Source organism: Cheilinus undulatus, linkage group 15 (assembly GCF_018320785.1).
Source record: "Cheilinus undulatus linkage group 15, ASM1832078v1, whole genome shotgun sequence".
NCBI classification, from domain to species: Eukaryota; Metazoa; Chordata; class Actinopteri; order Labriformes; family Labridae; genus Cheilinus; species Cheilinus undulatus.
This window is the reverse complement of record NC_054879.1, coordinates 20,969,685-21,112,746: the sequence shown is the minus strand read 5'-3', so window position 1 is coordinate 21,112,746 and position 143,062 is coordinate 20,969,685. Positions and strand designations below refer to the sequence as shown.

General features: G+C 39.3%; 1 protein-coding gene across 3 annotated transcripts; it reads right to left on the bottom strand.

The window, feature by feature from the left end:
- Positions 1 to 79,351: 79,351 nt before the first annotated feature.
- LOC121522803 (dehydrogenase/reductase SDR family member on chromosome X-like) lies at positions 79,352 to 141,625 on the bottom strand. Of its 3 annotated transcripts, none has more exons than XM_041807455.1 (7): positions 141,470 to 141,625; positions 138,258 to 138,365; positions 123,219 to 123,287; positions 101,059 to 101,160; positions 99,540 to 99,747; positions 94,087 to 94,294; positions 79,352 to 84,897 (listed from the first exon to the last, which is right to left on the bottom strand). In XM_041807455.1, the coding sequence occupies exons 1-7, from the start codon at positions 141,573 to 141,575 to the stop codon at positions 84,718 to 84,720; spliced, it is 981 nt and encodes a 326-aa protein (XP_041663389.1). In that variant the 5' UTR covers positions 141,576 to 141,625; the 3' UTR covers positions 79,352 to 84,717. The 3 variants fall into 3 exon arrangements, with proteins under 3 accessions (XP_041663389.1, XP_041663390.1, XP_041663391.1); XM_041807456.1 differs by lacking the exon at positions 141,470 to 141,625 and adding an exon at positions 141,021 to 141,123; XM_041807457.1 differs by lacking the exon at positions 138,258 to 138,365.
- Positions 141,626 to 143,062: the final 1,437 nt, after the last annotated feature.

Genomic DNA, 143,062 nt, shown 5'->3' with positions numbered 1-143,062 from the left:
CCTTGTCAGGACAGAAAGGACTTCATTTGCTAGTTCTATGTTTTTATGTGACATATTTGCTGTTTTAGATTTTTTAATTCATTTTTATTTCATGAACAAAGTCTGGCATTTACATCCATGAAATGACCACATTGCCATTACAGACAAAGCAACATTCAATCTCTAAAACGTGAAAAACCAAAGGTCAGAGGTCTAATTCAGTTGTAGACCCATTTTAGAGAAAGTTACATGGAAAGTAGCTCCCTTTAGCTTTGTGCAGCTTCACTAGCTACCTATTTAACGTTACTATATGATATAATGCAGCTCTGTTAGCTCTAGCTTTTACAAACCTACAACAAATGTTGCTAATGCTAACAAAACTTCTTTAGCATTAGCTACAGAAGCTGCATAGCTATTTTACGTTAATAAATTATGGGTTTATGAGATTTTCAAAACTGTAAAAGGTGTACAGTCTTCAGCTAATTTATATATACAGCTTACATAGCCAACATAACTTTGTTAGCTTTAGCCTTATCTATGTTAGCTGCATTGGAGTCTTTTCTTGTTTCAAGCTTATTTCCTGGACTCAGCATATTTTAAACATTTTGTAATAAGGTTTTGCAGGTCATGTTTTAAATTTAACTTTTGTCATGCTAACTCTCACCTTAGCATGTATTTCCGTCCTGACTGAGGTAGCATCACACAGTAGTGGCCTGCAAGATAAGTGGTCTGAGGGCTGTGGTCTGCAGGAATACTGTTTTGAAAAGTCTGAAACTCAATGTTCTAGGAATATATCATGAAGTGGGGATGTATCTTTAGACTATAAATAAACCAAAGTGAAGAACAAGTGGCTTAAAGGCATAGGTAGGAGATAAGATATACTGTGATGTTTCAGTTGTTTCACCTTAATTTCATTTTAAGCCACAATGGTATGCTGTGCCTTTTAGTTATGGTTTTAGGGGTTTTGTAGCCTAACTGACTGTGTTATGTACTCTATGTGTTCTGAATGATTTGTTTATTAGGAAATAAAAACTGAAAGTCACAAAAAAAGTTTTTTTTTAAAACTGTTTTGTTTGACTTATATCATGAGGTGAAAGACTTATTTGCATGAAGATGTTGCTGACATTAAAGCATCAAAAATGTATCTTAGTTGCATATATTACCAAAGCCTTTCTCCGATATCTCTGCAATCAAGTAGACTAAGCCCAGTGCTGTCTAATTCCTCTGTAACTGCCTGCAAAGGTCATCCTCGATTAGATGCTGTGCAGGGTGAGCTTTCAGTCTCATTGCTAAGAAGATGAGCTTTCTCAGATATCTGTTCTCATCACTCAATCCTGAGCCTGGTGTCTGAACCCCTCGCCTACTGTTCTTAACAGCCTACTAAAGCTGTCTTTGTACTGCACTCTTTGTAATGATGGACGTGACTCAATAAATCTTCCCCACAATGGCTCGTCTCACTTTTTATTTCATCCCCACCTTGCCTTTGTGCACAGGATGCAGATATCAGACTTTTATTAAATCTCAGCCTGTCCTGAGCTCGTCTTCTGATGCTCGCTCAGAAACATGATGGCATTGATCAGCACCACAATGGACGACGATGAGAAACCAAGTTAGAATCCCGAGAAGTATTTGTGAGAATTATTGATTATCAGAAGCCACATTAACATTAACTGTTATTTATTTGAGCATGAAATGAGCCTGCCAAAAAATAATTGCACAACTATCAGTTGCCTGCCTGTGTAGCTGTAGAAGATCGTAATCAGCCTTCAGACAGCAATATTGGCTAAACCCTGCTCTGCATTCATGAGACTGCGCCACTGCTGCTCACTTCTTCTTCTCTCTTTTGCACGCCCACTCGTTCTCACTGCCCTCTACATCCTCTGCCCCCTTTTTTTCTTGCAGTAATTGTGAATTAATCAGACTTCAAAGTACAACAAATTAGAATTGATGTCAAATCCTTGTGGACAGCTTTACAGACAGTCGGCTTAATGACGGGAAATGAAGTGCTGAGGCTGAAGACGGCTTGACCTGTGCTGGGAAAGCAACACGGAGCAGTATTTCTAATGTCACGGTGTTTAACTAGCCTTGTGTATCATATGGTGCTGGATGATGCTGAAACTTATATGGGTATTAGAGGAAAAATAAGCTACTCCTCTTAGAAATCCATTTAAATTTGAGGATGAATTTGAATTAGTCCAATCTGCAGTCTTCCTTGCTCTTACTTAATTTTTCTATCCTGTAATTATTAGTCCTCTTTTTTAACTTAAACCAGAAGATAAGAACAGGCTTTTGAGTTTTTAAAGTCTTTGATAAAACAGGTAAAAAGTTAACTTCCTCCAGATGAAAGTATCCCACAGCTACTGCTATTAAAGCAGAACAGACGACTGGAAATCAGCTCTGTTTGATTTTCCAGATTATTCACAGCGGGGGAAATGTCTCCTTGATTTATGAAAGAAAGGCAGCTCAGGACATCAAAGTCCAAAAAATGTGGAAACTGTGCAGAGAATATCAGCAAAAAAAATGACTCCGTCTGCAATTTAAAACATAATTTGGACCTTGATTATTATTTTTTTTTTGATAGAGAAGAAAATCAGCCGAAATTCTGTGGGAGTATCTCTTCAAGTTTGTCCTCCCCTCACTTTGTTCATCAATGATTCAGACTTGGGTCAATGTTTTCCACTTCAGCAGAGAGAGGTGCATATATCCCTCCTCTCCACTGTTCAGTTCCATTTACTGCTCCATCTCATGGGGCTATTATGGTGCCAGCCTCAGGTTCAACCCGAGTAGGTTTTATGGATCGTTCTGGAAAGTTAGAGCTATAAAAGTATGGGAATATGATGGAGAAGAGGAGCTCAGGACTTCATGACACCTCTAGTTTCATTACATCTTCACTGCAGAGAGGAAAAATGCAAACCAATTATACTGATGCAAAATAAGAATGGTGGGTTAAAAATGCTGTTAGGATTTGTTTTCTGCATATGGAGGCACGCTTCCCTCCAGGTCATATCAGGAATGATGAAAACAGGAGGTCTCCTGAGTATCTCTTAATTATGGTACAGGAAGTAAAAAATGATGACTTAGGGCCATGTGAGTATGTCAGTTTGAGTTATATAATGTGTGAGTCTGCTCCTATGAGCAGACATGGTGAGTATTGTGCGTTCACCTTTGTGCCTGTGTTCACTTGCCTTTGTATGTGCCCTGTGCGCGTGTGTGCGACTGCGTACATGTCTGTTTGTACTATACTCTTTGGGGACACTCTAAATCTGCTCCACAAGTCACGCACCCTTCCATCCTCCAGCTCCAGGATGCCACTTTAAGATAACAACTTCAGGGTATTTCAGGGAATACACTCAGTTTATGCCCACAGACTGTGTATGTATTTTTGTGTGAAAGAGACGCAGAGAGGCAATGTGTGTGTGGTGCTTATTAATGCTCCAGGCTCTTTTTAGCAATGTAGTTATGTTTTTGTTGCAAAGTTTTCACAGCAAACTGAAAGTTAAGAACTGATTTCAGAACTGTATGTTTGGAGTAGAGCATTAGAGGAATCTCCTGGATGGTATAGGGGACTGTAAGTGAAGACAAAGCAGGCTGTTTCCTAAAGACGGGAGTCTTTTTGTGTCTCATGATTTGATTTGATCCTGATTTTCAATTCAAACCCGTTCCTGATTCACAACACATTCTCTGTTTCTTAAACAAAAGTGATAATTTCATCATCTGTTCCATCTACTGTGCATTAAAGAGATGTAAAGTATCATTTAACATTTAAAAGCTTAATGAAATATGCACAAAAAATACTTTTATAGCATATTTGAAGCATCTTCAGCTAATTACAATAATTAAAGAAACTTGAATCTTAAAGTGAATTAAAACACGGTTCAAGCTCAATTGTTCTTATCACGTTTATGCATTTTTTACATCTTTTCTTCTCCGCCATTATTTTGCTAATGCTAGTATTAAGTGATCATCTGTTAAAGGCCCAGTAAAGTGAAAATAGATCTGTATTTAGGTTTGTTATACTATAGGTCACTGTGTTATGAACTTTCAAGTCAATTTTCAGTCAAGAAAATAATCCTTATGTATAAAATTAAACTTCAAAATCATGTCAAATGAGGTAGTAAAATCTGCTCCAGGATGGTGTGACCGTGTCTGTTGAATGAGCTGAGGCCACGCCCACTTGGGAGAAAATGCTCCTCTAAAATAAAAAAATGCTATAATCCAAATTGAGGATAACACTTACACCATTAGCTTGCCTCTTGACCTTTTGTTGACCTTAGAAGAAGAGACAGTCTGTTTTCTGGCTCAAATCTCTGTTACGATACTTTAAATGATCAATAGACCACTGTGGCTGATAGATTTGGCAAATTTACCTCACAATAAACAAAAAAAAAAAAAACAGCATTTAACCGACACTTAACTTTCAATACAGGCAGTGACATCAGCTAACTGTACTGTACTGAGATGAACTGCTCTGTGATTTTATGTTGTAGTGTTAGAGGGGCGGGGTCATTCCCTACTGTGGGCTTGTGACATCACCAGCAAGATGTAGAAGGAGATGGAGATCGCGTTTGAGGTAATATCTCTTTCTCTAATCTGATGTTTTTAAATCATTTACATCGAGTAGAAACGAAAGGAAAGTTAAACATCAAAGCAACTTTGCATGTTACTGCAACAACCGAAGAACTATCCCTGAAACACTTCAGAATAAAGTACCGTAGAAAATGTGAGTAGTTTCACCACGGAAACAAACTGATCTGGCTCAGAAAATCCCTGTCATTGTCCCTGTCAATACTTGTCATGTCAGCCTGAAATGAATTGACAGACAAGGCACACAAACACACAGGTGCAGAGATCTGACTGCAGCTCTGAGCAGAAAATTTTTTCAGTCTCTTGAGTTCTGAGCGGACATTTAGTGGCTCTAGATTGATCTATGCTCATGTTCATATTTTGAAGAAGGAAGTGAATTAATGTGCTTACACACAACACCGGCTCCCATTGGTCGTGGGCAACGGTTGTGTCACTGAGAAACACAATTTTCATTCGACCAGACTGAAGACTTGTGACAAAATCAAACGTTTGATATTATCCTAATGCCAAGGCTGAAGAAAGACCGCCTTTAAACGGCTAAAATCGAGTCTTATGACCACCTTACACCTAACGACTGAGACAACAGGAGCGAGCTGCGACTTTAGCAAGACTTTCATGATTTTACTCAGACTTTGGAATTTTGTCCGCAACTTTGAAATCGGAGGAAAAATTGTTAGGTGTAAGGCTGGACTTTAGCTAACTATAGACACAAATTAACTACTCGTCCAAGGCGCCCCGGGACCGCAATTCAATGAAACTAGCATGTTAGAGCTTTTCTTCCATCATCGTCCAGTTTGACACCCTTACCTGCCAACGACATGAATCCTAACAGCTTCTAACAGGAGAGCATTTGCTCTTCAACTTTGCATCATCATTTACAAGAGTCCCTTTCTTTTCTGCTTCTGGGGAACTACTATGTGCGTTCTATTTTGTATAGCTGTGCCGGTTCAGGTTCCTGAACCTCATTTTGAAGTGGCCAGTGCGTTCAAACAGAAAAAAAAAAAGGTTTGGAACCTGAAAGGTGGGTTTTAGCTGGAACCAAAAAATAGTTGGCTCTTCCTTGAAAGCCATGACATCATCAGTGGGTGTGTCATATTCTAGGTTATGAAGACGAGTGAAAAATGGAGAAAAAGTGGTCTGCTGAGGAGCCAAAATGTTTGGTTGGGATCTGTGCACTGACAGAATTCAGAAGTAACTGGTTTACATTAAGTTTGTACATGTTAATAAGTCTTCTACACACACCAAATGAAGACCTCAGTCTCAACTACAACTCCTGGCTAGCTTGAAAGCTAACAACAACTGCCAGTAACTGCCACAGAACACTGTCTGATTAACAGACCACTGAATGCGACCTATTAAGGTAGCATGGGCTGGTGTGTATGAACACAGCGGCCCGGTGCGCCATCACTAGCAGCAAAACAAAGCTCTACACTTACTCCAGAACTGACAGCGTGCAAATGGAGTTTACATCTTTCCCAACGGAGATTATACAGAACAGGATACAGACCGAGGCACTCGGAGACTGAAAGGAGGAGGATGTGGAGCAGCACGTCACCTACAGCCGGTGGGGTGGAGACAGAGACGGCGTTGTGCAAAAAGGCGGATGCAAGGCAAATAAGCTGGGCTGCAGGCTAGGCTAAGAGCAGCCCCACACAAACTTCTGTCTCCAGGGTGCCCACTCCCTTGCCAGTACAATGGATGACGTGAGGCTGCGGATTTCTAATCACCGCTTGGACAACTGTGTTTGCTGCTACAGAGGAGACTGCCAAACGTATTGGATTTTTACAATGCAATGACAATAAACGACTATCTATCTATCTATCTATCTATCTATCTATCTATCTATCTATCTATCTATCTATCTATGTAGCTGGCTATCTACCAAAGTCAGCTATAATAATAATCATAATACATCAGACTTATATAGCGCTTTTCAAGGAAACTCAAAGACGCTTTACAGAACAAAACAAAAACATAAACACAACATAAATGGGACAGGAGGAAAAATATGAATGGTTAGGAATCGTATGCATTGTTAAACAGGTAAGTTTTGAGTAATTGTTTGTAAGTGAGCAGAGAGTCAGAGTTTCTGATATGGAGGGGGATTGAGTTCCAGAGGGTGGGGGCAGCGATGGCAAAAGCTCGATCCCCCAAGGTCCGGTGCTTGGATTTGGTGATGGGGTTTAGGAGGTTGCTATGGACCACATTTCAGCATGAGTTTGCAACTGTTACAGGTGGGGTTTGGTTGTACAGTAAGCAGGCCTATGTGGAGCAGTAAACTGACTGCAAAATTACTGCATTTATGTTGCAGACATAAAATGCCTTATGGAAAAGGAAATTTGCCAAGGAGTAATATAACCTCTGGCTGGACTGAACTTGCAGAGAGATTACACTACATGGTGATGGATGACAAATGCCTAAAATGCTCTGAGATTTATAACAACTTTCCAAATAAATGTTGAACCTTCAAGCTCATCAACGATAGTTTATAGCATCCTTGGCTTTTAGAAACTGAATGATATAAAGAGAAAAGTACCATACTAAATGCAGTAATAAAAGCTTGATTAATTTAGTAATCTCTGTCTAAATTCTGAATTAATATTAAATTATGTAAATTATTCAATTTTATTTTTCATGCCTGAAGGCTGCATCAGCTGCATCCTTCAAATAAAACTTTTTATTCAGTTAGCATTAAATTATGTCTGTTTTGTTCTTTATATGGATCTGTGTATTTTCTTCCCACACCAGATTTCAAGGATTCCTTCTGTGAATCCCATCCACCTGTGTTGCTATAGTAACCTAATATGGCACAGTTTTGCTTTTGAAAAGAAATAAACTGCCTCAGAAAATGACATCCACAGTTTACCTCATGTGACATGACCTATTTATTTTCTCTTCAACAAGCAACAGGAGCTGGATGTGCAGCATTGATGCATGTTAAAAATGGGAAAAATAGCCCCTCAGTTGAGAAGAACACACAAAAGTTCAACAGCAGTTTGGAGGAGAATGAACTGGGATGGATGAGGATTGCATATAGAACAATATGCAGAGGGTGAGTGTGCCTACGAGCTGCTGGCTGTCACTCAGGAATCATCATTCAAAGCTCTATTTGTTTTGTTGCGGCACAGCTGTATGTTAGCGGGTGGTGCGAAGAGGAGAGGATGTGATGGCAGAGAGACGAGGAGGAGAGGTGGAGAGAAAGGTGATCTGTCTGTAAAGAAACCCACAATAACACACACGCACATGCACACGCCCATCACATCTCACAACTCAATAAAAGTGTCTCTTGGCTGTAAGCCGTGCTTTGTCACTTCCAAACACTTCCATAATTCATGGGCCGGTGACAGCAGTATTCAATTGAGGACAAAGATGTCTGCCCTGTAGGCTACACTCACACACAGCACACACACATAGAGCAATCTTAGATTTCTTATGCCACAAATACAGAGGAACAGAGGATGTATGTTGGAGACCAAGAAAGCTTTACTTCCTTTTGTGTGCATGCATCCGTGTGCGTGTGGTTGTGCGTATAATACACAACTCCTCTTGATAATGACTAATCCCTCTACTTTTGCCCCGGCTCCCCTCTGTCACTTACTGTTGCTTCTGTTTTTTGTATCTTTGTCCTGCCCCTTAGCATGACTAAATACGGTCTGTCTCCCTCTCTAGCACAGACATATTTCAGCCACAAGGTTGTCACTTCTGCTCCTGGCATCATGTCACCCACCCACATGCCCACCTCCCAAAAAAACAGGGGACCAGGGACAGAAATACGTCCATGTCCTGGTTTTGACGTCATCTGATCCTTGTAGCTAAACCGAGCGCACGCACAAACCCAGACTGTTTGTCGTTATTAAAGTGATTATTCACAGCGTGGATGCTTATCCTGCCAGAGTCAAGACAAAGACCGGGAGGCATGACACGTGTCAGCGGCGCGTTTGCACCAGTGGCACTGAAGGTGGCGTCTAAATTTGTTTACTGAGAGCCCTGAGTTGACTTCTGAAACGGCACAAGGAAAACAAAACATTACACAGCACTCACATCACATAAATAAAAAAGGACAAAGGTCTACATTTAATTGTTAAAACTTCAGGAACTCCATAAACGAGTTAACAGATGTAATGTCATGAACCGTGATGTCTGTGTTAAATTCTAAATTGACCATTAAATGTCGAGTCTGCAGTATGTGGTTGCCAAAAAGATTTTCAAGGACTCTTTGAAGAGGATCCAGGCTATATCAATCAAAATAAGTACAGTGAGAGTTCAAAGCTGGTGTCTTTATTATTATCTATACAAGCTTGGCTCTTCTGATAGATCCTCTAGTCAACAGCTCATCACAAAACACCAATGTTTGCCTTCTTATCCATCATTAGATATTAATTTTTCATCACTGGAACCTCACTACAGCGACTCAAGTCAGTCCTGTTTTTCTTTTTAATCCTCTTTGGAAGCTGCTTCCCAGAATTTTGGGGTCTCAATACTAATATTATCACATGCTTTTACCACTCCTTCCTTCGGCTCAGTGGTAGTCAGTTGTCTCTTAAAGACCCTGTAAAGTGAAATCCACAGTTTTTGTCTTAACACACTAGATATGTTGGAATATGGTAGCTGTAAACATATGAAAACACTGAGATTGGCATGTGACTGAATTCTTGATTAGGACTGTTTAAAAGTTTTTCACCTCTTTCCTGGATTGGTTTCATGTGGGCGGGGCCAATATGTGGGCTCATGACATCATGAGCCCACAGTGGGGAATGATCCCGCCCCTCTGCCACTACAATCTAAAATCACAGAGCAGTTCATCTCAGTTCAGTCTGTTGTTAGCTGATGTCACTGCCTTTATTGAAAGTTAACAGTCCGTCAAATGCTTTTTTGTTCATTGTGAGGTAAATTTGCCAACTCTATCAGGCACGGTGGTCTATGGATCATTTGAAGTATCACACAGAGATTTGAGCCAGAAAACTGACTTTGTGTCTTCTCTGGCACAGAGCCAGGCAGCTGAACTCTGATCATAAGGTCAACATTCAGATTGTTAAACATTTTTTAAATCTGAGAGGATCCTATTTCTCCTGAGTGGGCGTGGCTTCAGCTCATTCAACAGACACACCCACACTATCCTGGAGCACATTTTACTGTCTTATTTTTCATGATTTTGAAGCTTAATTTCATAAACCTAGAGATGTCTTATTTGACTTAAATTTGAGTGAAGGGGTTCATAAGACAGTGACCTGTCATACAACAAACCTAAATACAGATTTATTTTCACTTTACAGGGTCTTTAAATGAAAGGTTGGGGGCTCAATCCTGCAGCCACATGTCCACACATGTTGATGCATCCTTGGGCAAGACACTAACCCCAGATTACCCTCACTGCTGCATCAGTGCATAAATATGAAGAGGAAAGTGGGGTAAGCTGGACATTTTACAAAGCAACCTCCATCATCAGCATGTGAATGTGAAGGGAATCAGCTTTTGTTTTGAATGTGAATGCTCTAAGTAGCCAAGCTTTTTATGACCTTTTTCAAGACCAGTGGGGGGAATAAATGCTGTCTGGGTATCATAAATGAGTCATGTAAGATCTTTATAAAATGCCAGTCAAACATGTGATAAGAAAAGGAAACCTGTGTAACTTATCACATAAATCACATTGTTTCCATAATGATTTTCTTGCTGTACATTTGTATTAATATCTGTGCTGTAATTCAGTCTGAAAGGTATATAACGTCTTTTTACTAATACCACGTCAATATCAGTTTTCGATACCCATCCCTAGTAAAAGTACTTGTACCACAGTCTGGAAGTACCTAGAGTATTAACAAGTTTTGCACTGCAGTTAAAGCTAAAAAGTCGAACAGACTACAAGTAGGTTTTGAAAATAAAAATACAAGGTATAAATGCCCATTTTAGGACACTAATAATATTCTAATTCCGATTTCAAAGCATTTTGAAGCCTACAACCTCTTTAGATAACTCTATGAATAAAAAACAAGTTTTAAGACCTTGTCTTGCATTTATGATATTTTTAAAAGTCCTCACTTTGGTCTGATTGATTTACCTACTTTTAATACTTTCTAAGACCCCGCGGTCTTAAACTGGCTTCCAGTTTATACAGTTTATACAAGTCCTGTGGAACAAACTTCCATTGGGCCCATCTCCAGTCCATGAGGACTGCACTGTGGTTTGACTGCTTCCCTGCCATCTGTCAACCCCTAGCTGCATTTTTACCATAGACTGTAAGAAGAATTGGACAAAGCCTGTGTGACGTCAGCCGTCTGCTGACAATAGGCAGACTCAAACAGCTTTTGAAGCCAGTCTGAGACGACTTTACTCTTTACTCTTTCCCAACTGGCTTTGTCAAGAGTTTGATTTACCAGTACCAATTGTGGCTGATATTGGTGTCATGTAAACAGAGCCTGTGACTCTCTGGAGTGTCTGGTCTGATATATAGCAAATACTGGCTGCACCTTTATTCATGGCAAGACATCCTGTCTTTATCTCAATAGGTTTTGTTGGCTGCTCTACATCACTCTAGTCAGAGTAATTCCTGGTGTTCTTTACCTTTATCAAATATGAGTACTTTGCCCGTATGCACATCTATACAATAACCCTAACTTCTATGATCCTCTGTCTACCTCCTAAGTTGTTTTAAACTGATATAAGCCTTAACATAGTGCCCTAACAGTTCTTAAAGGTGCATTTTGTAAATGAATCTGTACTAAATAAGATAATAGCAATAATCATTTTAAAGCTTAATATCTTTTAGTGAGATGAAGGAAGCAGTCAGTGTGAGAGTTACATTCTTGACAGTGTCTTTGTATGTCTGATTTAGTGCCCCACCTTTAACCTTATCAACCAAGTTCTCTGCTCTTGTCAGAGCATGCTCTCAGTATGTCATAGTTTGTGTTTGCTTTTTGTAGAAATGTTCGTAGAAAACTTTTCTTTGTCTTTAAATTCAGATTAGACAGGCAGACACTGACATGTCAGACAAGAGGAAGGATGCTGGCATAACCCTGACATTAGACTCTCCTCACTGTCTAAAGGAAGCCTGCACTATTTAGTTGGGCTCAGAGGATGCAAACATGATTCTTACTGTGATTGTTTTTTGTACCATACCCATTACTGTTCATTCGATATACAGCCAACAGCAGCAGTTTGACATCAGACATCCCTCTGAGGTCTCAGATGACACTGCTTGAATGATGGTGAGGTTGAAAATAAAAAGGTCAGTTGCACAACTCTGTAAAGTGTTGCCACAACATCTCCTTCAGGTTATATGTTGAAATTAGATATAGCCTATGGCATCCCCTGGAAAACCTTCCTCTCAACCTTCACTATAATAAAGAAGCAATTGTGGAGACAGACAAGGGCTACAGCTACCTGAGAACAGTGACAGACAAGAACTTGAACCTTTACCTCTTCACATTTCAACCATATGGGCCTTCAGAGAGCTCCCCTCTGCCCTGGCTGGAGACTTCTGATGTGGCTTTCTTTTGACAAAATAGCCTTTCACTACAAAACATAATGTTTAGGAAACCACCAAAATAACTGATCATTGAGGGTCCAACTCCAAACATTTAAGAATAAATTATTGAAATTCTACACTTTGTGTTTAAAATATTTCAGTAACTGCCCTCTACAGGTTGAAACAATCTGCTTCTACTGAATATTTTTGAAAAGCTTTTAACTGCTGGTCTGGTGCAATGTGACATACACTGTATTGGCAAAAGTATTCACTCACCTATCCAAATAATTGAAATCAGGTGTTTCAATCACTTCCATGGCCACAGGTGTATAAAATCAAGCACCTAGCCATGCAGACTGTTTCTACAAACATTTGTGAAAGAATGGGTCGCTCTCAGGAGCTCAGTGAATTCCAGCGTGGTTCTGTGATAGGATGCCACCTGTTCAACAAGTCCAGTTGTGAAATTTCCTCACTCCTAAATATTCCACAGTCAACTGTCAGTGGAATTATAACAAAGTGGAAGTGATTGGCAACTCAGCCACGAAGTGGTAGGCCACGTAAAATGATGGAGCGGGGTCAGCGGATGCTGAGGCGCATAGTGCGCAGAGGTCACCAACTTTCTGCAGAGTCAATCGCTACAGACCCCCAAACTTCATGCGGCTTTCAGATTAGCTCAAGAACAGTGCGTAAGAGAGCTTCATGGAATGGGTTTCCATGGCCGAACAGCTGCATCCAAGCCATACATCACCAAGTGCAATGCAAAGCATCAGATGCAGTGGTGTAAAGAACGCCGCCACTGGACTCTAGAGCAGTGGAGACATGTTTTCTGGAGTGACGAATCGCACTTCTCCATCAGGCAATCTGATGGATGAGTCTGGGTTTGGCAGTTGCCAGGAGAACGGTACTTGTCTGACTGCATTGTGCTAAGTTTAAAGTTTGGTGGAGGGGGGATTATGGTGTGGGGTTGTTTTTCAGGAGCTGGGCTTGGCCTCTTAGTTCCAGTGAAAGGAACTCTGAATGCTTCAGCATACCAAGAGATGTTGGACAATTCCATGCACCCAACTTTGTGGGAACAGTTTGGGGATGACCCCTTCCTGTTCCAACATGACTGTGCACCAGTGCACAAAGCAAGGTCCATAAAGTCATGGATGAGAGAGTTTGGTGTGGATGAACTTGACTGGCCTGCACAGAGTCCTGACTTCAGCCCGATAGAACATCTTTGGGATGAATTAGAGCAGAGACTGAGAGCCAGGCCCTCTCGTCCAACATCAGTGTGTGACCTCACAAATGCTCTCCTAGAAGAGTGGTCAAAAATTCCCATAAACACACTCCTAAACCTTTTGGAAAGCCTTCCCAGAAGTGTTGAAGCTGTTATAGCTGTAAAGGGTGGACTGACATCATATTAAACCCTATGGATTAAGAATGGGATGTCACTTAAGCTCATATGCAAGTCAAGGCAGGTGAGCAAATACTTTTGGCACTATAGTGTATAAGGTTGTCTCCACAGAGTTAAACAGGAACATACCTTCACTAGGTGCAGCTGCAGCCAAAATCTGGGGCTCCACCAATCAGAGATGTCGACATGACACTGTTGGATCATGGGAAATTTAGTGCTGTTGCCCAAGATTGAGAATTAGATCTGTTTTTTTTTTTTTTTTTTTATGTACGAGCTTGTGTCATCTACATGACCGTATATTTTCATATCACACAGGTAGCTCATGGTTAGTTTACCTTGAATGGTTACGATATTATGTTAGCCTAATAATAAAATCTGTAAAGCAGATAAGAACTGTGTGATGCTGTGAATGATAAGGGAAAGCCAGTCTATGACATTCTAAAGGAATTATGCACCATGAAACTATGAGGTTCGGTTACTCTTTAAGTAAGCATTAAGGGCTGGACTTTTACTTAAATTACTGTAAGTTGGTAGATTTTTTAAGTACATCTTGAAATCAGTAATTTTACTTTTACTCAAGTATATGTTGGGGAAAGTAATATTGGCTACTCCATTACATTGTAAAAAACAAAAATTTATTTCAGTTAGGAACACTCTTGTTATACAACTAATCCATAGTAGCATGAATCTGAATATGAGGGTGCAACAAGCTTTATGCTATACAGGAGGGGGCTGGGGTGGAGGAGGTTAAGCTTTCATAGCAGCAGCATGATGCATCAGCGTTAATGCGGGCAGAGAATAGTGAGAAGTAATAAAATCATATGATTTAGAAAAGGGGCTATGATAACTGTAGAGAGTGGAGTGGATTTTCTATCTCTATTCTGTTTATACAGTATAAACCATCAATTTCAGCATTTCCTTCTGAATTTTGAGCGGACTTTGAATGCACCACCACATTATCCCACTCATTTAAAAATGTCAAACAAATCCACTCTTGCCATATTATGCATAAAACTTGCTATGTATTCTTCTGTGATTAGTTGGAATTAGGTCTGTACCAGGATGAGTGTTTCCATTCCCTGCAGCTATTATCAGCTGACTTTCAGCAGCCATACTGGGTTCACCACTCTGCAGAAGAGTTCAGCTCATTTCATCATTCGTTCAGGTTTACCAGGAATAGTCTACCGTGTGTAACAAATCAGCTTCACTTTGCAGAGTTGAACAGAGTCATTCCAACTTGACAATGATGTTCCCACAAATGTCGTAACCACAAGTTTATCCTCTCTTATTGTTGTTATCTGTTACCTGCTGTTGTGGGGACACTTAGGATTATCTAAGCTCTGTGACCTGATGGCAAAACCCCTACATATCAATCTCCCTAATGCTGCAGAGCGGGTGAAGCAGAGCACATGCATGGGTCAAATGCTTATGCCATGGTGGTTATGGTTAAATGGATTCAGTTGCCATAGGTGATTACTCACAGGAGCAGCTGGCCTTTTTGAAAGAGCACAGTTTGTCTCAGCCAACCACAGCCGGGCAGATTAACATATTTCCCATGATTGTTTTCATTAGTGCATAAATGCCAGGGTCACCCCAGTCACTGTCACTGAGGGAATCAGAGCAGACGATGCACACCGCCTGTTTGAGGGGCTTGATTGAGACAGGATGGAGGGAAGCTAAGTATATATATATATATATATATATATATATATATATATATATATGTATATATATATGGGACACAGGTATAGCCGTAAGCCTAACTGCACATGCAAACTCATGCACCCACTCTTCATATTATCTCCCTTCACAGTGCTACTAATCTATATTATGCTGTCAAGTTTGAACATCCACAAGAGGAGATGACTCCCATTCATTTAATTCCACGGATTATTAGCCACCTCCATTCACGTTCATTCAGTGCAGCGGTTTGAGCAGCAGGGATTGAGTGAGGCTCGGCTCTGTTGCAGCACTCTTTCAGCCTCATCTCCTTTCATACACTTACCACACTGGAGAGAAGCGGCTCAGACTTTTTAAAATACTGAGCCACTTTAAACCCTGTAATAGCCAAACCTTTGCTGCTAGCTGAAACCTGTATGTCTGATGGTGACCATTTTTGCAAAAAAAAAAAAAAAAAAAAAAAAAAAAAAAAATTGTAGATTTATGTAGCAGTTCATCTGAAGGTGAAACCTTCCTTGTGTTCCTGACATTTACAGAGATCACTGATGCAGGCCTATTGGAAAGAAATGCTTCTCCCTTGTAGAGGTCTTATGGCCTCCATAGACATGAGAGCCATATTTTCATTCCATTTGGATACAAATTGCTCCTCAACATTTGTCACTCATGCAGTTACGATACATTTTAACCATAGCACATGTAAGAGAGAAGAAAAATAGGTCCAGAAGCCATTATACTAGCATGTCTTGACTTAAGGATAAGGATGACTGTAAGAGCTGTAAGAGCAGCATAATAACAGTCCTTACATGTAATCTGTGCTCGTTATGAAATAGAAAATTAGTCTCCACTTAACCCATTTTTCTTATTACTGCTGCCTTGACCTTTCCAGTGTGCACTCTACTAAGCAACCATCGGATCCAATACAAAACAGTATAAAGTGCTCAGGTAGAATAACTATCCTAATTACCATCCAGTTTTCAAAACCTCACAAGCCAACTGGATAGCTGTACTTCAGTGAGTTTAATTTAAAAAACAGTCAATCTTCAAACACTTGGAAATAAGAGGTTAATTAAAAGGCTGCAAAAATAGTTTATTTGCGACATTCATGACATCATACCAAAAAAAAAAAAAAGAGTTCATGCTGCATGTAGCGATTTATTTTTGGGTTCTTAGTGCCTTTAATGATAGTGGAGGACAGTGGATAGAATCAGAAACAGGGATGGGAAAGTTGAGAAGAGACACGCGGGAAAAGGCCACAGGCTGGATTTGAACCCAGTCTGCCCATGTACATGGGGCACGCCTTGAACCGCTGGGCCATCTGCTCCCCCCAGCCTCAATTTTTGAACCAAACATGTCTTAAAGTTCTGCACAGTCCTGTACCTTTCTAAACTGCATAAAAAGTAGGGAAATATGTGTTTGGTTGATTATTTCTTTGTTGTCACAATGCTTCTTGGTAGTACATCTTATACCTTTGGGAAGTGTGTTTATTTTCTTATTAAATGGTGCCACATTTGTAAGGAGCATCTGGCATAAAAGACCAACAGTTTTCACCTCGACAAGAAATTTTGATCTTGTGAGATCTCGTCACACCTCTGCAAATGACACATTACTATTATCAGGTGGACAGCAATAAAAGAAACCTGTGCTGATACGTTGTGCCATGGCGTAGGATAGAGCTCATGTAGCTGACACACATTTAATATGAGTCCAATAAAGCTAAAGAAAAATGCCATCCTGTGTGGAGAATTTGCCAAGATTTGGTCTGATGTTAAGAGGGGTTCACTTTTGTTCAAAGAAAACAAGATACAGCATCTAATCCATGCCTCCAACCCCTCCTTTGAAAGTTGATCAGTAGACAAAGACCAGAAGTTCAACTTGCAGGTACAAAATCACCTGGATTTTTTGTAAATCCTCTGAATCTTGAGACCAATAGTGGAAGCAAAGCAGTGATTCCTTGAGCTCCTAATCCCTGTAACTTTGATGTGAGCTCATTATGTCTACAGGGAAATAATCTGTATTGAGCTGATGGGTCATTTTTACAACTTTTATGACATGATTATTTAATAAAGGGCTTTCAAAAGCCTTAATGTGAGCTTGATTGACCGAAAAATAATACTCACTGCATTACACCTGTCTCTTTTACAGTGTAAGTACAGGAAGAACTCACTTGGCCGGTGTGCATCACCTGAGGGACTCAGAAGTTGTAATTTTACGGCTTGGGCGGTATGTCGGATTAGCTTTGAAGTTTGGTACTTCAAGGGGGCTTTTTGGGGTTAGCACTGGGTCAGATTGGGCTTGTAAGGACTGGATTTTTCTTACCCTCTTTGCAATAGACAATGAATTGTTCCTGAGGTCATTTTAAAGGGTGACTCATATGGAAATACTAATGAAAACAAAATGGTAGCCTCATGTATTGGTGTACTCATGTAACGTGGGCGGCAAGCTTGCACACACAAACATTGTGTCCTCATGAGAATGCAGACAAAGGTCGCAGGGATTTCTGTCTCCCCCAGCCTCTGTCTTTTCTGTTTCTCTGCTTTCTTGCTCTTATCATCCATCCATCCATCCGTCTTCCTGCAGATATCCAGAGCAGCAGTTGCATATAGCTGCATCATCCCCTCCCCCCGTCTCTAACACTAAAATGACCTTCAAGAGCTCAACATGCTGGAAGATGGAAAAGACAGAAAACAGGGAGGCAAAAACGGATCAAAAGAGAGATGAAGCTGTTGTAAATGAAGAAAGGGAGGCAAAGAAGATGGAGGCAGAGGATAGACGTCGAGGAGAGAAATTACATGAGAGCAGAGAACATGAAAACAGGAGATGTAAGATGGGGAAGAAACTGAGTCACAGCAGGATGAAAAATAGAGAAAAGATGAGTGAGATAGTGTGTGGATTGATAGCACGCTTTCTAAAATAAATCTTTGTTCTGCACATACGCCGAGGAGCTCAGCAGCACTGTTGATCTGGCTTCAATCAGATAGTGGCGCCCCAGTTTTACCCCCATAAAGCGTTTTAAGGTAAAACCTCTCTCCACACGCCGGTGGATATCAAGCAGTGATGCAGAAGATACAGCATATTCTAAAGATAATTGAGTCTCTCCCATGGAGGAGTGCTGTCTCATGTGGCTGGAATGACAGGAGAAGATTAAGTGTGTCCATGTGTGGTTGACCTTCTCTTTAACCTTGTTTAGCCCTGTTTCACTGCACAGGAGATGATGAACAGGAAAAGAGAGGAGAGGGAGGATGGAGGGAAGAAGTAAGAAGAGAATTCTCACTTTGCAGCAAGTATTACTGCCTAAACTCTAAGTCTCTCTTCCCCTCTCTGACTCATCGCAAAGTCATGAAATACTAAAGCCAGAGAAGAGATTATTTAAAAACTATCTTATACATTCAGGAGAAAACTGAGAATGTCAGCTCCAGCAGAAAAAGAAAAAAAAAAAAACAGAGATGCAGAGAATCTCTCCCTCTGTCTTACTGTCTCTGCCTGACTCTTTAACGCTCCGTCTTGCTCTTCCACTCTGTATAATCTTCACCTCATTAGCATTTCAAAAATCATATCTTTATGAGTCATACGTCGCAGGCGCTCTGGTGAGTTTGTCATTACTTGGTTATGAAACCGGGGCAACTCAGCCTCCCCATACAAGACTCAGTTCAGGGTTGTCGAAAGAAATTCCGCTTCCCACAAATTCACAAAACCCACTCTGTCACAGTCGTGCAAAGGAATGAATATAGCAGGATGTACGCAAGGACATCAAAGATTAGATGAAAATGTACTGATCTCCGAGGAGAAATTGGGTCACTGCAGGGAGAGACTTTAGCAGGATTCAGCACTAAACAGAGACATCAGCTAATAAGAGCTGAAAATATGAGAGGTTTCAAGAGACAGGTGACTGTAAATATCAAAGCAAACCAACAGGTAGGCACAAAGGGTCCAAGAATGACAGAAGGGGACACTAATGCAAAATATATTTAATTAGGAAAATGCAAAAACCTTAGGTAAAGCCCCTGTATGGAAAAACCAGAAATCTGACTCTAAACATACATGATATGTTGGAATAAAGGTGCTGTAAATATGAGGAGACTGAAACAGAATGGATTTAGGCTGTATGACAGTTTTTCACCATTTTCTAGGTCAGTTTTTATCCCACCCCCATAGGCTTCACCACAATAGACATTTCAGATTGGATGTGTGGCAGCTGCGTAATGGCTGCTTAACAGCTTCATTTAAATTGTGAAGTGCATGTCAAAAGGTCGCAGTTTTCAGACTGCTAGCATGACCACTGTGTCACAAGCTGATGATACAGAGGAAAGTATTCAGACCCCCTTAAATTTTTCGCTCTTTGTTAATTTGCAGCCGTTTGCTAAAATCATTTAGGTTGGTTTTTTTTCCTTATTAATGTACACACATTTTGACAGAAAAACAGATTTGTAGACATTTTTGAAAATTTATCAAAGAACAAAGACTGAAATATCACATGGTCACAAGTTTTCAGACCCTTTGCTCAGTATTGAGGAGAAGCACCCTTTTGAGCTAATGCAACAAGTTTTCACACCTGGATTTGGGGATCCTCTATCATTCCTCCTTGCAGACCTTCTCTAGCTCTGTCATGCTGGATGGTGAACATTTATGGACAGGCATTTTCAGGTCTTTCCAGAGATGCTCGGTTGGGTTTAAGTCAGGACTCTGGGGGGGCCATTCAAGAACAGTTGTTCCTAAGCCACTCCTTTGTTATTTTAGCTGTATGCTTAGGGTCATTGTCTTGTTGGAAGGTAGACCTTCAGTCCAGTCTGAGGTCCTGAGCACTCTGGAAAAGGTTTTCTTCCAGGATATCTCTGTACTTGGTTGCATTCATCTTTCCTTCAACTGCAACCAGTCATTCTGTCCCTGCAGCTGAAAAATGGCCCCACAGTATGATGCTGCCACCACCATGCTTCACTGTTGGGACTGTATTGGGCAGGTGATGAGAGGCGCCTGGTTTTCTCCACATATACCGCTTAGAATTAAGGCCAAAAAGTTCAATCTTGGTCTCATCAGACCAGAGAATCTTATTTCTCATAGTCTGGGAGTCCTTCATGTGTTGTTTGGAAAACTCTATGCGGGCTTTCATGTGTCTTGCACTGAGGAGAAGCTTCAGTCGGGCCACTCTGCCTTAAAGCCCTGATTGGTGGAAGGCTGCAGCGATGGTTGACTTTCTAGAACTTTCTCCATTTTCCCCACTGCATCTCTGGAGCTCAGCCACAGTGATCTTTGGGTTCTTCTTTACCTCTCTCACCAAGGCTCTTCTTCCCTAATTGCTCAGTTTGGCTGGATGGCCAGCTCTAGAAAGAGTTCTGGTCGTCCCAGACTTCTTCCATTTAGGGATTATGGAGGGCACTTAAGTGAACTTTAAGTGAAGCAAAAATTATTTTGTAACCTTGGCCAGCTCTGTGCTTTACCACAATTCTGTCTCTGAGCTCTTTGGGCAGTTCCTTTGACCTCATGATTCTCATTTGCTCTGACATGCACTGTTAGCTGTGGGGTTTTATATAGACAGGTGTGTGCTTTTCCTAATCAAGTCCAATCAATTTAATTAAACACAGCTGGACTCCAATTAAGGTGTAGAACCAATGCAAGGATGATCAGAAGACATAGACAGCACCTGAGTTAAATTTACAAGTGTCACAGCAAAGGGTCTGAATACTTATGACCATGTGATATTTTAGTTGTTTTTTTATTAATTTGCAAACATGTCTACAATTCTGTGTTTTTCTGTCAAAATGGGCTGCTGTGTGTACATAAATGAGAAAAAAATCAACTTAAATGATTTTAGCAAATTGCTGCAAATGAACAAAAAGCGAAAAATTCAAGGGGGTCTGAATACTTTCAGTACCCACTGTGTGCTCAGCTTACTTGCTGAGAATATTTAGCAGCATTGTTTGAACTGTGGCCCCAGGGACTAAATCTGGCCTGTTTTACGTTTTTGTTTTGCTCTGGTGGTGCTGCTGTGTTATTTCTGTAAACAAACATTTTGACTAAAATAATTTCTTGGTCTGTTTTCATGATTGAGGCAGCATTTTAAATGATAAACATTAAGGATGTTACAAGTGTCTAAGTAGTTATACATGAGAATAACCCTCGAAAGCTTATATGCCACTTTATTTCCATTTTCTTGTTCAAAAGTAGCTTCGTTATGGTTTAAAAGTCCATTTGACCTAGATTTCAGGACCTTGTTTATAAAAAATGAAAAGTATTTATTAGGAGTGTGACGAGTTCTTTCGAGAATTAAACATCATGAGATTTCTCATCAAGGTGAAAAATGTCTTTGGAATTAAAGGATGCGTTGAGGAAATGGCCTCCATTAAGTGGTCCATTTGAACTGGATATTTATTGTTTTCCTGACACCCTAAAATTGTTGTTGTGGTGGTTAGTAAAGAAACTGAACGCAGCTGATCCTGTTAAAATCAGCTGACCGTCCCTCTGCAGAGTAAATCAATCGTGCTGCAGCTAAATACATTTTATTGCCCAAAATACTCACTTACCTGCATTGACTCGCATGTGAGCTTAAGTGACATCTCGTTCTTAATCCACAGGGTCTAATATGACGTTGGTCCACCCTTTGCAGCTATAACAGCTTCAACTCTTCTGGGAAGGCTTTCCACAAGGTTCAGGAGTGTGTTTATTGGAATTTTTGACCTTTCTTCCAGAAGCGCATGAGTAAGGTCACACACTGATATTGGACGAGAGAAATTCTCTGAAACACCTTTGGAGACAGCTTATGGTAGAGAAATGAACTTTCAATTCACGGGCAACAGCTCTGGTGGACATTCCTGCAGTCATCATGCCAATTGCACGCTCCCTCAATACGTGCGACATCTGTGGCATTGTGCGGTGTGATAAAACTGCACATTTTAGAGTGGCCTTTTATTGTGGCCAGCCTAAGGCACACCTGTGCAATAATCATGCTGTCTAATCAGCATCTTGATACGCCACACCTGTGAGGTGGATGGATTATTTTGGCAAAGGAGAAGTGTTTACTAACACAGATTTAGACAAATTTGTGAACAATGTGTTAGAGAAATAGGCCTTTTGTGAACATAGAAAAAGTCTTAGATCTTTGAGTTCAGCTTAGGAAAAATGGGAGCAAAAACAAAAGTGTTGCGTTTATAGTTTTGTCCAGGGTAAATGCTCTACAGAATAAATGGGCATAGAGTCCCCCAAAACACTCAAAAATCTCATGGAAAGCCTTCCAAGAGGAGTTTAGGCTATTATAGCTGCAAAAGGGGGCTGGGTGAATCCCATAGACCAGGTGTCTTCAAAGTGTAGGAAAGTGAGCCTCCCTAAAGAGAAAAGAATTTATTCAATGGACCCCTACCGCCATTAAAAAAATACAACTTTAACAACTTTATTTTCAAACGTTTATGTCACATCTTGAAGCATTTTTTATTTGAACATTTTTATATTTTGTTCAGCATATATTTTTAAACATCATTTCTCCAAGGCACTCAGTAATTTGGTTTCAGTGATGAACATATAGCCAATACGACCTGATTTTTATGCTCTACCCTCTTATTTAGAGGGAAATATGAGTTTGAATCTATGCTGTTGATGCAGGATTGCATAAGAACAGATCCTCCTCTACCTTCAGCCTTGCCTGGTAATCGCTTTTGGTTATTGTTGGTGCAAAAAACCTGCACAGGCTTAGTGTTTATGGCGCTAAAATTCTCAGTTACCTTCAGTCATCAAAATTCATTTTACACTATAATTCTGACCAGTTTTCCCCATGCACAGCAGAAATTAGCAAAGCAAATCACCTTTCTGTGGTTTATAGTTCCGCGCCTGAAGTCCTGTGGCGCCCCCCCAGAGTTGGCCTGCCTCACACTTTGAAAACCACCGCCATAGACTGTAGAAGGAATTGGACAAACCCTGTGTGACATCAGCTTTCTGCTGACAATAGGTGGACTCAAACAGCTCTTGAAGCCAATCCACGGGGGGCATCCATGTTGAAATCGTGGTCTCAACCAAACTTTGGATCCTAAATATAATCTAAACTATTGTGGTACAAAAAAATTCAGCCCCGTACAGTGAGAGCACATGAAGACATTAGCTAATGAGACATGTTTTGTCTTCTGAACCAGGCTGTAAACCAGTTTATTTCTAGGGTAAAAACTGACTTTTAACAGGTGTTCAGATGGGACTTCCATTGTTTCTGCAGCCAGCCCCAAGTGGACGCTTGCCGTATTGCAGGTTTTTGCACTTCTGTATTGGCTTCATTTTTCAGGACCGGAGGTTGCTGCTTGGTGAATCCATATTAAAGTAAGTGGATTTCAATACATCGTCACTACAGTCCATGTTGGTGTAACAGACGGATGAATACTTTTGTCCATAAAGTGCACCTTCTCCATTTATCTATCCTCAGGATGCTTTAATTTTTCACATTAAATTATACTTGCAAAACTGATCTAGTAAAAAACTCTCCAGATAAACAAAGTGCATTCAAAACTGCACACACACATACATATGCACACGGACACACAAACAGTGACAAGTTGCCATGGAGGCTTATACTGCTCTACAACCATTTGCATTAATGATCTAATTAACCACCAACATTCCGCCTATTCAGTTTTCAGTGTGTAGGCACAGACAAAAACACACACTTGTCTTAAACACAGGAAAAAAACAACACTTAGGGCTCATAAACACTCTCCACAGTGACAGAGCGCTCTGAATACTGCATCAGGAGGTGAAAGGGGAAAGGGTTCGTCTCTGTGAGGAAAGTTTTATTTATTGTTTTTTCTGCCACATTTGACCTTTGTGGAAACATCTTCATCCCTGATACTTGAAAATCTCCTATATATGAACACAGAGGAGGCAGTGAGGCTCTTTGTCGCTGCAGTTTCAAGAAAACAGAGAGAGGGATCTGTCATTGCTGTTAACCATGAGGGGCAGAGAGAAAACAGCGAGACAGAGAGCAGACTGCAACAACAGGGTGAAAGAAACTGCTTTTAATTCTTTATCTTTGCCATGATGCAGTGAGGAGTGACCTTTGTGAGAAGGCCATCGGAAACACTGCAGCAGGCACCATCTGAACTCTGCATGCTCCTTTTTATATATATATATATTTTTTTTAACATTTCTGTATGTTATTTCATCAATATTCCACACATGCAGCATGGCACTGACACATTTAATTGCATTATTTAATCAAATAAAAGACTCTTCTTTTGACATAAAAAAGCAAAATCTTGCCATTATTTATTGTGCAGATTATTTTTTTTCAATGATGCACAATTATAAGCACATACGACAGCTAATGAATCTAACTAAGCCAGTTCAGTGCTTGTTAATAACTGCCTGCTCTAATAACATGAAAATAAGTAAACAAATGTGGGGGAGAAATGGTTTTATATCAGAAAATGGTTACACTAAGTACAACTGGTGGAAGATACTTTGACTTTGAAAGAATGGAACTGAAATCCTGATTATAGGGGATATTTCAGGATATCACAGGTACTGTCTTTATTCATGTGCTCTTCCACAGACAACAAATCAACAGACTAAATAAGGATTTGTATCATGTGATGATTAAAAACAATGTGATCTGAATGAAGCATTTTAAAAGCACCTTTTGAGGACATGGTGGAATTGTGAGAGGAAATTCACCATCTTCAATACGTTTGTGAAAAAATAAGCAATGTAACGACCCTGTCTTGGGTTCATTCTTACCCTTATCAGGGTCCATACAGCTATCATCACCTGTAATCATCTGTTCAGTTTTATTTTATTATTTCCTGTCAAAGTGTCCTAACAGCCTGCCAACATGCCCCATTTTTGTCCCCGACACCCTATTTTTCTTTCTGTTGCAAGGAACATGCAGAAGGGGGACTCAAAAATGCCCTGGAGGAGTCCTACAGGGAAATTTTTTTTCTCTTAGCAGAGCTTGTGAATGGATTGAAATGTGCTTTACATGAGTTAACGCTTGAGAGAAACCTACTCCAGCATAAGGCACATGTTACGCTAAGCACATGTGGAAACAAATCTGTACATTTTAAACATTACAACCGTCATTGCCCTCATACTCCCATACGTCTTTCACGGTGGAACACAACACTATTGTTGCTGCTCCATACGTCCCATAGACTGTACAACAGAACGGTCCATCCTCAGGCCAGCTGTGCTCTTGTATTAGTCTGGTGAGCTGACATCATGTATTTGTTTGTATTTTCTAACAACTCACTCAATATTCTGCTACATTTCCTCACAAAACTTGATTAGGTTCTGCCATTTTTCCAAATATTTCTTCTTTATTGTGTTTTGCTTCTCTGGGTTAAACTGCTGGCTTTATTGCTCAACACTGCCCCCCTGATTGGCGGTGGTATTGCTGTTTGGTCCATAAGCTTTGAGAAAACAGGCAAGAAATGGACAAATTAAATACAAAGTATGGACAGAAAGGTCCACCCATATTGGTATGTGTTTCGAATGTAGAGCATAAATGAGCCTTTACTGTGAGCGCTTTATCAAAGAGCCTATGAGTCAAGTGATTTTCAATACAAAGCATCAGACTTCGGTTTCTCCACCCCGTCACGTCTTCTTCCCCCAAAGTAAATTAAATGATGTCAAACATATTAAACTTCTTTCTTTAAATATATTTAGTAAAAGGTATTGCCTTTGCACACTGAGTCTGTCACGTTTTCATGTCGTTATGTTTGTTAGGGTGAGGAGCTCAGACATCCAGAAGGATCTCAAGTAGAGCCACTGCTTCTTCACGTTGAAAGGAGCCAGTTGAGGTGGTGCGGGCATCTGATCAGGATACCTCCTGGGCTCCTTCCTGTGGAGGTCTTCTAGGCACATTCAACTGGGAGGAGACCCCGAGGCAAACCCAGAACTTGCTGGAGGGATTATATATCCCAGCTGGCCTGGGAACACCTTGGAATCCTTAAGGAGGAACTGGAAACGTTACTAAAGAGAAGGATATCTGGGCTGACCTACCTCACCTGCTGCCACTGTGACCCGGCCCCAGATAAGCAGAGGAAATGTCATTTACACAACACAAGCAAAGAAGATGAGGAAATATCAGTAAGTGCCACAAGAGGCTAAGCACATGGTGTATACAAGTGTTTTTTATTTTAAAGTAATAGACATCAGCAGTGAAACAACCAATCGTCACAATCCATTACTTTGCCTTCACCAACAAATAATGACCAAAAAATCAAGTGATGAGTCACTTGGTACTTTACAGAGTGGGACAGTGTGTGCCATCTGTATTTGGGACACTCATTCTACCACTTGGGACAACAGCGGAGAAGAGTCTAGTTAAGTAGTGTTCTCAAGAGATCTCGCTCTCTAACTTTCTCTTGGAAGAAGAAAAGGACTCAAGGTATTTCATCCTACCATCGAGGAGCAACAGAGGAGAAGAGCTGAGCTGATAATCTGTCAAGTCAGTGGATTGTTTGGATTTGCACCATTTTCTCTCAGCTGCTCTGAAACCGCTCTGATGATCTCAGCTAGCCAGGGACTAGGGGGAGTATTTTAAACGAGCTTTGACACCAGAGGGCAGAGTAAGTCCAGAGAGGTGGCTAGTGAGGAGCAGAGTGTGTCTGTAGCCTCGTTAATTGAGAGTGTGAAGCCATGGCAGCTGAGATCATGTCAGATAGATGTGTTCGGTCAAGTAACCCAATGTTTTTATGGTATGATATCAACTGAGGAGTAGCTTGTTAAAAAAATGTAATAAAGTAGTGGTCAGAAAGGTGCAGTGGTTTTACTCAAATTTGCTGTGAAGCCGTTGCGATGTATGTTCGCATGCTAACTCTGAAACTTAAATTCATCATCATTTTTTTCCAGAACAGGATCCAGTATCGCATTTTTCAAATACCTCAATGTTATACACCTTGTTGGTTAACTATTTAGAACAGTAGCAGAGCTCTTTCTCTCACTCCCTCGCACTGAAACTTGTTGTGTAACCATGTTGTGCCCATACATTATAGGATTTCAACCAAGGGAAATATTAGAATAAGGCAAAAATTAGTACTCACAGGCATGCAACAAGAAAGATTGGATTGAAAGGTGCTCTCTTTTCTTTACTTGGTACAGTGTTGTGACACTGGAGCCTTTGCAAATTTCTTAAATATGAAGGGCTCTGACAAGAGTGAATGGACCGAGTGCTTTTTTATTAAGGAAAAATCATCGTCAATGCTTTTCAAAATACAAACGTTTTTTTCTTGTAATACAAATTTTTTGAATAAAAAAATAAATGAGTATGACTGAGCATGATGGGCATGCAAGGTTTCTATGAATGGCGTTTCTTATCTTAAAATTAAAGATAAGATTAAAATACATCTTTCAAAAGTATATCTGTGCAAAGGCCTTTAGTCCTGGTTCTGTGATAACAGCCCAATCCGAAGCAACAGTCTGTCTTCAATAGAGAAATAGGACACCAATCAGAACTGAGTATATAAAACACTTAAGTTGAGATATACCAAATAACTGTCTGTCCTGATGCCCTGTAACCTTGCAAAGCAGATGGATACGCCCATTTCCTTGTTTCTCACTAGCGAATCCACCTTGCAAAGCTCCCATGTGAACCATTTGGGCCCGGTTAGAAAGTGACAGGACCAATCAGTGACGAGGGGCAGTACTTTCAGGCATGGCAGAGTCGTTACGTAAACAAGCAGCAGCAAGAGGCTGGTCCAATTATGGCAGAAGAGCTTAGCATGAATGCTGCTAAAGCGCCAGTTTTATGTTAAGTTGATGGCATATCTTTGTTTAAGAAAGAACAAAGAACAGCAGTGAGTTGTTCTCTTTTCAAAAACGACAAAAGTCGAGTACTTACATGTCTATAGTCGCCATGTTTCGCTTTATTCCTCAGTAGCTGCGCACGCGCAGCTCGATAGCGGCTACGTCACGTGTTTTATTGCTCTGATTGGTCAGTAGAGATGTGACAGACAGAACGTTCATCACACTCCGAGTTTTTTTTTCAAAGCCTCTGCCTTTCCCAAATGTTTCTTGTTGAAGCTTTCCCAGATAAATGTGAGAAACAAATCCATCTGGCATGTCAGGTTAGATGCCCTGTAGTCTTTTACATAATATAGATCATTTTATTGTATTTCAGCTCTTCATCCTGTTTTTAGAGATTGTCATCTTGATGATTTGCTCTCCACACTTTAATGAACCCTTTTCAGCAGCATGGCAGTTAATTATAGCTCACAAAAGGTTCAGATTTGACCTTACAGGTATAGCAGCAACTAGACATTAGTAATTTGTTTGTTATAGAAGAGCTTTGGGTTGATCCGAGCTGCAAGACATGGCTATAATACTGCAATTTATTAATGTCAGTGGAAACATCCAATGCTGTAGCTTCGTCCTTCATGTGACAGTCAGAAAATGAGAAATGTGCAGATATTCTTGCCGGAAATGACATAGTTAACCAGACTGCAGTCCTCTCTGTGCTCATAATCAGCAGAAGCCCTGAGCACTGACCTGTGAAACACATGTCACTTTAATCATTACATAAATGGTGTTTATTAGGGGGTTAATAATAATGCTGCTAATCCTCTCGTTCTTGGCAAAAACTCTATATCTCTGTACCACATACACGGTCTGGTCTCGTCCTCCTCCACATCACCTCACTGATGTTTTCTTGGTCCAAAATTACAAGGTAATCTAATGCAGCAGCGAATCACCCTCCTCCTCATGTTCACTTATAGCTGCAATCACTGCGTTTGCCTTCAGGCTTTCTGAGCAGATGATGAAAACGAAGCAATTGCCTTTGAACTTAAGTTTTTAAACCTGCACAATCTTGAATGAAAAATGAAAATTGCATATGACAAATGATTTTCAAATGCTTTCAGAGACAATGTCTTCTTTAGATGTTTTCTGGCCATTTACAGTGGCATGTTTTTGATGTTTGGAAACGTTGAAATGTTGGAGTTAAATTAAAAATACCTCTTCTTAGAGAAAGCGTGTAAGAACTTCTTGCCCTGAAGGACTTATCATCTGAAACATGTCCACAACAACAATGAAACGCTTCTGTCACTGCGATAAAATTAACATTAGTGTCGGAAAAATCTAGTTGGAGTGATTTCTGCAGCACATTCAGTTAAGAATAGGCGACCTGTGTTATGCAGTACTGTAGCATACTAAAAGCACTTTCACATTAGGCTCAGGTGTTTCAAACTAGCAACATCGAACCGTACCCGGGTGCACATAGCTGGTTTACAACCCCGCAAAGGAGGAGAAAGAGGAAGAAGCTACCATGGCAACCACTGGGGTCATGACCTGAATGAAGATTATTTTTGTTTTGACCTGGCAAAAAGTCCGTCTTGCAGCCTTGGATGATTAAAATCACTTTTTAAGATGCCAGCAACTACACTCTTCATCTCTGCACATCTACTACAGCTCAGAGGATTAAATGGGCTCATGCTGCGCAGATACAGCAGTTTTTGAGATGACAGGAGACTTTTATTGCCTTTGCACCTCCTATCACTGACTCCAACTTGTGTCCATCTGTAAGGTGAGTCACAACAGACCGTTTATTGGCTGGATTCTGATGATTTCTGCCCTTTATTGAGGAAAAAGTTGAACAAACTGCTGCGCTGTGGAAAGAAGTTTAGTTTTTACGATGATGTCATAAAGCTGATACAACGCTCTTTCCCGTATCCGAGCGCGGTTGCATTCACTTCTCATCCGAACTGTACCAGGGTCCACTTAAATTGCGCCCAAGACCACCTCCCCAATTGGGCCCCATGCCTGGGCGTGGTTTGTTTGCATTCACTCTACGAAAATGAACTGGACTTTGGGCTCAAGTGCACTTGGATCCGGGACCATGCCCCTAGTCTGAAGGCCACCTTAATACACTTATAACTAGACCTTTTGTATTTGCACAATGACACTCAATTTCTGCTGCTTGATTTCAGGTAAAGATCTTAATGGAATTATGATGAGGGCAGAAATCTAAAAGAATCAGGCATCACTGGGTGCTAGTTTAGCTCAGTTGGTAGAGCAGGCGCCCATATGCAGAGGTTAAAGTCCTTAATGCACTTGTCGTATGTTTGGCTCATGGCTTCCCCCATTCTTTCTCCTCAAAAAGTTCCTGTCTCTCTTCGCTGTCCTGTCTAATAATGGCAAATTGCCCAAAAAAATAAACTTGAAAAAACAAAAAAAGGAAGCAGCTGTTCTCCCAGAGAACTACAAAGTATGACCTTTGCCCTTCTCTACCTCTGACTGGCCCTTGATACCCTTATGATTTTAACCAACTATCCAACAAAGGCAATGAGTACTTGACTACAGATTTAGGTGGGTCATGCTTTTGCCACCCTTGGAATGAAAATGCAACATACTACAATGTGCAAAAGAGAGGATTGAGAAATGGGTATGCCAGTACTCTATAGAGACTAAAATATAACGTTTACGTCTATGTTTACCCTGGACTACGCCTCTGGGTGTGTGAAATTATAGGTCAACCAGAAGAAGGTCTTATGGTTACACGCTGAAAGGGAACATATCCCCAACTACATGGTCAGAATTGTTCATACTTTGATATTGACATTGATTCTCTCCTGCCCCTACCTCTCTGCTTGTGTATGGAGCAAGGAGAGTATTTTAGAGTAAACTGTGCATGTGAACATACCTACCATTTAACATTTTAGTGATGCTACATAGCAAAGATTAAGGAGCAGGTCCTGTTTGTCCCTGAAGGACATTGCCTTGACTGGGAGCTGCGATGGAGCCCTCCCAAAAACTCCCCCGAAATAACCACATTGAAAAACAAGCTCAAAGGTTATTCATTTAAACTCAACCACTAAATAACTGTTCCTAGTGAAATTATGTCTGATGATCAAAGTGGAATGTTTTGAAAAAAATGTTTGAGTTACCATGTTGGACAAAGTACAGAATTAAGACACTTGTGGCAGTTATTCAAAGATTCACATATTCAAGGAGCTTTATTGTTGTTCTGCAGCATGTGACACATGAAAAGAACTAAATTAGGTACTCAGGTCCCAGTTAAAAAATAGAATTGAATAAAACTAGAATAGAATGAAATAGGATAAAAGACACACAATAAATAGACTTTAAAATTCAACTGTACAAGCAAAAAATATAAAAATTATCAACCTATACGGTACACTTATACAAAGAAAAACAACTTCCTGACAGTTGCACTGTAAACTGTGTTAAATGTATTCCTGTAAAGGCCATTCCTTTTAAATCTCACATGCTTCAAATGTTCATATAAGCAGCTCCAAAATATTGGGAACAATATTAGGAACAACTTAAAATATGTGATACCCAGAGAAAATGTTAGCTTGGCTTTACTAATGGAGCTCATTAAATAAAATAAGTACAAGATGTTTTGAATGATACCTTTGTGCAGCATAAGACTTCGCTGATGCTGAGGTGATGTGAATCACTGATTATTTCAAAGACCTCAAACATGGGCTCAAGATATGCTGTTAGTGCTCAGGTGGAGAATGGTCATCCTGCTTTGCTGTAGCCATCATTGCTACAGCAGAGAAATGACCCGCTTGTCTGAGGGATAACTGTTCTGTGGTTATTTTAGGGTAACGCCACTTAGACAAACCACAAGCAGAACACATTTGATTGTCTTTTGGTTTGGATTTTTGAAAAGATGGAAAATTCTTCTGCTGACTTCAGCGCAAAAACAGAAAGTAACATTCATAGAAATGTAATGGAGTCAAAAGTACAATATTTGTTTAACAAATGTGAAATAAAAGTTACAAGCTTCCTAAAAACTATGCAACAGGGAATTACAGAAAAATAGACACAGTTCTCAAGTATATTTATTGTTATCTACATAATTTCACCTTGCTCAGGTAAGTAAATCTATCACTTTCACTATAATTTTCCACACCTACCCATAAAGCTGAAGCATAATATATAATCTATAAAAAAAGATTATCATAATGTGACCGGGTCAAAAATTTTCTGGAAAAAGGCTGTAATAATGACTCCTTTTTAAGGTTGTATCAGTGTTTTATTTCCATCTGCTATTTGTTTAACTGTGTAGCTGGTTTAATCTGTTTCTATTGTAAAACACTGCTGCATGGTGACGTTTGCATTTCCTGTATAGAAATATCACTGTAAAGGCTAATGATAATGTGTGATTTTTTTTATGAAATGCATGTTCCTCTTGTTATCTCTTTATAAGATTACTGAGAAGACTCAAGACCCTGGAGGATGTTGTTCTCTTTCATGTCCTATCTTATGTAATGGGCCTATCTTCTTCATTTGTGTAAATAAACAAAGGTCAGTAAGCATGTCGGGGTGAAACACAAAAGGAACACTTTGAATATCACAGCGGTGAATATCTAAGGGCAACATCTTGTTTTAAAGCATATGTTCAAAGTTTGTTGCCAGTGGATGGAAAATAAGGAAAATGGTAGAAACTCTTTTTATAGGGAAAAAGTGATAAAATCCAGAAATAAATCAAATTCCAAAACACAACAACATCTAATGTGACTTGTTCAATTTTGGTTTGAAAAAAGTTCAGCATAGAGATAATGTTTTCATACCAACTGCTGTGCACATACACCAGGGTAAAAAACACAATGAAAACATGTGCACGTTTACTTTCATCATTCTTCAGAGCAATGACGAGCAAACATACAAAAAATGGCTAACACACACCTTTTGTTTAGCAGAACAACAAGGTGGGGTTGCTACTCCAAGTGATCCTTAAAGCAAGAATATGTAATGAGTGAGAGCAGTGTGTGAGTCTCCGTTTTTAGAGAAAACTCTTCATTGACAGTTGACATTTTTACCACAACCGAAACTTAGCAAAAGTTTACACTCTGCCCAAAATGTTCCGTTTTCAGGCACCCAAAATCTGCTGTTGTGTAAATGAACAGCGCATGAAACTGTGGTGTAAGCATGGCCTCACAGTCTCCACTTATTGAGTTTGATGAGGGAATTTTCTCAGAGCAGGGTCAGGAGTGTGTCTAATTGTCCCTGATTAAGACCTCAGGTGTGGGAGGTTTATATATTCCCAGAGGTTCCAGATCTCTGCGCTGACTCGTTATGTCACCATCAGAGGTAGTAAGAGGTTCAATCAGTGTTTTGTTTTGTTGCGTAGGGGTGTATGAGTCGACAGAAGCACCACAAGGACCATTCTGTGTGATTGGCTCATGATTTCTAGTGTCTCCCAGAGTATGAATTTGTTGGTGCTGCACTTTTGTAACCAAGTCATCCGTCTCCCTTTCAAGGCATCCTTTAATGCCATCCAATCACTTTCACTTTTTGTGGTTATCCCTTTTTTACAAGGCCTAGTCCATACGTAGGTGGGCATGATTGAAAACAAAGGTTTTCTTTCTCTATATCCAAAAATAATCCTCTCAACACATGCTACATTTTAAAAAAATATGTCTGCATGAAAAGGCAAAAATGTTGTATGAGTAGTAGTCTGTCCCTTACTCCAGGTGAAGCTGCTCACTTAGAGTAAAGTAAAAATGTCTCAAACAATAACAAAAGAGGCAAAATGAAAGGGCCATCTAGTGCTGTTTAAATGAAAAAGACAGATCAAACAATTTCCAGCTCAAGAAATAGAAATCAAACCCACCAACACCTACTAACCAAATAAAACTACAATGATTCACCCTTAACTCGGCCCAATCTTACAAATGCCTTAAAACAGTTGTTACAATTGAAAAATCTAAAGCCACAGAGCACAGCTTTTCATTGATGAGTACTCTCTTCACTAATTGGCTGGTCAGGTTTGAAGGCTGCGTACAGATCAGCAGCTGAAGAGCAGGTGGACAGGATAAGCACCAGCTCGAGACAACTACAAGACATGCCCACTCAAGTGCTCTCAAACACAGAGCTCTCCAATGAGGATTTTCTCTCTCCATCTCTTAGAATGCAAGGTAAGAAATGACCACTTTTCATGTACTGTCCTTCTTCAAACCCCGCTGCTGCCACAGGTGTGTAAACAAAATCAGGGATTGTTTAGGTTCATCTCTCTTTCGTGTGTGGGGGAACGTCCCTTGCTCAGGCGCACTTTACAGGTTTGTGGGATGTGTATTTGTCAAAAAAAAAACAAAAAACACAAAAACACAAAATGTACACGTTTACTTGCACACACACACATTTACACCCCGACCCGCACATACACACAACCTCAGAGAGTAAGTGAGAAGGGGAGCAGAGGGCAGTATAACACTAAAATTTAGTGGTTTATCAGTGAAGCCCTTCGTTGCATTTATAAGGTGTCTACCTAAAAGGTGCTATACCATTGTCCTTATTATTCTTCAGCCTCTGGACCAGGACCCTCCAAAGCATCTCCACCCTGGCATAAGAATATGAGAAGTGCAGTTTAACAGTAGCTGAACAATTTTATATACACAATAACAATGAGGTTTAAGGTTTTTACAAGTACTGGCTGTAAACTAAAGTAGACTAAAACTAAACACGCAACTAACCTCACTGAAAGTACAAGTCAGGCAGCTTTCAGACTGACTGAGATCATGGGGCCCAGATGGTCCCGGTCAGACTAAATAGACACCCATGCTTGACTCACAGGAGGTGGTGTAACACAAAAGACACCAAAAAACTTCTTTTTAGATGACCAGTGCAGAAATTAAACCAAGAAATCATTTGATTTCCTACCCTCATGTGTCTGCCAGCTCCTTGATTACAAGCCCCTATCATTATACACTACACTACCCCTGATTATCTCCTTAAGCTGTGCATGTTTTACACTAGGCACAGGTTTGATGCTTGTTGGCCCATCTCCCTGGTGTCATTCTTACCTGCAATTTTCACGTAGAATAGCTGCGCGTGATCTGTCGGCAAATCGTACAGCAGAGCAAATCGCTCCCTCTCTCAAATCAGAGCAGTTCCACTGCCAGCGCTCCAGTCCAGCTCCAGGCTGTCCCTGCAGCACCACTCTACTCCGCTTTGTTGGAGATACGCTGCAGGTCTACTTTTGACACTGGCCTCTGCTAAACCACATCAAACCAAGTAGAGCAGATTGCTCCAAACAGACAGAAAGGTGTGCAAAGTATCCAGTCAACATCAAAATGGAAGACAATGCTCAGACTCCTGATGGTTAATCATCACTGTATCAACATTATGTTTCATCCTACAGCACGAGCAAGAGGTCACTGGGAGATCAGTAGGTCACAGAGCTACAACGGCACAGAATTTGACATGAAACAGAGGTTCTTTGTAGCAAACATTGAGCTTTTATAATGTAGTCATCCATGGAGGAAGCAATAAAAACATGAAATTTGCTGAATGAAAAGCAAATCAACCCTTAAAAAGGCAAAATAATCTGCTGTTGACATTCCTGTGTAAAATTATTCCTGTGGATGCTTGACTTGCTGACTGGACTTTTTGCATAATTATACACATACATTTGCTCTCCCATTATAATGATGGACAGAAATGCCTTAATGGACTAAGGATGCTTATATTGTGATTATACAATACTCCAAGGACACAAACAGCACCATCAATATCAGCGGTTTTGGATGCGACCCTGCTCAAGGTGGGACAACTTTGAGTATGAGATGGTCTTTTCAGAGAAATCTTTGCAAGAAAATGTTCACATCAAGAATATTGTTGCTTCAAATAAGCTGCGTCAGCCACACAGTGAAAGATGGATTACTGTGGCCATGGCATTACCATGCTTCTTTGCATTTTGGACAGTGTTTTTGAGAACTTAGCAGGAGTTGATGGGATTATTTTTGCAAAAGGAGGAGGAAATCCATTTTTGAAAAATAAGTCCCTACCCATGGACTGGGTAAAAGTATCAGGGACTTTTTCAGGTGACCCCTGCGCTTAGTGTATTGACACTAGAAATCCTGAAGTTTTATTCTGTAGATTTGAGAATTTACAAAGTTAATTGCTTTAGAAGGTAGACAAACTACCTTGAAAGTAACAGGAATCAAATCATCACTCACGTACGTTTATTGACACACCTTGGTCTGCCGTCCTTGATCAATAATGTGGTAGAATGACGCAGTTAAAGCACTTGTCCTTTCCCTCTGAATCAGACATCTGCAGTGGCAGAACGCTTATAAAAATGTCCCTGACTGTGAGAGTGTGGGAACTCACCTTGTACACAGCCTTCCTTCGTCTTTATCTTTTGACTCAGTACATATTTCACCTCCTACAGTATGTCTGTCACTGTCAGAAGAAGCAATCATATCAATTTTTCTTCAAGGTAGGAGTTGGAGTGTTAACTGTCATCTTTATACTATGGGAAAATGTTAGAAAGCAAGTCTGACAGACAGCAGAGTTGAAAAGACAAGAAGATTTCAAATCTAAATTGACTGAGCAGGGAAATGATTATGCTTGAAACCTTTCCATCATGCAGTCAGCAACATGACAAAAGGACACTTTTGGCAAAAAAAGCACCAAAAATAAATAATGCCCATTTTTATGATCTAACTGAGGATGATTTTTTAGAAATTAGTGAAGTAATGATGCAGTCTTACAGTGCCTATAATAAGTATTCACTCCCTGGGTTTTTTCTTACCCTTTAATTGATTTTATAAGTCAATCATGGTCAATAGAATTCAATTACGACATAAATAAATAAATAAATAAATAAAAGAAAAAGTAAACTCTTTAAAGTCAAAGTGAAAACAGATTTCTAAAAAGGAATGCCAGTTAAACCAAATATGTAAGGTAGTTAATAACTGCATAAATATTCAACCCCCTTAAAGTAGTGTCTGGATGGTCCAGTCACTGGTTAATGAGTATTCCTGGCTACCATTACACCATGAAGACAAAAGAACACTCAAAGCAACTCAGAGCAACAGTAATTGTAAAGTATAAGTCAGGGGATGGATACAGAATATTTCAAAGGAACTGAATATCCCCCAAAAGTTAGAAAACTCCATCATCAAGAAATGGAAGGAATATGGCACATGTGTAAATCTGCCTAGATCAGGCTGTCCTCACAAACTGATGCCCCGTTTACACGACATGTTCAAGTGAAAACGCAAAAGTTTTGTTGCGTTTTGCCACTCCGTCTCCATGTAAACAGGGAAAATGACACTTCCTGAAAACGCAGACGTGCAGTACGGCTGCACTTAGCTGTCAAGCGCGAGTGTCGCAGCACACTGGACCCAGCTGTGGCAGCTCGAGCCGAACCGTGATGTAGTTTACTGCTTGTCATGTCACAGACAGCTGTATTTAGAAAAGAGGATGCATTATTCTCGTTTAGAGGGCTATCAGTGCCAGTTTCTTTAGATAAAGTCATGCTATTAATTTTGGAAATGATTACTTTTACCTTTTTTATCGGTCATCATGATAATCACTGTCATCATCATCGTAGTGAGGCAGAGATATTTCATCGCTCATGTTAACACAAAAATGCTTTGCTGGATCAGTCTTGTTATAATGTAGATATCTGCTAAGAAGGACAAATTCAGCTCCTACAGCCTTTTATTTCTTGTGGATTTTCTCATAAAGCACGGCACTGCACATGAGCTGGAGCCTTTTTTTTTTTAGAATGATTTTTCTATTTTCCTATATGTCTGCTTCTCGGAAATGATTTAGACTTTATCTTTTTTCTTAAAGTTTTAATAACTTGTTGAATTTCCCTTCAGGGATAAATAAAGTTATTGTATTGTAGTGTATTGTGACTCCCCTGTCTCCTCCTCCACCAGCTACATATCAATGTACAGCCGATGGAGGAGGCAGGATTAGAGCTTCCGTGTTTAGTTAAAAAAGATAGTTAATCACTTCCAAGAAGCAGATAAAATTGAAAAGGAGGAAGTAGAAATATTGTTCTGAAAAGGCTATCATTCTTTTGCTGCGCTAAAAGCAGGAAGCTCTGCACTTTTGGAGAAAATCTACGAGAAATAAAAAGGCTTCAGGAGAAAAGTTTGTCCCTGGAAAATCAAACAGTCTTAACAGTATTTTGTTATAATAAGACTGGTCTTGCAATGCATTTTTGTGTTTATAAAATTTCTAATTTTTTAAATTTCTAAAATTTCACTGTCGCACTACGATGGTGATGAGGAGGAGGATTTAGTGATGAATTACTCTCATGCACACGTGTATGATTAAAAATGTTACATATTATCAAAAACACATGAAAAACACTTCGTTGTTGTAGAGACAGTTTTATTGTGTAGTAAATCACCTTACTACAGCCTTTTTCTGTTTCCTGCATTCTCGTGTGGATGGAGATTGTTTTCAAAAACGTTGCCGTGTAAACGTGGAACTTTTGGGAAACGAAAACGGAAAACGAAGCAAAACGTTGTGGTGTTAACAAGGCCTGAGTGACCGCAAGAATGAAACTAGTGAGAGAGGCCACCAAGACACCTATGACTACTCTAGGGGCAATACAAGCTTCAGCAGCTGAGATAAGAGAGACTCTGCCTGTGTTCTTCACCAGTCAAAGCTTTATGGGAGAGCAAAGAGAAAGCCACTGTTGAAGAAAACTCATAATCACTCTAGGCTAGAGTTTGCCAAAAGGCATAAGGGAGACTCCATGCTCAAGCGTAAGAAAGTTTCTTAGTTTGAAGAGACCAAAATGGTACTTTTTGGCCATCAGACAAGATGCTATGACTGACAACTGCACATCACCACAAACGCACCATCTCCACTGTGAAGCACGGTGGTTGCAGCATCATGCTGTGGGGATGCTTCTTGGCAACCGGCGCTGGAAGGCTTGTAAATGAAGCAAAACGTAGGAAAAATCCTGGAGGAAAATCGTGTTCAGTCTCTGGAGTGGTTTAGTCAAAGCTCGGACATCAATTCAATAGAGAATTTCCCTGTGACAATGTGCTGTGATTGCAGCCAGAGGTGTAATTGGCCTTACTTTGTAGAAATCTGATTTCATTCTGACATTGAAGAGTTTTTTTGTTTGTTTGTCTAAAAAAGGCAAATTATATCGAGCATGATTCACAGATACTGCATGTCTTAGATGAAAGGGCTAACAGGTAGTGGTTACAGTAATTTTAACTTAATAAACAAACTTATGACTTGGCAAAACTCTGTAAAAACAATTATTCTATCGTTTACCAAAAAAGGTTTCTGAAGTTAGTTTCTAAGCACTTCAGTGTCACCAGATAGGACTCTTCTTCTTTTATCATTCGCTCAGAAGTAGGTAAGCATGCTAAAGCACATATTTTGTAATGCTAGTTAATTGTTATTTTGAGGTTAGGTTGAAAAGGGCAAAGGTACTGATGTCATATTTAGCTTCAGTAAGACTGTCTTTATTGAAGGTGTTACTTGTAACTTGTTCAAATGTAGGACAGGATTTTCACACCACCTTTTGAAAATCGGACCCGACCTTGTCAATCATGAGAATTTCCAACACCGCTGATGAAACACATTATACAACGCAATGAGGATCAGAGCGAGCAACACATGAAGTCATCCCGCAGAGAGGCAGCGTAGATGAAACAGGAGCAATGACCTTGGAGAGGGAACTGCCATCACATCTATCTCTCGTGTCCAATTTCTGTCATACCCGCTCCTTTTTATAATCCCAAATTTATGTCCAAGGTGTTCACAGTAAGGCGTTTTTTATTAGCAGGGCTGAGTCATTTGCTGTGAATTTCCCCCATAGAGATTGAATTCAGCCAACGAATGTGAGAAAACTCAATTCTGAACATGGAGAAACTCACTGCCGCTCTCTGCTTCTTTTCAGTTTTTTCCCACGAACACACAAGTGTGAACGTGAACACACACTGAGTGATGTGTGTGAAATATGAAAAGCTTATTCCAGGGAAACCCATCTGATATCTGTTTCAGTCATTACCATAATAATTGGCACTCCACTGCACAGAGTAAGAGCCAGGCTGACTGGGATAGAATAATAACTAGATAAGAGAAGGGAGGGAGCACGCTGCAAAAAATATCAATCACAGCCAGACTCTTTCACTGAGACTCTCTTTTTATCCCCATAACAAGAGAAAATTCTGCCCAGTGGGCTGCAGCTAAAGCCTCTTGATTTCAGTTCTGCTGGATTTGCCTTAGGATTTGTCAAAACTAAGTGACAATATTTCCAAATGAGGATTATTAATGGTAGATTAGTTTTAAAAAGATATACTCGCTTATAAAAGTTTTCAAACAACAAATGAGCATATAATCAGAGGATTTCTTTCTCACACTTGAACAAAAATACAGCTGTATGCTTTACTAAGGTCCTTATATTTTTTGCAGCGTGACAGAGAGCTGAGCAGGTAATGCCAGCAAGCATCTGTTCAGCACAGTCCATGATGCTCAGTTTCACGCTGCTTCTGCTTCTCCAGTTGACAGCCAAATGAATTCTGGCGCTGCTGAGATTTTTCAGCTGCCATGTTGTATCAAACATTTCATTGCAGTGCATCTTGTGATGACAGTCATGTTTTGTCTCTGCACCAAAAAGAGTCTGTTCTGGCTCTTTGTTTCTGCGTTTCACAGTCAATTTTTCTGCAAGCTGAGTGAGGATAAATGACTCCATTATGATAGAAATACAACAGATATGACTGTCTTCATGACAAGAGTCATGTTTTGTTTGGTATTTCAATAGTCACAAAAGTACACTGAGTACTTTAGGTAGGTTGGTGGAGCTGAGCAGTAAATCTCTGTTTGACTTGGAAATGCCTAATGGGACCTAATTGTAATGAGAGAAGCTAGGGGATCAAATGGGTAGCCAATGGCAGAGAATAACTGTGGTCCATCAGCACAAAGCAGCACAAACATGAATACAGCAGCTTCCAGCAGGAGTTCACACCGCCTTATGAAACATTCTTTGACCAGACATTCAGAGATTGAATGGCAACGATAAACATATCAGGTCTATCATGGCAGCTGCCGTGACAAGACAAACTGTTACAACAAAGAAAACAAAAGAGGAGCTAGAAATATTTATATTATTATATCTGAGGTATTTACAATGCCTAAAGAGTATTCACCTCCTTGGATGTTTCACCCTTTGATTGATCTAATTTATCTTCAGAGTGAAAGTGAAAACAGATTTCTACAAATTAATGTCAATTAAACAAAACATGTAACGTAAAATAACCAGGATCTCTGTTGAATTAGGTAAGTTACTTTAAAGGTAAATATTTATGCAGTCACTTATCTTATATTTCATATGTTTCTAGCTGACATTAGTGTGTAGAAATCTGTTTCCACTTTCACGATTTTTTGTTGTATTTTTGTAAAAAAAAAAAAAAAAAAGAAGGAAAAGAAAAAGAAAAAGAAAAATATATATGTGTGTGTGTATTGACAATACATGATTTATAAAATTAATAAAAATGCAAAACATCCACAGGGGTGAATACTTCTTATATGCCCTATATGTGCTCATCCTAAAATATATACAGGTACATAGAAGCAAGGCTGCCATAAAATTGAGGATAAAGGGGGGAGTTTTCTGGAGCCCAGCCACATGAGGGGCCTTTGAAAGTCAGCAAAAACATGGTCCACTGTATAGTTAAGCTGTACTTTGTTTTTTTACCTGAATGCACACCATTCTAATCAGTGTTACAAAAAACAGCTTTTTATTTATTTATTCTTTAATAAAATTGATTTTGTTTCAAAATGTACCTTTTTCATGAAATATAATGAGCTTTTTTTAATCCTTATGAGCAAAGGCTAATTGAACTAATGCCAGACTTCATAACCATGACCTGAAGAAAAAGAGGAAACTGAGGCAGTGTTCCAGGGAACATTTGAATCCAAAAATGACTTAAAGATATTTTTCAGGAAGGAAACTGAAACCGAACATTATATACAAACTTAAAAAAACCATAAAAGATTTTTTAAATTTTCATTTTTGTAAAAATGAGAGACCCCACACATGAAGAGAAGTAATAACCTGTTTAACTGTGTTGTCCTTATAGCGTGTTTCAGTGAGATGACCATCACATCACACATATTCATCCACCTACAGAATCTCCACTCTAAAAATTTAAACTCTTGCACTGTCAAACGTGACTTTCCCTGCTTCATCCATTCTGGTAGCTATTTCGGTCTAGCTCCCTCCCTTGTCAGTTTGATTGTTGTGCTTCCTCCTCCAGTCAGCTCGCTCCCTGATTGGCCATGGTTCTGCCCCATGTAGCAGTCCTGTTAGTGCTTGTCCTCAGTGCCCCCCCTACACAACAGGTTTTCTGATTTAAATACAGGACAGGTTTAATATATGCAATCTGAAGTCAGAGGGAAATATAGCGATAACACCCCAGACACCACAGGAAAATCTGTTAGGATAATCTTTAGAACCATCCCATAATAGAGCCTGTGCTGACTTTGGTCAGTGTGTGCTTTAGCCAGAAGGCTAGCACCAATCCAACACACATTCATTGGCATCAATAATTCACATCTAGGGAGGCCCCTGTACTGGGGCTATTTCTGTGGGCAGGCCTGCATAGGAATAGTAATTTAAGGCTTTTCAAGGTGAAAATTTCACATACTGTACCTTTAAATCATTGGTATGATTACTGTATGCAGAACTGAACATTTTTTACATGCCAATACCAAAATAAAAAATAACAGGTATTTGGAAAAAGGGCTGTCTTCACTAATCAGTTTTAAACTTATGTACAGCACAGTTTGGATAAAACATGCAGCTTTCATAACAACCACATCTTAGTTCCTTTAAAATTAACAATTACAAAAGGAATCACTGTGTCATCTCAGTCACAAACATAAAAAGTGTTTTAATGTGTACATTCCCAAAATATTAGGAATTTTAAACGCTATAGAAAAAAAGCTTAGCCCTTACCTTGTTTCAGAGGTGAACATGAGTTTAAACTGTAGCAGGTGATAGTTTGGCTTTAAGGATGTGCCAGCACTGGTTGGACTGAATGCCTTTCAGAGCTATTAAAAATGTAGACTACATGAACATTAATTAATGATCATTTCCTGATCTGCAGTCTCTATGCTTAAAGGATTGGTCCAACTTTCTAATAATCATCTAATTTGCTTTCTTCGGAGTTAGAAAAGGTGATCAAATGTGGACTTAGCATATTTTAAGACCTGAAATTTAGCTAAACGAAGGCAGATGGTTCCACAGTTGCAAAATGTAACTGCATATGCAGATAGAAAGGCTTTACAATGGCATTAAGCTCAGAAAGCCTCTAAAAATAGTGAAGCATCCTTTTATAACCTGTTTTTCACAAGTAAAGGTGCACGAATGACAGACATTTCTCAACATCAGACATTGCTGCTGTCTATTATGCTCCTATATTGAACAACCTGCCCTTACAGAATCTGTTCCTGACCTCTTTGTTGCAGGAATAAAGGTGAACACTTTGCAGGGCCAGAGGGAGTTTGGTTTGAATTAATCACTTGGAGTGCAGCAAGCCTTTAGTTCCTTTACAACCAACCTTTACAACCACTTAAATCCACAAGGTACAGCCTCTTTTAACGGCACAACACCTGTCAGCAGCATGACAGCTGTAGTGTCTGCCATTCATTCAGCAGCCTTATGGAGAGACTGTTAATGTCGCGTGGGACAAGTTGCAAACAATTTCATCATATGAGGAGTAATCCTACAGATGGAGTCGCAGTTTTATGGCAAGAAAACCTTGAAGGTGAGTCTTGTTAAGCAGAGAAAGTGAGTGAAATGTTCTAAGTAATTCTGAGGAATGTTAGCAATGAATAACTTTCTCAAAATGTTATTTACAACTTGTCCCTGTTGAATTATGTTGAGAATTATGTTGAAGTTTTGGTCACTATGCAGCATCTGGAGGTTGAACAGCTCAGTAAGACCCCTGGCTGCTGCTGTTCCACCTGCTGAGAAAGCAAAGAGTGGAAAAGACAAAAAGATGAGCTGTCTGCTGCCTTCCTCCAAGGTCAGGGATGAGGGGGTGTATGACTCATAGAATTAGTTCATAAATCATTCAGTGGCCAAAGAGATAAAAAGCCAATAACTGCAAGCATGCCTGTGACTGTCTAGATGCTGCAGGAGCAACAAGTACGCAACAAATAAGCTCTGCTAAGCACAAGTTTTGGAGAAATGTAGTTATGGGTTGATTTATATGCACAAACCAATTTTAAAAAGCTTCCTCTCATAATATAATACTGCAAAGAATGTGTAGGTTATTGTGTTTAGTAATCATTTATTGATTCTTAATTAAAATGCTTTCTTGATATGGATGGAATAGAATTCATCAAGATGCCTTTTAAACTGTTGGTGAAGAAAAATGAGTGTCACTAAATGACAGCTGGCATGTTGGAGAAATGTTCAACTCTGGCAAGATCGTTTCTGACCAGACACAAAGTCTAAGAGGAGGAAGTGATTTAAGAAAATCCGTCAGAGTGGATATACACGTAGCGGTGGAAACACTAGTTATGTCTTAAATTGCTACATAAGGAAACAGGACCTGCTACCAGAAGCTGATGTTCTTTTTCCTATAACCCACTTATTTGAGGCCCCACCAGACATTTCCCAGGTCGACTAGAGACATGCTGTTCAGCTTTGCTCATCTCTGCTGCTTCAGGATATAGTACTACACTCTCCACGGCAGCCATTCTCAACAGGGGTGCCACGACACCCTGTGTTATATGTACCCAAGACTATCAAGAGTATGCAGAGCATGTAACACCACACAAATAATCAAAATAGTCTCATAATGCTCTGAAATCATTTCAGTATAGGGACTGTGCACCTTTTTTTTTAGTAATAAAAATCATGTTTTCAGGGCATTCCAATAGCTTTACGAGAGTGCGTAAGACATTAACTTGACTCAAGATTTTTCTAAATTTGAAAGGGTGCCTTGACAGAAAAAGGGTTGAGAAATGCTGCTTTAAGGTGTACTTAGTTAACAGTAAAATTGTGTTTTTATTTCATCAGTGAGTTTCACATAATTAGGGGGGAAAAGCTGTTTAAAGTGGCCTTTCTGGGATCACTCACAGTGCAAACCAAGAAGGCCACTTTTAACATTTTCTCTATTGTGTAAAGAAAAAAAAAACTGTTACTGTTTAGTAAAATTGGCTGTTTCAGACTGCCTGCATGAGGCACACATCTTGGCCAGGACACAGCTTGATTTTCATTCTGTTTGCATGCCAACAAAGTCAAGGCTTCCAGACTGCTTGCATGAGCACCAAATCTCACGTGCTTGATAAGCACATCACAAATCTAGGGAACTGAGGGCTCGCCTATTTTCTCTGTATGCTACTATGGCCAAAAATAAACAAGAAAATGATAAACAGATATCATCATCAACTACGTGGTTTGCGTGTCTCTGTAGTTTACATTGATTGGCCATTTGGCCGGCGGGTGTCAGACGTCAATGAGCCTTGAATATTGTAAATAATGAATAAAATCATTATTCCCACCATCATATTATTGTTAATTTTCTACTAGCAAAAGCGACAACTTGGAGAGCTCTAAATAAGGCTGGTCCTGGTTCATCTTATGAGTTTTTTCATTAGACAACAACTTTATTGTCGTTGAAAGGAAAGGAGAAGAAAGTATGCAATCCTGTGAGCCATTGCAACACTGACTCTGGAGAGGAGGTATGTGATGCAAAACTCTTGAAAAGATGAGCTGCCAATAGTGAGGTATAACTTTATCTACAATTTTATGATATTTTCCATGCTTGGACAATCTCCATTCAACATAATAACGGACACTTTTATTCCTCGCATAACTTAAAGCAGCTACCGTTAGCCCGCCCTGTCCAGGCTGCTGGTTAATTTCAGTCCGTGAGATTGTTGGGCTCTTCCGCAGCTCATTTTGTTATGGTGATGGATCTCCTTTGCCGATAGTCATGTCGTAATTTCCTGTCATTGAGACGAAGGTCCAAACCTTTCAAAATAATGCTTTCACACTGGGTATGAACCAGACCGTGGTTCCGTTTGGTCCAGACTGAGACCACCTCTTTTGGTCGGACCAAGGTCTGGCTGTTTGGTCCCGACCATGGTCCAGGGGAGGTTTCACACCTATCATTTTGGTTAGGACCAAACAGAAAAGTCCGAAAGTCCAGACCAAACAACGTAGGTGTGAAAGCCCCCCTAAAACAGGTGGAAATGTAAAACTTAACCTCCTGTGCAGTGGTACCATTAGCCATATAAGGCTGCAAACATGTTAAGTTTTACTTTAAGGTCTATAAATCCAACACAAAGTCTTACAGAGATTCATCTTTGGAGAAAGCTTCAAGTGGCTATCCATGTGAATGCAGCTTTTTGCTTACTTCTTTGGTTTTATTGGTATAAATACTTTCACATTAAAATATTAAAGGGAATAAAGTAGTCATGGCAGCTTCAAATTTCCTACAAGACTTATATGGTCCTTGTTATCATGGCATTATTAGTTCATAAGCATCATTTAAATGAGATAAGTTTGGCAGTAAAAGGAAAGGCCTGAAGGCTGTTGGTCTACTCAGTGAAGGATGCAGGCCAGAAGGGCTGATTGCCAAAGGCTGGAAGGCAGCCAGTACACCTTTGATTTACTCATTCAGATGCATCTGACAGCTGCATCATGTTTTTGTCATCAGGTTTGCCTTACACGATAACAACCTTATATTTTAGGCCTATTTTCACCACCCTTCCTCCATCCACGCTTGAAAATCGTAGATCCTAGAGGCGTTGATAACTAAAAGATGACAGATTGAATTGTGTTTTCATTTGCAGTGTTTTTCTAATGGTGCTTCTCAGCATCTTCTTTCCTCCCTCTGTATGCCTCCTTCATCTCTGTCTCGTCCCTCCTCCTCCTCAGGTCTTCGCAGGGTGATATTTGGTGGCTAATTCTGCACAGTTTTATTCAGATTCATCATTCGAGGCTCACAGCCACACAAGTCACACCTTCCCTTCTTCCTCAATTCCTCAATTTAGCTTGACCTTCCCAAAGCTCTGTCTCGCCAATATGTCTCATTACCGCACAACGGGAGGCTTACACACACACACTGAAATACAAGCTCACACAGATCACAGATAATTAAAGACAGCACATGAATAGTGACAGGCACACACATGGCTCTGAGGCTTTCTCATTCAGGCTTTCACACAGACACCACAGGGCATCAGCAAATGACATAAAAACTCCACAGAGGAAAAGAAACATGTCTCAGAAGAGAGAGAGAGTTTGACAGATTTATGCACACACACACACATTTACACAAGAACTGAGGATAAAAAACAGACAGTAGAAGTTTTGGGACTATAAATACAAAAGAAAATTGAACCGATTAAAAAGCGTAAAATTTTTATGTGTGACACACAGTAAACAATAATGACTAAGATTTTTTTTGCACAAACTTCTTGTTCCACCTCTTGGGGACCGAAAAGTAGATAAAATCATTCTGTGACAATAAAAACCTTAAAATTATTGATATACTTACAAAATAGTCCTTCCACTTCTTTCTCTTGCTACTATTTGAGCCATTATTCAAAGCAGTTCCTGTCTGCAGTGACACAGAGGGACACATCCCAGGCTCTCTGTCTCTCTTTCTCTCCATTATGAGCTATTCAGGCCATCTTCTTTATGATCTGTGTGCACTGTTTGACAAAGTATGACATGACTACAAAATAGCCTGCCTTTGGTTGTCACAGTCTGTCAAAATGGGATACAAAATAGTGGTTTACATTAGCTGCTAGCGACAGAAACGATCAAAAACGGGTTAAAAAAAGATTTAAAAGAAGTTCAATATCGGTTGTACTGGTGTGGATTTAATCTTTACATACCCTGAAAAGTCCCCAAAGTTCCAGGCTTCCTAGAGGTATATCCTGAAGAAATTCAAAGGCATGGATAGTGCCACTGAAATGGCAAAATGGCTGGTTTCATTCGGGAAAAAAAAGTAAGAGGCTACAGTTTATGGTTCAAAACGTATTTATATCTTATCAACCTATGTCTCTTCTTGTATTAGTATTGCCATTATGCCAGGCATACACTACTTCTGAGTCACATGACTCACATAAAGTGAGGATGGATTGCCCAGATTCGATGGCTGTCATCAGGGTAATTAATCCATCTCGCAAGGCTCAAAGTTTATATCCTGTCAGAGAATGACTAAACCAATCAGCATCATTTGAGGAGAATGGAGCAGTTGTAAAGGGTGGGGTTTATTTTTACTGCAACCTGGTAAACAATGGTGACAGGGGAAGAGATTAGCGTTGATGGAGCTATAGTGACAGTTTTATAGAACTGGACATTTCATTATTATGAAAAGAGCAAAGAAACACACTGAAAGCTTTTCTTTATGAAAAACACGATTTTGCTCTTCTCCAGCCCGGCTTCAGCAAGAGTTTAATTTACCAACTGGCTCCACTGATCGTGAACAATTACAGTTGCTTCTCCAGCTCAAGTAATCTAGTTTACTCTTCAGGGCAGAACACACCTTCATCATGTGTTTTGTTGCTCTGATTGGGCTGTGATAAATGTCATACACAAAACATTTGTCAAAACATCATCCAAGATATTTTTTTAAAGGCTCGGCCCTCCCAATCACCGACTATGGGCTGTTTCCAGGGTTGATATGAACTAATTCCCATGTGATGAATGTGTGAAACAGGTGTGTCTTCAGAAGAGCTCTGCATGTTATAATTTTGGTAACATAAAGGAAAGTTAAGGAGTAATGTTATAGAACTGATGGTTTTATTTTAGGTCTGGGAAAAGTTATGATTACCTGTCCACAAGTTCTCAATTCAGTTCCGTTCAATGCATTTTAATAGAGAAAACAAAGTCAGACCCATGCTCTCCCCCCAGAAAATTTGCTCTCCTATTACATGCCTGCTGTTATGATATTCTGGCAGGCTCCAGGCAAAACCCATGGATTCAATTTAATCATGCGTACTTCCTGTATAAGACAGAAAAATATAAAAACTGAAAGACAGAAACCTTTAAAATTCAGTCAAGAACTCAAAATTGATTCTCCCTGCCTCAGTGGACATGTCATAACTGAGAATATGGTTGCTGAAAGCAAAAAAAATCAATTATTTTGTTTCTTATTGAAAAACTAGAAGGAATTTTGCATTGCAGTGTTGTTTGATGAAATACAATTAAATAAAAATAACATTGAAAAAAATCCTGCTCTGTGCTTTAATGATAAATACATGTAAGCATTAATGATGATGATTACATCTTGTTACCTAAAGGAGGTTTTCTCTGACAGTTAGTCTTTAGATTCTCTCTGTTATCAGCTGCTCACTGTCAGCCGGCTTTCTCCCACAGTTTTAAACATTTGATAGTTTGACCCTCATAAAGAGGCCTACAGTTGACCCACTGGACCTTAACAGTTGTAGTTAATTTTAGAATTATCATTTCAGTCTTAAGTTTTTAGAAAAGTCAGTCACATAATGGTTAATTGCACATAAGATAAATTATAGGGTGTTTGAACAATTTCAACCAGGATTGCACCCATCACAGCACAGGAACTGTTCTGATAGAATTTCCCGATGACCTTTATGTAGCTGCTGAATGATGTTCAATTTTAGTCCTGTTGGACTTGAGGTTTGCCTTTATATAGTTTATTATGCATCCTTCTGGACTGTCTTAAACAGTATTGAACAGGAAAATTTCATTTTCTCTGGTAGATTTTTATCTGTTTTATGAAAAAGTTTTCCTGATCCCCTGCCTACCTAACCTATGGTGTACAGCAGGGGTCCATTCTCGGTCCCTTGATATATAATTAGTCATGTTTTGGCATCTCAAATCTAAATATGCCAGGTGGTGTGACTGTGCAAGTAAATGAACAAATAACTGACACTATTAAAAATGGCTTTTTAATTACGAGAAATTTTAAACTGAATTCTTTGGCATGATTTTATGGCGGAAATATTCTAAATGAACAAATGTTATGAAAATATAGAGCTAGTGTGATCATCCAAAACTTTGTTTTCTGAAACATTTCTGGACGTTCTTAAATGCAGTGTAAATTTTGGAAGCTATTTTTGATTTTAGTCTTAGTCTTCAGATGAAATGTGTTTTAGAATTAGTCCCATTTTAGTCATTTCTACCCTTTATAGTTTTAGTCCATAAAAAGTCCTCACGTTCGAGTCTTTACTTTTAGTCCAAGCATTTATTTTCTTTTTTTTTTTTTTTGGGGCATTATTATGCCTTTATTAGATGGAGGAGGACAGTGGATAGAGTCGGAAACAGGGTCAAGAGTGGGGGAGAGACATGTGGTAAAGGGCCTCAGGCCAGATTCGAACCCATGCCGCCCACGTACATGGGGAGCGCCTTGAACCACTAGGCCACCTGCTCCCCGAGCATTTATTTTCTGGCCTAAATCTGGTACCACATAATGGTAGTGTGTTTTATGCACCCTGCCAAACCTGGGGTCCCTGCTTTCTACAGCTGAGAGGCAGAAGTGATACAGATGCATTGTTTTTGGACAGATTTACCACCAGTAGAGAAATATCACAGATATTGAATGTCTGACGGAATTACATACACACACTACGCACACTACTTTTTCTCTAGTTTTAGTCATCTTGATGAAAACTAAACGTACTTTTTGTCAGTTTTAGTCATCACAGATCAATTTTTGTTAGTCTTAGTCTAGTTTTTCTCATGGAAAAAAGGCTGTCTACGAACATTTTTAGTCATAGTTTTAGTCAATGAAATTAACACTGCTTAAATGTCACGGTGGACAAACTGCAGTCATTGGTATTTTATTTAAAATGAAGTGATAAAAACTGATTGTTGCATAATTTATGGCATAATGGTTATCAGATCCTTTTCAAGTAAAGATAAAAACACTTCTTTTCTGTCACAGGTGGGCAGGTACACTTTCACTGTCAGGTGGTACAACCAATGCAAAACGAATAAAAATTGAATTGACCAAAAACTCTTCATTTTATTGTTTACTGTTGAACAAGAATAAACTAACAGTATGTGTCTTTGTATTATCCTGATTAAATCAAATTAGTTGCAAATGTCAGGTGACGCAACCCCACATGACTGAAGCCTTAAATGTCATTGACCCATTTACATGCTTCATCTGGGACACATTAGTCATAACTACAATATAAAATTTCATTTTTAAGCAAATGATATCCAGTTGTATGTCCCTCTAACATCATGGCCTGTCTCTCTGAAATGTCTCAAAGCTCCCTTCAGCTCAGAAAGCCAAGAATCCTCTTGTTTGGCCCCAACTATTTAATGACCATCCTCAAAAACAACCTTGGCAGCATCTCTGCAAATGTGAAGCACTTAATAACCAAGCTCAATAAGTCGTGTTTTCTTCAGATTATAAACACTGCAAAAGTCAAACATTTTCTCTCTCATCCAAATTCCTCCTTGCATTATCTCTTCACATCTGAACAACTGCAATTCAGTGAAGACAGGCTTTAGTCGATCCAACATCTATTCCTGCCTCCAACTCATCCAAAACATAGCAGCCAGACTACTCACACCATATTACCCCCAATTTCACTTCTCTTCACTGGTTACCATTCAGGAAGAGGATTGATTTTAAACTTTAACTCAGTACATTTAAAGCATAACATGGACATGCTCCCACATACACTCACTGGCCAGTTTATTAGGTACATCTTGCTTGTACTGGGTTGAACCCTTTTGCCTTCAGAACTGCTTCATAGCATAGTTTCGACAAGTTGGAATCATTTCTCAGAGATGTTGGTCCATATTGACATGATAGCATCACTCAGCTGCTGCAAATTTGTGGGCTGCACATCCATGATGCGACTGTCAGGTTCCATCACACCCTGATTGCTCTGCTGGATTGAGATCTGTTGACTGTGGAAGCCATTAGATCACAGTGAACTCACTGTCATGTTCAAGAAACCAGCTTGAGATGATTTGAGCTTTGTGACATGGTGCATTATCCTGCTGGAAGTATCCATCAAAAGCTGGGTACTCTGTGATTATTAAGGGACCGACATGGTCAGCGATAATACTCAGGTAGGCATTTGAACAATGCTTAATTGGTACCAAGAGGCCCGAAGTGTGCCATGAGAATTTCCCCCACAACATAACACCGCCACCATCAGCCTGAACTGTTGATATAAGGCAGGATGGAGCCATGCTTTCATGTTGTTATGTCAATGTCTGACCCTACCATCTGAATGCTACAGCTGAAACTGAGGCTCATCTGACCAGGCAATGTTTTTCCAATCTTTAATCGTCTCATTTTGGTGAGCCAGTGCCAATTGTAGCCTGGGTTTCCTGTCCTTAGCTGACAGGAGTGGCACCTGGTGTGGTCTTCTGCTGCTGTAGCTCATCTGCCTCAAAGTTTGACGTCTTTGTGCATTCAGAGAGCTGGTATTCTGCATACCTTGTAACAAGTGGCTCGTTGAGTTACTGTTGCCTTTCTGTTGTCTCCAGACATTCTGCCCATCCTCTGATATCTGACATCTGACATCAACAACTGCCCTCACTGGATATTTTCCCTCGTCCACACCATTCTCTGTAAACCCCAGAGATGGTTGTGTGTAAAAATCCCAGTAGATCAGACCAGCCTGCCTGGCAACAACAGCTATGCCACATTAAAAGCCACTTAAAGGAAAAATTTACCGGTAGAGATACTGGCTTGTGATAATTCTACCATGTCTACACAGTGTCAAGATGAAAAAAATTCTGAAAGCGGTGCTTCATAGTCTGAGATATTCCATGACAAAGATCGATTCAGCCAAAGGATTCAAATACTCTACCACCCAGAATGCACTGGGCTTATTGCCTTCCAAGGCAGCTCCCAGGCAGTTTCCTATTGGATAGGAGGGGCCTGTGCTGCAGGTGGGTGGTTGAATGTAAACATAAACAGGTGTCCATGTGCTGACCTGTCAAACAGGGAAAAGGTGCCCAGACAGTCTGTTCTAACCAGAGGCCTGGGACTAATGTAGATCCAATTTAGGATAAGTACAAGCTACAAGCCTCTGACCTCATAAATTTTCCTCAATATGTGTAGTTTATGATTCTGAAGCTTATTTGGGGGTTAGTGAGTTTTGAAGACACAAGACAAATGATTAATATGAGCTATCTTAAAAAGTACAGGCTTTAAACAGTGGTCAACATACAAATTTAGAAAAATCCTCACCAGCTATAAACTATTATGTAGACTTATTTAACCTGTCCACAGTGAGACGTGATTAACTCTATCAACTGTTGTCAGGAACAGTGCAGACTCACGCTGGATGCAGACAGAGATCGTTAAGGTCCAGAAATAACAGTTTTTGAACATTTCTTTTATGTCTCCTACAATCACCAGACTATAAACGGGAGTGTAACATCTACTCTAAGATCTAACATAATAAATCTAAACCGTGAAAACGTTAGCTGACATGCTGCGTGACTTTACCGTCAGACATCTTTAGAGATACCATGGATTTAATGATAGAAATATAAACCTTTGATAATGCAGAAGTGCAGGTTATAGTTTAACAGATGTCTACAGACACCTGAGTCACTCCGCCCAGTGGAGATTTGGGGGGTACATGAGAGGGGATTTCTCCTTACAGTTTAAAGTTGAAGTATTTAAGCTTTTTATTTATTTATTATTATTATTATTTTAACATTATTCTTATTAGATTATTTGCATTACTTTCTATGGTGGAAAGCAATTTCTGATTTCTGTGAAAAGCTTCTATGTGCTTGAATTATATGTTTTACTATAGCTAATTATCACCTTGTTGACCAATGGGAATCACAGTTCATCATGGCTGGTTTTGCAAAGCTTTAGGTTCAACAGTCTCCTTCCTCACCTCTGTTAAACAACCTTGAGTCATACATTGTTCTGGTTTTACTAGATTTGCTGTCTTTTAAGAAATTACACCTAACTGGTACCTTCTATTTCACAACAACAATCCAGTGGACAGCAGTAGCTGGATGCCTGTCTGGGGTAATAATAGTGGACACTCTCTGTTGTGGGCATCCAAGAACAATTCAGCTGAAATGCCACCTCTTCTTACTTGTTTTCTTCAAATGTGAACCGCAATGCACACTTAGGGTGCAACCTGGAACACCAATCTTTCCACATCCATTTCATGCAACAGTGAGCACGCAGGCCCAGGGGCGGTGTTTCCATCCTCGTGAAGGCCTCCTCTTCAGCCAAAGCGGAAGGTGGCTCCGTCCTCAGTATGAGCTGAGAAAACCACAGGCACACTGTTTTACCATCTTTTTTTTTCCTTTTAAGTGCCTCGTCTATCAGGACTGAAATCAAAGTTTACATTCTGTGATAAGCAGCAACTTTCCACCAGTCACTGTTGATGCTCTTGCTATACATGCTCTGATATTTGACATTAAATGCTCAAAAATGTAGGTTTGCATCCTAATCCAAACCCTCCCTTTAACATAGGGAGACTGTGGTTCGCATGTCAGTCCAGACACTTTAGCAGACACAGCCTTGGTGTCTGTTGGCGACCCAGGGAAAGATACAAAAGCACAGAGACAGCTAATCGAATGTTATCCTTATCATGGACGTACAGAGCTGAAGATGAAATATGGCAGAAGGTTTCTAAAGCATATATGCTTTGATGTGAGCCTATCAGAATCCCAGAGGGCAAGTGTGTGCATGTGTGTGTGTTCCTGTCAGAGCAAAAGCTCGTATTCACACAATGATAAATTGTGTCTCGAGCAGACTGCGTGTTCATGCAGTGTCACTCATTTGTCTTCGGTACATTGCTCTCTCTCTCTCTCTCTCTCTCTCATACACAGACATTATAAAGTTGCTGGACAGCCTTGACAGTTTTGTGTGTCACTCTGCTGAAATGGCTTTATTGACCTGAAGCCCAAGGACACCTCAGCACCCCCCAACTAAACCAAACCTCAGCTTAATGAAGCACTCTCCTCCACGTTTCAGCCCAAGTATCCCTCTCTCTCCTCTTCTTCCCACCACCAATGATCTCCTCCCATCTCCTTCTCATCCTGATCCTCCATGCTCTTCTTAATCTCCTCAATCTCTCTATAATCTCCTGCTCTTCTCAAAAGTCCCACATAAATGAACGGAAAGAGGGGAGGGAGGAAAATCGAAGAGCTGGGAGGTATCTCGAATCCCATAAGAACACACTCCCACACTTGTGTACATGGACATGCACTTAGAAACACACACATCCTTCATACACATAATTGAGGGGAAATCCAGGGGGTGTTGAAAGCTACACGTCATGTATCTGTCAGATAAAAGAAGGGGAAGCTTGGGTAAATGTATGTATCAACCCTAGTGAATGTGAATGGCATTATCTGTGAGAACATGAACATGCATGAGCAGAGCACATACCTCTCGCCTGGTATACATGTTTATGATAATATAAACCAAAACGTCTACATGGTTTATATTTCTTGACAAGCTTGATGATAAAAAGAATTTGTAAAAATATACAGAAAAGCTGTTACACATACAGGCCTGAAAACTGGCTCCTCAGTCTTATCCAGGGTACTATAAGATCTTTAGTTGTGCCAATTTGGTATTATAGTGTGGGCGGTAAACTGGTATCAGACCAAGACCAATAAGATTTCTGCCACGGAATGGATTTTTGTAACACCACCATCACCAGTTTAAATGCATGCATTTTGTTGTAGTGCACACAAGAGGCATAACCAATGCCACAGTTAGCGTAGCAGAGTGATATGTGACAAACAACAGCTCAGTCAGAGTCCAGTCATCAGCATGGCTCACTCTAGCATGACAAGCTACCAGGTAACTCACCACACATCTCCCACTCGTTCTGTTATGCTACCGTACGACTCGGTAAACAGGTAAAGCATGTTCTTTCCTCTCCAAGTTTAACTCCATATTAACAGCAACATAGCAAGTGTGCTAACTTTGCAGAGCATCTGCAGCGTAAGTCTGTCTGGGGCTAAATGCTGCATTGGATCATCCTGGTTTGCTTTTAGCTCAGCACTACAGCAGTTCATTTACTGAAGTCTTTAGTACCTGCTAAAAGGTGTCCAAATCTTTGTAAAGGAGAAAACTGGACTTGTTTGAGGCCTTGATTGGTTTTATTTGAGCAGGGCAAATATACGAGCCCATGACATCACCAGTCTTGATGGTGGATTACCCCGCCCCCTAATGCTACAGTGATATAAAATCACTGAGCAGGTCATCTCAGTTCAACCTGTTGTTAGCTGATGTCACTGCCTTTATTGAAAGTTAACACCCAGCTGCATGCTGTTTACTTCATATCAGAGAAGCAGGTGTAAAATCTACAGCTATGTAAAGTCGCTGGTCAAAGCAATGTTACATTAATGATAAACACACTACTTCTGTCAATTTCTTCACAATAAAAGTTTGTAGTTGTTATTTTTCTCAAGTGCATTTATTGTGAACACATTAGGAAATTATGGTAATGTCAGTGGCTGCATGACAGAAGTGAAACTTAAACTACATGTGCAGTAACAAATAAGTGAAATTCTTTAAAATCTTTTTTCTGGGAGCATCAACTTGGACATGAGTTAAGCATCCCAGGGTTGCTTTAAGTTGAGAAGGGGGTTTGTAACACCTGGATATGCATTTAAACATCTCTTTTAATTTTATAATAATATACATTTAGGCAATATTGCCCATATCTGCTGTATTGTATTCATTACATTGTTTTGCATCAATATTTGGCACTTTCATCTGACCTTTTGTGTATTTTTTCCAGACTTATTGCAACTTTTGGCCAGGAGTGAGGAGGGCAGAGGTGAGAACTTACTGTGCACATACTGTAATAGAAGCCTCTCTCAGCACAAGCTGAAGGTCTTTAATGAGACGTGGTCCAAAGCTTTCAACCCTTCAAAGGTGTCAAGTTCAGGACAGCAAAACAGCTCTGCCTTCACAGATTATTGACCCCGTATTTTGGCCGCTGCATCTCACGCACTCTGGCAAGGTGAGCAATCTGAGCTACTTTGTAGGACATGACATCGAAGTTCATCTTAAAACAAAAGTCTTTGTCGGATCTAAATGGCACTAGAAAGCAAAAACCAGCTGTCATAGAAATAGGAGAGTTTCTCCTGGAAGAAGTTACAAAGTTGCACGTGGGTGCAAGCGACAGAAATAGCTGTTTGTAAAGATGAAAAATAAAACAAGAGTGAACTTTATACCCTGGCTCCTTTTGCTCCTCTGCACACCTCTGTGTGTCACTGGCTCTTGAAAGTTTCTGAAGTGATCCAAATCCAATGTTTTTTGTGTGTTAAAGGGAGTAGTGAGTGTTCAAAAGCTGTGCAAACATGTAAAAGGCAGCTCTAAATAAAGACCTTCACTCATAAAGAGTAATCAGCCTGAGCAGCAGCCCTTTGAGGCTGTATCTGATGTTTGACTACAGTCTGAAGTGTTTCAGTATGCTTGTGAAGCAAACATGATATGGTTTATCAAAAATAATTAGGACAACAAATTCAACCCTTCCCAAATGGCATCTTGAGTGCATTTAGAGTTATAATATTGCTGGCGTCATTTCAAAATCTCGTATCTCTTCCTCTCTCTTTTTTAATAAATCAGTGCTATTAGTCATCCTTTATCTATGTCAGTGGGTTTTACCTAAGCTTAAGGCTATAGGAAGTGTCAAAAACATGCTGACTATGACCATTTAGTGTTGAATTAATTGAAAGATACCAATTTTCTTTCATTCCCAGAAAAGAGGTGATTTTGGAGAAACAAGGTTTTGGCTCAACACCAGCGATATTTAATTTCGAGGCAAACTGAGCCTGTGCAGCATAACACAATCAATAGCATGAACAAGTAGAATTTTATATTTTGAATACTTTATGTAAAATTGATTTCATCTGGAGCTCCTCAGATGAAATCAGACATTCTCTGTGGAACAATGGCTAACTCGATGCATATAGGCAGACTCCATCAAACAAAGCCTTTCATAAGAGAAGAGCCAATAACAAACAGGTTATTAACAGCTTTAAAAACTACACATTGATTGAAACATGACAATTCAGGATTGTATTCAGAAATAGGTCAACAGTTCATGATTTTTACATGTGTTAACAAGTGGGTCATCAGCTGATCTCACACAACTGATGGCCAGCTGATATGCTCTAAGCTTACAATTGGCTAATCCTCTCATATTGCCATATTTAAACTGCTCTAGCATGGCTAAGCTTTGCTACTGCAAACAGCTTTTGCAACCCTCCTCCACCCCAGCTCCTCCTTTATTCTGCTACTGGTTTAGCTATTGCCACTGTGTTCACTGGTGCCTGCTCTGCCCTGGGATTTTTCTGCTTCCCTCCATTGCCTCAGGCTTAACTGGTAGACACAGAAAAGGCAGGAACATGTGCTGTTCCTGCTCGATGCTTGTCATGTAGGCTCATAGAAGGGCAGGGAGATCCCAGAACAGCCACACCACTAAATATAAACAACAGCAATAAGTGCAAATAAATAAGTGCAAATGAAGAGAAAAATGTACAAGGGGGAACAGTGTGTGTTTCTTGATAAAGCAGTCCTGACTGAGATATTCTAAAGAATGAATGGGTACAAATTCCCACACAAACACTCTAGTGGAGAACAATCTTGTGGAGAACCTTCCAAGAAGAGTGGAATTTGTTGAAGGGACAATTACATTTTAAAGTACATGTATTTGAATACAATGTCATTACAGTCTCTGTTGGTGTAATGGTCAGGCAGCCAAATACTTTTGTCTACATAGTGCATGTTCCCACCCAGATAAAGTCTTTTTCAGTGATTTTCATGCTTTTTTCAATAAGACAATGCAAAGCAACATTGTGCACGAGTTACTTCACAGGGACAGAGTGCAGGTATTTGACTTACCTGCATGAAGTCCAGGCCTGTCTCCCAGTAAAATGTATTGCCCATTATGAAGCACAAAATTCAACAACAGAATCTCTGCACTGTTGAGAGACTTAAGATGTCCGTCAAGCAGGAAGAGGAAAGAATTCGACTTTCAGTGCTTTAACAATTGGTGTGTTCAGCCTCCAGACGGAGAGTTGTTGAGAATAGAATATGATTTAAATACACTCCTGTCTCCGAATTTTTAGAATGGGGTGCAGACATCAAGGTCAAACTATGTATGTATTTTCAAAAAAGCAAAATAATAAAGTTTAAGAGGCTGAGCATTGAATATCTTGTCTTTGTACTGTATTCAATTGATAACTGGGAGGCTGACAGCAGGATAGGAGTCTTGACACTGGTGGTGGTGATGGATAAGATGAGGAGTGGACCTCTGAGGAGTTTGACCTAGACACTGATGAGATGATTTGGAGGGATGTAGGCTGGCACAAAGGAGCTGAAACCAGACACTGATAAGAAGTGATGAAGGGAGCTGGGGTGGAGGAGGGTTGCAGCGGTCCCACTGAAACAACAGACGCTCTACAGGAGAGGTGGACAGATTTTAGAATATGACAGACATAGGATGATTGGCTCAAGAGAGGTTGTGGTAGAATGGGACTGGCTTAGAATTTCGGTAAGTAGACACCCATATGTTTAGATTTAAGTATGTTTTTCAGAGCTATTTTTAGCCATGTAAAGGATGTAGCACTGTGATTGATTGATCCATTCTGAATAAGCAGAGCAGAAATGGAAAGGCAAGACTTTGTGAACACAAACACATGTCACTGAATTTTCCACAGCTATGAGTTTCCACTTCAAACTGCCACAAGAATCAGTGTTTTGCTGTGCACTTTACCAGTCTGACAGTCAATGCTGTATTTAATGCCTGTTCTAGGAAGCAGAAGCCATATGTTGTCTATCCCACAGCTCTACTAGTGATGTCTTCACTGCACAGACTCTGGCTCCAACTAAGTCACTATATCAGTAAGATGAAACACCTGCTTTGAGAGTATCTTGGCTTTACTTTTGTACAGCAAGGTGATGATGTATTTCTCAGTTTAATTTAAAATAAAATATCTGTTTCCATACTACATTGCCTCTGTTCATTGCAACTGTTTTAAAGCACTTTTTAAATTATTCTGTCTTCCTTTCTTGTGATGTTAATCACTTTGGATGCTAAATGATAATCTATCATGATATTTATATGGTTTGTACTAAATTTTGTCAGTTAAACTGTAGATATGTCGTGAACAACATGGTGGACTGACTGAAATGTGATTTTATAAGACTGTTTTGGTTGACAGCCTGAATGCATCTCTTCGCAATATTATTAGTCTCTCAGAGGAAATTTCTGCAATCCTTTCACCTCCATCTAAGTCTGTATACTGTACAGCCTGTGCTGTAATTTTTTCCTGAGGTGTGACATTTCTGCAGCTTTAGCACCAAAGACTCCAACACAGCAGATTATTTTTCTGTTACATTCACTGGACCTTCTCAGTAAGCACCAGGACACTCAAATCAATAATCTCTGACATTTTAGTTTTGTTTGTTGTGACAAGTAGAAATCTAGGCAAACAGTCCAGGGCAATGGCTAGAAGACAGAAATTGTTGTTTTTGATAATAACTTTATTGCCGCAAAGCACTTAAACATCATGTGTCAAAAAATCCAAGATTCTTTAGCAGACTTACTTTGAATTACATCTTGAACGGCAGATAATCTTGAGCATTGATTCCTCCACCAGCTTGCTGATAATTGTCCGCCCACCACAGAGCAGCGTGTCATCATCTGCTCTTGTTAATTAACATGGGTGACAGGATAAAAATAAAGATTCACTGATGACACTGAAGCCCAGACTGGTGACAGGTTCTGAAATAAAAGGCAGCTGAGCTGTGGGCAGAGATGGTTATTGTTAATCCTGACCTCTTCACATTGAAAACTTTGTTGAGCTATACTTAGTTACTGTTTGAGAGCCTCTAAGGTTTACTTCTTTATTTGCTTTGTTTCTGCTGGCTGAGCATGTTCATCTGCAGCTCTGCTTGAGATTGAGGCAAAGACTTGTTGACTTAGTGTGAAAGAAAGAGAGAAGATTCAAAAGTCAGGCATTGCATATTTTGGTGGCACAACTTTAAAATTCCACAACGTAAAGAGCCTTAAGTCAGAATATACAGTTTTGTACCCTAAATAATGATTTCTTTCAAGATTTATTTTTGGACTTTTCCTGCCTTTATTTGATAGAGGATAACAGTGGATAGAGTTGGAAACAGGAGAGTGGGGAGAGACATGCAGCAAAGGGTCATAGGCCAGATTTGAACCCGGGCCGCCTGCGTACATGGGTAGCACCTTAGACCAATAGGCCATCTGTGTGCCCATGAATAATTATTTCTAATTGGAATTGTGAAACCATAGCCTTGTCCAAAATATCCAGGTATGCTGAAACATTAAGATTGCCCTTTAAAGGAGATAAGGGGTCCAGCCCAGACCCCAAAAAACAGCCCTGTACCATTATCCCTCCTCCACCAAACTTCACAGTTGGCACCAGGGCTTGGCATTCACTTTTTGGCACACCAGCCACTGTGGCTAGTAGTTCTCCAAAAACTCTTAATTTTCACAAGCCACTATTTTCTTGTTAGAAATAATGTTTGATATGACTGAGACTGACTTTTGCATGTAAAATAATGTACACGTTAACTGCAATCCTTTGAAATTTAGATTAACTTCCAACTTTAAAGAATTTTTTCTCATCCATTGTCCAATATAGAATGGGCACAAATCTGCCACTGTGCTAATTTTTTGAGAAAAAAAATGCCCCCTTTATGTGCAAAAGGGCCTCATTGCAATAAGCATCCACCACCAAAACAGTGTTACAAACACTGGCACTAACAGCCAAGCAGTTAGAGTAAAGCACAGGATGAGTCACCCATAGTTTCCACAGTGGCTAGTCAGAGTCACTGCCCTACCTTCCATGGCTGGAACCCACCTGTATTTGCCAGGTTGGTGGGTGTCAACGTAAAGCCCACAATGCAAAACTGCCAAACAGAGAAGCGGGATTTGTCTCTCTACATAGCACGTTTCCACTGCTCTACAGTCCAGTGTCGGTGTGCTTTACACCACTCCATCCAACGCTTGGCATTGGACTTGGTGATGTGAGGCTTGCAAGCAGCTGCTCAGCCATGGAAACTGATTCCATGAAGCTCCAGACACACAGTTTTTGTGATTACATTAATGCCAGTGGAAATTCAGTACTCTTCAGTCAAAGAATTAGCAGATCAATGGCGACTTTTATGCACCATGCCCCTTAGCAGATGACCCACTCTGTCATTTTATGTGGTCTTCCTCTTCATGGTTGAGTTGCTGTTGTTCCTAAATGCTTCAAATTTCTAGTAATATCACTTAGAGCTGACTGTAGAACATGCAGGAGGGATGAAACTTCATGAACCGTCTTGTTGCAAAGGTGGCATCCATAACAGTACCACACTTGAAGTCAGTGGGCGTTTTGAATCAGAAATGTTTACAAATTGAGACTGCATGGCAAGATGCTTGATTTTCTACACCTGTGGCTATGGGTCTGATTAAAAACACCTGAATTCAATAATTAACAGGTGAGGCCAAATACTTTTGTCCAGATAGATAGATAGATAGATAGATAGATTGTGTAGCTTTTTCCTAACCACATGGCAACACTTTTTATTCCATCCGTAAGCTAAGCAAAACAGCTGGTGGGTGTAATGGAGATTTAACTTTTATTGATTTTTCCATCAGACTGGGAAATTGACGTCAAACACTCTCACTTTTCCAAATGTCACGGCTTTAGTTTTATGACATCTCTACCAATACCATTGTTGATGCCCATTAACCCCCTAATATCTGTTTATTATTATTATTGTTATCATTATCAATATTGACTTTATCTCTGAGGTAGTTAATGATTCTCTATAACTCCAGGTGAACCATGACCGTGTTGGGTTCATGTTTCACACTAAGAATTGACTCACCTGTAATAGTTTATTGACTGTGAAGACGCTGTGTCGACTGAACATACAGGCTACAGGAGCTCATGTTGTCTTAGGAGAGATGGATTTCCAGGTGTGGAGTCACTCTGAACCTTCAGCTTTGTGAGTTTTAAGGGCGTCATAGGATGAAAAAGACAAAGCGTTTTCTCCCCGTCAAAAAAAGATGAGTAGAAAGAAGGGATAAGGCAGCCACCTGAGAGAGGAGAGGAGAGATTGTCATTCAGCATGCGTGTGATGACTGTCAGGCAGTTATCCTCCACTGCAGCTGTGACGTAAACATGCACTCCTCTACTTCTCCCCGCTGTGTCATCCTCTTCCTTTCCTCCTCTCCTTTCCTTTCCTCCATCTTCTTATTCCGTTTCCTTGCCTGTCCCGCCTGCTGTTTTCTTTCTCTGCCCTCCCACCTCTGTATTTTTCCCCATATTTCTTCTTCCCTCAATCCTCTCAGCAGAGATGAGTGGGTGGAGTGAAGCATTGTGCCCTGGAGATTGTTGTGCCATCCGCTTTTCAAATGGGCCAGACCTTGTGCGCATGCTGTGTCTGTGTGTATGCACTTGCTGAGTCCGTGATGCAACAAGAAAAATGGACATTCCCTTTTATTCAGGCTTCAATAAATGATCTGAGTTATCGGTTCATCGCTGTAGCCCTACACATACATAAATCTTACTTATAAATGACAGCTTATTTTCTGTTTCTCCAGCTTCCCATGCATTGCTTTATCTTACATTTGGCTTTTTCTTATATTTTTCTATCCTCTTCTCTCTCTCTCTCCCTTATGGCTCGTCCTCCTCTCCTCTTATTCCTCTTCCATGTCAACTCAGAGAGAAATACATCCCCTTCCTTTCTCACTAAATTTCCACATATCTTCTCACTTACCCTGCCTCTGCCTCCTCCTCCCCTCATCCCCATCCTCCTCCTCCTCTTTGGCCATTTTTAGACAGTAAATCCCTTCCTCTCCTTCAGCACATCTCTGTGAGAGTCTGTGTATAAGTGTGTGTTTTGAGAGATTTCTAAAAGGATGCACTCACACACGCAAACACAAATCTGAGCAATATACCAACACTCACCTTCTCAGCTCTACTTCTGTAGATGCCTAAACACAACATCTGTGCCAGAGTATGATACTTTCATCAATGTTTGTGAGGAAATTCTATCTGAATTCTAGAAAAGGGAAAATGGAAACAATTTTCTACCAGGATAATTGCATCAACACAGTGCATGAGTCATTGGCAAAGCCACAAACTGATGCATTATTGAAGGGATTAAGCCTTTTTCTTCTAAATGAATACAAATTTCAAATAATGGTGAAACGTTTTCATACGTTTATCATGTCAATTTTAGTTTGTACATGTTAATGATAAATCCACAAAACAAAGTCAGTTATGGAGTTCTACAAGGTACTGTACTTGGACCACTTCTTTACACCTTTTATGTGCTCCCACTAATGAAACATATGGGTAAAAACTTCCAAATTTTCATTATTTCACTGACAATACTAAGCTATACATACAAGTGAAGACACCAATTGGTAAGTGTGAATCTTTATTTGCATAGGGCAATTCAAATCAAAGTTATCTCCAGACACTTTAAAAGGATGGCAGGTGTAGACTGTACTCTTTGATATAGAGTGCCTATAAAAAGTATTTACCCCCTTGGAGGTGCGAAGGCAATAAAAGTCTCCTGTCACCTCAAAAACTGCTGTATCTGAGCAGCGCGAGCCCATTTAATCCTCTGAGCTGTAGTAGATGTGCAGATACGAAGAGCGAAGTTGCTGGCATCTTAAAAAGTGATTTTAATCATCCATGGCTGCAGGATGGACTTTTTGCTGGGTCAAAACAAAAATAATCTTTGCTCAGGTCATGACCCCAGTGGTTGCCATGGTAGCTTCTTCTTCTTTCTCCTCCTTTGCGGGGTTGGAAACCAGCTACATGCATACCACCACCTGCATTTTCAGATTGAGTCAAGACGCAAGTGCGCCCTGGCACGATTTGATGTTTCTAGTGTAAAAACAAGCCAGCGGGGGAAGGGGGAGGGGGAGGAATCGCGCTGCGGCACGGTTTGAAACAACTGGGCCTAATGTGAAAGCGCCCTAAGTGTTCCAGTCACTGGTTAATAGTATTCCTGGCTACCATTACATCATAAAGAAAAAAGAACACTCCATCAACTCAGAGAAAAGGTTATTGAAAAGAATAAATTGGGGAATGGATACAAAAAAATGACTCCATAATCAAGTGAAAGAAAGTTCTTTAGTCTGATGTGACCAAACTTGGTGCTTTTTGGCCATCAGACAAGACACTGTTTGGCGGACACCAAACACTGCACATCACCACAAACACACCATCCGCACTGTGAAGCAGCATCATGCTGTGGGGATGCTTCTTGGCAGCAGGCCCTGAAAGGCTTGTAGAGGGTAAAATAAAAGTGGTGCAATATAAAAAAAATCCTGGGGGTCAATCTTATTTAGTCTGTAAGAGAACTATGGCCTGTGAGAAGATTTATTTTCCAGCTAAAGAAATGGTTTTACAGAGAACAAGGTGAATGTTCTGGAGTGGCCAAGTCAAAGTCCAGACCTCAGTCCAGCAGAGAATTTGTGGCTGTACTTGTAAAGGGCTGATACCCGTGCAACTTGGCAGAGCTTGAGCTATTTGCTGAGAAAAACTGAATGAAATTACCGTGTCCAGATGTGCAAGCCTGATTGAGAGCTATGCACACAGACTCTGCTGTGCTGTGACCGTAGCCAGAAATGCATCTACTGAACACTGAGTTGAAGAGAATGAATATTTACGCATTTATGTAATTGACATTCTTTTGTAGAAAACTGTTTTCACTTTGAAATAAAAGAGTTTTTGTTGTAAAAAGTTTTTGTCAAAAAATAAAGCCAAAATATACTGACCATGATTGATTTATAAAATCAATTAAAGGGTAAAACATCCAAGTAGGTGAATACTTTTTATAGGCACTGTATGTCCTCTAAGGGCTTCTGTACATCATAGACTTTTTGTCACATTGTTGTTTTTTTCCAGGAACATACTTGCAACCCAGTAAAAACAGCTTTGCAATCCATTTGTTGTGACCTGACACACTGGTTGAAAACCACTGATTTAAATGTCTGGAAAGCTGAATGTCCCTATTTCTACCAGGAACATCTCTGTCTGACAGACATGGCATCCTGCCTGTTGCCATTCTCTCTCTTTTCATGTTTCTGCAATGCCTCATGTCATTGCTGGTATGTTTGAGGTATTTGCTTCCAAATATTAAAATCCTATTTTTTTCACCAATGAGTTTTTTTCCCACAACAGCAGGTGAGCTGGTGCGGAGGAGGCTTGTTATGAATGATGTTCTGACAAAGTCAGGCTCAGACTGGCCGTCTGGCAAACCTGGCAAGTGCCAGATGGGCTGATATACCCAGCAGGCCGTTGGGTCATGACCAGTGAGAAGGAGCATAAAAGTTTTGATAAAGTTTACCTGCCAGCTGCAGCCCACTTGATGGTAGCCCTGCCCATCTGCTTAAATTCAACAGGAAGCCTGTATATCCACTTTAGTTTGATGGAATCCCTCATTAGTAAAGGGATTGAGAATAAATGTATTGATGACAAAATGTTTCTGGTTCTCAGACGGAAAATTTCAGTTCTTTTCTTTTTTACATAAACAGACTCAATCATGTTGGCAGAGAGCTGAGCAAGTTTGATTTTTTTACAAGCTTAACAGCAGATGCACTTTAGATCACTGGTCGACTCGGGGGGAGGCTATCATCCCCCCTTGGTGCCCTAATGTTTGAAATAAACTCAGTGAAAGTGCCCTTTTGGATGCCTTAATGGTAGATATCCATGCTGAGGGACCCCCTTTGGTACCATGTAAGTAAAGAAAAAATCAATTTATAAATTGCCATCTTTGGTTCCCTCTAAATGTTCAAAATACAGCGCCCTCTTCAGTGTCTTGTAATTGGGCAAATTTTGACACATGGCCCTTTAGAGTGTCCAGTAGCAGAGGAATTCCTCTGTATCTTTAAGAAATAGTGAAGTGGTAAATATCACCTTTTTAATTTCACTCAGTAGAATATAGTTAATCTTAACCAGTGTTTCTTTAAATTTTCCTATAATTCTTTTACAACTTTTGTGCACTGGTGTACAAAGAAACTGATTTTGGATAATTGGCAAGATATACGACTTTTGTAGGTTTTTTTTCTGAGTATTAGAAATCAGATTCATTAGCAATATATAAAATGTCTAAATATCACATAGCAGTAATTCATCCCATCTCTTACTAGATAGCCTCCAGTCAGTGTGAATAAAGCCACAACAAGGAGGCAGAACAGAAAAACTAATGTGGCTTACAAAGTGAAGCCCTGCAGGTAAGACAAAATGTCACATTTCAGTAATTGTGCTTCTAATATAGTGCATGGACAGCAATATTTCAGCTTCAGGTGCTACTAATGGCATATGGCATGGTACATTTATCTTCATTATTGAGAAATATAATTTGAAACCATTTAAAGTTTTGAAATAGTGAGAAAAACTTTTTATATACAAACTAATAGGCAGACAGCTTTTTTCCTTTCACTTTAAACTAATGGTAATTTATTTTTCTCAACCAGCCTCACTCTAACTTCAGCCTATAAACCAGACTCCAAAACAAATCAATCTGGACACATAAACAGTCCATAATTACAAATAAATTAAATGAGATGTGATGCAAATGGATTGGGGTGAGGACAGAATTTTAAACAGGGCAATGCATTTTCTTCTGTCCCGTGAGGTGAATCAAAGTTTCTATTTTCAAGATTCTTACCAAAACTTGACCTCTTAAGACTGTAGCAAACAACACTGAGTTGTTTCATCTTGTTGCACAAGAAAAGAGGGTAGCAGCAGAAAGTCTCAATTTCCCCAAATGTCTGCTGATTTGATTTGTCATGGGAAGATTTTTGTCAAATCTGATGAAAAATTTAACCCTTAATTTGAATTTTTACATACTTCTGTGTTTTTGCTGCTCAATAATACACTTTTACCAGCTCTTACAAGATAGCAGTTTTGGATACATTTTAGTTTCTCTGATTGCACCCAGGGCTGGAGTGGGACTCATTTTTAGCCCTGGAGTTGCTCATATCTCTCCCTTTTTCCATTCTTTCTCTCCTCCCGCTCTGGTGATCAGCTGATTAAGGGCATTCACTTTCTTAAGTAAGCTAATCAGATTCTGCCTCAACCTTGTTTGACCATGCACCTGTCAGATTTGAAACCTGTCATTCTCTCTTTCACAGTCAGTCATTTCAGTGTGGATGCTGCAACCCTCCTCCACCGCAGCCACCTCCATTCAGCATGTAGTCCAGATACTCTCAGGTCTTCTGCTCATCTCACCCTGCATACCTCAGCCACCTCCTCCAAGCTAGCTCATTGATTCCTGGTCCAGGAAACCTCTTTTGGATTCCTGGTCCAGGAAACCTCTTTTGGAGTCCAATAGCCAAAGACTTTGCACATTTCTCTTCCATTAAAAATTGTAAAATAAATTTCTCTTATTAAATCTCCTGATTGAAATAATGTGATCATGTGCATCTGTTCACACGCTGGGACAACAGCTCACCTGTGCATGTGTGTTATTGACAGCAGCAACTGTACTGGGAATGCTACTGAGTCTGTTTCTACAACTGACACAAAATCAAGTTTGAAAATTGCCTTATAATGAAGCCTATCTTATCACTATGACTTAGGCAACCAAATTACTGTTATATCTTCTCAACAGCAAGTTTTAAAGTATCACATGTCTTTAGTGGGCTAGTTTTCCAAGTTTTTCCTTCTTATTTACATAAATTTTTGTAATCTTTAAGTCAAGGCAGCTTTAATTATACTGTGCAAAATAATTTATTTGGCTTTTTGGGGGGGCAATTTTTGAAAAATAGATCAAGAGTAGAGCGCACTCTTTATGAGTACGAATAGTTTGTGTTTGGTAGTGGTGGTGGCTCATTCTCTCTCTCACTGCCAGCAGTAAACTGGATAAGGGGCAACCGCTGCTGCAGTGGGGCTACATGGCAATTTGCCCACACTTCAAGTTGTTGTTGTAACATAGATAGGCTCCTGTTTGCATTGAACACCACATAAATCAACAAATTCATTCATAAACTTGTAAAGTGGTTCGTCTCTTACATGTTGTGTTTTCTGTTGCACATCTGGCACTGCCAGCTGACCTATGTCATCTCCATCTGGTGCATTCATATAAAGCTGTGAGTTTTTAATTCCCAAAAAATCATCAACTTGACTCTGCTGGGGCAGCTGGATGAATTGTTCTTAAGGAACAAACATAACTGTAAAAGCAAAAAGGTTTATGTTTCCAGTCAGACTGACATGGACAGCTTTCATACGTGAAAGATTCAAGAGTGTGTGAGAGAGAGGGGGACAGGTGGTGCGAGGAAGAGAGGAAAAGCCCGCCCTCCTGGGAATTCTCCCTGTTCTCCAGATTAGCCACTTCAAGCCTGATTGCATCTAAAGTGGCTGTCTGCCGCGCTTTAAAGTTTTTGCTGAATCAACACATATGCGCTGGCTGTGACAACTATAAAAAAGTCGAATTGAACTTGGCTTTTTATGTCTTCTGTATACAAACTTTTTTCAGCATTCACACAACCCCAAACCAAATAAACTATCCAACAAAGCACATCAGAGTTTGTTTCAAATGAACCAGACAGCTCAGGTGTGAATGTATCATAAGTGGGTTGTTATTTGTAACTATGCATGGAAAAACTTGACAGTCTTCCCTGAACTGAAATAACCTGAAAGAGAGACCTAGAGCCTCCAGACTACTTAGTTTGGTTTATGGTTTCTTCCCTGTTGGTCACAAATCATTTAAAGAAAGGACCTCTCCAGTCTCATGTTGTATGTTGTTCTCCATATTTACATTAGTGACAGAGACATATAATCCATCCGCAAGTGATTCAAATCCATTGTCTAACAGCATATTCAAATTCTCTTTCCTTCCAGCAAAAGTGTGTCTGACTGCCATTTATATTTCTAGATCTACCGCTGCAGACAAGGAGCACCCTTCCTAAGTTGGACTCATTTAAGATCTCTCTGCCGCACCTGTCAGCTGTTAAAGATGCAGTTTGATTTTCAGCCATTTGACTGACCTCTCCTTTCAACCCTCTGGTTCTCTTTACACATATCATTTATACTAAAGTGTTGCGTCTGCTCCTGTGTGAGTCAGCCCAGATTGGTAAAGTGCATGACTTTTCTGTTTGATTTACACACAAGAAGAGATGATCAAAGAACAGACTTTTTAAGCTTCATTTAATGAACAAAAGACAAAGCAGATTCTTCTATTTAAGAGTCCAGGGAGATCAATATCCAAAAGAAATCAGCATGCCCCGTTTAAAATAGATGCAAACACAAGTCCAACAATGAGGAAGCGCCCACACAAGGAGCAAGGTGAAACGACGAACACTCTTGTGGTCAATCAGGGACAGGTGAGACATTTAGGACAGATGGAGAAACACACAGGAGCAAGATCACACAAGACACAAGGGATAAGAATGCAACATTAACCCTATTTAAGCAACAGGAATGACAATAGATTTAATCCCATATCAGGTTAAAATATATTGTCCTTTTTTCGACTGAAACTTCCACTGGTCAGGCTGTGTGACTCTCAAGATGCAGTTAAGTGGCTGACACTGTTTTGAGTCAAACCTTTTGTTCTACTAAGGACTGTTATGGCTTGTCTTTCCATTCTGTAACGTGTTAGGTTGATCAACCAGCTTGTGTTTGATGGCTGTGGCCACATCAACAATTACCAAAACCCTACTCACCCAATGTACATGAAGAGCACACTGCAGTCACATGTTCCCAATGACACGCAAATGCAGAATGGGGGTCAGGAAGTGGGATACAGCCATTAAGAATCAAAAGGGACAATGGAAAGTACAACTTCAATATTTTCAATGGACCTCTACACTACAATTGTTATCAGAAAATTTCTACATACAGTGGGTATGATCCTACACTTTACAAAACAGTGATGGTTTTACCCCACAGTTTACGTGGTTTGGAAGTGATCAATATTCAAATTATTCCTGCAGATCTCCTAATGTCATCAAAAATGCCAGAAAAAGTTAAACTACAGGAGTCTTGTACTGAGCTAAGAGGCTAACTTAGACCCTTTAACAAAAAAAAATCTTTAATTTTGTCACACACATGCTTTAAATTGAAACTGTGGTAAACTATCAATTGAATGGTCTTGTGTGGTGAGTGCCCGAGTAATGATGTGCCAATCACGAACAAGCCTGTGCTATAAAACAGCCTTTTCATGTGAGCTATTTGGGTTCCAATTTTCCTTCCTCCATTATTCGAGTTATTCAATCCACATTGAAAAAGCCAAACTGTTACCAAACTGAGCTGAGCCAATTGATCTGGATCTCTTAAAAAGGACGCATTTCTCGTTACAAGAATGGACTGACACAGGCAAGATCAGGGTTTAATGTGCTAAACCAAGGCAAAACTAAACTGACACGCCAGATGGATGTGTTTCACACATCCATGGATTTACCAGTGAAAAGCAAGTATCCATCTGCTTTGCAAAGTTAAGGCAAAACTGTACTTACCCAAACCAGACCGCTTCGTAGAAACGAACCAAACACGAGCCTTGTGGAACACCATTCATCCAGGCTTAATAAGGCTTTTTTAATCCTTGCCTGCTGCCATTTCTCCTTAAGCTTTTTAAACTTCTGTTTTGCCTGAATGTGTCACTAGTTTCAAGACACAAAAGTAGAATGTTTATATTTTAGTCATCTACAGCACAAAATGGGGCCTTTTAATAGCGTTTCTCTATGTAGAATTCACTTCTTGCCCCCAATGTGGAGTTCAATGTTAATTTTGGTAGCTATTTTTAATTTTAGTCTTAGTCTTTAGACGAAATGTCCTTTAGTTTTGTCCCATTTTAGTCATTTCTACCCTTTTTACTTTTAGTCTAGTTTTAGTCCATTAAAAGTCCTCACGTTTTAGTCTTTACTTTTAGTCCTAGCATTTCTTTTCTTGCCTAAATCTGTTACCAAGTCATGGTAGTGTGTTCTGTACACTCTGCCAAACCTGGGGTCCCTGCTTTCTACAGCTGAGAGGCAGAATAACTACAGCTGCATTGTTTTTTGACAGATTTACCACCACTCGAGAAATATCATGGATTATGAATGTCTGACGAAAACTACATTACATTTTAATCTAGTTTTAGTCATCTTGATGAAAACTAAACTTACTTTTTGTCAGTTTTAGTTATCACAGATCTATTTTTGTTAGTCTGGTTTTTCTCATGGAAAAAAAGGCTGTCGACAAATAGTTTTAGTCATATTTTTAGTTGATGAATTTAACACTGGTGGAGTTCCCTGCCAGCGTGACATCATCTGCAAAGAACCCATAGGGGGTATTGAACTGGATTTGTACTTTTCTATTTGCAACATTGTGCAACAAGATCTAAAGTGCCATGGTCCAGTGCTGGTATTTCATGAGCTATGGATCTAAATGGTGGTGGTTGCTGGGGCTATAGAAATTGTCCCTTTCAAGCACTGGACAGGCAAGAGTGTCATAAATACAATTTTAATCTGATCCATCAATTGTAGGGTTTCAGGAACCGTCAGTACTAGAAATCGATGCTTTTATTTTGTGTAGTACGTCATAGTGGGCGACATATCACAAATATATGTCTCTGTGATCGTTTAATCTGACAGAGTGGCCATCTTGACAAACAAAAAGCCCATGTAGTCTGATCTTGTAGGAGCCCTGTTGCATTGATTTTGTTGATACTTTGATTTTTTTTATCAGACTTGTGATACCACAGCAGTGTCTATTAGATCACTTAAGTGCTGTTATCTAGGTAAAGGTAAATCACCCTAACCCAATCCTAACTCCAACCCTAACTCTTTGGCCTTTGTGGGCAGCAGGTTGTGGTTACAACAGTGTCATACTACAAATCATTTACAAACAACAGAAAAAGATACATGCTCTAAATGAGCAACACAGCCATGATTACGTCTGCAGCAACCTTGATCCTGTCATGTTTCAAATTCTACCTCTTATGCCCCACTTGATTTTGTGTTTCTGCATGTGTGTCATCCCACCATCTATCCCTCCATCAGGAGTCCTGACAAGGTCCATGTATCACTTAGCCCTGGGCTGTCAGGCCTTTCCCATAAGCCACTGCTGCCTGGAAGATTAATGGTTGTCTTAATCTCACATTTAGAGACTGCTAATAGGTGGACCTGCAGACAGACAGACCTCTCTCACATTGTAGAAAAAAGAGACTTTTAATTCCTTGCTATTTCTTAAGCCACCTTTGTAAAATATTTCATCTGAATATTTAAATTCAATCTGTCTTTTTAAAATCCTCTCTATAATAACTCTATGCAGATATCACTGCATGAGAAGGTCAACTGAAGGTGTTTTCATGACCCTTTAACTTTTTTTGCTCTACAGTTCAGCTTACTTTGTGTTAAGAATACTGAATAAAAGGATGCTCTCTTTCTGTCTTGTCAACATCTGTCGACAAATCTGTTTATTTAACTTAATATGAAACGTGAAAAGAGCAGCTATACAATTACAAGAAAAATCTGAAGGAATGTGGGTAGTAAAGCCTGATTGGGACTCATAGTTGTCCCCACCAGATTGGGCTGTTGCTCTGCCTCCCCCTACTCCCTCATTTTCACGAGGGAGGAAAGGACAGGGAAGGAAGAACACAGGGGATGATTTCTCCTATCTTTATTTTACTCCCCAGCTAGTATCACTGCCCCCGGATCTGAATCTTCTGACTGGATTTAAGTATTTCCTCTGACATCTCTTTTGCTGTCCTTCGCAACTCTGTCCCTGCACACCTACTTTCCCAGTAATGAGCATGGGCATAGCACAGGGGGGAAAAGGATACTGATTACTCGGACCCACAGCGGGGGTGGGCCCTTGAGAAGCCTGAAATAAAAAGTTTTGGTCGAGGTTTGTTTCTTTGGGGTTTTTTAAATTTGAAATTAGCGTCATTATTAAATCAAAAATGCTTAAAGTTAGCGGGGAAGAAATATATTACACAGGAGTTTAAACTTTTTTTTCATATCTGTATGAAAGCACTTTCTTCCTCTTAAAAAACATAGCCCACACCCATCCACTACTCTCCCCACCTTACTAACCTCCTCCAACATCACATTCCTACCTGTACCCTCCGCTCTTCTAAGACCAACCTCCTCTCCCCGCCATCTAGAACCAAGCACCTGGGGGGACAGAGCCTTATCCATAGCTGCACCTTAGTAGTACAAGCACATTTGATTTAGTAAAGATATTGCTCATTAATATAGGGAAATTTTAGTTTAAAAATAATTCAAATTCATTGACATTCATAAAACCACAGTTTGGTTTTGGCTGACCAACTAAGGGGGGCCCTGTGTAATTTTCTCTCTGTCCCTAGCTACACCCCTGGTAATGAGAAAGCTAATTTTGCTAAAAACTATCTACATCCCACTTCTACCTGATGAACCCTAACTTTCTGTCCTCACTGTTCATCTTCACAGTTTTGCTTCTGAACTGTTTTGGGTTTTTTTCTGCCTCAACAGAAGGAACCATCAGTCCAATAAAATAAATGATCTGCTGACTCACAGACCATTTACTATATCGTACAGAAAGATAGCAGTCAGGACAAGATGTGTTTAGTTAGAACTATAAAAATAAGGATTTCTCTGCCTTCTAAAACTGTTTTAAAAAACTGATGTATTGTCTGCTAACCCTTTAAGGATCATGGGTTTAGTAATTCTTTAAAACTATATATATGCCATTTTTTCATCTTTAAGCTTCGGTTTACAAGTACTGGCTCTACATAAGGAACATATTGCTTTAAATGAAGGGGGATCTACTCAGTACAGGGTGGACGATGAGACTGTGTCAGCGCGGCTTAAACAGATGAGTGACTGTACTACCAGGTCCTTCTTGAATGTTGTTATGAATAATAATGTCCTCTCAGTCATCTGACAGTAATTATATAAATGAATGCCTATTAGCAACTTCCTGGTTTATGAGTGTGCATGCAATGACTTCATTTAATCTCCCATACGGCATTTACAGAGGGAGAACTGCCACTTAATGGATGAATAAGGACCTATTAAGTGTGTTTAGAATGCTTTGTGGATTAACTCATTGTTATAAAACATAATCTGTCCCCAGTATATGAGCATCAATTACAATGACATAAATAAGGATGTGTGCTCAGTCACTTCAGGTAGCTTCCTCTCTCTCTCTTTTCTGCCTGAGTGAGCTCTAGCGACTGTCAGTCAAATAACAGACATGCTTTGTATTGTATGTGTCCTCATATTACAAAGAGCTGAAAAGACAGCTCCTCATTCTCACTGTGACACAGACTTATTCTAACAAGCAGTCGTATACATGATAGAACTGCTTGCCTGCCATTCAAAAGCACCTTGATGAGCTGTTTTCCATTTTCCCAGTGTTTTGTTCCTCTGCTGTGTCTCATGGCTAAGCTTTGCATCTGGTCATGTTGACACTGCTGCCAAATAAGAGTTTCTCGATAATGCTTTTAGATGAAGAAATATGAAAGAAGCTTCTAGTAGAAACCATGGGTCACATCATACAGGAAAAGAGCAGTCTGAGTCATTTGTTACACTATTAGATGTGTCATAGTATTCAGAGGTTAACACAGAATAGTGGTTCTTTTCTTGGCTTCAATGTCTCTGTATATTGTCGTTTATGCTACAGAATGGAAAAACCCTAGCAAAAAGCCACAGTAAGTACTAAAATTTAAATTCTAAATAATTCAGTTATGGTGATATCAAAATATGTATAGCTCATCAGAAACACAGCATGTTAAACTGAACCTATTTATGTTAGTTTGCGAAGAAGTTGTAATATATGGTATACTGTATTTGTAAATGGAGTAATCTTTACCATGTACAACTTTTCAGAAAAGTCAATTTAAAAAAAAAGGTACTTAAAACAGAAAAAAAAAAACTGTTGTTAGAATACCTATGTTCACGTATACTTGCTGGACCTGAGTCATCAAGTCCTTTCAGAATACATTCAGAATTTCTACAGATAATGATGATATTCACATGTATTTATTCAAAAAGAAAGAGTGAGAGGGGTCTGGCTTCAAACCATACATATCTGATGGACGATCTCACAGATTGTTCATCTGAAACACTGTATATCGCAGAAAAGAAGTGATGTAATTCCCTGGAAAAAAGTACTTCCAGTTTTAGATTTTTTTTTCAACAAACTTTATTCAAACACAAAGGCTGTGTCTCACTTTGACTTTTACATGGCTTGGATCTCTGGCTTGGGTCTTTTCCTTGAGTCCTTGAGCGGAGAACTGAAGCCAAAAGACCGATGCTTAATGGCACATGAGACGTCCTTCCCTCTGCAGCGTCACATGAAATGACATCGGTTTATGATGATGTGCAGGCTGATCATCAATCAGCTGATTGTGTCTGCATAAATTTGTACTGTATTTATTTTGATCAAATATTCACATTTACAGTGTTTGGTCTCAGTGTAGCATCACGAACACCTGCATGAATGCAGTCTATAAAAAACATACAGACTCTTTCTACCAGCAGATGCTTTACTATAAAATCATTAATTATCCTAATTATTCAATGTGAATGCTAATGATCGAACCTGAAGCTCACTAACGATCAGACTGATAGAAACTTTATTGATCTCACAATGATTTAAAACATGTTTCTTCTGACAGTCAGACTGCTGCTGTCTGACTTTAATTGTCTTCATAACATTATAAACAGAAATAACTGACTTAAAGGAAATATTTATATTTGATTCTTTTGATTTTATGAGCTTTCAACATGTTTTGTTTATGTGAATCAGAAAACAAATCAAATATTAAAATCCATACTGATTCACTCTTTAATATTTATTTCATTTAATGTTTTTTTTCCAATATTTCACTATGAATACTTATTTCAAACACTTTATAAATCCCAGCCCATCAGTTATTGAGTCTTTTAAAACTACTGTTGTTTATATTCTCTTGAGAGTTCGTTGAGTCAGTTTATCGTCTGTTATAAACTCTGTTTCTCCTTTATTATTTTTCTCTGCTGGTGTTGAGAAGTTGCACTGACGTCCACTGTGTAGCAGCGTCCAATCAGAGAGTGATATCCAACAAGGGTGTGTGTCTTTGAGTAAAAAGAGTCCCGGGAAGCCTGCTCTCATGTGTGTCTGCTCATCGGTCTTCAAATCTCAGTCCACAGTCTTCAAACCAGCTAAGGGTCTTTGGGAAGTCCTTCAGATGCCGGATCAGAAACTACTTCCGGTTCGACCAAAGACCAAGGACTGATGACTAAACAGCATAGGATCCACTGAAAGTCTAGCAGTTACACCGCATAGCAAACATTACAGACTAAGCATCATTTCATAATCAGGGATAGAATAAAGACCCATTTTAGAGGTAGTTAAACAAACGATGGCTCACTTCAGCTTTGTAAGCATTAGCTAAAGCTAACAGGGCTACACTAACTACATTATTAACGTTGCTACATAAGCCACTGTAGCCAAGTTAGCTTTAGGAATGTGAGCTTTAGCAAAGTAGCAAAAGCTAATGTAGCTTTGTGGATAACATACCCACGTAGCTTACAAAGCTGCTTTGTGAGCTTAAATTTAGCCATGTTAGCTATATTAGCTATGTAGCTCCATTATCTTTAGCAACGTGAGCTGAAGCAAATGCAGCTAGAGCTAACTTAGCAATGCAGATATTGTAGATAGGTAGCTAACATAGTTGCTACATAGTTTATACATCTAATAGCAGTGATAGCTACTTTTGCTGCATTGGATGTTTTCATGAAGGATGAGCTTTTTCTTGTAAGCAGACAGTTTATGTTCAACATTTTGTAGGTCAGGTTTTTGATTTTAACTTTTTGTATCCTAACCCTTACATCAACCCTTACCTTTACCATGAACAGAAGTTAAATCCGATTTTATTTCATAGGTTTGAGCTTGTGTTTCCGTTCTCAGATAGACCGCGTCTCAGATGAACGGCTGTGGAAGTGGCATCAGAAATAAACGGACTGTAGCCAGACTGTCTTGAGAACTGCAAACTGTGTATTTGGTGTCAACTGCAATCAAGTCTTACACTGTAAAACCCTTTGTCCATTGTCTAAATGCCAGATCAGATTACACTTATTTAGCCTTGTTGAGACCTGATTGCGTTAACACCCCCCTTTGTCAAATATGAAAGATAGGACCAACAGATGCTCTTGAAGTGTGACATAATCCACAATGTGGCTAGGACTCCCCATGACCCTGATTCAAAAAGGCTGGCATGCTAGAATTTTTTATGCATTTTCCGTCTAGTTTGACACCCTGAACTAAAGATAATAAAGAGTATTCTTACACTGAAGAAGAACATACTATTTGCTCCCTAGTGCTAGCCAAACACTATGAGATTTTAAATTCTTAAGGGATTTGAAAAACATACTTCAAATGATTTTTCATCATTTTATGATGAAATGCGGACACAATAGACGATCAGCCTAAAACCTAACAGTTATCTTTATGTACCAGAGAGATGTTATACAATTCACCAAATCAAATATAGGGCAGAAGAGAGCACTATGAGTGACCATGTGCAAAAAGAAAGAAAAGAGAAAAGATGGCTCTTGATTAACAGAAAAATTGAAATTTCACTCCAGTAAATATGACCGGAAAGAAAAATGAACTGTGATACAGCAGCTAACACATGATGGCATTCAGTCTATACGCATTGAAGTACATACGTTTGCGTGTCAAACTAAGTGAATGACTCTAATGAGTCTGCCAAAATTAATTTCAGCTGACTAATGAAATCAAATTAGCACTGGAATGACTGGCCATTAAATTTCAAGTCTGTTGCACGTTATCCTCTTCTGGACAACAGAAGCGTTTAAACACATCAACATCTCTGCTCATGCGGACTAAAATAATCAGATTAAATGTGAAAAAAGCAAACCAATATATTATGATTATTGTAGCTTAAATGGGTTATGTAGCAAATAACTAATAAAGCTTTGCATAAACTCAAGCAAGAAGACTGTTCTATATTCACTGATGTTGCTTATGCACCCTGTTCCCTCCTGCTCTTATCAGCTGTTTATCTTTAAGTACCAAACCAACCAGGTCTAAACACAACCTCTATCTTGCTGCTGCCAACCTTTAAATCGACTCTCCTCTCTGCTGCTGTCAGCTTGTCTTCAGCGTGGATCAGTGCAACCCTCCTACATCAGTCAACTCATGTCTGTCCCATCAGTGTCCAGGTCCAGATCTTTGGATGGCCAGCTGCACCACATCCTGCATCCTTCTTCACCAAACCGTCTCACTCCTCCTTTAATGCCATGAAGACATCATAATGGACTATACTGGCAGAATATATTGCACACTTGTTTCTTCAAAGTTGTGCAGTAGTTTATAAAAAAATGAAATGGGCTTGTCCTTACTGGTAATTGAATGTAAGCCTGGTATCTCAAGCTATTAGAGGAGAATCACTTGGCAACTACTGAACCAAATGAGATATTTATGGAAATAAAAAGTTAAACCCAGTGACCTGATATTAAATGTGTGTGAAAGTTTCTCTGATGGATCAGAGAATAATTTAAAAGTTCAGACTGAGCTCGAGGCTCACCGTCTCATGCTGCTTGCATCAGTCCAACAGTTTCTTACTCACACACATCTGAAAGGACAGAGAGCGGAAGTGGCACAATGATATGTTTATTGAGAGGCTTTGGATAATAGAAAAGGTGGTGGCTGCTGCTGGAATGTCACAACCATTGACAAAAAACATGGACATGAACTCCCTTATCTAGACACACATACACTCTCACACGCTCACATTCAGCTCTCGTCACTCAAAAGAGAGAAAAAACTTACGGCAATGCACAAGACAAGACGTAATCACAGTTTTCTACAAGCTCATTTCTACATGAGAATTCACAGTTACACATTTATGAGGGAGATTTTCTTCTTAGGCACGGCAAAAGCAATAAGATGTGTATCTCAACAACAATGAAATCATGACAAAAATAAAACATTTTGCACATTTCATAAATCCTCAGGGGCCCAGATGGACTGAGTGCTTACACTGGATGCGGGGCAGGAACGTGGGCTATTTTCAGCCAGCAGGGTTAAGTGTTACTTCACCAAAGTGAGGACTCAGTTCATCTGGAGCACCTGTATACATCTTTAAATTCTCTCTCTTCCTATACATATACACATTTAGGATTGCAGAACTTGGGACTAAAACATTTAATATAAATGTAATCCCAGGTCAGACAGAAGAATGGCTATTAGAACATTGTCATCTAAATACAGCTCCACTGGTCCATGTCCAGTCATGACAACGTTTTAAAATGATCATATACGAGTAATCACATACAGACAATATCACAGACAGTTACTTGAGCTGTTTTTTTTTTTTTTTTTTTTTTTTTTATATTTTCTGTATTTGCAGTTCAAGTTCGGAAAGTCACCGTGTTGTCCTGTCTGTTTAAAACGCTCGAGGAGTAAGCTAAATATATAACAAGGTAATCATTGATAATTTAGCAGCTCTCCTCTGCACACTGACGCAACAAGAACACCCGGACAGACGCTCACTCCTCCTCACTGCGTCTTTGGAAAAACCTTGTGCTCAGATAGGAAAGATGGTCAGTGACGTTCTCAGCTCATTCCTCTCAGGGTTTTTGTACATTTTCTGTAGCAGCTGGACTGTGAGAAACAAGATGATAGCTCTTAAATAGGATGTAGCCCTCGCAGGAGCGTTGTACTTTTAAACAGGCGCTGCCAAGAACCAAGCTGGTGTTTTTATTCGGGTGAAGGGTTGTGGGTGCATTTGAATTTAAATGGGACTAGGTTTGTATCTTATTCCGTTATTTAGTCAGTACCTTTAAGTAGCCTGGGGGAACCGCTGAGTTTAACAAGGAAGCACTGAGGCGATGAAGAAGTTTCCAAGCAGTTTGACTACACTGAGTAGAAGGAAAGTTTGAGAGTTGGTGCAGAATATTGCTGGTATTTAGATTCAATCTCCACACAAGTGCTACAGCAGAAAAGAAACTTTAAACTTGACAAATGTTTGCTCAAAATTTAGAATTTAAACACCATTGTAAAATCAAACCTGAATTAAATCAAAACAACTGCATCATAATTTCTGACACAGCAATCCCTGATTGGCTTAATGGATTTAGTTACTCCCATTTAAAAGAGGTAAGCCTGCTGGTGGAAGTTCACATGCTCCAGTATGTCTCAATGGGACATACTCATATAATTTTACCAAGGGAGAAAATAAAAGCACCTGAAAAAAGTCACTCAAGATGAATTAAGCCAATATCTTTAAGGGTACAATGTTTAACATAAACTTAATATATGTAGCTGTCAACATATCCCCTAAAGCCATGGTTCTCAACTGGTGGATGGGGACACTAAAGGGGGTCGTGAATGCAGGATTGGGAATAAGAAAAGTTAGGGCAAACACTCAACGATGCATGATGTTGGTTGGTATCTGCCATTAAATAGAGTTTGATTTTTATCCTGGCAGTTAAGCAAAGTATGATGTACATGTGGCAATATAGCATGAAATAAGCACTCTCTGTTAGGACAGTTCAGACTAAGGTGAGTTCTGAAGCCATCAAGAAGTGATGTTTTTTCACCATCTAAGGTCCAGATTGCATATCACACTTCATTGTATAAATGTGAGTGATTGAAATTTGCCATCATAAAGCTTGGGGTGGGTCAGAGTCCTGCACTGGGTTTGGTACCTGCAGGTCACCTGATAGGTACCTGGGAGTACAAAATATGATAATGGAATTTCACGGGTATGGGTAAAAATAAACAAAATGCAGGGTTAGCTGTGTTGTCACCACTGAACACCCGCTCATAACTCCAGGGTTTCAGAAAGTCTGTACTTAAGCAGCAGTCAGATCTCTGCACCACTGAATGTCTGCCAATTCATTTCAAGCTGACATGATAGGTATGGTACTCTTCAGGTTCAGGTTCTTTTCACAATAAAAGCCTGATGACTTTGTTTCTGTGGTGAGACTGCCTGCGATATCACACGATGATTTTATTCTGAAATGTTTCCGGGATAGCTCTTTGGTTGTTGCAGTAACTTGTAAAGTTGCTTCGGTTTTTCTTATCATCTGCCCTAAACCTTTATTTCTACTTGATGTAAATGATTAAAGACATCAGACTGGGTCACGAGTCCAGGCAGATCTGGGTATTAAACATGGATAATTGTGGGTAATGATTTGGGTCCTGGTTCTGAGCCCTACAGGTGCAGTCTAATGCAGGTTTTGCAAAATTGGACCCGTGCAGGACTCTGGAGTGGGTCCTGAGGCTAGACTAGTTGAGAACCACTGCTCTAGAGCTTTCAGGTATCCTGATACAGCATTCACCTATAGCTAGACCCTGCAGAGTTTCTCCACAATAATCTTACATTGCCTAACCTTTTGAAAAGCCTTCTTCACAAAAGGTCACAACATGCTGCCCCTCCTGTTGACTTCACATCTGCAGGACAGAACACTGAACAATTCATCATGTGCTGATCGACTGCTCAAAAGCAATCTTTGACAGCTCATAAACTCACATAATCAGGTCATATTTACCAGGTCTTTTAGTTAAGGTGATCCATCACTGCTGTTCATGTTATGTGCACAGGATCCACAATAGGTTGTAAATAATGGAAGCCAGGCATGAACTCCAATATTTGCAGCATGAACAAGCTGATCACAGGGCATTACTTATAAATGGAAGTAATATGGATGTATTGACTTTTAACCTGATGGTGTGCTTGCCTGGTGTTCATTGTGTGTTGATTTGGTGCATTACTGCAACATTTTTGACTCTTTGATGGCATCATCCAAAATTAACCACAGCATTACATTTCTTTATGGGTAGATCTTTGTCTCATGTTGAGCCAAGGAGCAGATTTAGACTGTACTGCTGAAGATCTGCCCCCTGAACTGGGACACAAGCTCAAATCTGGATTAGTTTTTAAACTAGCACTTCAAATCTAATCATTCCAAACAATGCACATGGGCAACCAACCCTATGAATGCTTTTATATCTGTAGACAGATGTATGGAGTCCTCATGTTTTTATTTTAAAGCTGGCATTTCCATTAAATCACTGTCACAGTCTTGAGCTCCTGTATTCTACATGTCTTCCTCTCTGCTACCAGCTGAAGTAGCTACCACAGTGATACTATTGCTTCACATACGGCAGAAAACAAATGCTGGATGCTCAGTGGCAGTATTCACAGAGCCATGAGATGGCATAAGGGAGAAAATATTTAGCCAAAACTTGTTAATTTGAGATAAAACTTTCATCTTCACAGCTCAAATGGTTTATCACAGTGGAGATGGCATTATGGCGGAGCGTGTTAGTGTGTACGTGTGAGTATTTTCCTGCATGAGTACCAGAAGTGTTTGTTTGCTGTGTGCTTGTTTAGATAAGCCTATGCCTGGATCTACTGCTTTTCTCAGTGAGTGTGTGTGTGTCAGCTCAGCAGATGGAGTTTAATTCTCACCACTGGGAAATCTCAATCCCACAATGCACTGGGAGCTGCGCCAATTGAGGAAGCAGCAGCAGTAGCAATGAGGAACCAATCATAGGTATTGTAATTGAAAAAAGGTGCATTTCCTCTCACTCCCCATCCCATCGCTGTTCCTCCAGGACTCGCCATTGTTGTGCTCTCCGTCGAAATGAATGGGGTCTGTAGCATGAGTAAATTTTTAACTCCTGTGTATAAAACACACACACACATATCACAGACACAGTAAAACCGATTAACAAAGATCACAAAGGAAAACGGGGACAGAGTGAAGTGGCTGTTGGTTTCCCATCCTTCCCTTTTTTGTGTCTGAGCAGACAAAAGCGAACAAACATCTGGAAATCCTGGCTTCAGAAAATGAAAGCAGCAAAAAATTCCCAAGACCAAAACAAAAGGCCTCCACACTCACCGATCTATGCAGGGAATTATTCCAAATGTAGGCCTATTTAACACAGCATCTCTTTCTCTGTCAGTGTTTCTTCCAAATCCCTGATCAAGCTGAAGGAACCTCTTGTGTAGAATTACTGTGCGTTCAACAGAGGAAAGAGGAGCTGATCAAGCAACTTCATGAGAACAGCAAAATACACATTATCAAAACAAAGCAACAGCTTATTAAACCACTACTATTTTAAACATGAGGATTCACTAGAAACCAGTAAAAGCACATGAATATCGTTAAAATTAAAGTGCTCTCAGTCAAACCAGCAAGATGGCGATACGTTCAGAGAACTCACTGTGATCTGTCAAAGCATACTGATGACATCACATTCCCCCGCCTGCATGAAGCGGGTTTAGATTTGAAAAATCAGACCATTGTGGTGGTGCATGTGTTTGTGTGTGGCGAAGCTTGACCGATGTGTTATTCTGAGGCTTAATTTAGTTCATGGGTTTAATTGTTTTGTGCACAAATACGCATTTCTGTTTGACAAGATACTCATTCTGGGATTGTAAAACCTCTGGAACATTTTAATTCAGTGAAGAAAATATTTATTCTTCACTGAAAGCCAAACTTAGGACATTAAGGCAGAGTGAGGCAGGTGTTGGGACACGACACTGTGCAAGGATTTCTTCTGGACAGACATCTGAAGCAAGCTACGATCAGAGAATTAACTTCACACTATCAGAGATGGATGATAACTCTTATCTATTTCTAACTAAATGTAAGCAACTGCCCAGTATCTACAGAAAAATCCTAAATCTACATAACCCCAGCATATGTTTGGATGTGTGCATATATGTCTGCTTGCTCATTGTGACAAACAAAAAACATCTTCCATCCCCTTAAGCCCTTCTTTGGCGGGTTTGGAATAAAAAGGAGGTCTTCACTCCCAATCAAAGTCCACATTTCCAACTTAAAACGCTACAAACACCCGATGTGAGGTATGGATGGAGGAAAAATACTGAGAAAAAAGGAAGGGGAAAGTGGCTGTATGGCCCCTGGGTTAAGGGTCTTGTCTGATGTTTTTTTTTCTTTTTCAGAGGATTAGTTCAGGTAGTTTTCCTCTAGTCCCATGCTACTGCAGACCCAGCAGCTGCAGGCTGGTTTCCCAAAGGCTCAGCTGTAGCTGGGGGTCAAAAGTTGGTGGTGTTGTCATCTCCCTGTGCCCGTTGGCCAAGAAACCTCCTCCATACTCCCCCTCCAGGTCTCGTGACAAAGCAGCGTACAGCACAGTGGAGGCGCCCTCTGAAGGAGTCTAGGAGGAAAACATACACACAAATGAAAATGAGTTGAAGAGAGAGATAATAAATAGAGCAACCAAGATGGTTAGATTTCTCTCATTCAGAGCTGGTCCGAGGCATAAGCCAGGTAAACAGCTGCTGGTCACCACCAGGGGTCCGCCAAGAGCGAGGAAGTGTTACGTTAAAAAGCAGTAGGCCACACAATAATGCAATAAAATTGCATTTTCTTCTGGCATTATTTTGGGACAAGGGTTAAAAGTCAGGAGCCCATAAAGTTCCCACTCAGATTAATAAACGATTAACAAAAGAAAAAAGCATGTTAATGTTTCATATCAGAGAATTCTAATGAAACTGTTTTGGGCTGTTTTTTAGACACATTTTAAAAAACTAGCATAATGTAACATTCTTGAATGCACCACCAGGCATGACATGCAAGATTACAGTCTCGTATCCTCGTGCTACAGGTGTAAGCCACTAGAGTGGTGCAGTTGTGGCATAATTTTGTAGGCAAACCCGGAAGTTTGTGTAGCATGGGTTCCCTCAACGTTGAGCCTATGGTATTTTTCAATGGGTTTTTGGATTATTGCTGAAAATAAGCTCTGTGTCCAAAAAAAGTTTATGAAACTTACACGTTTTGCTCATAAAGATAATCTTTGTAAACTGATAACATAAGCATCATATCTGGTTCGTTAATCTGATGAAAGTAAAAAGCTAATATCATGCTACAATGAACTACAACACAGTCAACTGAGTTTGACGTCATCACCTGTGGATACAAGTGAACGGCAGGCTCAGATGCCGCGCTTTGGATGATGACGTATAGTCTACCTGACAAATGCTGTAGTCCTTGTTAGCTATCTTTTAGCAACAACTTTTATTAAGACATAAAAAGATACACAATTCAAAGGCGGGGCACAGAACTTATTTTAGGCATTCAACCGAGAACCCATTCAAAACTCCCATAGACTTTTAGGCGAGGGAACCAGAAGTGCTGAAATGCTAACTCACTTCCAGGTTTTAGGACTCATTCCTGCACCACTCTATGCTTCCCAAAGCATGAGCCAAGGCCACCTGGTGGACCCCAAAGGAAATGCAGGTGGGCCATAAGAGGTCATCTACAATAAATTGAAAAGGAAAGGTAATTTTAATTAACTTGATTAAATGTCAATGAATATTTTAAATGTGCATAACTAACAATACACAGCCAGAGGATTTAACTCAACTAACTGTCTGATGTACAAAACTGGTATCATGGTTTCACTGGTATTAGACTGACCGGTGATTGTCTGTTAAACATTCTTCAATGCAGTTTACTTCCTGGTTATAAAAATGCATCAGTGCCTTTGGAGAAAATGACATTGCCAGAAAAGAAAGGCACAAAATGTGTTTAGAGATGAAAACTAGTAAAGAAAACATAGGTGACTTTGCAGATGCCTACTTACATACATCATGGGTTTTGTGTCAGATATCTATGTCAGAAATTAATTTTTTTTTGATAATATCTGATAGTCCAGCCATAAGGTGGAAGTATAATTGTGCTGTGCATGTGTCTATATCTGCAGTCAAAATCATCAGACATCAGCAAAATTTAACACTATGCATGACCACCTCACAAAAGAGAATTAAATGACATGTTTGACAAGAAGTTATCACAGCAAGAATCAGTGTCCAAGTGTGTTTGTGTATTGTTTGTGTGTGTCTTTGTGCATGTGTGATAGCCAGAGAAGGGCTGATGTCCCTGTAAATTAACATCAGTGAAAAGTCGACTCAGGATGTGTGTGTGTGTGTGGGTGTGTGTGTGTAGGTGTGTGTGTGGGTGTGTGAGACTGCATGCATGGGCATGAGTGTTGATGCATTTTAACAATGATCTCAGTGTCAGCTGTGAGAACAGGAGCAGGTTTTAGAGCAGAGAGACGGTCACATCCTGCGAGCATCAACACCACACTCAAGTACATTGTAGGAGCGCACCATGGTGTGTATTTGTGTTTTTGTGTATCCACAGCGTGTGTTTGTGTGTTGTAGTTCTCCACATTATTTTCAAAACATGAATTTTAATTTTTCTTCTGAATGAATTATTATTATGCCTGCAGGGCTAAATTTTTTAGTGCAAGTAACGATATGAGAAAACACAACTTGTACTTCATTATACATGCTTCTGTCTTGAGTTTAAAGGTCTGTTCACACGGGGAGTGTTTTTCTCACTGAAACAAAAACTCCCTAGAAAGCCCTTTGAGAAAGAAAAGAAACCTGTAACTATTACATCAGACCACTAATTTCACACCTCCTTGAAGTTCATTTACTTTGATTTAGCAGTTTCTTAAGAAACTCCCTCACTATTGCACTGATAATGGTCTACTTAATTTTTCTTCCTATGGCCAAAGGACTATTGATCTTCAATTTCTAAACAGCTGACTGAAGTAAACTGTCCAAAGCTGTTGTTTTCCTCCACTGGCACCATTATGTGTTTAATGAGTCCACTGCTTTCTGTCACAGGCAATGAAAAGGCTGTGAGTAGACTGTTTTAGAAAGTTGATTTTCTTCAAACATACTCAACTGCAGAAGACAATATAGCTTCACATCACAACACTGAATCCAGCAACTAATTGATTTTTTTCTCTGTAAAAAGGACAATGCATACTCAGAGACCATAAAAGTGATTGTACCAAGATAACTGGTTTATTAGAATTGAAAACAAATGGAAAGAGAAACAGCAGGTGCCAATAAGCCAGCACTCAGGCACTTGAGTTCATTCTTCATCAGGTTTCTGGGATATATCTATAAATCTAAATACCAATTTTTAAAAATAAACAGGACCAAAGCTTATGAAAAGATATGAGTTTTTTAAAGTAGCAAAAAATTACAAGTTTACATTAATTTTATGGCAGTTTTTGGATGAGGACATTAATGTCACCTAACAGTTCAAAAGGAACATTTTGATGAAATTGTACACTGTAAAAAAATTAAACATGCATCTTGCATGCATAATGCTGTTTATCAATGACACATCCAACACTGTATTGAGCGATTAAAACAAATCTCATCTTGCATAAAGAATGTGGAAAGTAAGCCATTTCTTCTATTTTTTACATGATAAAATCTGTCTCATTCCGCTTGTTGACTGGCATTTAAATGGTTAAATCAATTGAAATGATTAAATAATTGATTAAAAAAACTGAAGCTAATGAAAAGATCTGTCTTTTAAAGTAGAAAACAATATTGATTTATATTAATTCTATGGCAGTTTTTGGATGAGGACAATTTTGTTCTCAACTGTTCAAACGTAACATTTTTACTTAAACATGAGGGTTAAAGATTTATTTTGGGACTTTTTTTTGCCTTAAATGGAGAGATAGGACAGTGGTTAAAGCCAGAACCAGGAACAAGAGAGTGGGGAATGGCACCAGTGAAAGAGCCACAGGCCTTCTTTGCCCCACCAATCTCCTTTCTGTTGCATTTCTAAATTCCACTACATGCAAGGGCAACTGATTAAAAATTAAATGATATCACAATATGGCCTACTGCAATTTTCAAATCATCAAAGATGCAATATTTCTTTAACCTAAATCTGTGTCAAAATAGCATTTTTAACTTTTTTTTTGCTGCAGAGATGTTATGCATTACAGATCATGCAATCATCCACATGCAATTTTTTAGAATAGTCAACAAAAATCCTCCTTTTTTGTACATTTTTCTTATTGAATATGAGAATGACATAATAATCATACCTCCCTTCAATACATCAGTTCCTACCCAATTTGCAATAGGAGTCGAAATTATCACAATTAGATATTTTTCATAATTGTTTAGCTCTAGTTTTATCTAATATTGTGTTGATTTTAATATGGGATGATTTATTGCCTGCGTTCATTGGTTAGAAAACATAAAATAAGGAACTTAACAAATAATCGTAATTGCAATACTGGGGAGAAAAATCCTGATTAGATTATTTTTCTAAATCCTTCAGCCCTACTACGTGTCTTTGCAACTGTTTTTGTTTCATTTGGATTTTTGTACTGTCTTAATATAAAGCTCATTGACTTCCCGTTTGGATACAGACCTGCTTTTATTTTGAAAGAAAATAAAGAACTATGGAAAACTACACGTTATGGATTTAAAAGGAAATAAAGGAACAGCAAAAAAGGTGCATTTGACGTTTGACTTGTCCTAAGCAGTCTGTGAGTTTTTAAAAGACATTAAGAAGCAGTAATATCCTTATTTTACATTGCTAAGGCTGTGTGAGATGCTGCAGGTACTTAACCAAATTGTGCTGAAAGGGAAAATAGTGCATGCAATTAATCAGGATTAAATAAAAAATAATGTGCTAATTATAAACCATGCACACACTTTTTTTAGTTCTCTATTATTCTTGTACTGTATTGTTAAGTCCATTAATCATGTACTGTAGACTAAAAGCGTAACTCCTACTGTTAAATTAAGTCTGCAGTAAGAGATCTTAGTTGATTTTTAAGCGATTTATTTTGTGATTTATGATACGAGGCTGTTATGCCCCCTCCTCTTTGGTGGTGATGTTATGGTTTTATGTAAAAAGGTATTGTAACCCCAGAGAATCAAAATTTGTGTTTGTGTGTGTAGTAATGATTACATGCATGAGCTTTTGTTATTAATGTGTTAAAGTATGTGGGGCAGAAGCATCCCAAAGGTTGTGCTTGGAGGCAAATGCCTGTGACAATTGCAGTTTTGAGTTTGTACACGCACACTTGTCTTCTTCCATTAGATCCCAGGGACATTAACAGCAGCCTGCGGCCTACGCTTTAAGCAATGCAAGAAATGTTTAAAAATATAATACCCAGCCAACAGGCTGCCCTGATTTTAGCAGCACTTAAATTTTCAGTGATGTCGATACTGTGTGTGTGCCCACAACCCTGACTGTGTTTCATCTTGTGCAATACAATCCTGAATAATACAGTTTGTTGTTTAAAGTCACTGCAGTACCTTCAACAAAATTTAACAATGAAGCAGCAGTGTTACTGTTTGTAAATGGCCATAATAGAGATGCCATATTTATACAGTTTTAAACTTTGATAGAGAACAAGAACAAAAAACCTTCTTTGATAACTCTTTTGATAAGTCCTCCAGTACGGGGGTAAAAAAGTGCAAGTGATTTCCTTCTTTCTTTTTCCCTCTTCTGTTCTCTTCTAAGTGCTCATACAGAAAAAAATATGAACACATACCAACATTTAAAATACTGTGAATAGCACTTTAGACCCATATGAGGATGAGTGCGACCCACTTGTGTGGTGGTGTTTCTATCCACAGATCGTTTCTATATTTTGTAACATTTTTTTATTATTTTGCTATGTTTTGCTCCATTTCTTGGCTTCTGTCATTGTGAAGTAGAGTGGACCCCAGGCTGGAACTAAAACAAATCTTAGCTACAGGTGACCAAGCTTTCTCTCTGCCATTATCTGCATCTACATCATGTGCTAAAGGGTACCTGGTGTGTCTGAGTGAGAGGCCAGAGGGAAGAGACAAAACAGTCTGCATGTGTGAGCTGTGAATGAGAGCAGTCTGCGGTGTAGAGGCTGTAGAAGAACTGCAGGTGTGACAAAGGAGGGAAAGCGATGAGGCACAGCAGGCAGGATGAACCCCCCTTCAGCTACAATAAACCAAAATGTTTGACAAAAATGTTTGTAAGAAATAATTAAAAAAGAAAATGGAAAAAAATGATGGGCTTAAAGCTTATATATATAGATATACTTTTTATATACCTTTTAAAATCAAAACTATACTGTATATATTTTGCAAGGTTTACAGTAGCTTCTTAATTTTGCAGCCACTCTTTGTGCTGCTTCCAGCGACATAGTTTTAGTTACAGCTTTCATCCAATCAGATTTAGCCCCTGTACTGTTTCCGGCTGTTCTGGGGGCCTGTAGTATCCAAGTGAATCTCCTCTGTAGTTGAAGTAAATGATGACAATTTTGTTGATTGTCAGAGTTTTGGACTAGTGGAGTCCGGCTGTATGTGATACTGTATTTGGAATGCAGCACAGAGTCAAAACACAGAATAGTGATAGAAATTCTGAAGTTTTTTGTAGCTCTTGGGCTGTAAGCACACAATGAATAAAAGGTTATCATGGAAAATATAGCTGTAATGTTATTTTGAGGTCTACAGGATGGTTTACTTGTGGTAGGACAGCACTGAAGGCCCAGGTGTAAAGTGCACAGCACACCACTGGAATTAAGGGACACAATCAACATTTCCACACAATGAACTAAAACACTTCATGCTGGTATTCTTTTTGTTGCTTTATTCAGAACAAAACTTTTTCAAACCATTTTCATGAGTATTAGAGACGACTTGGAGTAAAGTCCATTAGCCATCATATAAGCACCTTACCAGAGCACAGAGTGTACTGACTGCTTGGTATGCCAAGTCTGCATTTCACCTGACTGTAAACAAGCACAGGATGCTGGTGCCATTATAGATAATGTGGGCTGGATGATCGAGGAAGGCTTTCAGTTACGTGAGGCGGCTCCTGAGTAAGTGTATTCTCGTTATCAGCAGTAATGCATCCCTGTGTTGGTTAGTACTGAGGCATCATGCGTTTCTGAGAAGATGTGCATTAAATGTTTCGCAGAGCATGCACAATGAAGTGTTGTGACTCCACAGGTAGCAGGAGTATCCGTCTCTGGCTTTATTAAAAATACCTTAGAAAATATCTGGAAATTATTTTAAAAAAACATGACTGTGACACACTAGTCCATCAATGAGTACTCTCTTTACCTGCTGGCTCTCTTTTTCGAGTGTCTAACCAGGAGAGGTAAAAGTGAGAGAGGCTTTTTGTTTTCCTTGGAGAAAATGGACTAAAGTTCCTTGTTAGAAAAGTATGAAAATGTTAGATGCAGCATCTAAATTTGATATTATGAATCAATCTGACAATAATCATTATTTACTTTACATGTTCGCTGAAGAGATAACAGAGTTCAACTTAATTCACTGAGGGAGACAGTGGTTTAGATCGGCTATAAAATTTCTCAGACAACTCTAGCTCAAAGGGTAGAAAGTGCTTGACGAGAGCTTTATCACTGCAAAGGATCTGGAGTGTAGATGTTGTTTTCTTGCAACAGAAATTGGTTTGTAGATCTCTAAGACCTTGAGAAAATCCACTTAGTTGCTTTATTTCACCCTCAAAGGATTCACATTTTAGTGTTTCAGCTAAGAAAACCAAACAAGGACAACAGAATTAAGTGCTATTTGGAGAATCACTGAAGAGTTTTGAAGCTTTGGTGTCCTCCAAATACTCCTAATACCACAAAGTTACTTCCTCAAAATGCAGCTTTACAGATAAAGAAGAAAGGGTAAAAACCTTTAAAGTTCGTCAACATGCCAGGCATACCGGGATTCCCTTTAGAGAACTACAACACAAAAAAACTGAGAATAAACACAATATAAACACTAAATGTTATAGTAATATCCCATCATCATCTTCATCCCCTCATTTGTCGTGCGTGTTTATTGCAGAAATCTGGGTGTGCGGTCATTTCCACGCACAGATCAGCATATATCATCTGGACATCAAAGGAGGATACGGTTAAATCCCACACCAGGTCTGAGCTTGTGTACACACGTTTTTCAAGCCAGTGTGGATGTGCTGTGTAGCGTAAAAATGGCAGTGTAAGATTTGATATAGCATTTAAATTTCATTTAATCTATTTATTTTAGTTACACCCAACCTCTGACAATCCTGTGAGCAATTTGTTTTAAAAACGATGTTGAACAGGGCGAGCTTGAAGCTGATTTCCTCAGTGTTTGCTGTAGTTGTTGAGCGAACGCTTCTTTATTGATTCTAATGAAGAAATAGAGTGGCTGATTTAAACATTTTGATTAAAGTTCCTCAAAGTTGCTCAGAAAAAAAGGTGATTGAGAGGAAGCAGATTTAGCTTCCTATATAGTAAATATTTGAGTTCACTATGAATGAGTCAAAGGTTTAACAGGAAGAGGAGTGTTTTACTTCAAACTATTTAACTGCTTAAACCTGGAGTGTGCATGAATGAGATTACAATAAAAGAACACATGACATAAATTTACATTAGATAACAGTAATTAATCGAAGCCACTGCCGCACACGCACAGCTGAAGGCCGTCAGACGGAGACAGAACCTCATCCAGCGCTCTAAAATTGATAGATTTTGCAAGAAAGCTATTCAAATGAAAAATAGACATAACAAAAACTTTATTTTCTTATAGCTAATAATTACATCAATGATAATGCCTGAAACTGACACATCACAGCCAATCTCCTCTCAGTCTGGGAAATCTTCAGGCTGGGATCCAGCTTTATATGAGAACCACAACATTTTTTTTGGGTTGCCACCTTAAGGGCTGTCCATGTTGAAAACTGAATGTAAAGAATATTGATTTTATTATTATATATTATTATTATATTATTATATAAATTCTGAATTCTGATGACATCATATACAATTTGTAAACCACTAGGAGGCTGCAATACTATAGTACTGTACCCTTGGGTATTGAAAGATAACCACATTATTGCTTTAATTACTGTCATGAAGACGGTGCTGCGTAATGACAGCGCACTTTTATAATAAATTCCTCAGTAGTGTATGCCCTTTCCCACCAGCAGCCCCAATGTTTGTGTGTGAAGATGCTTTAAAAGTGGTGACAGAACTCCTGATAATGGTGTTGGGTCTACTTAGCAAACAATAAACATGAACATACATACCAGGACATAGAAGCTTGTGTGCCATGGCCTGGCACAGCACTGGCATGGCACTGTGGTATGTTCTTCTTCAAAGTCAAACTGTTAAATCTGAACCACTGGCTACTGTGTGATCCACAGAAATTTGGGATGGGATGCCACTTTTCAGGCTAAAATACAATAAATATCTAATTTCCTTTATATCCTGGTATAATTGATACCTCAATAAAGGACGGAGTCTTTTTTCCCATTTTACATACTTCCATGTAGGAAACTCTAGGGGTAAGGCCAGCTGAATGGTGAATATAAAGGGTCATATTATTTTAATCGTTTTCAGCTGCTGCATTTATCAACACCAGCTCATTCCTTCACTGTGACTGGCCAGATAGCACATTACATACATCACACATGGACTTTGTCATAAGATGATTTCTAGTCCCAGATCTCTGCTTGTTTCTACACCAGTTTGATAAATGATAATGGCCTGTTTGAGTAGAGCAGATAAAAGATACTATCTTACCCGGTAAAGCAGGTGAGCAACAATTCTGTGTGCCAAGCCAAGGGGTGTCCAGAGATGTCGATAGAGAGCCGTATCCACGATGCCTGGGTCCACGGCACATGAACTCACAGGGAAACCTCCACACTGCAGCTGCTGGTGGAGGTGTGAACTAAATAACAGCTGTGCCAGCTTACTGTGACAATAAGCAGCATGGGCTGAATAACACTGGCTGAGAAGAGACAAGGGGAGAGACGGAGGGAAATATCATTTGACTTTCATGTGGAAAACATGAAATGTGTTTCTGTTTAAAGATAATAAGGTGGGAGGGTTATAGCAGTAGTTTTCTTTGATTTGTTTCAGTTCATTCATACTTTTTGCACAATTGTAATATATTTTTTATTAGGAGCTAACATGTCCTTCTGAATAAGGTCAGGTTCTTTTGTGAGTTGAAACTTGAAAACACCTCTCTGAATCCTCAGGCTTAACGGGCAAATTTGGCAAACAAGGACACGGTATCATTGAAGCATCTCAAACCAGGTCCGTGGAGAGCCGCTGTGCCAATTATTTACTCAAAGATCTGCAGACCAGGACTCCTAGTTCCAGGACAACTAGTGCTCCTGCACATGTATTATTTGTCAATAACTGCTCTGTGTATGTGTGTGTGTGTGATTGCCTGTTTGAAGAATAAAAGATTATCTTTATAAAAAGCAAATTTTTTATAATACTTCCATGCAATTGAAAATCTAAATGTATCTGCTGATGTTTTTAATCATTAGAATGTCCTCTAAATATGACTACTAAATATGAGTAAAGTTTGTCCTCCTGAAAAACATATCTGTGAAACAAAACAAGACTGAATTTAACAATTCTGATACACACCTGAAAATACACATACTTTAAAGTTAACGTTCTGTCTTTTAGAGTTTGTCTTTTTGATTTTTTGAAAACTAAAAAACAAAAAAACAAGGCATGTGAGATTTCTCTGCCCAACTGACTTTCTAATTTAATAAACTGTTTATGAGAAGTCAAATGGTATCAGCCAAATTAGTTTTTTGGTGCATTTGATGCCTCTTCTTTATCAATATACGGTTCGATGACATTTATCATCACACGTTAAAGCAATTTTTGATGAGCTGATTCTAAACAGTTTAATTCATCAAAAAGGTGAATAACACTTTTTTTCTGTCAAAATGAGGGCAGGGATTACACATTTTTTGATGGGCAGCTTGATAGCCCAGAGGTTAGAGAGCTGGGCTAGTGTTTTACAGCAGTAAAAGGCTTATTCAATCACAGTGAGTCATTAAATAAGTAACCCTGAGAAGTATATTCACAAAAAAATTGCGATTAAAATTGCACAAATTTGGCTAGAAAACACAGATTAGATTAAAGACTAAAATTAGTCAGAGTGGCATCTAAAATTTAAGACTTCTCACATGTAAGAATAAGACTTTTTAAGACTTTCTATGGCCTGAAATTTCAAAAATCCAATTCAAGACTTTTTAAGACAACCCTGGGTTAAAATTTTGTTTTCTGCTAATTTTTACACCTCATGGGCTGGATATTCTTGGACATGACACAGGAAAAACAGATTTACATGAATCATTTTAATGTAAAACACCTGCAACAGAAATGAAAGTAAAAATAATAGTAGTTTAAGAATGCTTTTAAAGATGTACAGTCAAAAGACTAACAGTCTAAATATAGTGACATTTTAAACTAAAAGAGTTTTAAGAAGTTACAATTAGGGTTGAAGATTCACAAAATAATGTAATGCATGCCTGTAAGTGGATTATATTTGTCTGTAGTGCATTACTTTTGCTATCAATGACCTTGTTACTTGCGTTAATTTATATTCAGCTTCTACAATGACAGAAGGGAAGGAAAACAATTTAAAATTTGTCCCTTTCCATGGGCATTTAAGACGCTTTCATTTGACATTACTCACATGACATTGGTAAGAGCTCATAAAGGAGGAGGACTAAACAGCTAAATGGTTCATATCAAGACATCTATGGCGCAGTAAAGATTTGAGGTATGGCTATCAAATAATGAGACTGTGCTTATGAGGATAAAACCACATGCTTCACAGTCACACCGAGTGTTATATATTAAATTTGAGTATTCACGCACAGCTGCTGTGAGATTCCAATAATTATGATTAGCTTAAAAGTTGAGCAGCGTATTAACTTTAAATTTTTGGTGAAAGTGAACAAAACAGCAGCTGAATCTTTTAGTACATTAACTGAGGTGCATGAGGAACACTAATTGCCACATATGTTTGATAAGCGCAAAAGATTTAGTGAAGGCAGAGAGGACATCCAAGACAATGAACAATCTGAAAATGGTCAACAAATTTAACAAGTCATACAAAATGATCAACAACTCAGTAGAATGAGAGCAGAAATGGTCTCTATTGACAAAGAGACAGTTTGTCAAATTTTGACTCTTGATCAAAAATGCAAACAAATTTGTGGAGACATTTTGGAACAAATTGAAAAAAAAAAAAAACAGCATTTTTTAGAAAGATTGATTACATGTGAAGAAACTTGGATCTTACAATCTGATCCTGAAACAAAACAGCAGCCAATGCTTTGGAAAATTCATCATCCCCAATGATATTTGGCAAGAAAGCTTTTCAAATAAGAAGCTGACATTAAAACAAATACTTTATTTGCTTATAGCCTAGTCAGCATTACACTGAAGGAGAAAGACACAAAACAATGTTTATATGTTTATTAACACTGTATTACAGCATTAGTCTCATCTTTAATAGCCATACCTCTATTGGCTTTGTTGTGGGAAAAGACAAGAATGTGATGCAGACCTGGGAATGCTCCCAGGCCAGAAACAATGCTTGACTGCTGAGAACCATGCGCTTGCACAGGCAAAGACTATGCTTTTAGAAGCTAAAGACCAGTGGAGAATGAATGACTTTAAATGAGAGCATGATCCCAACACACAACACGCTGCTGAGACTTGATTTTCAACAGTTTGTATCCACAACATCAGAGCTTGACAGGACTTAAATCAAATACGTAATACTTCAATCAAATATTTAGACTTAAAAGTAGTGTTTCCCAAGTTCCACCAGCATGTGAACTGTGCTACACGAGGAAAAAACTACTGGATAAAGTCTACTCCAACATTAAACAGGGATACAGGGCCATACCATCACTCCACCTACGCCAGTCAGACCACATATCCCTGTTTATGTTACCAGCCTACACCCCCCTCAGGAAAAGAGACCCCCCCACCTCAAAAACCATCAAGACATGGCCTGATGGTGCCTCCTCACAGCTGCAGGACTGTTTTGAAAACACAGACCGGAGCATCTTTGAGTCCCAAGACCTGGAGGAGTACACAACATCTGTACTGTCGTACAACCAGTGCTGCACAGACACAGTCACCACGGACAAACGCATCTGGGTGTATTACAACCAAAAACCCTGGATGACAGGATAGGTCAGGACCCTGCTGAGGAACAAGAACAGCCTTCCGGTCCCATGACATGGAACTGTACAGTATAGCCGGGGCACCAACCACATTTGACCCTCACCAGTTCGCATATAGGGAAAACAGAGGACGCCATAGCCATAGCCCTCCACACCACCCTGACCCACACAGAACAAAAAAACAGTTATGCTAGGCTTCTTTTCATTGACTTCAGCTCGGCATTTAACACAATCATCCCTAGCAGACTGGTATCGAAACTAAAAAATCTCGGCCTCCCACACTCCACCTGCCACTGGATTAAGGATTTCCTCAGCGCCCGACTACAAAGAGTCAGAGTAGGGCCCCACCTCTCCACAGCACTCAGCCTCAACACCGGCTCCCCACAAGGATGTGTACTAAGCCCCCTGCTCTACACTCTCTACACACATGACTGCACCTCCACCCAGCCAGGCAACTCCATCGTGAAGCATGCAGACGACACGACAGTAGTCGGGCTCATCTCAGGGGGAGATGAATCTGCGTACAGGGATGAGGTCAGAAAACTGTCATCATGGTGCAGCATCAACAACCTGGTCCTCAACACAACTAAGACTGAAGAAATAATAGTGGACTTCAGGAGAAACAGATGTGACCCTCAGCCCATACACATTAATGGGGACTGTGTGGAGAGGGTCCCGGCTTCAAGTTCCTGGGCCTGCACCTGAATGATGACCTGACCTGGAAAACCAACACCACAGCGCTGATCAAAAAGGCACAGCAGCAACTCCACTTCCTGAGGGTCCTGAAGAGCAACACCATGGCCAAGGAGCTGCTGGTGTCCTTTTACAGATGCTCATTTGAAAGTGTACTGGCATACTGCATCCCAGTGTGGTTCTCCAGCTGCACTGCTCAGGAGAAGACAGCTCTCCAGAGGGTCATCAACACAGCACAGAAAATCACAGGCTGTGCTCTCCTCTCCTTAGAGGAGCTCTTCAGGTCCTGCTGCCACAGGAAGGCCCTGGGCATCCTGAAGGACTCATCCCACCTAGTACATCACCTGTTTGAACTGCTACCCTCAGGAAGATGGTTTAAGACAGTAAGAACCAAAACTAACAGACTAAAAAACAGCACATATCCCAGAGCAGTTTCAATATTTAATGAGAAACTGCCCGAGCACTAAATGGAACTGCAAAAATAATTTCATTGTACGTTGTACAATGACAATAAAATGAATGAAATGAAATGAAAATGAAATGACTGCTGTTTACTTTTTGTATTAATGAGCATAAAAGAGAGATCATGTGTGTTTCCTCTCAATAACAACAACGATTTGGACTCATGGGCATACATGAGATTTTCATTTTCTTTAACTAGCAGTTTAGTGACAGGTCATCTCAGGTAATGTGATGGAGTTTGGACTAGGAGTTTAATTTATTAGTTAATTTAGCAGTGGGTAATTAAGTTATGTGATCAATTATTAAAAAAATAAAGTTACTATTAACGTGTAACAGTTTTAGTAACTATCCCATTATCCCACTATTATTTACTACTTTACTTTCTACTTAAAACAGCCTACAAGCAGCTAAGTACATTTTAATGAGCCTTAGCCTTCCTCTAAAGTTTGTAACAACCCAATGAAGATATTTTGGCTGCTAATGTTTCTGGACAGCAGAGCAGCAAGCTGGAACAAGACTGAGTGAACTAGAGCCAGCAGTTGTCGCCTTAATGCAGACAGAAAATGAGACACAGGAAGTGCAGGTAAGTGGGACAAAGGGCTTCAAATGTTTTGAAAATAAGATTTTATACAAGAAACAAAACAGTTAATGGATATTTTTTCTTTCTGTCTGACCATAACACTGATGACAGCATGCACTGTTACTTTTACAAACAGGACTGTCTGTCTAATGTTAAAAAAAACTGTCACAGTTACACTGAAATGAAATAAGCCTTTAGGTATTTAAGTGTTCTTTATAAATAACTCTTCTTGTAGTTTCTTTATAATGCATCATTTCATACAGTGGTGCTGCTGTGTGTGAGCTCACCTGCTGTTTAGGTCATTCAGTCTGATTTTGCCGATCCGGTGGGCAGAGGAGGAGACGTTGACTACGCGGGAGAAGTGACCACATGTTCCAGAGTGTTTTAGTGTGTCCAGGAGGAGCCAAGTTAACAGGAAGTGGCCTAGGTAGTTCACGCCAAAGTGTTGCTCAAATCCATCCTCAGTACGGCCCTCAGGAACCAGCATGACACCCGCTTAACACACAAACACAAATCATTAAAACAGGACTGATAAAAGCCCTAACAGCCATGACTTGACTGGTAATGTTTCTTAAATCCTTGATCATAGTGACCTTTAATGTGTCATTATAGTGCACTAATTTAAGGCTGCAAATTAACAGCTGTTTTGAACTACACACCAACTATTATACTGTTTAGTCAAATATTGGCGAGAACTTTTGCACAGTAATTTGACCAGAGGTCTGAACATGCATGCATGTTTAGGTGGAAGAGAAAAAAAGAGTTACGTCATTGTCATGCATGGAGAGTGAAGTAGCGATAGATAGCTGTTAGAAGGATAAATGTAACATTTAAGCTGTGTTTGAAACAATAAACGTGCCAACTCCAAAAGACTCAAGCCAGACTCCCAGGCTTGTTGCCTGCTCCTGATGGGTTTAAATAACAGGGTCAGCTCTGACATTAGAATCAACTAAAAGCAGAAAAGTCTCCCCTGTACTTACTGACAATAGTCAGTTATTATTTTCTGCTATTATCGACATCAATTATTGATAGAACCTTATCTTAGTGGGCCCTATTTACATTACAGTAAATTTATAGTAATAAGTGTAATTATCTAGTAATTTCTCAAATATAAAGTGGTAATTACCTAGTAATAAAGTAGCATTTTATCATGAAATAACTTCGTAATATTAAAAAAGTATTTACCTAGTAGTAGTGTATTTGTATTTGTAGAGAGAGGGAAAAAACACTTAAGCACATGTCTATTAGAAATTCTGGTTCACAGTATGCATGGGACACATGAAAGCAATGTGCACATCATTGCATCATTGTGGGAACTTTAGAAATAGAAAATCATTGTGCATTTTCATTGCTGCTGCAATGCAGAATCCTTGTCTCTTTCTTTAAAAATGTCTCTAAATTTGAGTACATTACAGACTTTGCTTATCCCATGCGACTGCACCGCACCAAACACTGAAACCAGGGGGTAATTCATAAATCATCAGAGTCCACAGGTAATTCTAATCCTGTGTGAATAGTACTTTTGTTGTTAAAGTCTATGTTACAGCTGACATGTTTGCAGCAATACATACCTTAAAAGTATGCTTCTCCAAACAGGGACCATACTGACTGTTATTTACTGCAGGTAGCACATTTATTATTTATAGGTAGCTCATACAGCTCTACTGAAAAACATCTCTTTAAATGGAACAAATTTGAAGGATGACTAGGTATTATATGTGAAAGATTCCCAGCAGTCACCACAGAATATATGTTGTTTTGCAGAGGATTTGTACTTTACTGAATAAATACATCTCCATCACTCACCATTATTGACCAGAATGTTAAGCGGCAGGTCCTGCTCCCTGAAGCGCTGGACAAATTGACGGACAGACTGCAAAGAGGCTAGGTCCAGTTTCATGAACTCCACTGAAATGAACACACACACAGACAGGCACACATATCAGAGTCACAGTAAAAGGATTATTTCTCAGAGCCGTTTTGGCAGTACGACATCAAAGAGTGTATTAATCATCTCTTTTGGCGGGCTTGCTGGATTCTTACACTACAATACAGGCAGCTCTACGCTTCTGTTGCTCCAGTACATTATATCAAACTTAATACTTCTTCCTGAGCTCCATCAAAAGCTTAACACACATCGCCTATCTGGTCTAATATATGAAAAGACACAAAGGTAGGAAAGCAATGGCCTGGAGCAGGTTTCATCAGAGCATGAAAGTTACTTTGTGAGCCTCAGCGTGAAATATGTATACTGAAAAATTATTTTGCATCCTGGATACTGGGTGTACTTTAAAACCTTGACAGACAAACGTCTTGTAGGAATCTACTTAGGTAAATGAGTGTTAATGTCAAAGCAGCATTATTCTAATACCTGGAGAGGTTTAAGACAATTTTTCCTTTAATATGTCCAATAAATTATATAGGATTGCTCTGAGTTTAATGACATGTTCCCTCATAATATACAATTTTTTATACCTTAACTAAATTTAAACTAAATTTTACAGAGAACCTCAGAGTGAAGATGGACTTCTAAGTAACCAGTACTGTTAGGTTGACAATGTTGTCTGACATGATGCTGTCACTAATACGCATTTTTTATCGGTAAAAATATAATGTTATTGAAAACCCCCCCCCATACTAATTGTGATTTTTTTTTTATGGTTTAAGCGTCTAACAACCAGTTCAGGATGGATGTAAGTTATTGCAGTGCTTCCCAAAGTGTGGGCAGCGGTCCACAGGTGTGCCCTGGAGGTACGGCAGGTAGGCTACGAGAGGTCATTTATTATAAATAAAAACTATGAACATTACATCTTAACACAACCAGAAGATTGAACTCAATTGTTACCTTTATATTATTTATTTTAACTCACCAACCAAACCAGTATCACAGTTTTTAACTGGTGTTAATTAAACTCCATTAAACATTCAAACACACTGCCTACTTCCTGATTAACAAAATGCATCAGTGCCTCCTGAAAATGCATTCCTAAAAAATGCCTAAACAAAACCAAACAAGCAGTAGTGGCCTGTTGATTGTACTTAATGACTTCACAAATGCGTTCCTTGTAATATAAATTTCTCAGGAAAAACTAAGCATTCACACTGGAATTCTCCATTTATGATATTAGAATAGAGGAACAGTATTTGAGGTGTTTGCTATGGTTTAATGACGACTTTGGTGGGCCACAGGAGGTTTATGGGTTTCAGATTGGGCTATAGCGTTCTTGAGTAAGGGAAAGGCTGGGTTTTTGAGTGAGCCAGAGAAAAAAATGACTAATAAAAACACTGAGACACATAAGGAGGGTTTGACTACCTTAGAAAGCTACGTATCCAAGATTCACCTTCATATTCAAACTCAGAATAAGCACTCTTACAGGAAATAAAATTGTCAGGGAAGTCAGATATGGGATGCAAGCGTGGACCTGGGGTTTCTTAAAATTAGCCCAGAGGAATAACCACTAGAATTGCAATTATAGTGATTTATAGGGAGTATAATCAAATAAATGAAAAGGTAATGTGCATAACCCAAAAGCTCTCATTCTAAATACTGAGAAAAACAGGAAAACAAAACCAAAGCTGTTGTGCAGATGACAACAAACTAAAGCTCTACAGGACACAGAGAGAAAAAATGTAAAGGCAAACAGTGTGATGTTATATGAGAAACCAAAAGAGTTGAGTATCAACACACAGCACTAACCAACAACTTTCATAGAGTGACTTGCAAATCTCAAAACACAAGAGAGATGATTTCACTGTCTCTGGAGGTGAGACAAAGAGTCAGCAGTGGGCATATTTAAGTTTGCATATCTGGTGTCAGTCAGCTACACACACCTGGTACTGCACTGATTGGCAGATCAGTGATCAAGCTTGTTAGTCAGTTGGTTGGTCGCTCTCATCTGAATGTCCTGCTTGTCAGTTGGTTGTGCGTGCTTGTGAGAACAAAACAGCAGTAGTGCGCAGTTGACTGATTGGGAGACGTGCAGCAGGATACAGAGAAAAGCAATGCAGCACTGGACAATACAGGTAGAGAGGCACATGAAGTGTCATAGAACACGTTATATTCTGATTGTTTCACAGCAGTTACACTGTGCATAACTTCAAAAAAGCTTTAACTCCTGTGGCTTGTTTACTCACCAGTCAGGAAATACAAGTATTAACTCCTTTTATCATTTCCTTAAAGTGTACCACAGCATTTGTGCCTGTTACAGACAGACAGAAAGCAGAAGAGAGAAAGACGATGTCTTCTGGTCATTAAGTCCTATCCAACTGACTTTTTTTCAATTCACCTTAGTAAATAAATGCTGGGTACACACAGACCAGACGAGAGGGAGGGAGAAACCTCATTTTATCTTCCGCTCTAGTATATATCACAGTTTATCAGACAGACGAAAACACATGGTAGACTTTCATAGCTGGAATGTTTTTCTAACTGTGCGTAATTTATCGCGCAATTTATCCTTATGTGCACAGCAGGGCGCACCTCTGAATTATTTGTCTTTTTGTGCCGTTTATTCACGTCGTCCTCAATGTGTAAAGACTTTAAGACATCACTGAGTTAAAATACAGCTAAATCTAGAGATGAGACAGAGACACTAAAAAGGTGTTTTTGAGACACTTGACCTATCTCCTCCAAGAAATATGATCATTAAGTGCGAGTATTGCTTAAAAAAATCAGCGGACTACAAAAAAACATGTTTTCTATCCTTTGAATCATTTCTGGTAAACTTTGCTTCTTACTTTCTGACTTTGTTTCTAGTCTTTTACTGTCTCTTCCTTTCATTTCCTTTATTTGCTTTAGCAATAAATAAAAGTAAAGATGTTCATCTTTCTTTTCCCAACAGGCTCTCCTTTGGCAGAATGACCTTCCCAATCCACAAGACTGCAGAGTCACTCCTAATCTTAAACAGCAAATTGAAATCCCATCTTGTACAGAAAGGCTTTAAATTGCTCCTCCACACTACATCCTCTTGTGCATGCACGATGCAGATTTTAATGTGCCTTTCCAGCACTTCTCTGAGGGGAAAACATACTCTCAGAGTATAAGAACACCATATGGGATTAATGCACCTTTTGAATCTATTTATATGTAAAACACCCGATGGATTGATTCAAACATAACCAAGAACAACTGTCTAAGTCAGGGGTTCGCAAACTTTTCAGGGCCAGGGACCCCTTAAAGGGCAGAATATTTTCCAAGGACCCCCACATAACCCTCATGCTGATTAAACATATGTTAACTGCCATTTGTACTCCTACAGTATATGCTGTATTTTAAACTCTTCAAACCTAAATACAAGCTCTTGTCCAGTTGAGTGTGGCTTCTTACTTTTTGCCATCCTTTGAACAGCCAAATAAGCCCTCTGTGCTTTTTCTGAGATCGTGGTCAGGTTCACCATTCGTGTTTTCTGGCAGATGTATTCCTCATCCTTTTGTTGGGAAAAATATTTTGTTTTGTCTTTCAGCTCGGCATGCTTTGTTATCAGATGACGCTTTAGCTTGGTGGGCTTCATGGCTTCACACGAAGACACACAACACATTTTGGCCTTCCGTCGCTGTTCTCAATAAAACCAAACTCAAGATAGCTGTCGTCATATTTTCTCAGTTTAGCTGATTTGGGCCTAGGAACCAAGTGGGCACGCTTCAATATTTATCCTTTGTTGCTAACTGGATCTGCACACCAAATGCATCCTGAGTAAAGTGACTGATGCATGACGAGGGATAGATTTACGTGATATGTCACAATCATATCTGGGTTTTTACTGGCCCAAAGCTGACTTATGTGGGTGCCATTGGTTTAGTATGGTTGTTTTATGGCGCTGTGGTCCCTATATGTATTTAATTTGCTTTTTAATGACATGGCATTACTTTAATATTTTATTTTAAATTATTTCACGGACCCCTCAGCTGTGGCTCGCAGACCCCCACGGGGTCCCTGGACCTCAGTTTGAGAACCACTGGTCCAAGCAATTTCTTTTCATAAATGTATGCAGAGTAAAAATATACAAACATCAGGAATATAAAAGATTTGCGAGAGGTTCGGTTGTTGTTTTAACATCTTTAATGTGTATTCAACAGTTAAGAAGACCGTGTGTTATTGGCATTTTATTGTTGTCTTAATTTGAAATGTAGCATCAAAACGCACTGCAAACATGGTGTCCCAGCCCTAATAACCAAATATTCTTCTATTATTACAGGACTCTTACATTGGATTAAAAGCTACTCATAAAAAAGTGCACAGCCAACGTACAGAATAAATGCAAATGTCAAGAAATTCCTTTATGGCACCTTCATGACTCCAGAAAGCTTGTAGAGGGTGAAATGTGGTGGACAAAGACAAGACGAGGACTAAAAGAGCAGCAGACGTAGGAAGCTTGATAGAGCCGATAGGAAAAAGGCCGTCATGACAGATGAGAGTGCAGTCATCCCAGATGAAGGTCTGATAGCAGCCTTATCTCTAAGCCATTGCCACTCACCTCCTGATGAGTGTATGTGTATGTGTGTGCGTTAAGAGAGGATACCAGAAAAGACAAAGTAAAAGAAGCAGACACAGAGAAAGCAAGTTTTACGACAATTTCATTTCAGTGTGTGCATGTAGATACCTGATTACCAAGCGAAGAAGTGTGTAACAGAAGCACGTCTTAGTGTGTGCATGTGTGGGCGTGTAGGTCCTGTCTGTCAGTCCTCTCCTGTCCTCTTGAGTGGACTCCCTTGGGGCAGAGTCCTTTCAGATAGGTCAGTCATATCAAGAAAGCCCACTGAGAATGAAATGCCATCGATCTGGCACTGGCCTGATGCTGCCAGCCCTCAATAAGACCCGGGATGTTTTATAGAGCTCGACGTCTGGCACTCAATAGTCAGACACACCAACATTTTTTTGTTCTGGAGGAGTCATTTGAAGTAACAACGGGAAATGCCATTTGAGAGAACACGCTATATAAAAACAACTGGAAGCATTCATACACTAGATCAGTAATACTCAACCCTAGGCTATTGAGCCGCGTGTGGCTCTTTAGTGACCAGTTGCAGCTCTTTTAATTCTTGCTTGGAAAAAAATTTTCCCCCTAAAAACTTTTATAAAGGTAAACACTGTCACCAGTATGGAGGCAGGGCAGAATGACGTGTTGGGAGCGGTGCAGGTGTGATGCAGGGCCGGTTTTAGTCATCTGGAGACCCAGGGCAAAGACCAACCCCCACCCCCTTTCAAAGCCAATAGTCCCGTGCAAATATAGCTTTACAAGTAGGATATTTCATTTTCATTTACCAGACTTTGCAAGTTGAATTCAACAGGTCAAGCTTTGTTTTACTGGGGGGATTTTAGAATTCAATGTTCACTACTTCATGGCCATTTACAAGACAGACTACTACACCCGCACGAAAAAGACATGCAGCGGGTTTGCAGTGCTGAAACTAACCTAACAGTAGGTGCAAAAATAGTCTGAATAAAAGAAAGCAGGCCTACATTGACAAAAAGTAATTTGTTTTTTTAATCATAATTTTGAGCCAACCCTAATACATGGAAGCACACATACTTAACTTGGTAATAAAATATTAAAGATTCCTTAAGTTGGTAAAGTCAACAACAGCAAAGATTCTTGTTTCAGACTGAATTTTAATCTTTGATTGCTTTTCTTGTCTGGTTGAGCGTGCTGCAAGGAGTCAATCCTGACATTGCATCTGATTGTCTTAAAAAAACACAATGAAATAAAGCTTCAAGGAAAAGTTCAGTTTATCATCATGATTATTATGAGAGACTGCAGGTTTCATAATAATGTATTTGGTGTGTATTTCAACTTCATATTTTGGCCCATGCCCCATCAGTTAAAATGGAAGAGGCAAGATTTTTGATTAATTCTGCAGCCAGTCATCAGGAGGAGCTCTAAATCTTTTTATTTATTTATTTATTTATCTATTTGAAGTATCAAATTTATCTAACCCATAAAACTTCATTGAGATTATTATCAAGATTATTATTATTACAAAACTGCAAACTGAAGATACGTGTTTTAAAAAGCTACTTATTTGTTTGATTTGTAGATATGGTTTGCCTTTGGCAAAAATGGTTAAAGCCTACTGCTCTAAGCTATTGCCTTTGACTGGGATCTAACTTCAGAATTTAATTTGGTTCACTGAAGATTTAAACATCATCGGTTTCCTCAAGCCAGTTTTTTAAAATGTGCTTTTACATTTGACTTTACATTTGACTTTCAAATACTCAGTCATTTTACTAGGTACTTTGCACTTGGATCCGTAACATCAAGCTCGGCAATTATTTCGTTTTAATTTGATGACACTGCACCATGTCTAAATTTATCTGACATAGGGACACAACAGTCCTATTTACTTGCTTTATTTTAAAAGGTCCTGGCACTGCAAAGGCTGACTCACTGTCACACTGGCATGGTTAACTGGGACACTGAGAGAGAACAGAGGTATCACCTGCTTTTCCCTCCATAACAAGCCAGAATGTCGGCTGTAAGAAAGGACTATTGTAGCTGAAAGGTGAAAGTGCCATTTCTGTTATTGTGTGCCCTCACTATTTTACTTCTGACGACAAAACAACTGTCACACTGTGCTTTTTGGAATTACTTCCGAACAAAGACACTTGAATGCACCATGTCACATTTATGACTGCTGAAGAGTTGAAGGGGGCAGAAGTCAAACGATGGTTTCATGGAAGAGTGGCGATTTCTAACTCTGCTTTAAAGCTTGGAGATTGTCACTTCCCTTTTCAGTTTCCCAGCTTTACTTCGACACAACAACCTCCTCTTCACATCTCAACCAGCTCCTCTTTATGGATGCAGACATATAAAACTCAAACACTGTACAATTTCAGCTGTAATTGGAAGAAATATAAGGGATTGTAAATGGATCCTGTCACAACACTGTCAGCAGAGCTGATGTAAAACAACAAGAGTAAATACATTATAAAAAATCATACATGTACACTGTGGTTTAACAGTAATCTGACCCTTTTTTGTAAAAATGTTAATCTTTGTCTAATTCCGGCAGCAATGAAGCCAATGTGCAAGTGCAAAAAACTGCAGTTCCTCAAGTGTCCACTTGAGGCTGGCTTCAGAAGCACAAAAAGCCACATGACAAAGTGTTAAAGTGCTGATTTTTACAGCATAAATAAACATGCTCATAGCCTGCTTATACAGTTTTAGTCAGAGCTGTTTAGGTCTTTATGATCACACAATGCAAGGGGGCCAAATTTTTCTGATATCTTGTAGTGATGTTCCCAGCTATTTCCTTATCCAGCTTAACGCCCTTTAAAATTGTGTTTATAAAAATGGTCTAAATTGAAGAAATGTTAAGAAAACCATCAAATTCATCACAGTTTCATTTTGTCAGTGGGTATATAATTTGAGGCTGGTGTGCCGAGTAGAGTGTGGCTAAAGTTAGCAGCTAGCTCTAACCGTAGCTAGCTCTGGGGCTAAAGTTAGCAGCTAGCTCTAACCGTAGCTAGCTCTGTGGCTAAAGTTAGCAGCTAGCTCTACGTCCCTCTTTGCAGATTAATATCGTGCTTAATGTGGTTTCGCATAACTTCTGTTGAGTAGTTAAACATGAGTATTACCCTCAACAGCCTTCATACAACTTTGTTTACATTTCCCAATTTTAACTACTGTGACATGCTAACTGCTAACTTTGCATGTTTATGTCTGGCAGAGAGCAATTGGAAAACTTTGACAGAAAGTCAGTGGCCATTAACTGAAGTGGCTACAACATGCATGAAGCCCCAACTGCACAAATGTGCGAGGGCCCTTTATCACTACTTGCAGCTTTAATTGATGCTCAATAACAGACAAATTTCTGTTCAAGAAAAACATGTAACACTCAGCAGAGTGACAAGACACATTACTTTGTCCACAGTGGGGCACCAAAATCAACAAAATCTCAAAGTTGTCCAATGGAGTTCCAGGGACTTTCTCACTGCTTCCTCATCACTCCTACAACAACACAGTTATCTCAACCTGACACCATGAATGAAGCTTCCTCGGTCGCAGGGACAGTGTGTATTTGGCCTAGTAGCATTTCAAGGAACACACTTAGGATAAATGAAACACAATATTTAAAAGTAGGCCTATCTGAGGTAGTGATTAATCGCCATAAAATATAAAATTGGTTTACTTTTATTGAGTTAAAATGAGCTTTTTCTGAATGTACTCAGCCATCTTGGATCTTTGCATCTTACATGTTTCTGCGGCTCCACAGAAGGGACTAAATAACTTTTTTTTTTTTTTTTTTACAAACAACATCGAGATCAAATAACTGCAGTCTTACACTTGTCTTTTAACAATAAATTGTTAAAAGACAACAGAAAAGAACAACAAACCAACAAGCAAATTAAACCAGAAAAAGTTTATCAAATCCAGTGTTTTCTTTTTGTGTTTTTTTTTTTTTTGAGTGACACTGGAGTGCCACCAGATTTAAAAAAACAAAACAAAACAAAAAAAAGAAAAACAGACACAGTGGATCATTTGTCCTCCTGACAGACCAAAAAGCGACAGCCTTTTGTTTGTCAGGACTTCATTTGATGCAAGAGCTGCTTGGCCTGTTATGGTCAGTTTGGAGCCGGAAGGGGCCTTAGTGATGCTGCTCTCTGCTGGTCCAGCCACCGCTGCCTCTTCTGCTTCTTCTATAGTCAGCGCCATGGTGGTGTGAGGGCCTTCTTCACTTTCCTCCTTGTAGAAACATTTTCTCAGCTTCTCTATGGAGCCCCTTCACCTCTTCCTTAAGGATGAGGCAACACGCTGTCTTCTCTTCCAGCGGCTGGCAGTTTAACAAGGCTTCTATCTGCAGGTCTTTCATCTTCTTCTCTGTCAAAAGGCTCCTGTCTGCTGACTCAGAAAGCTGATGTCTGACTCTCTGTAGTTCATCTCTCAGAGAGTCAGCCTACAACATTTCACTCCTCAGATGGCCTTTCTGGATTGCAATCAGCTCTTAAGCTTCTTGAAGCTCCTCTGTCAGAGCCTGACTGCTCTCCTTCTCCACCTGAAGTTTAGATTCCAGTTCCTAGATGCTGGTGATTTTTGCCTGCAGCTCACTGCTTATATGAAGGTGGGTAGAAGTGTTGCTGGAGTTGTCTTTTTCAGGACCCACAACTCCTGCTTCAGTGGGTCTATCTCTGCACTCAGCTTCTGCTGGATGTCCTTCACCTCTTTTTGGAGGGAGAAAGTCTCGTCTTTTGGCTCTTCTTTGACCTTCTGTTAAACAGTCATGTTCTGCTCACTGAGGGATTGATTCAGGAGCTCCAGCTTTTCTTGAAGCATCCTGATGTCTTCCGCCCCTTCCAGTCTCTTGGCCTGAACAGCTCGTTCTTGTTCATGAATGCTTTCTCTGTTGGAAGAGATCAGGGTTGAGGTCGACTCTTGTTTGTTATTTGTGGCCCTGCTCTGCTCTGGAGCCAGTAAAACTTGTGTGATCATTCTGAAATTAGGGCCTGTGTCAACAGCCCGCTTTATAGCACTGGCAGCACTTCTTTGTAATTCAAAACTAGTGTAGTCCAGTATTCTGAGCATTCAGCACCCTTGGCCCTCAGCATCAGCTGTTTTTTTTCAGTGCTTAAACCATTTAACTTTCAAGACAGCGCTATGCTCGTCAGTGTCATTTTTCTCTCACTTATCAATCAAAATCAAGAGGGGGTGGGACTTCTAGCAATAGCAGAAGAGAAAATGATTTAACTCGTCTTCTTTTCTTTTCAAGGGTGGTTTTCATGTCTGCAGCTCCTGCATGGATAAGGACAGAATTCCTTTACATTATCTGTATGTCTTCTGTGTGATATTTCTTTGAAATACAGAAATGTGAAGCACATAGAGAAATTTTAACACAACTTTAGTCCACCGAGGAAGGCTGGATTCATCTTTTGTAATGTAGCAACAAGGAACACTGGTGAGATGCGCTCTGAAAATGAGGTTATAGGAGCTGACAGAGCTAAAAGAGCCAGCTATGGACACAGACCTTTAACCTGGGCTACTGGTTTTCTCAGGAGTAGGAAGAGTTCAGGCCACTCTAAATGTTGTATCAAGGTTCCCTTTGAGCAGGTATAATAATAGTTCCTTGAGGAAAAGGAAAAATGACCTTGGATTGATACTTTTTAAAACTTTGATGGCTTAGCACCAAGTTCAAGGAACAGCAAATAATGAAATGCACCAACTGCTCATCAGGCGAGCGGACACAGTGAAGTTAAGAGTAGCCTCAGAATGACAAAGAGGAAGTGAGTCAGGGACGAGTAGGGACGCTGTGCTTTGAAATAAAAAAAAAAAAAGAAGATGGCAGCAAAAATGCAACATTTCAATCAAAAAAGACAGACTGTATTATGTTTTCAACGGGAGAATTAAAACCAACCTTGTATGTTTTAACACGCACAAGATCATTGAATACGCCGAACAAATTGGGCTCAGGTTGTTTATTTTTGTGCGAATTGTTCATAATTCAGCAGTTATGTATCATTCCTAAAACATAAGAAACTAGAAAAGCACTCAGAGAGCATAGACCCCCACCATTAGCCCTTTCTACCAATAGTAAAGAATCCTTTAAAAAAATCCTGGATCCAGACAGTGATCTGGATCACTCCCAAAATCTAATCAGTTCTTCCTTATGCCATTTCTGACATTTCCTGAAAATTTTATCAAAATCCGTCCATAACTTCTTGAGTTATGTTGCTAACAAACTAACAAACAAACTAACTAACAAACTAACAAACTAACAAACAAACTAACTAACAAACCAACAAACCCTGCCGATCACATAACCTCCTTGGCGGAGGTAACAATGAAAGAAAATAACTACAGACAAAAAAAATTTAAACTCATCTAGAAGTGAGCCCGGGTCTCCTGAGTGACAGTCATCTACTGCTGAGCTATCAGATTAGCCAAAGATTGTAATCCATGTTTAGTTACAAATCGAAGACAACATCTGAAGTGGCTGAAAAATAATACTGATATGTATCAAAACAACAAAACATCTGGTACAGCACAGACCAAAAAACATGTTCATTCAGTAGTTATACTTTATGAAACATGAATGATTCAGTCAAGCTGACACAAAAAAGATAGTCTGCTGGTTTCTTTCTTAAATTTCCCAGACATGAGCTGAACAACTTCCAGAGCATCTGGAGTGACTGAGCTGTCAATTTAAAACCTGTTGACCATGCGGATACACCCCAGAAAAGTCCGCATTTCTGTCAGATCACAAGCAAAAAACTCAAGAAACACAAACAAAGGAGCAGGCAGAGAAAAATGCAAAACTAAGGAGGGAGAGCAAAGTCTGATCCCTGAGAGAGAAAAAACAGGAACTCTACACAAAAAGATACACATTCAACATTTAAGAACTTGGAATTTCAAAATTGTACTCTTGATGTGAACTTTTTTTTTGGTTGAATCACATTTTTTGTTCTGAAATATTTATGTTTGTTCGATATCAAAGACATTTTGTTTGAATCTTTCGGACACAAAATTCATTCTAGGAATATCAAACATGACTACAAGTCAAAGCACATGTCTTTAAGAAACCAGCCTGACATCTGAGGAAGAAAATAAATTAAATTAGAACTTGATATGCTCAGTGACCAACAATGTTCCCTTAAAATTGTTTTGTTTTTTTGGTCCTCATTGAAATCCCTTCATGACTCTGGGGTTGGCTGAAATTGGCCTTATTTCAGCTCAGATTTAACATTTAAACTGGATGGGAAGAGAGAGAGAGAAATGCACATGTTAAAGCTGTTCAATTTTTAATGTGTTGAGATTTTTTTAATTTAAAAATTGCCTTTAAAAATTAGTGTTTCAAAACAAAAAAGCGGGAAACCAACAATTCAGCTTATTTCATTTTTCTACAATTAAAACGTTTTATTTGAATTTTCAAGAGCTGACAGGTCGGTTTTTTTATAACTTACTTATATAACAAAACTGCTTATACTTGCAACATAAAAAAAATTCTTTTGGTTTTTTATTAGTATTGTTGCATTTTAATAAATGAAAATATTGCTGTTTTCAGTGTTTTTTAAGAACTTAAGTGAATTATTACCAGTTACATGAAATGATATTCCAGACCTACACATAGGGAAATTTGGTTGAACAGAGAATTTAATTGATGATAACTGGCCAAGCATTTAGGTTTCACCCCATGCACTGAGGTAAAAGTCCTTTAAAGGGAGCAGCCCAGGTTCAAGTCCAAACTGTGGCTCCGTTCCAGTACCTGTCCAGTCAAATAAAGGCATAAAAAGGCCAAAAATAAATCTTTAAAAAAACATTCTGTGCCACTACTTGAGTAGTAGCCCTGTGTCATCTTCTCAGAACAACTGTGATTAAATTATAAGAAGTAAAAATGGACTTTGGAATAGTTTTTCCATCAAAGTTTCAGCATGCAACAGAAAGCCTCTGTGAAACTCTCACTTTGACACACTCTGCTGCTTCTCTGCCACACAGACGGCCCGAAATATCATAACAAACGAAAAGCAGCCTGTCAGGACAGCAGGTGATTAATATGTAAGTCGGTTAATGCCCATGGCTCAAACTCACAACTCATAGTGCAAGAGTTCATTGTGTTGCCCTCATGCTGCAGCCTCTTATGCTCTATTTGGAGTGTTTGGCAAAAGCGTTATCACTTTAAAAAAAGCAATATCATAGACACTGCAAATAACACAATCTTGCTTATGTGACTCCAGTTAAAATGATGCTGGATTACCTATTTATCTGTCTCTCACCTTCTTTTCATTACTCACATTATTCAAATTTTACAGTAAACATTTCGATATGCAATCGATTTTTGGCAGCTGTTTTAGTGTTTTTACAACTGTTTTAAATCAAAGATCTTAATGTAACTGACACACTTTCAGCAAGCTAAGGTGGATTTTGGTGTTTTTAATGCAACTAAAGTTGTCTCGCCTCACTTTAAAGCCTCCTGTCTCTGGATCACATCCTGCTACAGCTTCTGAGCTATAACCCTTCTATATGAATAAAGAGAGAGAAAACAAAAGGATGAACAGACTGTCCCCTCTGGGTTGACAACAAAGTACTGTATAAATAGTTTCACTTTGAGCTCTCTGATAAACAACTCAGTGATATCCAAGAATATTAAGTCTGGGCGTCAAGCCAGAGTTTACTCCTCCACATACATTTTCTCCACCTGATGTGGGAGAGAGGATGCAAGGTGGTGACCCAGTTATCTCCAGCTTATAGTATTAAAGAGATGATACTCTCATGAGTCAAAAGTCAGACGGCTGAAATGTGCAAAGGCCTGACGTAAAGTTTCCTCATACACACCAACGTTGCACTTAAACCATCAATACAGACACAATCTCTTTGAACTAAGGCTCAACATTTATGACATAAGTGGCAGATGCAATAACCTTTATGACTAAACTGAATAAATATGGCTAGAAATAAAATGAAGAGCATTTTTTGCACAGTCAAAAAATTTTATGTTAAGCAGGCGAACATAGACACCTCCACTCTCACATACACACAAGTCCCCTGCATCCCACTGTTAATCTGGGCTCATGGTTTGAGGCTAAAAAGTGTTACTTTCAAGCGCACCGTGACTAAAGACAGTGGACAGAACACGCTGCCTGTGGCAAAATACAGAAATACCCCACATTTGCATATATGTGTGTGTGAGTGTGTGTGTGCATACTTATGATTCAAAGTAAAATGCTTAAAGCCTCATTGACTAACACCCACTTTCAGTCCAAATATTACATCAGGATTGTACATGAGGTTTCTAGGGATGGCACCTCGAGTACACTATGCATTATATTACAGCATGATACCAAAAATACCATTACATGTTTACACATAGAAAAAACATGCATACTGTAAAGTGGGGAAGTGCAGTATTGAATAAAAATCACATTGCAACAGGTATTTTTTATAAAATATTTAAAGATTTTAAAAACTCATTTAACTGTATTATTCATGTAAATATAAATCATTTTTGGTCGGTCAAATTGATCTTTTCTTAAAAATAAAAATGTGTCCGACTTTACCACTCCTGGTTTAGCCCTGAGCATGTCACTCTGACATGCACAAGTGAAAAGAGATCAAAAATTCTGGAAAGAATTCTGTTTATTAAGACATACCTTGATGGATTAACAGCAGTGCCTTCTGTATGCATACTATACAAAGAAACACTAGATTTCTAAACACTGGAGAAAATTAATAAAATATGTTAACATGTATGTTGCAATGTTTGTGCAATGCGCTCTAGGTAGTGATGTAATATGTCTGCATTGTTTTTCTGCCCACATCATTCAGATCACACTCACCTTAAACTATATTACAGTTACCTGTCCCTTTATGTCCTCCTTTTTAAAACTTCACTTAGGTTTGACTTTAAAAAGGCTTAAAGGCTGACACCCACTGGACAAAGAACAATGCAGTCATATGACATCGCTACCCAAAGTGCACTGTACAAAAGTTGCAGCCTCTTTGTACAACATACATCTTTAAGACACTAATGTGTATCTAATGAAGCTCAGAGTTAGTTAATTGCAGAATACGGTAGACATATACCCAGCCTTGATCAGCTGACAGCCAGCTGATCCCAATTACCACCTCCCAGCTACCACAGCCAATCACACCTTTCTCTCAACACAGCGGCACATTTAAATATGATTACTACTCACATATCCCTGCTTGCAGTAATGCTGATGCACCACACTGCTGCTAGCAAAGCTTAATCTCCTCCACCCCAGCCTCCTCCTTTGTAGCATGAAGCTTGTTGCACCCTCATATTGAAATTCATGCTACTGTGAATTAATTGCTTCTGAACTAATTTTATTGTATTCAGTACACATTGTAATTAATGTATCCATCCATATGGGGTTTTTTAGCCCTGCACTCCCTGAAAAGTCAAAGCATGCTGCTTGACTAAAATAGGGAGCATCTTTTGAGAAGAGCCTTCTCCACCAAGTAAGACAGTTCCATTTTGCAATAAAATAGAAAAATGTATGACAAGAGTGTTTCTGACTGAAATAAAAGAGAATATGCCTTTCAAGTGAGAGACATAAAATGCAATGATTGCAGGTCCATTTTGAAAAGTTTAACCATGATCCTCTTGCACTGAATATCACTACAAACATGTTGGTTACCAGAACTCCATATCAAATATTCATGCAGGTTAATACTGTCACATCTTCATTACTTCACTTCCCATTTGTACAGTTCTAAAAATAAATTCAACAGAAGCAGTTTGATAAGTCTGAACTATCTTTATATTAAAAAAAAAAACAAATATCAGTAAAACAGAGTGAAATTTAAAAAGCTGTATCAATTCAATGTAACTATTTCTCATCTCCTATCAGGAATTATCATCTCTACAAAAACTTAATTCTGCTGCTCTGTCAATAACAAGATTGTTATAAACTGTAGGTTTTTCTCTGAAATCGTTTGGGGTCTGTTTTTCCTGTGGTCTGACAGTGATGGCATATCACACAAGTCATTCATTTAGCCGTGTGTGTGTCAGACGACAAACTGAGCGTTTATTAGCGCTTTTCATTATTTGTTTTCGGAGCTTATAAAGCACACTAAGGCGGAGTAAATTCCCACTAAGTTTACCTCTGCAGAGTAAAATGGACTGTTACGTTCCTCATGCTGAGTTTCCGATTGACAGCACATGTGGCCAACAGCTGATGTATGTGGGACACATCCACCTTTAATGTAACTGCACACAGCTATTTAGCAGCAGCAGATTTACTTCACAGATTATTCATTTTCTCTGCGGGTAATGTGCATGTGTGCAGAGGGATGGGGGGGCAGTGCTGTTTCAAACAGGTATGGGAGGATCAGCTGTGCTCTGTTTCTTTTCTAACTGCCAGACAAACAAGTTTACAGAGTCAGGAGCAATGGTAGGGTGCTTTTCACTTAAATACGGCCACTTCATTGGAGCCTGTTTGGGGCCGTATGAACAAAGTAAATCTCACTAGACATTTTCACCATGAGAAATCTTGTGACATTTCAGTCTCCCAAGATCTAGTGGCATACAAATCTCGTCACACCCCTAGCAGCACCTCATTCCGGTGCTTGTTAGTGGCTCTGATAATGGCAGGGATGTGCCAGTTGTTTACTATACAGCTACAGCTGTACACTGCAGTGTGTGAGAATCATAACAGCAACTTCTTTTCTTATCATCAGTTACACCCATATGGCTTCAGAGTCAGCTAAATAGAATTTGAGTGTCATTAGAAATGTCTGATGAAATTTAAGTAACACATAGACAAGTTTATCGTGAAGTTTAGAAAGAAGTGAATTAGTCAGTCCACATGTTGTGTCTTGTCTCTTTCTCCTCCTCCATCTCTTGTGTGTCAGTGTTGCTATCAGCAACTGCACAATTTGCACAAAAAAAATTATTAAACAACAATTCCTTCTTTCTCGAGATCCAATTTCATTTAACACGTAAACAAACAAGCCACATAAATTGGGTGCTGGTTTTCAATAGAAAACCAGCACCCAATTTATCACTATATCTTTCTGGTTATTGGCTTGTAATAACCAGAAAGATATAGTGACCCTAGAAGTAAATCTAAAGGCAATAAGCTATAACAGCTGTTTAAAATGGGTCAAGATTTAGTGTCAGAACAAGTCTTGAATGGGCACTGGTTTAGCTCCGTGGGTAGAGAAGGTGCCCACATGTGCAGCTGCAGTCCTCAACACAGAGATTGCTGGATCAATTCTCAGTCTCACTCAGTCTCAGTTTGTTGCATGACTTCCCCCAATCTCTCTCTGTATATTTCCTGTCTCTCTTCAGCTGTCCTATCCCAACAAAGGCAAAAAGCCCCAAACACATAAGTTTGTCATGATACAAGAAATCTAAAATCCAATACAAATAACTACTTACCAAGCAATGAAATGTAAGTCATGGGCCTAATATTGGGTAGCTTTTGTTTCAGTCATCAAAAATGCTGGTCAACTCCATCTGTCTAAATTGTAACGATACATTGGTTAGGAAAATGTTCATTAAAACAATGAATGTTTTGTTTAGAAAGAATTGGTAATGAAACCTATCAAATTAATCATACTGTCAAAAATGATGACAACCTAAGCTTGAGAAGCTCACTCTTCCTTGCCTGAGTCACAGTCTCGCGGTTATAGCAAATCAATAGATGTTTTAAGTGAAAAATAAGCAAAAAATCATTTATTGCCACCCCTATGACTCCAAATAATCCTCTCTTAAACATTCATTTCCAAATTCAATAAAAATAATATTCTTCCAGGGGAGTCATTTCTTCATCATTGATTACACCTTGAAATCCCAAAGGACCTCTAAAAATGTTCAGTGATCCTTAGTTAGAGAAAAACCTCTGCTGCAGTCTACATGTTTATTATGAGCTGTCTACCATTTCTCATAACAGACAATGTGCAAACACCAGGAAGGATGCCAAAGGGCGTTAGACAGAGATGTTTAAAGCTCCTGCCTCACATACTAATGAGAATCCATTACCTTCTTACTCAAACAAAACGACACACACACTCACACACATCGACACATTCTCATTCAGTGCACAAGCATCTGGCTACAGACACCCCCCTTGTCCCCTATGCCTCAGCGCCTGCCAATTACAAAAGAAGTAATCAATTCCACCACGGCCCCGTCCAGGGAAATCGACTTCAATGACACCAGCTACACGGCCGCTGTCTCTGTACCTGACAGCCACTTACACACTAGCTGAGCCCAGCCAGATTTCTGCAGCTCTCTGCTGCAAAGCTAAGACAAACTGCTACTTGCTTCCCATCAGGCAGTGCTTCGTTCAGTATCATACATGACCTGCAGTCGGCTCAGTCAATGAGAACGAATGAAGTACCGACCCATACAGTCAGAGCTGGTTTTTTATCTGATGATCAGTTTTACTCAGTGCCGTTTGACGTGTCTTTAATTAAACAGTGTATTAAATTCACAAAGTGGAATCTCGTAATTTAAAAGTAAAGGGTGATATGCTGATGATATCTTTTTAAAATGACCAAGTCATTAATCAGCCAACAGTGCTCTTACAAGACACTGACATTTGCTGTCTGCTCCAGACAGTTTTTAAGTCAGGAAAGAAAAATTTGTCTCATCTTCAATGACTGGAAGAAGACACCTTGTACTAAGAGAGCAGAAACATGATGTATAAACAATAAGAGGAAGTTCTAAAAATCTGCACAGAATCTTGCAGCCATAAAAGAGAAAAAGAAATAACAATGAATTACACAAACAGTTCTTTGCTTTTGGTCACCAAAGGTAGCAACAAATTATTAAACATACAGAAACAATGATCCAAACTTTAATATATTTCTAATATTCACTTAACTTGTGATTAAGGCTGAATAAATGAGTATGGATGTGGACTAACAGGGACCCAATGATGTGTTAGTGTTCATTTTTAATGGATGTATTGATGATATGAAAATAGCTGCAGGTATTAAGCTTTAGATCATTCCTCTTTGTCACATTTTCTAATTAAGCTGATGCCTAGCCTCTTGTTATCTTAATTACTACTAATGTAAAGTCATTAAAAATGGATTAAATATTCAGTTGAGGGCGACCAAAATAGGATGCTTGGTTGCATATCACAAAACCCAACAAACTTACAAAAATCCATAGGGATGTTAGGACTTTTACTCTAGTCATTTTGATCCACTGGATTGTGACTGTCCTCTGTACTGATGTCCTGATATGATAGATATGTTAATTTTGCATAATGTTGGTACAGTTTTCAGAGAAAGGAAACCTTTGACACTGCTTTCTTTACTGTTGTGCAGCTTTATTAAAAGATTGCAAAAAAATTGCACCATCTGGCTTTCATGAGTTTGCAGCTTTGAACAAATAAGTGGATTTGATGCTCAAGCGTAACAGTCAGAATTGTTATCCCTAAGACCACCCCATTACAGATAACATAGCTTGGTAGACTGACATTTGTCCGTGTGGGTATGCAGGAGCATCATTTGAAAGTGCACTTGAAGACTCTGTAAAGTGAAAATAACTCTGTATTTAGATTTGTTGTATGACAGGCCACAGTGTTATGAACCCCTAAATCAAATTTCAGTCAAATAAATCATCTAATTAAGCTTCAAAATCATGAAAAATGAGTCAGTAAAATCTGCTCCAGGATGGTGGGGGCGTGTCTGTTAAATGAGCTAAAGCCACACCTACTCGGGAGAAATACGATCCTCTGACTGTTAATAAAGGCAGTGACATCAGCTAACAACAGACTGTACTGAGATGAACTGCTCTGTAATTTTATATTGTAGTGTTAGAGGGGCGGGGTCATTCCCCACTGTGGGCTCATGATGTCATGTGCCCACATATTAGCCCCGCCCAGATTTAACCAAGCCAGGAGAGAGCTGAAAAACTTACTAATGGTCTAAATGCAAAATTCTGTCACATGTAGATCTCAGTGTGTTCACACATTTACAGCAACCATATTCCAACATATCTAGTGTGTTAAGACACAAAGTTTAGATTTCACTTCACAGGGTCTTTAAGATAACAACCTTTGATGTCACAGAAAGATGACATGAAGCATAAAAAGGTGACTGCAGCTGTCTGTGTGGACTTTATTTATCAACAAGGGGTATATGAAGAGAGTGCTTCTATATGCTTTCTGGCATCATTCAATCAAGGTCACTCTGCATTTGCACTTTGTTGTCTCATGAAGCTGTATCCCTTTGTGTGTTTGTGACCACAATTTCAAAGTTGTTTTTCTAACACAGATGCTTTACTACAATTAGGAAACTTTCTCATTTCTATTTATTTCCAGGGTGCAGAATGTCTTTTTACAGCCTTTTTGTTTGAAAGAAGTGCACGCCATTAAATCTGTTTTAGTACAACAATGGCCCCCGAGCTGGGAAGACTGATTAGCAGCACTGTGGCCCTGTATCTGCACCAAAGCATTTCCCTTCTATACTAAAGGAGCAGAGCAGTTGGCATCACATGCTGCTGTTTCTGCAGGTATTCATATAACAGACTGTACATAAGAAATTTACTTGGACTGTTGTTCTCAAAAGTGGAGCCAATGTGGAAGGACTTTGAAGCTGTTTTCTAACAAATGGACAATAGTCTGATAGTATGAAAATGACACCGCAACTCTTGTGATCGATCTTCTGGGTAGCATTTTATTGCCTGCATTTACAAAAAATTACCCCTGTACTCTGCTTTTAATCATTTAGCGGCCATACATTTCTTCTCCTTCAATGTCTTCTCTCTTATCCTCCTCCTCTCTTACTTCTCTGCAATTATCATAGTATAATTAACTGCTGCTCAATATTTATCAGCTTGACTACAACATAAAACGTGATTTTAGTCACCATGACTTTAAGATACATCTAGCAAAGAATTTGCATTTTGAACTAGGATTTAGGTGTAATACTGCAGAGCTACACAGACACAGCAGTGGGCAAGCTATATTGCTCACAATGGCATCAGCCACTGCAGCATAGCCAAGGCATAGATTTGACACAGAAGTATAACAGAATATCCTTGGTGTGCTTCAGCAACCAAGACATTCATTTTGCCTAACTCTCCTTCACCTCTTTGCATGCTTCTTCATTAGAGGTAAGTTAATTAGAATCACATCAGTCATAATGTGTGACCACCACTGTTGGCTTTAATAAGCCTCTTTGGAAACCAATGAAGCTGCTACAGTCTAAGGCAGTGGTTTCTGAGGTCCAGCACAGCCCTGGAAGGCACCAAAGAACTTTTACCCTGTACCCTGTACTCTTTGATGTTGTTATGTGTAGAAAAATACTGAATGACAGTGTATTAGGTCCCAGATAAATGGATTAAGAAAAAAATCAATATAGAGAATTTGGTAATTTTTGATCAAAAAAGTCAAAATTTTGGGCCTAATTCTTTTTTTAGGATGATAAATTTGTATATTTACAACAAAAAAACACTCAGAATTTCAGAGTTTAAAAAGTTGAAAATCTACAACAAAAATTGAGAAATGTATGAGTTTATAAAGTCTTAAATTTGGACATAGAAACTCAAAAATTTGACAAGTTTTTAAAATCATAAAAAGCACCCAATCATAACTGCAAGATGTAGTGCTGCTGATGTTTTTTTATAAATCTGTATATGAGCACATGGCACCAATCTGTGGAGAAAAGCTGCCTTTTTCCTGCTTTAGGGGTCTGTATACACTAGTGTCAAGGATCGACTGAGACCCGTTATTTAAATGCCCCTATAAAGTGTTGTTCACCATAGAGGAAGATCTGTATCCATTTAAGTTTTAGTGCATTTGTATTCAACAATTATAAAGAAAATCTCCAAGCTTGACAAGTAAATCAGAAAATTAAACTGCCAAAGTTTTTTACGAGTTAAAATCCTGATTTAACCCTGAGGTAAATAGCATCTGACAGTCCTCACAAGGTTTTGAGGACTCAAGGTTGTTTGCTACAGTAAAGAATAACTTATGAGGCCTTTTGGTCATGAGACCCTGGCTGAATTTATGGTGCAGTGAAGGTCAGCCGAATCAATTTCTCAACATGGGAGTAACACAGAACACTGTAAGCTTTAGTCAATGAAGTGATAAATCTTTTTTCAGCTATCATTTCTCATCTCCATTGCCACCTGTACTCCTCCATCTTGTCTTTCTTCTTCCCTCTTTTATTGTCCCATATTGTCCATTTGTCATGTTCTCCTCCTCCCATCTGCCTTCTTCCTTGTCTGTCTCTCCTCCTCCTCTCACATTTTGCTTGACTTATCCCTCCCCTGCTCCTATAGCCTTTCCCGCTTGCATCCTTCATCCCCACAGTGAATCAACGCCCCTGACATTGTACAGCCAGCATGGAAGCACTGTGTCTCAGTATGTGTGTTACCTGCAAGTGTGCAATTATGTGTGTACGCTAAGGAAAGATTGTAAAAACAAGCCTGCAGGATGCACTGATTCCTCTCTGCCCTTTATCTTCAAACACTGACATACAAAAACAAGTACACACATGTACCAGAGTTTGTGTGTGTTAAGCGTGTGTTCTCCGACATGTTTGCAAAGCTACCTTTGGCCTCTTTGTACTCCTCACAGATCTTCCTGACGGCTGCCAGACCCTCCTGCTCATTCCTCCCACCTAAAAAAGAAGGAGACACACACACACTGATTTATACAATGTCTGACAAACCCTCAGAGGCTGAAAATAAAATAATACTGATTTTCCTTTTTTGGTTACCCTGATGTTCTTTCATCTCCCTAAAAACGTATTTCCAAAAAGGGTTCTTCAAATGAAAAGAGTTCTTACAACCATTTAGCCCTTGAGGGAGAGCTCTGTGGGAACATGGTTTCAAACGCTTTAAAATTACCCTTCTTTATACCGTCAAATATGTATAAGATATAGAAAAAGTAAGTCTGCTCATAAATAACGTTAAGACCTGGGCAATCCAGGGAAAGAGTGGTTTTCTGACAATAGCTGCAGTGTAGTTTTGGAACTTGTCCAGACACCCAGAGACAATGTGAACCCAAAATAGCATGTATTGATGAGAAATAATGCACCAATTATCAGCTGAAGAGGAACTAACTGTGTGGGAGACAAGCAGAATTTACACCCAATTAGTAAAGTTACATAACATGCAGTGTCAATAAATCCTCAAAGTACGTAAAAAGTAAGATTCCTAGAAAATTAAAAGGCATGCTTATCCTCACACAATATAGATTTACAGAGACAGCATTTGTTTCTACATTTTCAGGTATTTCTAACAAGCTCTGATGACCTCACAGGGGACACAGACATTGGCTCTGACTCACAAACTCATGCAAACAAGGTCTGCATACAAATTAACCCAACCTCTACAAGAAGGAGGAGTTATTTGGAAAAACAATGTAAAATATGAGAGAGAAAAAACAGCTTGGCTACAGGGCAACAGTCCTTTATGTTTGTTAATGATGTTAACTGGGAGAATGGACCAGGACATGTTTAAGTAGCAGCCATAATAAGCACCATTACAATTAAATGAAAGTAAGGGGGAGAAGTGTTTCTGTTCTTTAGGAAGGGAAATATGTGACCATCATTTAGGCACAGAAAGGAGATCATAATGACCTGCTGTTCCATATTCTTGCTGCACCAGTTGTGCATAATTTCATGCAAAGCTTTGTTTGAACACAAGCTCATATTTAAGCTGAGTTTAAGCTGCTAACATTGAAGGCATCACACCAGCAACTTACAGCTTCAATCTTACAAATTACTCCTAGAGGGTGTTAAGTCCTCTTTCAAATATGGTTGTATATAGTATGAATTTTTGAAATGTGGGAAAACACCTCACACACCAAATAGACTGTTTCATTTACCCATTGCATGGAATATATGTTAGGAATAAGCAAGGAAGGAGTTCCTCTTCTTTGATTTTCTTCTCTGTTTTGTAAAGGTTTTTTATGTGAGAAACGAACAGTGGGTTACACTGTGTTATTAGGTCAGTGGATTGTCTACTAGTCTTGACTGTACCATGCCCACAGGGTGTGCAAAGCTGTTGCTGTGTCAACTTTAAATGACGTCATAAGACTCATGTCGATGGCTGCTGCTGAGAGGATGGGAAGACACCAACTGGCCTCTTATCAGACTCTACAGCCAACCTACACGCACAGACTTCAGTGAAACTAGACATTATTTTACAGTTACAACACAACAAAACAAAACCTGAACTTGAGGAAGCTTGGGCTCACTGATCACTGCAACGCCTTCTAGACCAGTGGTTCTCAACTGGTGGGTTGCAAAGCAGTTTTCAGTGGGTCGCAAATAGGTGTCTGTTAAAAAATGGTAGCATAAAGTACTGATGTCCTTCGCGGACATGCATCAATACCTTTTATTTTACCCTGTTTTACTATGAAATTGGGTAAATTTAAATGTTTAGTCTATATTTCAACGTATTTATCTTCTTTTCCTGCAATGAATAAAGCAACTATTCTTATGATAATGAAGTTATTTCTCCAGATCTCTGCAAAATTGGCAAAAATTTACACATAATGATGGGAAAAGAGGGTGTAAAACTTGTCAGTTTTGTCCCTTCTATTTTCACATATCTTGTAATTTGGTCCAACCATGCTCAAAACGGTAACATATTAAATTAACCAAACATGTTGTTGAAAAATTTTTGGAAATTTGGGTCGCGATTTGTCGTAAAAGAGACTGGTGGGTCCTGAGGCTAGACCAGTTGAGAACCACTGTTCTAGACCGAATAAGTCCGGAGACCCAGCTGGTAGGTGTGCAGGTGAGCATACCCAGATTGTATCCCCTGACTTGAAAACCAGTTCTGCCTTCCTTCTAACCAACTCTTTTCTTTTATACATTGAATGTCAGGGCTAGAAGATTCTCATTGCATTTACCCCGGCTTAGCTCGTAACATACACACTGCTCAAAAAAAAAAAAAAAAGGGGAACACATAATCATCACAGTGTAACTCCAAGTCAATCACACTTCCAGGATATCAACCTGTCCAGTTAGGAAGCAACACTGATTGTGAATCAATTTCACCTGCTGTTGTGCAAATGGGACAGACAACAGGTGGAGAGGAGAGGCAATTAGCAAGACAACCCCTATAAAGGAAGGGTTTTGCAGGTTGTGGTCACAGACCATTTCCCTCTCCTCATCCTTTCTGGCAGCGTTTTGGTTACTTTTGAATTTTTCCAGTGCCCTCACCACTAGTGGGAGCATGACGCAGTATCTGCAACCCACAGAAGTTACTCAGGTAGTGCAGCTCATCCAGGATGCCACATCCATGCGCGCAATGGCAAGAAGGTCTGCTGTGTCTCACAGTACAGTGTCAAGACCGTGGAGGAGATACCAGGAGACAGACCAGTACACCAGGAGACATGGAGGGGGCGTAGGAGGGCAACAACCCAGCAGCAGGACAGCTACCTGCTCCTTTGTGCAAGGAGGAACCAGAGGAGCACTGCCAGAGCTCTACAAAGTGGCGTCCAGCAGGCCACTAATGTGCATGTTTCTGCTCAAACTGTCAGAAAAGGACTCCATGAGGCTGGTATGGGGGTTCAACATCCACAAGTGGGGCCTGTGCTCACAGCCCAGCAGCAAGCAGCCCGACTGGCATTTTCCAGAGAACACCAGAATTGGCACTCTCCATTGGTGCCCTGTGCTCTTCACAGATGAGAGCAGGTTCACACTGAGCATGTGACAGATGTGAGTGTGGAGATGCCATGGAGAATGCTCTGCTGTCAACAACATCCTCCAGCATGACTGGTTTAGTGGTGGGTCAGTGATAGCCTGGGGAGGCATGTCCTTGGAGGACCGTGCAGACCTCTGTGTGCTAGCAAGAGTACCGGAATTGCCGTTAGGTACCAGTATGAGGTCCTCAGACCCATTGTCAGACCTCATGCTGGTGCAGCGGGACCTGGGTTCCTTCTGATTAATGAATCTAATTGAGCATCTCTGGGACGTCATGTGTCGTTCCATCCACTGCCCCCACACCACACCACAGACCTTCCAGGAGCTGACTGACGCCCTGATCCAGTTCTGAGGGGAGAATGTTTGAATGCTAGTTTCTCCATAATAATGTGTTGATTTCTTGAGATCTCTTACAGAGTGAAGTGTAAGGTAATGAGTACGCATGTGTGTCCTTTTATGGCTTCTGTATTGATGTACTTTTTTAACATGTTTTGTCCTGACTCTTTGCTCAATCACATGTTAAATTCCATTAAAGGTCCCAACTTCAACATCTTCAGCTAAATTAACTTGGGTGGCTGAAACTTTCAGAAATTTCCACCACAATTTCTCATTAAGACAGTGTTGGTGGGTCCTGAGGTTAGACTACTTGAGGACAGCTGTTCTACGTGATGTACTACATCCCTTAGAAAGGTTATGATGACTTTGCAGCTTTTGTTTATCAGAAGCATAGATACTTTTAACTCCCCAACAATACAGTACCTTTGAATCACGTTACATTTCAGTGGAAGATTTCTCAACTCCATGTGTCTGTTATTCTATACTTCCTTTAGATTAAGTCTTTTGCTGTTATCATCTAATCATAGTGCTTTGTCCTATTTTACACACGTTTTTGTTCTTTGTTGATTAACTACTGTTAACAGAAGTTTTTTTCTGCTTTTTGTCCATTCAGGGTTCAAGTTACATGCCAACTAGTTTTCAAAAAAGGGTTTAGTGTGGATTTTCCACCTGAACTTTAACAGAACTTACTCAAAGCTGGTGCAACATGTCACTGAACATTTTGCTACCCAGCACTGGACCATTCCTGAACAACATGTAAGGTTTCTAAGAGCTTTGTCCTCCCTGTTTCGAACAAGTTATATTTGTTTCCTATCATACTAATAGGGATGGCTGTGTTAATAAAGTTTAGTATCAGTTCAAGCAGTTTCATTTCATTTAAATTCATCCTTCATTCATTAATAATCACTCATTCTCATGTCTTCCTTTCCCTGCTGTTTTCTTGCTCTGGTAAGTTGGTGTGGGTCCCTACTCACTTAAGCTCTGCCACAATCTGTCGAGATCCAATCCTACTGCTGCCATCATGTTTTGAAATCTGTTCTCCAGTCCTCTACCAGCCTGTTATTTCATGACCGCTGCAACATTCTTCCACCCCAGCCACCTCCATTACATCTCATCAGTATTCAGTATTCTGTGTTAATGTAAACAACTCTCCTTTTAGGAAGTGCTTAATTACAGCTTGCTCTTACCCAAGAGGAAAATTCAGTTGGTATTTGTCACATTTCATTCATAAAATAAAAGAAAACATGCTTTGATTAATTTCTTTGTCATTTGTGTATGTGTGTTTTCTTTCAAACAGGGATGAAATAGTTTCAAATGGTAAATCAAAATTTTTTAAAGAAAATCGGAGATTAGATTTTTAGGCCATATCACCCAGGCCTACCTTCAAGTTATCTCATCAGTTTCTGGGTCAAGCTCCTCAGAAGTCTATTCCTCATCTTATCTTACTCCCTCCATCACCACCACCATTGTCTAGACTCCATGGAGGGTATCCTATCCTACTGACAGCCTCCCTTCAAGTTCATAAGAGCATCACGATGCTCTATCCAACGAAGAAATTTCACATTTTCAAACTTTTGGAATAAATTATTGGCGAACTTGTATTAAGTCTCTCCTGATTGAAATGTATTAATGGCATAGATGATTTTGACAATGAACAAATTTTTTTTTTCATGCGACTTCCTTGCTCTAATAGATAGTCTATTTGTAAAGATGGGCATGGATTTGTTCATTTTAATGGTGAACCCTTCCTTATGAGCAGAGACAAAAAGTCAAAGTCAACTTTTGGAGCCTAGTCTGTCACTGAGATTCATTCTCAGGCATCTGTGCACCAACATGACGCAGACAAAGATTAATGTATGCACTCACTGCCAGCAATTTAGAGCAGACAATTAAGGAGTTGATAAAATGATGACTCAATCAACAAACCTCTGACTGACAGAACAACAGTTCTTCAAAGGCATATGCTGTGACACTGACTAACACACATTAATCATACACACACACAAGCAAACTCTCCTTTATCCAAACCCATTCACACAAATAGCTCACTCTCATTTTTCAGTCTGCACACACACAGACACACTAATCTTGGATTAACACGTAGGCCTTTTCAAGGGCACAGCATCATTTACCTTGATGCACTGCGGCTAAGGATGCAGGTGGAGGTGTAACAAAGATCACACAAAGAGGACAAAAACACAAAATGATCAGACACAAATGTAATTTTTCATCTAGTCAGATTGTTCCTTCTCAGCAGTCTTCTGCTGCATATCATTAAATACACATTTCAGCTAAACTGCTTTGGGTGAAAGCTCTCCATCAAAATAGCCACTGATTAAAAATATGCCCGGCGGTATCAATTTGCCTACTAAATATTTTTGGAAAAACTTGCCCTGATTAATTCTCTTAAATAATTTTGCAGCACTAGAACAAATGGATAAACTGAGTGTGACACAAAGGATTAACATCTTCACAAACATATCTAAAAGTGTTTCTAACTACAGGTAACTAAAGAACTGAATGAAAGAACTGATAGAAAATGTATTCTTCCTGTAAATGCAAACACTTGTGAATGAAGACTTAAATACATGATGGAGCAATTTCTTCACACCAACTGTTCTTGCTTTAGTCCAGGTAGTGCTTCTGAGCAGCATCTTTTCGTATCATCAAACTTGAGGTTTTGCCTTTAGGCTGAAAGGTAGTGAAGCTCCCATAGTCCATAGAGCTCATGACAGCCTTCCTGTTGGAGTTAGCATAGTGGCATGTAAAAGTTAGATGTGAGCTCCCTGAATGTAGTCCAAAATTGATACCAGTTGTCGTAAGTCTGTGACAACAGAACAGAGCAAAGAAGTGTTTCTATTTTTCGAAGAATTAGAAGTACAGTATTTTGTTTTGTAAACTGTAGAGTTCTCCCTCTGCATCCAGTTTTTATGCAAAGCTAAGGTAAACTTCCTCTAACTCTAGCTGTACATGTTCAATCCTCACAATCAGGATCAAGATACAAACTGTCAACCTTTTACCTTGACTCAGAAAAAAATGATTTAAAATAAATGAATAACAAAAACTATTTAAAGGGAACATATTATGCAAAATCACTTTTTTAGGCTTTTCTAACAAAAATATGTGTCCCTGGCCTGTCCACAGTCCCCCCAAGTACCAGAAAAATCCATTCCCACCCCCCTCTCTTTCTCCAGTTTTCAGTGTCTGTAACATCAGGAGTGGCACTTCCATTCATTTTAATTCCAGAGGAAAATGGTACAATGATCAGGTCAGTTGTGTTGGTCATTTTTCAGTCACTTTAGATTTATCAATGTAGTTTTACATGAAAGCAACACTTGAACCAAGAGGCTAAAAATTTAAAATGCAGCATACTCTTAGAAGGTGCTTTTGTTGAAAAGCTTTTTAAAGGACTTTTTCACATCTCTGTTCCAAAGATGCTTGATAAAGACAATTACTAAGATTTAACTTAGGGCTTATTGTAAAAGCACCTGACTGAGAGTTGAAGAGCAAGAATGACAAAAGGTAAAGGATGAAAAAGAAAGTTTAATGCATTTAAGTTTGGGATGCAACAAAAATATGAGGATAAAATAACTACAAGATGAATGGGGAAGAGGGGATATGACACGCCCACCCACCACTTCTTTTCTGTCCTCATCAGTCACAAGATCATTCAGCTGATGTTGCTTTTGTGGATTTGAATATTAGCCGTGACCCCAAGTTTCCAAAGGTGACTGATTACTATATCCATAAATAAATGAGAGGCATCTGGCTACTGACCTCTATGACAGCGTGTTATGGGCTCATCTGCTGCCGTAATCTACAATGGGGCGACCTTGACCATGGGTTGGGAAGTGACATTCTTGTTGGGTTTTCCTTCGTTTTTGGTGTGTTGAATTTAAATTTATCCCCCTTAGTAAATTTTCAATTTTGGCAATCCTGCTGTTGTGAAAAATAGCCACTTACCATGACCTCTGACAGCGTGCCGAAAATATACGTCATTTAGGACATCATGCTGGTTCCAGCTTGGATAATGTACGTCACTTCCTGCCCCAGGTAAAATAACTACACTATCCAAAATCCTAGAGTGTAACAGCAATGTTTCTGATTTGCAGAGCCCAATGTTGGCTGCCACTTCTAAGGTAGACTGTCACTGTTGAGCTCTGTGGTGATGAAAGCTAGCATCACAAACATCATCTGCCACCAGATCAGCCAATGGAGAACAGTTAATTGCAGTAGCTGGTTTTAACCTGTAGAGGGCATCTACTAATATAAAAATACTTGGTACTCACATGTCAGTGGTCTACAACATTCATACATACTAATAGGTTTTCAGTTAAAAAAGTGGTCTTGGGGCTCACTGGTAGTTCCTCTTTAAAGCTGTGGTCTGTTGAGCTTTGAGAGAGATAAATGAGAACCAACTCACTAAAGGTGAGACAGGTTGCATGTGTTACTGCATGTACATGCTGTTGTCATAAAATAAATTATCTGTCAGGCTCTGGGATTAATGTTCTGCTATCTATAACTGTATGATCAGGGAGAGCAGATAGCTCAAAGCTGCCAGCTCGTTGTTATTCAGGTTGAGGAGAGCAGACTGATGGATTTGGATGGAAAATGTGGTGTTTTCTTATGATTTTACAGAGAAAAAACACAAACAGATGGAGAGTTAATCTCTGGTGTGTCTCAGGTTTATCCATGAGTTATACATCCTGATTGTAGAATAAATGCAATAAGGATGAATGAGTATGAATGCATATTGTCACTTATATGTTCTTATGAATTACATTTTATACATTACAGATTTTGATTTTGTAAGATTTTGCATGGAGTATGCGGTGTAGGTGCTCCCTGTTATGAAATGGCACAAGATTTATAAAAGCTAGTGAAATAGAGGGTGTTATGTGTGCTCGTCTAGATGGAGGCCAAGATAGATGTGTACACATCCTGGTTTATAAAAGAGAGAAGCACTCCTAACAGCAGAGTGACTGGCTGCTCAGTGATAAATCTCAAATTTGGCCTCCAGAGACTTTTTTCTTCCACTGTAGCAGAGGACAAAGATAATTTCCTTTTGAGTCCAATTCATCAATCCCTCACATCAAACTGTGTTATATAAACCTGATTTAATGGCACTCTCACAGTAAAGTCATTAAGTAATGCTTTCAGTTATCAACGGCTGGTTCTGTCACTGGCATGGGCCTCCATTCATGATTTTATGAAATTTCAGAGATTGGCTCTGATTAGGAAACAGAAGGACATAGAAAATCTAATTAGATATTTGAATTACAAATTGCTTGCCCTGAAATTAAAATATTATGTCCAAAAGCAGGCTGAAGACAGATAATCTTGATCTGATATTAAAGAGAGAGACTTTTTCAGCCAAAAGCAAAACTGATTAAACACAGAACCAGGGCCTGTGTTTGTTGAGAGTGGTTATTATAGACCACAACCACTGTTTTGTTCATGGTTATTCAAGGTTTAAGCTGTCATTTATTTAATTTTTATACCATTGCAGCATTTAGCATGCAGCATGTTTGAGTATTTACTTCAAAAGCATTACTTTTGTCCAGACCAGTGGCTCAACAATGATTTCTTCTTACAAAAACATGCTACTACTCTGCTCAAAATATGCATCTGAACCATTAGCAATCAGGGATCCACATTACCATAAATATTCTAGCTTCATAAATGATCTCCAATGGAGGATTTTGTACTGGAGACATTCTCCTGTGATGAGCAATCATACACAAAGGCTTACTCTGGACTGCAACATACACTTGTGCCTGTCATGTACTGATTTCATTTACTCGATTACACATTGGGTCCAAGTCTCATTTATGTTTAACTGCAACTGTTTGCAAGGATACACTGACATTGACTCGTCAGTACACACACAGAATTCATAAAGCCGAGATTTCTTCAAAGTTTTACAGCTTGTGAGCTGAATGAAAATTGCAGCCTCACCCTGCAAACAAATGAACAAAAAGTTGGTGTTCTGTGCGCGGTATCTTGGAGGTGTTTCTATCCTGCAGAAGAGGAAAGGTGTTATGAAGATTTAAAAAAAAAAAAAAAAAAAAAAAAAAAAACATTTTTTAGCCCGGAAAAATGTCTGACTAGTTTTTAAATAGGTCAGTATTAGTATTCAATATCCTTAGCTATATGCCTAGTTGTAAAAAGATCTCATTTAAATGAGCAACACCACTCTTCTGCATCTTTGCTTCAATTCCCCCCTTTTGGCTTCATTACCGGGTTATTTTTGATCTTACAAGCTTCATTCATTAAATTACATGTTTGAGACTATTCTATGATCAAAATCTAATTTAAAAGTAGTGATAAGCCTTAACAAAAAGCTGAATTTGTCCAATTCTGCCAAAACAAGGTTGAAACAAACTGCACACAGCCAACTGGATACAAACCCTGAGCAGAGGATTTATGGAGGGTATTTTTATGACAGCAATCAGATTTTCACCACTATTCATCATAATCTGATATTTAGTCCCTCAGTTGATCAAATGATCTCACATTTACATTGAACACACTGAGACAACTCACCACACTTTTTCTGGAGAGGCAACTGGAATCTTGATGATGAATACAGAAAATCTTCTAATTTGACAAATTTCAAAATTTTGGTGTCCTGCTTTATACAAATCACATACACATTACATTAAACACCATATACATTAACACAGCAGCTTATTTTGTTGGGTCGTAGAGATAGGTCTAGACCACCCAATTTGTAAAGCATCTTGAGATAACTTGTGCTATGAATTGGTGGTATACAAAAAAGACTGAAGATTAACAGAGCAATGTTTTCCAGCTCTGATAAAAGTGCAGCTCAGTGCTCAGCTACGTCTGAACTAATTGCTTTACCCACAGCCATTGTATATTGGCTCACCCCACCCGTATTGCAAACTCATGCAGAATTAGAAGGGCAAAAACATCTTTTCTGCCAAGATAGTTTTCATTGCAGTGTCTTGCATTTATTGAAATAAATAAATTAAATGTGGTCCAGTACTGATAAAACTGCCTCTAAACTTTGGCAACATCTGAGCAAATCACTATATTACTGGCTTGCAGTACAATTAAACCCCACTCATAGCTACCACCTCAGTGGTAGTTCAAGCAGGTATTAGACTGTAAAAGCCCTATTATAGTAAAACATTCTCTTTATCCCAATAGGAATGATCCATCTGTGCAACTACAGACCATTAACCAGGACTACACTGAAGAACTTAATTCATTTACATAATGGGAGCAGCAGAAAGACCATAAACAGGGACTAAACAGTAGTGCCTGATCCATTTACGTTAATGGGAGCAGTGGAAATTTCAGTACGCCCTATGGGAGTACATTTGAGAAGATACTAATAGCAGTTAGCTCAGTTGCTAGTCATGGAGTGGTGCTGGGGGAAATCTTGGAAGATGAGAAAACCCACTTCCCCAAAACATAAGAACTCTAAGACAAAGGACTCTCCTGGTGTTATCCCTCTGACTAGTCTGTCTCATACAAAACTTTGCTGAGTAAAATGACAAATAACAGTAAATGTGTGCAGGACTGTTCTGCATTACAGCGCTCCACCTTGAGGAAATGTTGGTAGTTTAAAGTGAATGTAATGAGCTTGTCTGAATAGTCAACAGCACTCTTGCATGATATACTAAAAGGCTGTAATCATCAGCTGTCACAACAGTAGTATTTTTTTCACTGCCGAAGCTCGTATTTATTCTTAAAGCCTTTATCAGCTCTCCAAGCCTCTCTATTTCTCCTTGTTTGAAACCCATCATCCCAGTTAACCTTGGAAGGTTAATGTAGATTTTGCAGAAAACCCCTGTGCACATATATCTAGTAAAAATTAAGACTGATAGCTGCAGAAAAAATGCTCTGCTTTGGTTCATTTGAAAGAACATCTATTATATTCTCTTAAAATAAGAGGCTCTTCCTGTTCAGAGTGTGTGTGTGCAAAGAAAACTACACCAAAATGATCTAATATCACCTTACTGACAACAAATCAGACTGTGTGAGAAAAGCAGATGACCTGGAAAAAAAGGACTATTTACAGATTCATTAATGTGCACAAAAGGTTTCACTTCAGAGGCTTCACAGAGAGGATTTAACCAAATGAAGGAGCTGGAGTGTTAATCACACATGGAGCATGAACAGCGTAGCATTAAGGAGAAAGACATGGAGACATCAGAGGTGTAGGATCAACATATTTGAGCTAGAGGCTGTGGGGATACAGGAGGAGTGAATGATCTGCTGCACCTAGTACACCATGATGATGAAGTAGGTACTCAATGCCACTTCAAGGAAGGGACAAGACAGACACACAGATATAAATGTGTATAAATGAAAAGATGAGTTCAGTTATAGACAGTACACACATGCAAATATTTGGATAAAGCCTTTTAGCCAATTCTTTTTCAAGAGTTGGCTGTTTTGCATTCATCTGCCAAAAGTGAATATTAATGAATAATTGATGAAAAATACCAGATTTTGTTTTATGCAAAAAAGCCTCACATAATCCTTCATTTGCATTTTAAACACAGCGTTACAACAGCCTTTTAACATCCGAGCTCAAGGAGTCTTTACATCAGCTCAGAGTGGAGCACCACACACATTTTCTTTAGATGAAAACAAATCGTTTTGATGTTATTCCAGACCTTACGTCTGATCAGCAGGATGTCAAGAGGCATCTGAAAGTGCTGCTGACTGTCTGATGAAAAGCAAGGATATCTAACAGTGGCAGGCTTTTATGAAGGAAAAAACAGGGGATTCCATTGCAGTGTTAATTCTGACAGCTATTTTAAATTTTGTCCTAGTTTTTAGATAGAAATGCCTTTTAGTTTTTGGCACATTTAAGTCATTTCTATCCTTTATAGTTTTAGTATCATTTCAGTCAAAAAAAATGAAAAAAGACTTTAGTCCAGTTTTCAATCATAAAAGGTCCTCATATTTTAGTCTACTTTCAGTCACAATGTTTTATTCTTTTGTCTGAACTTGATGCAAATTATTCTTCTGTGCCACCCTGCAAAACCCTGTATTCCTATTTCTACAGCAGAAAGGCATAAGAGCTACAGATTTACCGTACCAAAGGCTTATATGAATTTTGAAAATCCAACAAAAACTGGAACAAAAAACTAGCTTAAAGTCCCTGTAAAGTGATTAAAAAAACCTTTAATTTAGATTGTTTTATGACAGCTGATGTGTTATAAACCATGAGGCCAAATTTCAGTCAACGAAAACATCTCTAAGTTAATAAAATTAAGCTTCAAAATCATGAAAAATGAGGCAGTAAAATCTGCTCTAGGGTGGTGTGGGTGTGTCTGCTGAATGAGCTGAAGCCACGCCCACTCAGGAGAAATGCGATCCTCTCAGATTTAAAAAGATGCTTCTGATCAGAGCAGCTGCCTGGCTCTGTGCCAGAGCAGAGAGACAGACATTTGGGACTGTATTAACTGTTGTCTGGAACAAAAATCTCTTTTATGATATTTCTAATGACCTGTAGGCCACCAAGGCTGCTAGATTTGGGAAATTTACCAAATACTGAAGGAAAAACAGCCTCTAACTCGCTGCCAACTTTCAGCGAAAGCAGTGTCATCAGCTAACAACAGACTGTACTGAGATCAACTGCATGGTCATTCTACATCACTAGCATTAGGGGGGCAAGGTAATTCCTCACCAAGAATGGTGATGTCATCAGCTTATATATTTGCCCTGCTCTATTACAACCAAGCCAGGAAAGGGGTGAACAACTTTCTATCGGCCTAAATCAAAAATTCAGTCACATGTAGATCTCAGTGTTTTCACATTTACAGCAGCCTTATTCCTTCATATCTAAGACACAATGTTTGGATTTCACTTTACAAGTACCTTAAATTTTTGTCTGAGTTTTTCTCATCAAAGATCTGTTTTCAGCTTGTCCTTTGCTTAGCTTTTCCACTATAACTTTTCGTCGCTCCGATCCAAACTAAGCCGTGCTGATTTACTTATCCATCACCAGTTTGGCTGCACCGGTTACATCGAGCACCTGCCTCAAAGCTAATTGTACTTGACTCTCAGAAAGTGCAGTATTGGAGACTGTGGATGAGATCAATGAGGGGTCAAAACGCCACATCATCAGCTCTAGACACGCCCTAAAACGGGAAGCTTGGTTGTGGAAAAGCCTCGCTGGGCTGCCATACTAAGCAAAACCAAGTAAAGCCAAGCCCCTCAAGGGGATGGAAAAGCCCCATTAGTCTTGTGTTCTTCATTGAAATAAGGCAGTTGACTAACATTTTGAGTCATAGTATCAGTCTATGAAATTAACACTGTTACCTGGTATTGCTGTGGTTTTGTTTACTATACTCCAATATAGAGAACATTATCATAAGATGTATCTGTGTTCTGCTACATAAATAACATAACAGGCATGGATCACATTATACTGGTTTTGTTTAATCCTTTTTATTTTAAAGAGTAAGATTTAAGCACTTTTCAAGAATTATTCAGATCCCAGGTACATTTTTAGACTAGCAGCTTCTTCAAAACCACATATTAATTTCAGCTATTGATGCAATCATGCAGTTAATTCATTTCTTATTCCCTTTTCACAGATCTCAGTATGTATTGCCATTTTGTTTATTCTAACAACATTTCTTTCTGTGGCTCCTTTCTCTTTTTATTTTATTCTTTAGCGATCCAGCCAGCTGTCTTTAAAAAACAAAAAGGCATAATTCAGAGAAAAACAAACCAGCCCCTTCAGCTTCTGTTGTAAGACATGAGTAGTTGATCATTTCTTTTTCAAAAATTCAAAGACTGCCAGTATACATAAGAAATCTTCTAAAATAGCTTTTTATCTTCAATTGAAATATTTCATTACTTTTTAGCGTTATTTCAAATTTGTTTGAACCTGATTTCAAACAAGCTGAGTCATAATTAACTATGCTTTGAAGTGATTTTTGAAGTCTTAATTAATTGCTTGTTGCTCTAGTTATAATTTAGGTAATAATACCCCCTTACTCTGCAATCAGCATGAAAATAATCTCCATACTCATTCCCTGTCTTTCATGTTAGTAGCAAAATGTTAGACCATAACATTCAGCTGTCATCTATGCTGCATGACAAGTATTTCAGTCTTCTCTGTATTACTGCAGCACAAACAGGCAGACTAATCTGCGCCTGTTTAGCAGTGATTGAAGCATCATCAGCTGTGACACAACAACAACCATCAAATCTGCCTTCATTTCCAATCTGCATGCGAGGACTTTGACAGATTGATTTGTCATGTTATAAAGAGGAGTTTCTTCCCATATAGGAAAAAAACTCTTGGGTAATTATTTCTTAGATGCTGTATTTGCTTTTTTCTTTGATCTAAAGGGCTGCCCTTTTGTTGCATTCTCGCATGTCAAGTTTAAATTTACAGCACTACCTGTAAAAATCACAACTAATATGAAGGTTATTTTCAAAGCTCATAACATCATTACTGTTGTGTTTATAGTTGTGTAAAATGTGGGTGTAAACAGATGGAAGTGGGCCTCTCAGTGCATTCATCCTGTCAAAAGGTTGCATCTGCTGCCCCTCAGTCCCATTTGCGTGTCAGTGTTGTGGTGCTTCTTACTGTACCTATGATAACATGCGCCCCCAGCCTGGCCATGTGGTGGACTACCTCATAGCCGATTCCCCTAGCTCCTCCTGTCACTATGGCAACTTTACCATCTTGTCTCGGCATCACTGGCAGAGGCAGAAGAGACACAGATATCAGGGAGAATGTCATTTGATAAGAAAGGTGCTTTGAGATGGTTCATTATTGAAAGAAATGAGAAAGCCTTATGGACTTGCTGGTGGCCTGGACAAGACTCATTACTTTGTTTTTGTATTCCTGAAGCACTCTTGATTTTAGTTCCACAGTTATCATATTCATAAATCAGAGTTTTGACCACAGTTTTTTCCCACATAAAAACAGGCCCTAAGCCAAAAAAAGAAAAAATCCCTTTGACTAAATGAACATATGCAATACAGTGTTTACAAAAGTATTCACCTCTGTGGATGTTTTACCCTTTAGTTGAGTTTATCAATCAATTGTGGTCAATATAATTTGGCTTTTTTTGACAATAACTTCATAATATCAAAGTGAAAACTGATTTTTACAAAGTAATGTGAATAAGACAAAAATGTGAACAGTAAAATAAGTGATTGCACATAAATTCACCCCATTTAAAATGACTGACCTAATAAAACACAGGTTCAGTAGTCTGCACTAAGTAGTCTCAAAATTAGTGAACTGGGGATTACCAGGGTGCAGTGAATGTGTCTCAAGTGATTGTCATAAAAAGGCACTTGTGTCTGGAAGGTCCAGTCACTGGTTAATCAGTATTCCTGGCCACCATTACACCATGAAGACAAAAGAACACCATGAGCAACTGAGAGAAAATGAACACCAATGACTACGCTGAAGGGGTTACAAGCCTCAGCAGCTGAGATGGGAGAGACTCTGCATGCAACTGTTGCCCAGGTTCTTCGCCAGTCAAAGCTTTATGGGAGAGTGGCAAAGAGAAAGCCACTTTTGAAGACAACACATCAAATCCTGACTAAAGTTCACCAAAAAGCATGTGAGAGACTCCATGGTCAAGTGGAAGAAAGATGGTTGGATGAGTTTAAAATTGTGCTTTTTGGCCATCAGACAAGAAGATATGTCTGGCGGACACCAACCACTGCACATCACCACCAAGACACCATCCCTACTGTGAAGCACAGTGGTGGCAGCATCATGGTGCAGAGGGGTGCTTCTCGGCAGCTGACCCTTGAAGGCTTGGAAAGGTAGAGGGTAAAATAAATGCTGTAAAATATAGGAAAATCCTGGAGGACAGTCTTATTCACTCTGCAAGAGAAATACAGCTTGGGAGAAGATTTATTTTCCAGCAAGACATTGGCCTGAAGCACACAGCAAAAGCTAAACAGAAATGGTTTAAAGACAGCAAGGTGAATGTTCTGGAGAGGCCGAGTCAAAGCCCAGATCCTCATCCAATGGAGAATTTGTGGCTGGACTTGAAAAAGTTGTTCACACCTGACCCCCATGGAACCTGACAGAGCTTGAGCAGTTTTGCAAATTGAGGTCCATTGCTGGCTTTTTTGCACAGGCAGCGCTCAGGACCTCAATTTCAGATTACAGCTCACCAGTGCTTATTGTTGCCACATTTCAAAAAATGAGTCCTTCTTTAAATACAATCCTGTTTTCAAATAGCTCCATGTGCTTCATATTACTGTATTTCAAGGAAATATCACACAGAAGACACGCAGACCTAAAAACTACCCTTGAAAATGGACGAAGAAATATGAGTCTGATCTCTTCCACTATTGTAAAAAGTCCCACCCCTTCTTGATTTTGACTGGCACGTAAGGGAGAAGTGACACTGACGAGCACAGTGCTGTTACAAATGTTGAACGATTTTCAACTGAGGGTGCTTTGAGCATGGCGACAAAAATAGCTGACGCTGAGGACAGAACGCTGGACTACATTGGTTTAGAATTGAAAATAAGGACAGCCAGCGCAAAAAAAAAAAAGCCAGCTGTGTACACAGGTCCAAACTGAGTAAAATTGCAGTTTCCAGATGTGCAAGCCTGGTTGCGATCTATCCACAGAGTCAGTGCTGTGACTGCAGCCAAAGGTGCTAACTACTAAATACTGACTCTAAGAGGGGGAATATTTAAGCAGGTACTTACTCACATAATATATTTTGGTTCAATTAACATTACTGTGTAGAAATCTATTTCACTTTGACGTTAAAGATGTTTTTTCCAATATTTTCAGTCAAAAAGTCAAATTGTAAACACCATAAATAAAAATGTAAATGTTACCATGTTACTCAAGACCAGATATGATGCAAAACCTACAGACTTCCTCGATAAAAAGTAAGTAAAGGGAGTAGACTAAGGTACCGCCCAGTCAGCCCTTGGTCTGTGTATTTCAGACTCATGAACTAAATAACAGAGTAAATACAGGAAAAATATTAACATTGTAGCATTTTATGTGCTTTATGTGTGAATACTCAACAGGAAAAATTGCCTTCTAAAGGGTATTCATACTTTTCTTTGTTACCTAACCTAAGTTATACCTACATTATCACACATAAAGGTGCGCTGATGTGGATATGTGTACTCAGAGATTTAATCAAAATCTATTAATTAGGCTAATGTGTTACATAAGTAGCCGAATTACACATGGCTGCCAGTTGAACTAATTACTTGACTAATTTTAACTATAATAAGGTCTGCACACCACTGACACAAACTCTAAATATTCGGTTAAATTTCAGTATGAATAAAACTCATTTGGTATGTATTTTGAATGAATTAGGGAACAGCTCGGACGAATACTATTGCTCATACCTTTCAACAAGTGAGCATGCGTCATCCAGAACACCAGAACGTTCACGTGAAGTCCCACCGGACCAAACTCCGTTGTACTTAGTATAAATTTGAGCCTACTTCAATATCTACTTGTAAAGACGCCAGTGAAATTATACTGTGAGATAAAAGGCTCTCTCTCTGAGCCTTTCTGCTCTTTTCGGCTGTTCTTGTATACACAACAGTACCATATTTCACTGTTGTTTCTACTTTTAATCTGCTCTCGTGTAGCGTTAGCTCATAGACATGTCTGTGGCGCTAGCTAACGTTACTAGCTTTGACGTTTTTGCTTTACATCGCCTGTTTATTACCGGAGCTAGAAACACACTCAACTGTATGTTATTGAGCTCAGTAATACTGAAAACTACCCGCTATGTTGCACTTTACTTTGAAAAATGCGTCTAAGCTATCCAGAAATCTCTTAGACCCACCTGGTAACCTGAAACGTCTACTACAAAGCTGAACCAGCAGGGTCTTCAGACCGAGCAGGTACAAGTTAATAAGTGGTAAAAGATAGGACCGGATGGTCGACAACATCCCTGCCCAGCTCTGTGTCGTAGTGAGCTGTAGCCTGCTGTCTGTGTGTCTGCAGCTCTGGTGGATAAAGATTGAAGATCTCGCGATGGGGTGCGTCCCAATATGAAGTTGTCCACCCTCGCCTCCTTCCTTACCGTGTCTTTCTTTTAATAATTCCTATAATAAGATAGTAAAGGAGGTTGTTTTGTTTCATGTTCAAGCCTTTTAGAAAACTTGTTTTTCTTGAGAGCGTGTAAACTGCTAATTGTCTTGACAGCTCAGTGGCTAGTTGACTTTGAAAAGCACTGGTCTCTTGCTGCGACCCATCACTTAACTGTAGAGCTTTTGATCGTTTGATTGAGAGGGCTCTTCACCGCTGCTTGGCTGCTTGACGTGCCATATGATCGTTCTCTGCAGATCCAACATATTGCTCCCCTTCGCCTATTGACTGTCTTGGTAACTGCTGTCAGACAGGTCACACGTTACAAAGGCAAGAGAGGCATGATAGCATACAAATTTAAGCCCCTGTTTTCCCATGGATGGGCTTTAAGAACATGTTTCTGAAGCACCTCTGCAGCCTCTGTCTTCATGTGCACTTGAGCTGCATGGTGGATGTTTGGTTTTCCTCTCCTAGGATTACTTCAGTCCATCACACCATCTACTTAAGAGACTACTTGTGCAGCAGTGGGAATGTTAGGTGGGACGCAAGCTGAGAAAATTGACTTTCGCCATCCAAGCACTGATTCTGATAGTTTTCTGGACAAATTAAAGAAAATCATATTCTGTCCTGCATTATATAAAGTATAAGAATGTAAGTGATATATACATTAATGATGTAATAACTTTTAAAAAAAGTGTAGCATTCACCATTTGTTTGTCGATTATGAAAGAGGAATAGGGCCACTGAAATAAAAATCTGAGACTCTTTTTTTGTAAGAAAGAGTCAGAATTCTGAGTCACAGTCAGAATTCTGACATTTTTCAGGGATCAGAATTCAGACTTTTTTCTCATAAATCTGTCTTTAATCTCAGAATTCTGACTTAAACTCAGAATTCAGCCTTTGATCCCAGAATTCTGTCTTTAATCTCAGAATTCTGACTTTAATCTCAGAATTGTGTCTTTAATCTAAGAATTCCATCTCTAATCTCAAAAGTCAGACTTTAATCTTATAATTCTGACATTAATCTCAGAATTCTGACTTTAATTACATAATTCTGATTTTAATCTCATAAATCCGACTTTTTCCTTAAAGAGTAAAAAAAACAGTGTCTCAAAAATTTTTTTCAGGGGCCCTAATCCTCTTTCATATTTGACTTTCATTGTCAGTGTCAGTAACATCATTTTCACTTGCAAAGTCTGAAACCTCATGCTACAAACCACAAATTCCAGTAAGCACCAATGCACATTGCACACTGTTGATACTGAAAGCCTTGTGCATGCAGATGTCATAGAAATATTGAAATAATTCAATACGTTTATTCCCTGAACGTTTCCCCATTCACCACACT

Excerpts from the sequence above, each read along its gene's own strand:
- LOC121522803 (XM_041807455.1), bottom strand. The coding sequence starts at position 141,575 with ATGTTGTCGACCATCCGGTCCTATCTTTTACCACTTATTAACTTGTAC. Across the intron at positions 138,366-141,469 it reads TAGACGTTTCAGGTTACCAG|TGATGCCGAGACAAGATGGT; the intron begins GTGGGTCTAAGA and ends TGCCTCTGCCAG. Across the intron at positions 123,288-138,257 it reads GGGGGCGCATGTTATCATAG|GTGGGAGGAATGAGCAGGAG; the intron begins GTACAGTAAGAA and ends CTTCTTTTTTAG.